General features: G+C 52.5%; 7 protein-coding genes across 17 annotated transcripts; 6 read left to right on the forward strand and 1 right to left on the reverse strand.

Annotated features, from left to right (window-relative positions):
* The first annotated feature begins 804 nt into the window (after positions 1–804).
* LOC148814976 (uncharacterized) lies at positions 805–4,160 on the forward strand. Its single transcript, XM_088905534.1, has 3 exons — positions 805–982; positions 1,854–2,166; positions 2,935–4,160. The coding sequence occupies exons 1-3, from the start codon at positions 932–934 to the stop codon at positions 4,098–4,100; spliced, it is 1,530 nt and encodes a 509-aa protein (XP_088761660.1). The 5' UTR covers positions 805–931; the 3' UTR covers positions 4,101–4,160.
* Positions 4,161–9,758: 5,598 nt separating this feature from the next.
* Positions 9,759–14,855, forward strand: LOC148814977 (uncharacterized). The gene is made up of 8 exons (XM_088905545.1): positions 9,759–9,936; positions 11,299–11,423; positions 11,560–11,788; positions 11,940–12,091; positions 12,602–12,746; positions 13,111–13,255; positions 13,504–13,594; positions 13,692–14,855. Exons 1-7 carry the CDS (start codon positions 9,879–9,881, stop codon positions 13,589–13,591), a joined length of 942 nt encoding a protein of 313 aa, XP_088761671.1. The 5' UTR covers positions 9,759–9,878; the 3' UTR covers positions 13,592–13,594; positions 13,692–14,855.
* Positions 14,856–17,651: 2,796 nt separating this feature from the next.
* Positions 17,652–64,618, forward strand: cadm4 (cell adhesion molecule 4). 6 transcript variants are annotated; one of them, XM_088905536.1, is made up of 11 exons: positions 17,673–18,015; positions 53,505–53,651; positions 54,704–54,856; positions 55,416–55,550; positions 55,642–55,665; positions 56,210–56,371; positions 57,297–57,387; positions 58,369–58,541; positions 59,811–59,852; positions 60,507–60,635; positions 61,245–64,618. In XM_088905536.1, the coding sequence occupies exons 1-11, from the start codon at positions 17,856–17,858 to the stop codon at positions 61,355–61,357; spliced, it is 1,329 nt and encodes a 442-aa protein (XP_088761662.1). In that variant the 5' UTR covers positions 17,673–17,855; the 3' UTR covers positions 61,358–64,618. The 6 variants fall into 6 exon arrangements, with proteins under 6 accessions (XP_088761667.1, XP_088761663.1, XP_088761662.1 ...); XM_088905537.1 differs by lacking the exon at positions 55,642–55,665 and having other exon boundaries at positions 17,655–18,015; XM_088905538.1 differs by lacking the exon at positions 59,811–59,852.
* Positions 64,619–66,935: 2,317 nt separating this feature from the next.
* Positions 66,936–68,193, forward strand: LOC148814979 (adenosine receptor A1). The gene is made up of 2 exons (XM_088905799.1): positions 66,936–67,294; positions 67,389–68,193. The coding sequence occupies exons 1-2, from the start codon at positions 66,936–66,938 to the stop codon at positions 68,191–68,193; spliced, it is 1,164 nt and encodes a 387-aa protein (XP_088761925.1).
* Positions 68,194–71,518: 3,325 nt separating this feature from the next.
* rps19 (ribosomal protein S19) lies at positions 71,519–75,053 on the forward strand. The gene is made up of 6 exons (XM_088905546.1): positions 71,519–71,572; positions 72,768–72,838; positions 72,984–73,084; positions 73,739–73,922; positions 74,425–74,479; positions 74,998–75,053. Exons 2-6 carry the CDS (start codon positions 72,768–72,770, stop codon positions 75,022–75,024), a joined length of 438 nt encoding a protein of 145 aa, XP_088761672.1. The 5' UTR covers positions 71,519–71,572; the 3' UTR covers positions 75,025–75,053.
* An 8,059-nt stretch (positions 75,054–83,112) lies between these two features.
* bcam (basal cell adhesion molecule (Lutheran blood group)) lies at positions 83,113–116,242 on the forward strand. Of its 2 annotated transcripts, none has more exons than XM_088905528.1 (16): positions 83,113–83,319; positions 105,929–106,056; positions 106,626–106,839; positions 107,529–107,599; positions 107,937–108,033; positions 108,503–108,685; positions 108,842–108,966; positions 109,910–110,063; positions 110,149–110,264; positions 110,406–110,547; positions 110,700–110,824; positions 111,511–111,652; positions 113,064–113,099; positions 114,497–114,638; positions 114,857–114,945; positions 115,167–116,242. In XM_088905528.1, exons 1-16 carry the CDS (start codon positions 83,253–83,255, stop codon positions 115,196–115,198), a joined length of 1,863 nt encoding a protein of 620 aa, XP_088761654.1. In that variant the 5' UTR covers positions 83,113–83,252; the 3' UTR covers positions 115,199–116,242. The 2 variants fall into 2 exon arrangements, with proteins under 2 accessions (XP_088761654.1, XP_088761653.1); XM_088905527.1 differs by having other exon boundaries at positions 83,120–83,319; positions 114,857–114,968.
* Positions 116,243–122,356: 6,114 nt separating this feature from the next.
* Positions 122,357–135,876, reverse strand: cblc (Cbl proto-oncogene C). Of its 5 annotated transcripts, none has more exons than XM_088905532.1 (14): positions 135,347–135,867; positions 134,418–134,765; positions 132,667–132,813; positions 132,435–132,591; positions 131,812–131,933; positions 131,498–131,635; positions 130,814–130,901; positions 129,741–129,872; positions 125,805–126,005; positions 124,490–124,615; positions 123,721–123,782; positions 123,306–123,383; positions 123,117–123,172; positions 122,357–122,651 (listed from the first exon to the last, which is right to left on the reverse strand). In XM_088905532.1, the coding sequence occupies exons 2-14, from the start codon at positions 134,726–134,728 to the stop codon at positions 122,428–122,430; spliced, it is 1,842 nt and encodes a 613-aa protein (XP_088761658.1). In that variant the 5' UTR covers positions 134,729–134,765; positions 135,347–135,867; the 3' UTR covers positions 122,357–122,427. The 5 variants fall into 5 exon arrangements, with proteins under 5 accessions (XP_088761658.1, XP_088761656.1, XP_088761657.1 ...); XM_088905530.1 differs by having other exon boundaries at positions 135,113–135,818; XM_088905531.1 differs by having other exon boundaries at positions 135,599–135,790.
* Between the last annotated feature and the right edge of the window lie 2,979 nt (positions 135,877–138,855).

The following is a 138,855-nucleotide window of genomic DNA, read 5'->3' on the forward strand; positions in this document are numbered from 1 at the left end:
TCTCACCTGCTGGTGTGGCAGTGTCAGTACTGGCAGCTGCAACGGCGTGGCAACAGGATCACTGGAGCGCATCAAACCAACCGAAGTGCCCTCTAGAAACAGGCAGCCAAGAGCCTTCGGGGGTGATCAACACCTCCACTGGGAATTCACACCTGTGTCCCCAGGTGTGACAGAACCGGACACCAGGAATCTTTCCTTCCCTCTGCAAGCTCACTCTCAAACAGCCAGCTCTTTTCTCCTGAAGCACTGCTGTCCTGGCGCCTTTCGTTGGTGATGTTTTCGCTGTCTGTCTTGGCTGTAGTGTTGTGTGCTGTACAGCAGAGTTCCTTGCTGGGGATAATACAGCTTGAATTCAGCTAAAAGGAACATGAAGTTCCACACATACAGGCACCACACGTTGGAACCAACCACAGAATAGCTGACCCGGGAGTTTCTTCTTTCGGCTCGGTCATTGTGGAATACAGTTTTGTCAGTTATTTGCCAATATCGCTACTCAACCGAGCATTAAACGCCTAATGCCCGACCTTTATAACAAAAACTACATTTTCCATCCTTCACTGCGCGTTTGGCGGGCTGGTAAAAAGAGCGATGGGAGTTGTAGGCATCAGCAGCATAAAAAAACTACAAATTGTGTCACATGACAAGGGGACCCGGAAGAATGTGTGTAGCTACAGTAATAATAATAACAGTCCAGAGAGTTGAGGGGGATGGGCCGAGGCTGTGAATAAGTTTTGAATCGTGAAGGATAGCTAAAAATATTAAGACAACATCAGGCGGCCTGGCTTTTCCTCCGGCCCGGCCTCCTCTCGGAAAACACGCACATTTCTGCTACATATCTGGATTAGCGGTTACGGTTTAGAGAGAGAAATACACACGCCAAAAAAGGGAAAAAAAAAAACGTTTCCAAGAAGAAAGAGCAACTAGAAACCTCATGTTCTCTTTCCAAATGGACAAAGACTGTTTCCTGCCGACCGCTGTCACCGTAAGTAGGAGTCGCTGGGCTCAGAGGTTCCGCCCGAACCGGCCACAGAGCAGAACCCTCCCAGACAGAACCGAGATGCATTTTAGCTTCGTCCGCACTCAGAGAAATGGGAAGAACAGCTCAATTTCACCCGGGGCTCGGCGGAGGGGAGGCTCTGAGCCATCTTGTGACGGCCGCGGCTGTCGGGGCGGGGAAGCATCTGGCCGCAGTGCCGTCGCTGCCCGGCTCGGCTCCCAGCGGCGCCAGCCTGCGGACCGCTCGGTACCGGCTGCGGCTCGGCTCGGCCCGGCTCGGCCCGGCGTGTGGGTGGCCGGCGGGCGAGCCTGAGATGAGAGTCCCTCTCTCTCTCGGGCCGGGCCAGCTGTGACTTTGCGTCAGGAGCTCGCAAGAGAAGGCGAGATGATAATACTATTACTACTACTAATAATAATAATACGACAGCTGTCCTGCTGGCCTGTCTGTCAGCGCTGGGGACAAGGCTCAATTCCTGGGGTGCTGTGTGTGTGGAGTTTGTATGTTCTCCCTTGGGCTTTTCCTCTGGGTGCTCCACCCTGCTGGTGGGTTAATGGGCTCCTGGAAATACTAGCCCTGGTGTGTGCGCGTCTGTGACTGCGGCGGCCCGGTGCCCAGACCGGGGGACCCAGGGGGTACCCCGCCTTGTGCCTGCTGCATGCTGGGATAGGTCCTGCTCCCCTGTTCTGGTTGGACACAGGGAAAGAGCAACAGGGTGGCTGTTCTGTGCTCGTTGGTGGTTTCTTGGAAAGTGCGGGGCCCTCAGCAGAGCAGACTGTGGGGTCCCTGTTTCTCAGTGGCTGGTGTTTTGGGAATAACCAGGATTTTTCGTCTTTTGTTGCCGCTGCCCCTGTCTCAGCGGGGCCCCTGCTCCTGGCTGGAGATGCACCAGTTCATCGGCGACCTCATGGCCTCTGCGCCCATGAAGGACGGCGGCCAGCAGGAGGCGCTGCGCGGCACCTGGGAGGGCGCTGCCCCTGACGCCCTGGGGCTCAAGGCCCCTGCCTCGTCCCAGGGCAAGCCTGCCTACCCCAGCCCCCAGGCCGGCTTGAAGCTCGAGCACTGCAAGGTCGGCTACAGCCTGCAGGGGGCGCTGGAGCAGATGCGGGAGGCCGAGAGAGCTGGGGCCGAGCCGGGGTCCGACAGCAGCAGCACCAACAGCAGCCAGCACTGTAAGTGACACAGCAACCTGCATAAACTTGTCAGGTCTCCTGTTATCGTTCTGCTTTACACCCATTCTCTCATTGAGCATCAGTTGTGAAACCACTCAGCTTTATACCTACAATTCCTGGACTGTCCAGGGAAAATAAGGGCCTGTGTCCACAGTCCCTGACAGCACTGCAGGACCACAGCAGAGTCTCCATCCCCTGGAGGAGACACAGCTCTCACTGACAGCACTGCAGGACCACAGCAGAGTCTCCATCCCCTGGAGGAGAGACAGCTCTCACTGACAGCACTGCAGGGCCACAGCAGAGTCTCCATCCACTGGAGGAGAGACGCAGCTCTCACTGACAGCACTGCAGGACCACAGCAGAGTCTCCATCCACTGGAGGAGAGACAGCTCTCACTGACAGCACTGCAGGACCACAGCAGAGTCTCCATCCACTGGAGGAGAGACAGCTCTCACTGACAGCACTGCAGGACCACAGCAGAGTCTCCATCCACTGGAGGAGAGACAGCTCTCACTGACAGCACTGCAGGGCCACAGCAGAGTCTCCATCCCCTGGAGGAGAGACAGCTCTCACTGACAGCACTGCAGGACCACAGCAGAGTCTCCATCCCCTGGAGGAGCAACTCCTCCAATTTACTCATAATTGATCTTTGTTTTTTTTCAGCTGGACATCTCCACTATAAGTCTGTTTTCTACGTTTTGCTCCTTTTCGTTATTTTTTTAGCAGAAACTGCTGTAACCCACCGCCCCCCCCCGTCTCCCCCTCCAGTCCAGCACCGGACCTGTTCCTGTCCTGGCTGCCCTTTCGCCATCCAGAACCTGAAGACCCGGGACAGCGGGCTCCCCCAGCCGCGGGTCCAGTCCAGCCGGCGCCAGGAGGTCCAGATGCAGGCCAAGGAGGTGGGCGCCGGTTCTGTCGGCCTGGGCCTGTGCCTGGGTCTGGGCCTGACTCTGGACGACGGCGCCGGCGTCTGCCCGCCCAGATCGGAGCAGAGCCGTCACGACCCGGACGTCTGCCCCAGCCCCAAGCACAGCCCGGCCCACCAGCAGCAGCACCCGCCGCCACGGAACCAGACCGGTCCGGCCCGGGACGCGGCGCCCTTCCCCTGCCTGTCCTGCCACCGCGGCTTCCAGAGCTGCGCCCAGCTCCTGCGGCACCAGCAGGGCCACGCCCAGCAGGAGGGCGGGCAGAGCCACCCCTGCATGCACTGCCACGCCGCCTTCGCCCGGCCCGGCCAGCTGCTGCAGCACCAGCGCGCCGCGCACGCCTCCAAGGCCGGCGGCTTCCTGTGCGCCGAGTGCGGCCGCGCCTTCAACAGCAACAGCAACCTGCGCGTCCACCTGCACGTGCACACGGGCGCGCGGCCCTACGCCTGCCAGGACTGCGGCAAGAGCTTCAGCCAGTCGGGGGCGCTGAAGATCCACCGGCGCATCCACACCGGCGAGCGGCCCTACGTCTGCTCCTACTGCGGCCGCGGCTTCCCCCACCTGGCCGGCATCCGGGCGCACCAGCGCACGCACACGGGCGAGAAGCCCTACCGCTGCCCGCACTGCGGCAAGTGCTTCACCCAGTCGGGGGCGCTCAAGATCCACTGCCGCATCCACACCGGCGAGCGGCCCTACCTGTGCGCCGCCTGCGGGAAGGGCTTCTCCAACCGCTCCGGCATCCGCTTCCATCAGAAAACGGTGCACGGGATCGCTCCGGACTCCGCGCCCGGCCCCAGCTCGCCCCCGGCCCCGCCCGTGGCCCCGCCCGCGCCGGTGCTGCCCTACGCCTGCGAGGACTGCGGCCTGCGGTTCCGGGACGCCCTCTCCCGCAACCGGCACCAGAAACTGCAGCACTACGCCGACCAGGAGGAGGAGGAGGAGAGGAGAGGCAGGGAGGGAGAGAGAGAAGGAAAGAGAGAGAGGGAGGGAGGAGGAGAGGAGGTGTAGAGGGAGAGGAGGAGAGGAGGTGTAGAGGAGAAGGAGAGAGAGGGAGGAGGAGAGGAGGTGTAGAGGGAGAGGAGGAGAGGAGGTGTAGAGGAGAGGGAGAGAGAGGGAAAGAGAGAGGGAGGGAGGAGGAGAGAAGGTGTAGAGGGAGAGGAGAGGCGGGGAGGGAGAGAGGGAAAGAAAGAGAGGGAGAGGAGAGGAGGTGTAGATGGAGAGATAGAGGGAGTGTTGAGAGAGGAGGAGAGGGAGTATAGAGGGAGAGAGAGGAGCAGGAGAGGGCAAGAGGGAGTGTAGAGAGAGGAGAGAGAGGGTGGGTGCAGGGCTGGTCTAGTGTGAGGGGAGAGACAGCAGGAGTTATTCCGACAGGCCAGAGCCGGAGAGAGGAAGAGGGATTGAGGAAGAGGAGGGGGTCCAGCACAGCCCTCATGGAGCAGAGACCCTGGACAGTCTGAGAGCGGATGAGCCAGCGACTGACCCTGGAGGGGCGCCCCCACCCCCTCCGAACAAGACCCCGACCGCTCCGACCGTTCAAGGAGCTTGAGAGTTCCTGGGGTCACAGTCTGCCTGTGACTGAGTGACACTGACCACAGCACTGCCCCACCCTCCCCAGGAACGACAGGACAGTCCCTTCACCCCTCCGACCGTGGGAGTCTCTCTGTCCCTCTGTGTCTCTGGCTCTCAGACTCCAGAGCTTTATTGACACAGTTGACATGACCAGGCTGTCTCTCTGCCTGTGTCTGCCTCTCTCTTTGTGTCCCAGATTCAAGAGCTTTATTGGCATGACCAAAGTCTGAATTAATGTCTCTCTTTATGCCTGACTTCCTGTCTCCCTCTCCCTCTCACTGTCCTCTCCTGTCTCTCTCTCTATGCCTGTTTTTCTGCTTGTCTCTCACTTTTTCTGCCCCCCTCTCTATTTTACTGTGTCTCTCTACCCCTCTCTCGCCCCTCTGTCTGTCTCTAACTCCTGCTGTCTCTGTCTCCGTCTCCTCTGGCCTGTGCCTGTTTCCTGTGGCGGATAAATGCGCAGACAGTACAAACCAAAGCTGATCCTGTGTGTGTGGTCTCGCAGCGACGCCTAGTGGCTGGAGTGGGAACAGCAGTTGGATATCGACCAGTGAGAAGGGCGAGGCGCGCAGAGCCGCGGCTCCTCCCGGGACCAGCCCGCGGGCGGCCGGCAGAGACTCCGGGCTGCGCAGCCGGGCGCCCAACGGGACCTTCCCACCCGTCTGCCTTCCTTTCCGAAAGGAGGGGAACAGTTCTAGGATGGCACAGCTGCAGAATTCTGGTGGCTCTGAGACATTTGGAAACGTGCTGAGAGACCCCTCTGTGTGAGGACTGCAGGCGGGCTGGAGCCCCAGACTGGACATGTCCTCCCCAGCTGTCCTCTGTCCCAGCCGGCTCGCTCCAGCTCCTTCTTCCCTGCTTACGTTGGGAACAGTGTTCTGTACATGTATTCTAATACAAATAACCTTAATGCGAGGCCTTTAAAAGCGCAGTAAGAATTAACAGCAACTAATTTATCTTGTATATATTGTCTTGGGCGGTTTTACTCCAAGCTGTTCGAACCCCAGTGTGCCTTTAACGTTCGCTTGTTGCCCCGGAGGCTCTGAAGAGCCATTTTTAAATGACCCTGCCCCCTAACGAAGTCAATGTAGTAATTAGTCCAGTTGAGGTCTGTCTGTGGAGTTACGCATCTCTCTCGGATTCAGGGAGTCCCTTCGCTGTTGGGGTCTGCTGGTCCCCAGGATTCCTCACCACCCCTGGACCCGAGACGCCCTCGTCCATCCAGGGGAGTCCCACTGACCCCCGGTCCCCTGGGAGCACTTGTTCAGGTATCAGCCAGTTAAGCAATTAAGTTGATTGCTGGCTGAAGGCAGCCGCCTGTTGCCCTCCAGGAGTGAAGGGTCATTCCGCCTGCTTACCGGCCACCAGACGTTCCCAAATTGTGACAATTCAGTGATGTGACAGAGAAGCGGGGTCCTCCAGCGCAGTCAGCTCCAGCACAGTCCCCTCCAGCGCAGTCCCCTCCAGCGCAGTCAGCTCCAGCACAGACCCCTCCAGTGCAGTCAGCTCCAGCAGAGACCCCTCCAGCGCAGTCAGCTCCAGCACAGACCCCTCCAGCACAGACCCCTCCAGTGCAGTCCCCTCCAGCGCAGTCCCCTCCAGCGCAGTCAGCTCCAGCACAGACCCCTCCAGCGCAGTCAGCTCCAGCACAGACCCCTCCAGTGCAGTCAGCTCCAGCAGAGACCCCTCCAGCGCAGTCAGCTCCAGCACAGACCCCTCCAGCACAGACCCCTCCAGTGCAGTCCCCTCCAGCGCAGTCCCCTCCAGCGCAGTCCCCTCCAGTGCAGTCAGCTCCAGCGCAGTTCCCTCCAGCGCAGTCCTCTCCAGCGCAGTGCTTTCGAGCACAGTCCCCTCCAGTGTAGTCCCCTCCAGCGCAATCAGCTCCAGTGCAGTCAGCTCCAGCGCAGTGCTCTAGAGCGCAGTCCACTCCAGCGGAGTGCTCTCTGGCGCAGTCAGCTCCAGCGCAGTGCTCTCCAGTGCAGTCAGCTCCAGCGGAGTGCTCTCCAGTGCAGTCAGCTCCAGTGCAGTCAGCTCCAGCACAGTGCTCTAGAGCGCAGTCCACTCCAGCGGAGTGCTCTCTGGCGCAGTCAGCTCCAGTGCAGTGCTCTCCAGTGCAGCCAGCTCCAGTGCAGTCAGCTCCAGCGCAGTGCTCTCCGGCGCAGTCCCCTCCAGCGCAGTGCTCTCCGGCACAGTCAGCTCCAGCTCAGACCCCTCCCCCCCAGAGCAGTCAGCCTGTTCCTTTCCATCTCGGCACACTCCAGCACACCTTGGTTATTATCTCCGAAGTTATTATATAATCAACTTGACTCAGTGCTGGCGGAGGAGCAGGGTGGAGGGTTGGCGGAGCAGTGTCATTTCAGATCTTCAGGTAGATTTAGACACCCAAAGAGATGACAAGTAGTGTTTGTTTTTCTGTTTTTGTACTAGTCTCGCAGACAGAACGGCTCATGTGAAGTCCATTCACAAGTGTTACACAGTGCTCTGGGCATTACAGTGTGCAGTAAAAAAATCCTTAAAACTATGTATTTAACACACCCCTGGAGTGTTGAGCGCTTGGTGTTCATGGAGTTCAGTGGAAAGTGTTACAAGATGGTCTGTGCTGTTCAGTAGAAAGATCCTTACAGCTCTTCTTACTTAATACATGCTTGGTCTCAGATTCTTTCCACATACCTGCGCTTAAATTTCTCTCTCTCCTCTGTCTCTTTCTCTCTGTTTCTCCTCTCTCTCTTCCCTCTCTCTTCTTTTCTCTCCCTCTCTCTTCCTCCTCTCTCTCTCCCCTCTCTCTCCTTTTCTCTCCCTCTCTCTTCCTCCTCTCTCTCTCCCCTCTCTCTCCTCTGTCTCTCCCTCTCTCTTCCTCCTCTCTCTTTCTCACTGTGGCCGATGTTCTCTGTAATCGGACCCTTCTGTTCTTTTGAGTCCTGCTCCTCTCCTGTTTTCTGCTCACTAATGACAATAAAGACCAGCTACCAGCTTCACACAGACACCGGGCTGCCATTACTGGGTGTCATCACTACAGGCTAGGCCAGGCGAATGCAGTACTGAGGGCAGGTCAGTGTGTCTGCAGGGCTGTCCGGTCCTGATCCTGTAGGGCCGGTCAGTGTATCTGCAGGGCTGTCCAGTCCTGATCCTGGAGAGACAGGTCAGTGTGTCTGCAGGGCTGTCCAGTCCTGGTCCTGGAGGGTCAGTCAGTGTGTCTGCAGGGCTGTCCGGTCCTGATCCTGTAGGGCTGGTCAGTGTATCTGCAGGGCTGTCCGGTCCTGATCCTGTAGGGCCGGTCAGTGTATCTGCAGGGCTGTCCAGTCCTGATCCTGGAGAGACAGGTCAGTGTGTCTGCAGGGCTGTCCAGTCCTGGTCCTGGAGAGACAGGTCAGTGTGTCTGCAGGGCTGTCCAGTCCTGGTCCTGGAGAGACAGGTCAGTGTATCTGCAGGGCTGTCCAGTCCTGATCCTGGAGAGACAGGTCAGTGTGTCTGCAGGGCTGTCCAGTCCTGATCCTGGAGAGACAGGTCAGTGTGTCTGCAGGGCTGTCCAGTCCTGGTCCTGGAGGGCCGGTCAGTGTATCTGCAGGGCTGTCCAGTCCTGGTCCTGGAGGGACAGTCAGTGTGTCTGCAGGGCTGTCCAGTCCTGGTCCTGGAGGGTCGGTCAGTGTGTCTGCAGGGCTGTCCAGTCCTGGTCCTGGAGGGACAGTGTGTTTGCTGTCCACATTCTTCAACACAATAGCAGCTACTCTGCTTTATAAAACCAGGCCAGTTACTGGTGTGGTGACCTGATGGATGGGTTTGTCTTTGCTGGGCTGTGTGGCGTCAGACCCGCGGGTCACAGCAGCGTTGGGGGGATCACTCTCCTGGCCGACGCACCGCTGAAGCACGACGCCACTCAGAAGCCACGCCAGGTGCTGTCTCGCCGCCACACACACTCATACACACTGAGCTCCACAGTCTGTTCACTACACAAGACACACACACACTGATGCACACACAGTGACACACGTACACACTAACACCAGGATTCTTCATCTAATTAGCTAATTAGGCACTAATTCATACTGGGATGAAGATTTGTTCCCACTAAAGAATTTGCGTCCATGGATACACAGACACACACACACACACACACACACACACACACACAGACAGACAGACAGCACCCCGGGAGCTGGCCAAGGTCCCACACCACCGCGTCGCTGCTGGGATTCGTTTCTTAATGAGGCTTCATGACCGAGGCTGTCGCACACCTGCAGACCCGATTCGTCCCACCGGCAGGCTGTGCCCAGCTGAGGCCTGTCCAGACCTGCCCTTTGACCCCGGCTCGCAGCCGCATCAGCGACACCCGAGACCTCGAGCGCGAGGAGCCGCGGTTCTGCCACGCGGCTGACGGACGCAAGCGAAGCGAAGCACAGAGGGGGGGCAGGTTCTTCTTCACTAACAACTCTGATGAGGATGATGATGAAGGAGTGTCAGTGTGAAGATACAGATGAGCTGGACTGAGTGTCTCTACAGTGACTCTACAGCTCTGATGATGATGAAGGAGTGTCAGTGTGAAGATACAGATGAGCTGGACTGAGTGTCTCTACAGTGACTCTACAGCTCTGATGATGATGAAGGAGTGTTAGTGTGAAGATACAGATGAGCTGGACTGAGTGTCTCTACAGTTACTCTACAGCTCTGATGATGATGGTGATGAAGGAGTATTAATGTAAAATTACAGATACTCTAGAGTGTGTGAATCCAGCATCCCATCTAATCCCCATCTAATTTTGTGGTGTCATAACACGCCACATCGTTCATAATACCTGCTAATTGAGGGGATTAAATGAGGTCACACAATTTACATTTTATAGGACAGTCTGGCAACGCATGACGTCACGGATTCCTTGCGTTGTGATTGGAGGGCAGCTTGTATAACTAAGAAAAAAAAAGTTATACCTGACGTCAAATATAGCAAAAATATTTACCGAAACAAATTAATTTGATCGTCCGGTTATTGAAACATGGGAGAGGTTACGTTTGCCTAAGTAAAAAAAAAATGCACATTTTGATTCTGATGTTCATGTTCTGGTGCTGTTATAATTGCTAATTAGGCGTGTTAATTGTGCAGGCAGGGCGGAGAGAGTCTTGTTTGCGGAAGACGGGTCTTGCGGCTCGATATATAATCTGGAGTAGACACTTCCTGCTTCATACTTGCGCAGTTTCCGAGACCGACCGGACCGAACGCAAACCATGAGAACCTTTCTCCTCTTGGCGCTCCTGGGCCTGCTGGCTCTTCCCGGGTCATGCGGTGAGCTCTCTCCGGCCGGATCCGGCCAGAACTGTAGAACCGCAGAATCTGTCTGCTGTCCGGACAGCCGGAGTAGAGTAACTGGGTCGCTTTATCGCGGTGGTTTAAGGTCGTTTCGCAGCCGGTTCTGAAAGGCATAATTGGGTGACCCACAGCAGGCTTGGGGAAAGAATCGCATTTGGATCCGGTTCCGAGCATTGCACTTCCAGGAGGTCTGCTGGTCTGTGAGCCCTTCTTCCTGTTCGGAGACCCGAACACAAGTGCCGGCACGAAGGCGGTACCGTTCGCTTTCGGAACCTCCCCTGCTCGCGCAAGGGTCCCGGTCCAGACACGGCGCTCGGATATTAACCTCGGAACCGGCCGAGGTCGCGGCTCCTTCGCCCGTCAGAGCCGTCTTTCGGAAACCGAGCCGGGGCGAACCACTCGACACCAGAACCGGGCAGGAAAGTTCGTTGAACTTGTACTGGCGCAATACTGGGCTGCCGAGGCGACTTGATGATAATGATGATGAAAGGGCTTCTTGCTCGGCTCGGCTGGGGGAGGTTCCCAAGTGCGCAGGTAGAGACCGCTCTGACTTCCGCCTGGCCGGACCGGTACCTGCGGACGGGGACGAGCGGGCGGAAGTGAGGAAGTACCCGGGAGGTTCCGGGCCGCTGGTTGTAGGTCCCCGCGGTGTGTAGTGACATTGTAGTGTGTCTGGAAACTCTTTGTTTTTATGTCAATTGTATTGGTTTTGCTTTCGCAACACGGATGTAACTCACTCGGTCATGCCAGTAAAGCACCTTGAATTGATTCGAAATTGAATTGATTGTGTCGGTTGGGGGGGGTGGCGGGTCCTCAGAGCCGCACGGGACAGACGAGTCGCGCGTGAAACCCGCGATGACCCGCGTGTTTGTGTCACGGGGCGGGTGACCAGCTGAGCTGCAGCGGCGAAGCCACGGTCTCGCCGGGAGACTTCCCGGGCTCCGGTGACTTTCGGTTTCGGCTCGCGTGTGGGAGGGACAGCGTGGTGGTGGGGTCGAGATCTGCGAGTGGGAAGCCCCTGTTTTCCACAGAAGACGAGGGGTGGAAATTCCTGCCGGCCTCTGCGCAGATCTCGTCTCTGCCAATGGATGCTGGTCTCCGCGCTCTCCTGTGTAACAGTTTCTGTGACGTGAACAAAGTCCGTGTTAATGTACTGGAGTGTCCAGTCAGTGTGTCTGTATTAACCCCTCTCTCTCTCAGTGCAGTGTTAATGTACTGGAGTGTCCAGTCAGTGTGTCTGTATTAACCCCTCTCTCTCTCAGTGCAGTGTTAATGTACTGGAGTGTCCAGTCAGTGTGTCTGTATTAACCCCTCTATCTCTCTCTGTATCTCTGTCAGGTTCTCCTTCTCTGGTCTTGAAGGGTCCAGCTGGCCCAGTGCTGGAGGGTCAGTCTATCAGTCTGGAATGTCTCTCTGACCCGGAGTCGGACATGAGTGGAGTGTATTTCCAGAAATACTCTCGGGTCAGTGCTACCTGCTCGGACAACATTTCCGCTGATCTGTCAGATACCCTGATCACTTCCCTGACTGATTGACCGCCTCACTGGCTCTCTGACTGCCTGACTGACCGCCCGCCTCACTGTGTCTGGTCTCTTGCAGTACATGGGCTCCTGGTACCGCCTGGACCAGGCCCGGCACTTCCGGTGCTGGTTCTTCGAAGTGAATGTGACCCGGACTGAGGGCCGCCTGCAGCTCCACATCCCCGCGGTACAGAGCTGGACCAGTGGCCCTTACCGCTGCGCCCGTGACCGTTCCAATGCCAACGACACTGGGCCCAGCGCCAGCAACAGCTCCAGCGTCTCCAACAGCCTGTCCGTCCCCGTGCACTGTGAGTGGGTCCAGAGTGGGTCCAGAGTGGGTCCAGAGTGGGTCCAGAGTGGGTCCAGAGTGGGTCCAGAGTGGGTCCAGAGTGGGTGTGTGTGCTGTGAGCTCTCTGTCTCATGACCTGCCTCTGCCCTGTCTCCCCCCCCCCCACACAGACATGAGGGAACTGTCCATCTACAAGGACAGCAGCTTCTACAGCCGCTTCTCCGGCCAGCTGCAGGAGCTGCGCGTGGCTGTAGGGGGCGACGTGGAGGTCGAGTGCTCGACCTCGGCCTCCGAGACGCCGCAGTTCTCCTGGAGCAAAGAGGTGAGACTGGAGCCGTCTCCTTGCCTGCCTGTCGATCTCTCTCTCTCTCTCTCTCTCTCTCTCTCCATAGCACTTACACTGCAGCTGTCTCTCTGTCTGGTGAATCCCAGCCTCCCTCATGCAGAGCTCCTCCCTGTCTCTGACTCTCTCCTCGCACAGAAATCACATTCAAAGCTTTTCTTCCCCTGAAATGTCTCCCTCGAGATAAAGGCCTTATTGTGCTGCCTGGGTCCGGTCTCCCTCAGCAGTGAGCCCTGCGCCGCTGTGCGATGCTGCCCTCTAGTGCGTGACTGAGAGCTGCAGCAGCAGGCAGAGGCCCACTGCAGCATGTTCAAACCCACAACTCAGCACTGCTGTTCCAGGCCTGTAGGGCCTGTTGTAGATGCTGACGCAGACTGGACCATTATGAGGGGGTGGGGAATAAGGGACTGTTCCACTGTGTTGCAAATAAGGGGGGTGGCAGTGGCTCAGTCTTGTCCCCCCCCCCCAACTCCTCTCCTCTGCTTGCAGGGCGATGACTGGATGGAGCTGTCCAGCAAGCTGAAGCTGCGCAGGGTTCGAGACGAGGACTCTGGGACATATACCTGTACGGCACAACACCCCTCCGTCTCCTCTCTGGTCAAGAGACGCTCCCTGCAGATCTTCGTGGTGCCAGGTGGGGGCGCTGCTAGCTCACCACTGCCAAGGGTCTGGGGGGACAGGGGGTGGGGGAGCAGGGTGACCACGCCCCAGGGGCCTTGTCTCCAGGTGAGATTAGTCACTAATTGATGTGTGAGCTCGTTAAGAGCTGGGGCAGAAGAAGCCTCAGGCTGTCTAAATCCGTGCAGTTCTCCGGAATCCGGCCCTGTGATCCTCACAGATGGGGGGGGGGGGTCTCCACAGAAGAGGCGGGGGGGGGGTTTGCAGGGTGTGGCACAGGTTGGTGGGAGGGGCTGAGGGGGCGGTCTTGGGGGGGGGGGGGGGGGTCTCTGTGTGTCAGGATGGGGGTTCTGATGGATGTGGTTTTTGGGGTCACGCAGAGGAAGAGCTCCCCTGGCTCCAGTCCGCGCAGGGCCGTCTCGTGCTGATGACATCAGTCCCGGCAGCTGGACTGCTGCTGCTGGCGCTGGGCCTGTCCGTCTGTCTGTACCGGCGCAGCAAGCACAGGGCCAGCAAGGGGCCCATGTAGGTGACCGTGTACCCGTGTCTCTGTCTCTGTCTCTCTGCTCCTGTCTTTAGTAGTTCCAATTCATGGCGCTTCACTGACTGCTGAATTAGTCTTGCTAAAGCGGACACAATCAACAGCACTTCAGAGAACATGGCTGAGAGACGGGCAGGGTCCCCTGTCTGTGTCTCTCTGTCCCCAGCTTGTCTGTCTCACTCTCTCTCTCTCTCTCTCTCTCTCTCTCTCTCTCTCTCTCTCTCTCTCTCAGTGACGATCACTCACAGAAGAAGCCCATCTACAGGAGCAGTGTGGAGTCCCTGTCCTCCACTGTGGGAGACACCCAGCCCCTGGTCTGACCGGTGAGGGGGTGGGGGGAGGAGTGAGAGGGAGAGGGGTAATGAACACTTGGACTGTGGGACGGACCGCACTCATCTGTGTTTCCTCCTCCTTCTGCAGGACCTCGGTCTTCAGGACACCTGTCTTCCAGCTGGGGGGGGCAGTCCTGGGGGGCTCATCGCCGTTAAAAAGAGATGAGATTGAGGCTCTTTCCTTTCGCTCTTGAAATATGTGATTATCTTCCGGGTTTCACGCAGGGTGCTGACTGGACTCTGTTCTTCTGCACAGTCAGAGCCGCGGGGCTGTTCTAGAGTGGCAGGTAGCGGATCGGGGAGCTCTTGAGCTGCAGGGGCGGGTCTAGAGCCAGGAACTCCAGGCTGCCAGGCGGGGGAGCTGTGGAGACTCGCTGTAGAACGGCCGACTTGAGGGACGGGAGGGGTTGGACGCTGGCCTAGAGCGACTCTCCTCCATCTGGGTCCGCAGGCCGTGAGGAGGGAATCGAGCCTGGAACGGGGGTCTAGCACAGGGCTCTTACTGGTCCTCCTGAAATCCCCTCTATTCTAAAGATTAGGAGAGAAGTAGAATTTACTGATCGATTAAGTGAGTGACTTATAGTTTTTTAGATTCATGCTCAAAACGATCTGTTACTAAATTTAATAAAGACGTCTGCTTGAAGAGCAGATTGCAGTGAGGTTAGGATTACGGGCTCCCCTGGGGCTGGGCTGGACACCCCAGATCTAGGACTAAGCACGGGCCAAGAAGTGGAAGAGGTGCCAGGGGTGACTGTACCCTGACACACAACATGGAGGGGTTTGATCCGGAGCTGTGGAACATTATCTAGAGCTGAAGAGGTGCCAGGGGTGACTGTACCCTGACACACAACATGGAGGGGTTTGATCCGGAGCTGTGGAACATTATCTAGAGCTGTTGCACTGATCTTTTACCGTCTGCTACTGCTGTCACAATCGTCAGGGTTTATTCTACAGGCACTGGTTTTGATTGCTTTTTTTCTTCTTCACATTGTATATGCAAATGAAATGCCAGATCTGCGATGAGAAGGAAAAGAAAGGCTGTTTCTGCCAGAGAATATTTTATCAAAGGAAAAGAGACAATCACACATATCGTTAAAAATATACTTTTATCTGGCAAGAGAATCCTTCTTTAGTGTGTTATCTGTTGGTGGAGTTTTGTCTCAGAAATACTGATGCACTTTTTCAATCCTTTGCCAGGGAGACAAGGCTCTCTTGTGGTGTTGCGCTTTGTGAATTAAAAAGGTGAAATAAAGAATTGGTCTGTTGTTTTTTTTTTTTTTTTTTTTTCGGGTTCAGGTAGCAGTGGAAACTGCTGTCCCTCTCCTCTCACCCTGCCCCCGAATTCACTCCGCTCTCCCTCTCTGACATCTCCTCGTTAATATTCCCTTCACACTCCTCCCGGGGTCGGACACACCGGTAATTCCCAGAGCCGATCTTGGAAAGAGGCAATCAAGGAGATATATTCGCCGCGCGCGCGTGTACGCAGCGCTGTATGTACTGTATAATTAAATTGCCCAGGCCGCTCTGCGGGTTGGACACACTCGTCGTCTTAACGATTTCCTCCGGCTCCGCGCCCCGTAAACAGCACCATCGTTAAGCTGTCGGCTTGTTTAATTATTTATTGCGTTAATATTATTAACGCCGCAGAAATGGTAATGCAGAACACACCCAGATGAAACAAATTGGACATCGAGGAAGTTAGAACAACAGCCAGTGTGAAAGACCACCCCAGCAGGGAATGAATTCAGTGCCATCATGGTTAGACCTGGACAGCATTGCTGCCTCACAGCACTGGGACCCTGGGTTCGAGTCTGTACAAGACTGAAGAGACTCAGCTCCTCAGCCCCCAGTATAATCCTCTGTACAGGACTGAAGAGACTCGGCTCCTCTTATCTTTTATGTCCAGGAGATAAGACAGGACATATGTCTTTGGGCATTAACTACAAAATTTAGTTTGTAACATAAAAACTGCTAACTGTTTGCGACTGAAAATAACTATAAGCACTAATTAAGCTATGGCAGGACTTACATTAGAAACTGAAGTCTGAGTGCTGAGAAGATTGTTTACTCTCAATTGAAATCATTTTATTCTCGACCACTAGGTGTCGCCACAGACGGGTTTAAATCGCAGCTGCTAACCTGAATTTTCCGTTATCATCGTCGGTCAGAATGAGCTTATAAAATTTATATAGAGAAGCGAGCGAAACAGCAGCGGACTCCAATTATCTTTTATGTCTCCCAGATTTATTTTAAAAAATAGATGAAGAGGAAACAAAACAATTAAATAAAATAAAAAAGCAAAAAGCCAAGGGCACCCCGTAACAGATCAGGAGAAGATGGAGAGACAGAGGGAGGAAAGAGAAAGAGGGGGAGTGGATGGAGACGAGAGAGAAGAGAAGAGAGACGAGAGGAAAGACGAGAGAGAGAGGAGAGAGAAGAGAGGAGAAGTCAGTGTGGCAGACTGTGCTGATCCCTCATTAACCTCAAGGCCAGTTCCCCAGAGCTCAGCTCAGCCACAGCTCAGTGCCCTGGGGGAGACAGCAGGGGCCACACTGAGCAGGACACTACAGCCATCTGTCAGGGAGAGAGGGGAGAGGAGACACACAAACCTCAATAAAGCTGGCTTATCTCACCTCCCCCCCTCCCTCTGTCCCCCTCTCTCCCCTGTCTCTCTCCTCTCTCTCCCCTCTCCTCTCTCTCTCCCCCCCTCCCTCTCCTGTCTCTCTCCTCTCTCTCTCTCCCCATCTCTCCCCATCTCTCCCCTCTCTCTCCCTCTCCTCTCTCTCCTCTCTCTCTCCCCCCTCCCTCTGTCCCTCTTTCTCTCCTCTCCCATCTCCCCTCTCTCTCCCTCTCTCCTCTCTCTCTCCCCCCCTCCCTCTGTCCCTCTCTCTCTCCTCTCCCATCTCTCCTCTCTCTCCCTCTCTCCCCCCTCCCTCTGTCCCTCTCTCTCTCCTCTCCCATCTCTCCTCTCTCTCTCCCCCCCTCCCTCTGTCCCTCTCTCTCTCCTCTCCCATCTCCCCTCTCTCTCCCTCTCTCCTCTCTCTCTCCCCCCTCCCTCTGTCCCTCTCTCTCTCCTCTCCCATCTCTCCCATCTCTCCTCTCTCTCCCTCCCTCTGTCGCTCTCTCCCCCCCCCGTGATCTCGTTCCCTCTGATCAGTGCCCTCTTGAGAATTCTGTTATTGGGTCTAATGAAATGTCTTTTACTTTCCCATCTTCAGAAGCACGTTCAAAGACGGAAACACAATTTGCCCACTCTTTGGTCCTCCCACAGACATGAGTGGGAGGGCTGCAGGAGCTGTGCGTATCATCAGCTCTCATACCCCTGCACCCACCACTCTCTGTGCACAGAGGTGCCTCCAGCTCCTAATTCCCACTGGGGACTCCGGCTGGGAACACCGCATGACCTCAGAGCTGATCCCTTGCAGTATCTTCCTGGAGTGATCCCCAGGTTGCAAAGAGGGCACCCCAACTTCCTGCTCCCTCACCCCCTGTCCCCTTCACGGCTCTTTTCACCTCCGTAATTGACCCCACTAATTGAGAGAATTATATCTAATTAATTGGCCTCCTCGGTCTCAGCTTTCAGCTTCCTAATACATCTTTATCAGCACCGTTAGAGCAGAACAAGAAAATTCAATCTGAAAAGAAACATTAATTAAGGTAATGGCTAATTAAATTAGGGGGATCAGACGCTGTAATTCGGATCGCGTCGGATCTTAAAATAAAACAAAACAATCCGTTTTTATTTCAGAATAGGTGAGCGCGGGCTCCGCCACAGCCCGGAAGACCTGCGATCGCGCTGTCGTGCTCAGATTGCTGTTATTACAGCGGCACAAGCATAACTCGTGTCCGTAAGCGTCCGCGTCAGCCTCTTCAAGAGCGGTGAGGGGTTTTATGACGCTGGCCCTTTAAATACGCCCTCCTCCCCCCCTCGACCCCCCCCCCGTCCACTCCGTGCGGTCGCCCCGCCCCTAACCCAACAACATCCCCGCCCCCCGCTGTCGGAACGGGCACCTATTGGCTGACGGCGGACCGCCCCCCCCCCCCCCCCCGAGAGTTCATTAACATGTGAAGTATCAAGGTGGAACTGGCCGGGCCAGTGCGTGTGACGGGGAAAAAACCCATCTTGCTCTGCTGCGCGATCCAACCTTTGTTAATTACTATGAGTGTGATTCCTGTGATGTAAGCGAGAGCCTGTCTTGTCCGCGGGAGGCTGGATCGAAAGGCGTACCGGCGTGTTTTTCGGGAGGAACTGATGCCTTCATTGTCATTTTCTTATTATTTTTTTTCGAAGAAAACACCAGCCCGTGGTTTTGGCCAGGAGGAAGGGCGCAGATCGCTGGGAACAATGCCAGGCTCGGGAGTGTACTGCGTTGTGTTCGCGGCGGTCGCCTTGCTGTCCCTGGCCAGCACGGGTAAGGAGCTCCCTCTCTCTCTCTGCACCCCGACCTCTCGGGACCGGCTCGGTTCGGTGGGGCTCCTGTGTTTGGGTAGCGCTGGGATCATTGTTAGGGTCCTACCCGCACCTCGCTGGTCTCTCTTCAGTATCCTATGCGGGTGAAGTCGCTTAAATCGTGCTGATCCCATGTGTGTGTGTGAGTGAGTGAGGCAGTGTCATTCACTGGCCATGTGTGTGTGTTTGTGTGTGAGTGAGGCAGTGTCATTCTCTGCCCCGTGTGTGTGTTTGTGTGTGAGTGAGGCAGTGTCATTCATTGGTCCTGTGTGTGTTTGAAAGGCAGTGTCATTCTCTGCCCCGTGTGTGTGTTTGTGTGTGAGTGAGGCAGTGTCATTCATTGGTCCTGTGTGTGTTTGAAAGGCAGTGTCATTCTCTGCCCCGTGTGTGTGTTTGTGTGTGAGTGAGGCAGTGTCATTCATTGGTCCTGTGTGTGTTTGAAAGGCAGTGTCATTCTCTGCCCCGTGTGTGTGTTTGTGTGTGAGTGAGGCAGTGTCATTCATTGGTCCTGTGTGTGTTTGAAAGGCAGTGTCATTCTCTGCCCCGTGTGTGTGTTTGTGTGTGAGTGAGGCAGTGTCATTCATTGGTCCTGTGTGTGTTTGAAAGGCAGTGTCATTCTCTGCCCCGTGTGTGTGTTTGTGTGTGTGAGAGGCAGTATCATTCTCTGCCCTGTGTGTGTGTGTTTGTGTGTGTGAGACACAGTGTCATTCTCTGCCCTGTGTTTGTGTGTGTTTGTGTGTGTGAGAGGCAGTGTCATTCTCTGCCCTGTGTGTGTGTGTGTGTTTGTGTGAGAGGCAGTGTCATTCACTGCTCTATGTGTGTGAGTGTGTGTTTGTGTGTGAGTGTGTGTGAGAGGCAGTGTCATTCACTGCCCTGTGTGTGTGTGAGTGTGTGTGTGAGGCAGTGTCATTCACTGCCCTGTGTGTGTTTGAAAGGCAGTGTCATTCTCTGCCCCGTGTGTGTGTTTGTGTGTGTGAGAGGCAGTATCATTCTCTGCCCTGTGTGTGTGTGTTTGTGTGTGTGAGACACAGTGTCATTCTCTGCCCTGTGTGTGTGTGTGTGTTTGTGTGTGTGAGAGGCAGTGTCATTCTCTGCCCTGTGTGTGTGTGTGTGTTTGTGTGAGAGGCAGTGTCATTCACTGCTCTATGTGTGTGAGTGTGTGTTTGTGTGTGAGTGTGTGTGAGAGGCAGTGTCATTCACTGCCCTGTGTGTGTGTGAGTGTGTGTGTGAGGCAGTGTCATTCACTGCCCCGTGTGTGTGTGTTTTTGTGTGTGAGAGGCAGTGTCATTCACTGCCCTGTGTGTGTGTGTTTGTGTGTGAGAGGCAGTGTCATTCACTGCCCTGTGTGTGTGAGTGTGAGAGGCAGTGTCATTCACTGGCCATGTGTGTGTGTGAGGCAGTGTCATTATCTGTTATGTGTGTGTTTGTGTGTGTGTGAGGCAGTGTCATTATCTGTCATGTGTGTGTTTGTGTGTGTGAGTGAGACAGTGTCATTCATTTGGCCTGTGTGAGAGAGAGTGTGAGGTACTGGTGTCATTCTCCAGGCTTGTGAGAAAAACCTCCCGGACACGGGCGCTATCGTGTGCGTGTGCTCTGCAGCAGGACCCGGGCGCTATCGTGTGCGTGTGCACTATAGCAGGACCCGGGCACTATCGTGTGCGTGTGCACTACAGCAGGACACGTGTGCTATCGTGTGCGTGTGCTCTGCAGCAGGACCCGGGCGCTATCGTGTGCGTGTGCACTATAGCAGGACCCGGGCGCTATCGTGTGCGTGTGCACTATAGCAGGACACGTGTGCTATCGTGTGCGTGTGCACTACAGCAGGACCCGGGCGCTATCGTGTGCGTGTGCACTATAGCAGGACCCGGGCGCTATCGTGTGCGTGTGCACTATAGCAGGACACGTGTGCTATCGTGTGCGTGTGCACTACAGCAGGACCCGGGCGCTATCGTGTGCGTGTGCACTACAGCAGGACCCGGGCGCTATCGTGTGCGTGTGCACTACAGCAGGACCCGGGCGCTATCGTGTGCGTGTGCACTACAGCAGGACCCGGGCGCTATCGTGTGCGTGTGCTCTGCGTGAAGACACAGCAATCCGAGGGAGGAGTAATGGCTTGATCGCGACCCCGCTCCCCCGCGCTGTGGGCTGCGAGCTGCGTGTCAGCGAGAATCGGTCGCGCTGTGTGTGAGAGCGCGAATCCCCTTGAAACCGTCCAAGCCGGCCTCAAGGTCAGAACCGGGGGATCCCGCTCACCGTGTCGCGCTGACACGCCCCCGGGAGATCCCCCCCCCCAGTCGCCTTGGCAACAGCAGCACCAGCTGGACACAGGGAGAAAGCCCCTGCAGCGCCGCCGGGGAAGTTCTGTTCTTGCCCCGGCGATGTCCCGGCTGGGGCAGACCGGGCGGGTAGGGTTGCGCGGGCCGGAAAGTACCCCTGTGCAACGGAAGGGTTGGCGAAGTTACAAGAACAGGGCCACACTTCACTGCACGGGCAGGGGACACGCACCTGCGCGACACGGTGTCCGTGCGGGTAGGGGGTGCGCGCGCACGTGTCCAGGGTCCGGTGACGTCACTGTTTCCCACCCGCGCTCGGAATGTGACGATCCCGTGTGTCTGTGCAGTATGTGCCTCATCCTCGGGGGAGAATATAGATTCACACACGTACTCTGATATCCTCTCCTACACTGTGTATAATCTGGGAGGCATGCCATGTGTGTAGGCATTTGTAATCTGGAAAAAAATATATTTTTGTTGGCGCTGCACACACGCTTTGATCGACTTCCGATAAAACGCGTCTCGTTTCCGGCCGAAGTCCGACTGCGTGCGGGAAGGCTGTGCGTGACGTGGCGATGACGTCACGGCTCGCCGAGCGTGAGCGGGGTCGTCGCTGGCCGAGTGCGGGCGGACTCGGTGTGTTGATCCCAGCCCCTGTGTCACAGAGACCGAAAAGAGTTTGCAAACGAGAGGAGCTGGTTAGCCCATCCTGCCTGTTTGGTTGTTAGTAGCTCATTGATCCCAGCACCTCATCCAGCTGCATCTCGAGACGATCCAGGATACCAGCTTCCAAAAAATGGCTGGGCAGCTTGTTCCACACTCCCACCACTCTCAGTGTAAAGAAGCGCCTCCTGTTCTGACTGCAGGATCTCATTTTGCTGGGTGTTGAAAGAGTCCAGGGTATGGGCTTCGGTAACATGGCTGGGTTGCTTGATCCACACTCCCACCACCCTTTGTGTAAAGAAGCACCTCCTGTTCTCAGTTTTAAACACACCTCCTTGTAGTTTCAAGTTTGAAGTCTTCTCTGTTAAACACTAAAGAGACTCAGTTCCTCCAGCCTGTCAGTGTGGATTACCGGTGTTTGTGTACACACTGTATTCTGGGCTGTGTCTGTGGATGGGTAGGGGGTCTCTGTATGTGTCCTGGGCTGTGTCTGTGGATGGTTGGGGGTCTGTATGTGTCCTGGGCTGTGTCTGTGGATGGGTAGGGGTCTCTGTATGGGACGGTGTGTGCTGTCAGGGATGTACACAGTCCCTGTTCTTTTCCAGGGGCTGACAGAACACAGCGCCATTGTTCGCGCCCGTGCTGACGGTGCTTGTCGCGGGGGTGGGGGGGGTGGCGCAGACTGATGACGCCCATTAATCTCTTAGCTGTCAGGGGCTCCCGCGGCCCGTATCTGTAACTGCGGGGAGGGGGCAGGGAGAGAGGGGGGGCAAGGCCCTGAGAGAGCTGAGAGAAAGAGACAGACTGGCTCTAGAAGAGAGAGGAGGAGGAGGAGGTCTGGCTCTAGAAGAGAGAGAGGAGGAGGTCTGGCTCTAGAAGAGAGAGAGAAAGGAGGAGGAGGAGGTCTGGCTCTAGAAGAGAGAGAGGAGGAGGGGGAGGAGGAGGTCTGGCTCTAGAAGAGAGAGAGGAGGAGGAGGAGGAGGTCTGGCTCTAGAAGAGAGAGAGAGAGGAGGAGGAGGAGGTCTGGCTCTAGAAGAGAGAGAGGAGGAGGGGGAGGAGGAGGTCTGGCTCTAGAAGAGAGAGAGGAGGAGGAGGAGGAGGTCTGGCTCTAGAAGAGAGAGGGGGTTGAGGGGTCTGGCTCTAGAAGAGCTCAGGGAGAGAAGAGTGAATCTGGTGAATGTGAGGACAGGAGAGGCTGTCTCGCTGTGGTCACCATGCTCAGTGTGTTCCGGCAGGGTGCGCTGCAGTCTCGACACGCTGGCGCTGTCATCTCGTTAAGAACTGGGGCACATTTGTTTCAGCTCTCTGGCTCATTAGCTGGACTGTGGGTGAGGTCCTCTGCAGAGAAAATCAGGCGGCAACGCTGTGGTCTCCTGCACAGTCCTGCACACACAGCTACTGATACACAACACCAAGCACAAAGAGGAGCACACACTAACATACTTACAGGTACTGATACACAACACCAAGCACAAAGAGGAGCAGACACTAACATACGCACAGGTACTGATACACAACACCAAGCACAAAGAGGAGCAGACACTAACATACGCACAGGTACTGATACACAACACCAAGCACAAAGAGGAGCAGACACTAACATGGAAGCACTGCATTTCCTGCTGGAAACAACAACATCAAGTAGAACCACACCGTATCTCCTGCCGGCAGAGCTACACAGAACTGCACCGCTGCTGTCATTGCTATGACATCTACCATATAGCCAAGCACTATAATTAGTATAAGTATAATTATTAATTAAGCTACTATAATTACAATTACTACTGCTGTTGCAGCCAGTACTGCTGCCTTTCCCTCTGTCAGTGTGTGTCAGTGAGTCAACACCACTCAGAAAACAGAGCACACCCTAACATAGGAGTCCCAGGTCTCGTGTGTCACATGGATAGGTCTCCTCAAGCATCTCTGTAGAGCCACAGGAGGAAAAGTAAATGTTTGAGATGCGGTAGTGTCCAGTGTGACTGTATTAACCCCTCTCTCTCAGTGCAGTGTTAATGTACTGGAGTGTCCAGTCAGTGTGTCTGTATTAACCCCTCTCTCTCGCAGTGCAGTGTTCATGTACTGGAGTGTCCAGTCAGTGTGTCTGTATTAACCCCTCTCTCTCTCAGTGCAGTGTTCATGTACTGGAGTGTCCAGTCAGTGTGTCTGTATTAACCCCTCTCTCTCTCAGTGCAGTGTTAATGTACTGGAGTGTTCAGTCAGTGTGTCTGTATTAACCCCTCTCTCTCTCAGTGCAGTGTTAATGTACCGGAGTGTCCAGTCAGTGTGTCTGTATTAACCCCACTCTCTCTATGAACACACCCAGCCCAGCTGCTGGGAGCAAAGATGTTCTAGTGTGTTAAGTGTTATCTCCTGCCCCTTGGGAGTGCTTGTGTGAGCCGTTTAGTGGTGTGTAAACAGGAGTTCGTTATGAATTTTTAATTCCTGTGGTTTTTTTATGTGTGGAAAAAACCTCTTAGGTTTTGGATCTGTCTCTTTCTTGTTGTCTGTGTCAATTCAGATTAATTCTGCTGTTTTACTGATGTGGCCATTTTTAAAATTGACAGAGTGATTATTTGGCAAACAGTATGACAAGAGAAACAATATCACGAGCTGTAATATCTTTTATAATGAGAGAATAGAGAGGTAGAACAGTCCAGGGCTGTCTCTCTCTCAGTGTATACCCACTCCTCTCTCCCCTGTCTCTCTCAGTGTGATACCCACTCCTCTCTCCCCTGTCTCTCTCTCAGTGTGATACCCACTCCTCTCTCCCCTGTCTCTCTCTCAGTGTGATACCCACTCCTCTCTCCCCTGTCTCTCTCTCAGTGTATACCCACTCCTCTCTCCCCTGTCTCTCTCTCAGTGTGATACCCACTCCTCTCTCCCCTGTCTCTCTCTCAGTGTATACCCACTCCTCTCTCCCCTGTCTCTCTCTCTCTTTGACACTGAGGTCTGTGTCAGCAGTGGTATCGATCCCTGGGCAGCAGTTCAGTGGTCTGTGTTGTGTTCCCCAGGGGTCCGTTGGCTCTGTACCCATCTGGGCAGAGACGCTGTTCAGGGATACAGGAACAGCACATGGGAATCTCTGACTGCGTCTGATGCCCTGTGTGCACCTCGAGACCTCCCCGTGTGCACTTCGAGACGGTCCCGTGTGCACTATGTCCCGTGTGCACTTCGAGACCGTCCCGTGTGCACTATGTCCCGTGTGCACTTTGAGACTGTCCCGTGTGCACTATGTCCCGTGTGCACTTTGAGACCGTCCCGTGTGCACTATGTCCCGTGTGCACTTCGAGACCGTCCCGTGTGCACTATGTCCTGTGTGCACTTCGAGACTGTCCCTTGTGCACTATGTCCCGTGTGCACTTCGAGACTGTCCCGTGTGCACTATGTCCCGTGTGCACTATGTCCCGTGTGCACTTTGAGACTGTCCCGTGTGCACTATGTCCCGTGTGCACTTTGAGACCGTCCCGTGTGCACTATGTCCCGTGTGCACTATGTGCCGTGTGCACTTCGAGACAGGGGCCTCCTGTCCTCCTCCAGCTGCACACGAGAGCTTCGGGGAGCCCCAGCTTCAACGTGCCGCGGTGCCGTGACGCGGTGTCAGGATTTGTGCAGGAGCGAGGCGGACGGGAGAGGAGTGGGCTCGTGCCAGCGGGCAGCCGCAGCTGTGGGGGGGCGGGGGGGCTGCCGTGGGGGTTTTGCATGATAATGGGGAGGAAACAATAGTGTGTCAGTAGCCCAGAAGTGAGGAGAATCAGTGATGAAGAGCACGTGCAGCTACTGCTGGAGGGAGGGAGAGAGGGAGGGAGAGAGGGAGAGGAGAGAGAGAGAGAGAACACCTGGACCTGGACAGAGACGAATGGGAGAGAGGGGAGAGAGGAAGAGGAAATGACAGAGGGAAGGAGAGAGAGGAGGAGAGAGGGTCTCCCTGCTTACACTGTTCTCCAGCAGGCTCAAGAATGAACTCATTCCAGTAACGAGCTCCCCACATCAGCGCCCAGCCCTGGTTACAGCACGTATTTAAAGCCTCTATCTAGGTTATGATCTGAATGAATTAGGTTTGGAGTCGACAGAGCTGGACTGTTCTCACAAATGTCCTGTTTCCGTAATGATTCTAATAATAACAGCACTGCTCGTAATGAAGGATGATAATGACACCAATTAGCAAAGGATTTTAAATTTAACAAACTGCCTCAACTTCTGCAGTGATCCTACCCTTCAGTGTAATCTGTCTCGACTCACTTAAGACAAAAAAGGGTCATTTATACGAATTTGTCATTATTAACAAACTGATTTTAATACAGTTCCTCCCCATAACTGTAATAACTACAAATCATTAACTGCACAGTACTGCACTTCTACCACAATCTCACTGTGATTTACTCCACTGTACTGTGCTTTTACCCTAATCTCACAGTGCTTTACTGCACTATACTGTGCACACACTGTCATATATTCACACATTGTCACACACCGGTTGTGCTCCTGTCACAGACATGGTCACACACTCACAGTTGTATTCCTGTGACGCACACACTGTCAGACACACACAGTTGCACTCTTGTGACACACTAACACACGCGCACACATAGTCCTCCTGTGACACACACACACACACACACAGTCCTCCTGTGACACACTGATACACACAGTCACACACACACACACACACTCTACCCCACAGGGTGAGGCAGTCCTGTCCAGTGTGGGGACACAGTGTGTGTTATCAGGACCGTCTATGTCAGTGGCACAGTTTCTCAGTTTCAGGCCCACACATAGCCTGGCTGGGCTGAGACCGCAGGTTGGCGTTTGTGTGTCACAGTGGGCACAGCACGATGCCCCTGGGTGTGTGGCGCTGGCCAGGTGCTCTGGAGCTCCTTGGCGTGGCTGTCTGGCTCTCTGGGCAGAGAATGCAGGCTGACAGGGTGTCACTACCATATCCTCATGTCTCTCTCACTTCCTCCCCAGACCAGCACTGATCACACACACTCTTACTCACACCCAGACCAGCACTGTTCACTATCACCCAGACCAGCACTGTTCACTATCACCATGACAAGCACTGTTCACACACACATAGACAAGCACTGTTCACACACACACAACCAGACAAACACTGTTCTCAGACAATGATATACATACACCAAGATATGCACACACGGCACTGATACACATACACAAACACACAATGGTGTACACACACACACTGACACACAGAGATGCACACACTCACAGAAACTCCCCGATGTGTGGGGACAGACAGAGGGATGAGCACACTAACACAAATGTGTGTAACAGACACACACACATACACACACACAGGCTCCAATGGCTGGAGAAACACACACTCGCACACATGCACACACCTCAGCTGTCCCTTTCCTTCCCCAATCGGAGGAGCTGCTGTCCTGCTCCAGGCTATTTATATCCGTGTGCTCTGTGCCAGCGCGGAGCTCAGTGCTCATTGTCCTGGGGGGAGATTCACACAAACTACACTGGGCTGGTGTACACAGCTCTGAGCTTGTAGCTCCCACACACACTCTCACTACTATCACACACTCACACACACTCACACACACTCTCACACACTCTCACTACCACTCACACACACTCTCACAGACACTCTCACTACTACTCTCACACACTCTCACTACCACTCACACACACTCTCACACACTCTCACTCACACAAACTACCTTTCACATCTCCAATTGAATATCATCTTATTCCGCACTTTGTCTTATTAATGAATTTCTTTTCTCCATTTTCACTCTAAATTCCATGTTGTGAAAGTAAAAGCAAGAACTGGGGCCTGTCTGGAATTCCCCTCGCCTTCCCAGCAGAGAACCGTTTCGGTTTCAAAACGAGTCACAATTAAATGGACATTGTGAGAAAGAGGAGAGACAGGGGAGAGGAGAGATGAGAGACAGGAGAGAGCAGAGATCTGGGAGAGGAGAGAGAGGAGAGACAGGAGAGACAGGAGAGAGCAGAGATCTGGGAGAGGAGAGAGAGGAGAGACAGGAGAGAGCAGAGATCTGGGAGAGGAGAGACAGGAGAGATGAGAGACAGGAGAGAGCAGAGATCTGGGAGAGGAGAGAGAGGAGAGACAGGAGAGAGCAGAGATCTGGGAGAGGAGAGACAGGAGAGAGAGGAGAGACAGGAGAGAGCAGAGATCTGGGAGAGGAGAGACAGGGGAGAGGAGAGGAGAGGGCCTGGCCTTCAGTGTACCAGAGAGATCAGCCTGGCAGCGAAAGCACCAGGACCCTGGGCACAGTGGGCACACAGGGCATGCCAGTCTGCCCTGCCCACTGCCCTCGTGGCACAGAGACACCCCAACACCCTTACGCTGGCAGAATCTGGGCAAAACAGGAGCGTGACCCCCACTGGCAGCTGGTCCTGGGGTATATAGCGCCTGGCGCGGGCCGGGGCAGAAAGATGGAGGGCAGGAGTCAGGCGAGAGAGAGTGTCTGTACGAGACGGAACTCTGTGAAGAGAACAGTTGTTCGCAGGCTGGGAGATGGAGCAGGGTGGGATCAGTATTAAGTAGGACAAACACAATTATTCAAATAAACCGACACACTTTCTCTGAAAAACAGATGCCAGGAGAGAGGGAGGGGGAGGGAGAGGGAGAGAGACAGAAAGGGAGATACATTTAAATCATGTTGTAGTAACAGAGCAGACAGAGCAGACAGACAGACAGACAGGTGGTGTTTGCACGGGGGCAGAGACAGACAGACAGACAGGTGGTGTTTGCACGGGGGCAGAGACAGACAGACAGACAGACAGACAGGTGGTGTTTGCACGGGGGCAGAGACAGACAGACAGACAGACAGACAGACAGACAGACAGACAGGTGCTGTACTGACTTCACAGCAGAATCTCCCTGGAGCCTCAGTCTGAGTCTCGTCAGCTTCCCGATAACTCAGGTGGACAAACTCCGAAGGAGAAAAGGGGGGAAATCGGACATCCAGCCCGTCCCAGGAAGTGGGTCAGCCCCCGAGCCCAGTGACACTGCGTTCCCATTTGCAAACGGCGCTGGAGAAATCCGGCTGGAATTCCCGACCAGATTGTTCCTGAAAATTTAATGCAGAGCCGTTTCACCCAGGAGGAAAGAAAGCCAGGATCTGAGAGAAATGAAATGATTGATTAAAATTTCAGCTCGCAGGGCAGGCCTGCAGTAGGGACAGTGTTTCAGAAAGACAAGAAATAATTCATGACCCTGACCCGGTTCGCACTGCTGGTTCTGCTGCTGCTCCAACCGGTTCGACTTCGACTGCTCTGGGACCCAGTCTGGCTGCAGCAGGTGGGATCTCAGAGGTGGCTCGGTTCAGAGTTCAGGGTCCAGAACAATTGAATGCAGGAGAACCTGAGGGGTTAGGTTAATGACTCCGTCCAACACTAGGGGGCGACAGTGGAGGATCAGCAGTGAGATCATAATCTATTCTCTGTGGACAGCCAGGTCTGTGGTCACTGAGCCTGTCCTCACTGGACAGCCGGGTCTGTGGTCACTGAGCCTGTCCTCACTGGACAGTCAGGTCTGTGGTCACTGAGCCTGTCCTCTCTGGACAGCCAGGTCTGCCTGTGTCCAGTGTCTGTGTCCAGTGTCTGTGTCCAGGCTGTGGCCACTGAGCCTGTCCTCGCTGGACAGTCAGGTCTGTGGTCACTGAGCCTGTCCTCACTGGCCAGTCAGGTCTGTGGTCACTGAGCCTGTCCTCGCTGGGCAGCCAGGTCTGCCTGTGTCCAGTGTCTCTGTCCAGTGTCTGTGTCCAGGCTGTGGTCACTGAGCCTGTATTTCATTAGGTTCTTTTTCTATTTGTTGTCTCTTTCCCTGGTCAAATACTTGACCAGTGAGTATTGTGTTTCTGCGGCTCAGCGGTGTTGCGGTGTGTGTGTTGTTGTGTTTCTGGGGCTCAGCGATGTTGCGGTGTGTGTTGTTGTGTTTCTGCGGCTCAGCGGTGTGTGTTGTTCTGTTTCTGCGGCTCAGCGGTGTTGCGGTGTGTGTGTTGTTGTGTTTCTGCGGCTCGGCGGTGTTGCGGTGTGTGTTGTTGTGTTTCTGCGGTGTTGCAGTGTGTGTTGTTGTGTTTCTGCGGCTCGGCGGTGTTGCGGTGTGTGTGTTGTTGTGTTTCTGGGGCTCAGCAATGTTGCGGTGTGTGTTGTTGTGTTTCTGCGGCTCGGCGGTGTTGCGGTGTGTGTTGTTGTGTTTCTGCGGTGTTGCGGTGTGTGTGTTGTTGTGTTTCTGCGGCTCGGTGGTGTTGCGGTGTGTGTTGTTGTGTTTCTGCGGTGTTGCAGTGTGTGTTGTTGTGTTTCTGCGGCTCGGCGGTGTTGCGGTGTGTGTGTTGTTGTGTTTCTGCGGCTCGGCGGTGTTGCGGTGTGTGTTGTTGTGTTTCTGCGGTGTTGCAGTGTGTGTTGTTGTGTTTCTGCGGTGTTGCAGTGTGTGTTGTTGTGTTTCTGCGGCTCGGCGGTGTTGCGGTGTGTGTTGTTGTGTTTCTGCGGTGTTGCGGTGTGTGTGTTGTGTTTCTGCGCTGTGGCGGTGTGGTTGTGTGTCCCAGTCTCCCTGCCTGTTCCTCCCACACACACTCTTCAATCACGCAGATTCCTGGGGGGGCTGAGATGCAGCAAGCTTGGGGGTGTTTCCTGGCAGGCGGCACGTTTGGGGAATTTCCAGAAGCGAAGGCCGGCAGGATGGAGTGACGTGTCCCTGGTGTATTTATCCCTCTTGGAGGGCTGGGTTCCTGATTCCGAAGATTAGAGAATTGCACTTTCCAGCAACACGGACACATGCCTGTCAGGAACAAGGCTCTCCCTCCTGTTCCTCCCTCTGTCCATCTCTCCTCTGTCCCCCTCTCCCGCCTCTCTCTCTCCCTCGTCTCTCTTTCCTCCCAGAGAGACACGAGGACAAAGAGTGTCTTCAGCAGGCTGAGAAAACAGCGTCTCTGCCTGTCACACAGGTCTCTCATATCAGCACATCTCTCTCTCTCCTCCCTGATCTCTCTCCCACTCCCTCCATCATCAGTTTGCAGGGCTTTCCCACTGCCGTGACACTGGAAACGAGGGATTAATAAGTAAACAGAGGCCTATTGAAGACACCGAGAATCTGGGAAAACTCTGAGAGATATGGTTCTCGTGAAACAGAAGTCCTGAAACGAGAACTCCGCGTCTCAGCCTTCCCGGTTCTGCGCGGATTTCGGCTGGATTGGTGGAGGTTTCCTTTGCCATGGCAACAGAGTTCGGCCCACCCCCCCACTGTGGTCCGGCGTGCTGTGTTTACACTTCCTGATTGCTGTGCCCTCCGACAGTGACCCCTCCTTTCCTGCTACCTATGAGCAGAGCTCACAGTATCCAAGGAAACCCCCTGTGACCCCTAAGCCCCCTGGCCCCCTCCACTGTGGGCTGGCCATTACTGTTTAAACAGCACAAACCTCTCTCTCCCCGTCTCCCCCCCTGAGCCAGGTTACTGTTACTGGAGAGAGACGGGCTGTACTATAATACAGGATACAGGTGTCTGCCTGTCTGTGTCTCTCCCCCCTGAGCCAGGTTACTGTTACTGGAGAGAGACGGGCTGTACTATAATACAGGATACAGGTGTCTGCCTGTCTGTGTCTCTCCCCCCTGAGCCAGGTTACTGTTACTGGAGAGAGACGGGCTGTACTATAATACAGGATACAGGTGTCTGCCTGTCTGTGTCTCTCCCCCCTGAGCCAGGTTACTGTTACTGGAGAGAGACGGGCTGTACTATAATACAGGATACAGGTGTCTGCCTGTCTGTGTCTCTCCCCCCTGAGCCAGGTTACTGTTACTGGAGAGAGACGGGCTGTACTATAATACAGGATACAGGTGTCTGCCTGTCTGTGTCTCTCCCCCCTGAGCCAGGTTACTGTTACTGGATAGAGACGGGCTGTACTATAATACAGGATACAGGTGTCTGCCTTTCTGTGTCTCTCCCTCCCAGTCCACCTCTCGGACTCAAATTCCCAGAGATTCATGGCAGGACTGGTGAAGGACAGTGCTGTCCAGTTAGTGATCACTTACTGTCCTTCAGGGCAATAAGCATTGTTAGTACTGGACTGGTCACTCTCTGATCTGTTACTGGGCTACTGGTCTCCTACTCTCTCCTTCTCTCTCCCTCTGTCTCTCCTTCTTTCTGTCATTTCTTCTCTCTCCCTCATTCCTTCTCTCCCTCTGCTCCTCTCTCTCTCCTGTTCTGCTCTCCTCGTGTTGGAGAGACACTTCCTTACCCAGAATTCCCTCCACCTGCCTCTTCCCCTGAAAGATGACATCGTGTAAATTAATAGAGACTAACGACGGGCCGCGCCAGTGCGTGCCGCTTAAGTTTTGCTTCAGGGGGTCGTGTTTTACCGAGCGACGGGGAGCATGAATTTTTAACTGTGCGCTGTCATGTTTGCTTACTGCAGCGCAGAGTCAAGACGGGACTTTTCAAATTTATTTGGAAGCTGTGAGGCGTCAAAGGCTGGCTTGCATGTACACACTCTCACACCACTCGCACACACGCTGACACACGCACACTCTCACACCACTCGCACACACGCTGACACACGCACACTCTCACACCACTCGCACACACGCTGACACACGCTGACACACGCACACTCTCACACCACTCGCACACACGCTGACACACACTGACACACACACACTCTCACACCACTCGCACACACACTGACACACACTCTCACACCACTCGCACACTCGCACACACACTGACACACACACTCTCACACCACTCACACACACGCTGACACACGCACACTCGCACACACCCTGACACACACACTCTCACACCACTCACACACACACTGACACTCTCAAACCACTCTCACACCACTCGCACACACACACTGACACACACACACTCTCTCACACCACTCGCACACACACTCTTACACACTGACAGACACACTCTCGCAACACTCACACACACTGACGCACACACGCACACACACTGACACGCACCACTTGCACATACAGTACTGACTCACCACTCGCACGCACACTGACAGACACACTCTCGCACCACTCACACACACTGACACACAAGCTCTCGCACACACGCACACACACTTTCACACTGTGATCATCTGCACAATGGTATTCGCAGTCCTGTTCCTCTCACTGCCCTGAGAAAATCATACACAATCCTGAAAGATGTGATACTGTATGTGTGCGTCAGTGTGTCAGTCTGTCAGCACACTTGTCTGTTGTTGTGCCAGTCTGCCAGTAGCTCCTGTCCTTTCTCTGATCAGGTCAGTGTGTCAGTGTGTCAGTGTGTCAGTCTGCCAGTAGCTGCTGTCCTTTCTCTGATCAGGTCAGTGTGTCAGTGTGTCAGTGTGTCAGTCTGCCAGTAGCTGCTGTCCTTTCTCTGATCAGGTCAGTGTGTCAGTGTGTCAGTGTGTCAGTCTGCCAGTAGCTGCTGTCCTTTCTCTGATCAGGTCAGTGTGTCGCAGGAGCGCATCAGTGAGCTGTTTCTACTGATGTCGTCACCCTGCTGTGTCAGCTGTGTGAGCATGGGGGAGTCACAGGACCCTTCTTCCTCTTCCTCTGCTGCCAGGCACAGCGAATTACTGGCTCAGGAGAGAGGGCGCAGGAAGCAGGAAAGTGCATTCCGAGTGTCAGGCGCGTGTTTCTGAGCTGGAAGTCCGTGGCGGTCCCCAGTTTTCTGCCGTGAGGTTGAGCAGGGAGGCTCTACGCTGTTGTATCGCTCAGGGTGTGAGATTGAATTGACTGCGGTGTTAGAGCTGACCGTGCCAGAGGAGAGACATTGCCGCCCTACAGGCAGGAAGTGCATTCCGAAACCCAGAACAGGAGGCACTTCTTTACACAAAGGGTGGTGGGAGTGTGGCACAAGCCGCCCAGCTGTGCTGTTGGAAGTCGGTAGGCTGGCTTCTCTCAGGAAACAGCTGGAGGGATGAGACCCTGGGATCAATTAAGTCCTAACGACCAGCCGGGCCAGATGGGCTGAATGCTCCTCTCGTTTGTATCTGTTCTTCTGTTCCTCTGGGGGCAACAGGGGGAGATGGAGGACAGCAGTAATGTCCAACAACGAGCCGAGCTGCGTGGATGAATTAATTAATTCTCATTTTGTTCAATTCAGTTCGGTTACCCCAGGTTTTCCCTAAAGACGCGGTGTGAGGAAGCAGTACGGGTCCGCAGGGAGGTTCGGGAAGAGAAGGGCTTGCGAGCGATTTGTGCCTTGAAGAATGCCATGTGAGCTGCTGCATCTGTGGAGCCTCGGTCTGTGCGTTCCCTGGCTCGGAGCGCTGGCTGGGGGAGGGGGGGCTCTTGTGGGGTTTTTTTGTTTTTCAGGATTTTCGCTCCAGGGTGAGATTTGTACCGTTTTGGAGAAGAGAGAGGGAGAAGGATGGGTTGCTGATGATGGAGGAGACTCTTTTTAAGACACTGACAGGCGCTTAGTGTGTCGGAGAAAGACAGATTATAGCCTCCCCTGCCTCTCCCCCTGTTTCCTGCCTCTCTCTCCTCCACCAGCTCCATCCTTCTCTCTCTCCTCCCTCCTCCCTCCATCCTCCTAATGCTGTCTTCCTCCCTCGCACGCGGACAGACTCTTCCTCAGCCCTCTGGTCTTTTCACTCTCTCTCTCCTCTCTCTGCTCTCCCCCCTCTCTCTCCCGGGATGTATCTGAAGGATGGAGCAGAGGGAGACGGGTAGAGAGGGATGGAGAGGCGTGCAGCCAGTGGGAGAGGGGGAGGCAGGGATGGAGTCACAGCTCCGAGTTCCAGTTCCAGCTGCAGTGCAGACAGAGGTCATTAGGGTGACTCCTGAGCCCCCCCGGCAGGGGGCTCTGTGAGGGGCTTGTTCACAGCGCGTGTGAGTGAAGGGCATTTAGAAGTCCAGGTTCCTGTGACCTTTGTTCTAGTGATCTTCGCCGAGTGCAAAGATGATCTCTTCTCCCTCCCTCTCGCTGTCTCTCCTGCCCATGTGTACAATTCATGGGGAAGCCTTCCCTCTCACAGTGCAGTGCTGCCTGGCATGTTTGTAGAATTATGATAGTACATCATACAGATCGATATACCTGTACTTGTCCCTGTGAGACACAGGCGGACACCTAGATCTGTATACCTGTACTTGTCCCTGTGAGACACAGGCGGACACCTAGATCTGTATACCTGTACTTGTCCCTGTGAGACACAGGCGGACACCTAGATCTGTATACCTGTACTTGTCCCTGTGAGACACAGGAGGACACCTAGATCTGTATACCTGTACTTGTCCCTGTGAGACACAGGAGGACACCTAGATCTGTATAGCTGTACTTGTCCCTGTGAGACACAGGCGGACACCTAGATCTGTATAGCTGTACTTGTCCCTGTGAGACACAGGCGGACACCTAGATCTGTATACCTGTACTTGTCCCTGTGAGACACAGGCGGACACCTAGATCTGTATAGCTGTACTTGTCCCTGTGAGACACAGGCGGACACCTAGATCTGTATACCTGTACTTGTCCCTGTGAGACACAGGAGGACACCTAGATCTGTATACCTGTACTTGTCCCTGTGAGACACAGGAGGACACCTAGATCTGTATACCTGTACTTGTCCCTGTGAGACACAGGAGGACACCTAGATCTGTATACCTGTACTTGTCCCTGTGAGACACAGGCGGACACCTAGATCTGTATACCTGTACTTGTCCCTGTGAGACACAGGCGGACACCTAGATCTGTATACCTGTACTTGTCCCTGTGAGACACAGGCGGACACCTAGATCTGTATACCTGTACTTGTCCCTGTGAGACACAGGAGGACACTTAGATCTGTATACCTGTAGTTGTCCCTGTGAGACACAGGCGGACACCTAGATCTGTATACCTGTACTTGTCCCTGTGAGACACAGGCGGACACCTAGATCTGTATACCTGTACTTGTCCCTGTGAGACACAGGAGGACACTTAGATCTGTATACCTGTACTTGTCCCTGTGAGACACAGGCGGACACCTAGATCTGTATACCTGTACTTGTCCCTGTGAGACACAGGCGGACACCTAGATCTGTATAGCTGTACTTGTCCCTGTGAGACACAGGCGGACACCTAGATCTGTATACCTGTACTTGTCCCTGTGAGACACAGGAGGACACCTAGATCTGTATACCTGTACTTGTCCCTGTGAGACACAGGAGGACACCTAGATCTGTATACCTGTACTTGTCCCTGTGAGACACAGGCGGACACCTAGATCTGTATACCTGTACTTGTCCCTGTGAGACACAGGCGGACACCTAGATCTGTATACCTGTACTTGTCCCTGTGAGACACAGGAGGACACCTAGATCTGTATAGCTGTACTTGTCCCTGTGAGACACAGGCGGACACCTAGATCTGTATAGCTGTACTTGTCCCTGTGAGACACAGGCGGACACCTAGATCTGTATAGCTGTACTTGTCCCTGTGAGACACAGGCGGACACCTAGATCTGTATAGCTGTACTTGTCCCTGTGAGACACAGGCGGACACCTAGATCTGTATACCTGTACTTGTCCCTGTGAGACACAGGAGGACACCTAGATCTGTATACCTGTACTTGTCCCTGTGAGACACAGGAGGACACCTAGATCTGTATACCTGTACTTGTCCCTGTGAGACACAGGAGGACACCTAGATCTGTATACCTGTACTTGTCCCTGTGAGACACAGGAGGACACCTAGATCTGTATACCTGTACTTGTCCCTGTGAGACACAGGCGGACACCTAGATCTGTATACCTGTACTTGTCCCTGTGAGACACAGGCGGACACCTAGATCTGTATACCTGTACTTGTCCCTGTGAGACACAGGAGGACACCTAGATCTGTATACCTGTACTTGTCCCTGTGAGACACAGGAGGACACTTAGATCTGTATACCTGTACTTGTCCCTGTGAGACACAGGCGGACACCTAGATCTGTATAGCTGTACTTGTCCCTGTGAGACACAGGCGGACACCTAGATCTGTATACCTGTACTTGTCCCTGTGAGACACAGGAGGACACCTAGATCTGTATACCTGTACTTGTCCCTGTGAGACACAGGAGGACACCTAGATCTGTATACCTGTACTTGTCCCTGTGAGACACAGGAGGACACCTAGATCTGTATACCTGTACTTGTCCCTGTGAGACACAGGAGGACACCTAGATCTGTATACCTGTACTTGTCCCTGTGAGACACAGGCGGACACCTAGATCTGTATACCTGTACTTGTCCCTGTGAGACACAGGCGGACACCTAGATCTGTATACCTGTACTTGTCCCAGTGAGACACAGTTGGACACCTAGATCTGTATACCTGTACTTGTCCCTGTGAGACACAGGCGGACACCTAGATCTGTATACCTGTACTTGTCCCTGTGAGACACAGGCGGACACCTAGATCTGTATACCTGTACTTGTCCCAGTGAGACACAGTTGGACACCTAGATCTGTATACCTGTACTTGTCCCTGTGAGACACAGGTGGACACCTAGATCTGTATAGCTGTACTTGTCCCTGTGAGACACAGGTGGACACCTAGATCTATATACCTGTACTTGTCCCTGTGAGACACAGGTGGACACCTAGATCTGTATACCTGTACTTGTCCCTGTGAGACACAGGTGGACAGGTGGACACCTAGATCTGTATACCTGTACTTGTCCCTGTGAGACACAGGCGGACACCTAGATCTGTATACCTGTACTTGTCCCTGTGAGACACAGGCGGACACCTAGATCTGTATACCAGTACTTGTCCCTGTGAGACACAGGCGGACACCTAGATCTGTATACCTGTACTTGTCCCTGTGAGACACAGGCGGACACCTAGATCTGTATACCTGTACTTGTCCCTGTGAGACACAGGCGGACACCTAGATCTGTATACCTGTACTTGTCCCAGTGAGACACAGTTGGACACCTAGATCTGTATACCTGTACTTGTCCCTGTGAGACACAGGCGGACACCTAGATCTGTATACCTGTACTTGTCCCTGTGAGACACAGGCGGACACCTAGATCTGTATACCTGTACTTGTCCCAGTGAGACACAGTTGGACACCTAGATCTGTATACCTGTACTTGTCCCTGTGAGACACAGGTGGACACCTAGATCTGTATAGCTGTACTTGTCCCTGTGAGACACAGGTGGACACCTAGATCTATATACCTGTACTTGTCCCTGTGAGACACAGGTGGACACCTAGATCTGTATACCTGTACTTGTCCCTGTGAGACACAGGTGGACAGGTGGACACCTAGATCTGTATACCTGTGCTTGTCCCTGTGAGACACAGGTAGACATACTAAACATTTAGGTCCATATGCATATAATATGCATAGATTTAAATATATAGATAATATAAACCTATATATATGACAGAATAGGTACTCTCTATACACATGTGTGAGAGACACTGTCAGTGAGACACAGTACCTGATTGTACATGTCTGAGAGACAGAGAGAGAGAACGAGCTATCTGAAGAGAAACAGTAGGAAAGAACAGCCCTTCATTATTTAGTCGGCCGTGATTTGCATTCCCAGTGCCTCTCTGAGAGAGAGGGGGAAGAAAGAGAGAAGTCAACCCCAAAACCTTTTCTTAATCCGTTGACTCTGGCTGGCATCGCCTGAATCAAGCTCGTCCTTTTCACTGAGCCCCTCTATAGAACCCACTGGTACCACACACGGCACAGTCCCGGAGCGGAGAAGGAGAGACAAGGGGGAGCTATAGAGAGGGAGGTGTAGACTAAGAGAGGAAGACAGAGGGAGGTGTAGACTGAGACTGAGAGAGGGAGACAGAGGGAGGTGTAGACTGAGACTGAGAGAGGGAGACAGAGGGAGGTGTAGACTGAGAGAGAGAGAGGGAGACAGCGGGAGGTGTAGACTGAGAGAGAGAGACAGAGGGAGGTGTAGACTGAGAGAGAGAGACAGAGGGAGATGTAGACTGAGAGAGACAGAGGGAGGTGTAGACTGAGACTGAGAGAGAGACAGAGGGAGATGTAGACTGAGAGAGACAGAGGGAGGTGTAGACTGAGACTGAGAGAGAGAGACAGAGGGAGGTGTAGACTGAGAGAGAGAGACAGAGGGAGGTGTAGACTGAGAGAGACAGAGGGAGGTGTAGACTGAGAGAGGGAGACAGAGGGAGGTGTAGACTAAGACTGAGAGAGAGAGACAGAGGGAGGTGTAGACTGAGAGAGAGGGAGGGAAGAAGAGAGATTTTGACATTTAACAGAGTTATAAAAAACTAAAGATGAAAACTATAAGATCAGAGATCAGAGAGACCTTCAGCATCTGAAGAACATGAGGAGTGACGGAGAGAGAGAGAGGAAGAAGGAGAGAGAAATAGAGGAAGGGTATAGAGGGAGATAGGAAGAGTCACAGAGGGAGGAGACAGGGATAGAAGAGTAGTCAGAGAGGAAGACAGAGGGATAGAGATCGAGACAGTGAGAGAGAGAGGGATGAAGGGAGAGGGAGAGAGAGGCAAGGAGGGACAATCCGATGGATGTGGACGGAGGGAGGATTGGGGGAGGACAAGTGGGAGAATGAGGCTTCCATCATCGTCATCTTTGTCATCTTCACTGCCGTGTATAATTGCTGATGACAATCGCACTCTTGCACGCGTCTCTCCCTCGTTTCCTGAACTGCGGCCGCGGTGATGTCAGCACTCGCTCCCCTCTCCTCGTCCCACCGCCAGCCGGGAAATCAGGGCTCCAGCGTTCCGTCGCCATGGCGACCTGCCTCCTTCAGCTGTTGCCAGGCGCCGGTCTCCTTGGAGAGGGAGGAGGGGGAGGTTGGCCACCGGGCGACGGGACCCGGAGCTGCGCAGCGCAGAGGCTCAAGGTCACACTCCCGGCAGCCCCTGAAAGGCTAATCCTGTTGAGTTAATTGGGCCAATTAAGCCAATTAAGTAATTAACACCTCGGGAGTAAAGCTGGAGTTAGGAGAGTGTGGAGAGCTGCGCAGAGTCGCAGTCCTGACAGTAAACTTCTCCCCCCCGACCTCACACATCCACCCGGCCACACCACGGGACCTGTCCTGAGCCCGGGACGGCCCGGAATGACCCGGGACAGACTGTAACAGCCTGGGACAGCCCAGAATGGCCCAGAAGAGCCTAGAATGACCCAGGATAGCCTAGGACACCAGAGGACAGCCCAGAATGACCCAGGACAGACTGTAACAGCCTGGGACAGCTCAGAATGGCCCAGGAGAGCCTAGAATGACCCAGGACAGTCCAGAATGACCCAGGACAGTGGAACAATCTGGGTCAGCCCAGAATGACCTAGGACAGTCCGGGGCAGCCCAGAATGACCCAGGATAGCCTAGGACACAGGAGGACAGCCCAGAATGGCCCGGGACAGTCTGGACCAGATGAGATCTCAGCTGCTTCCCACGCCACACAAAACCCTCGACCGGGTTTGACCCTGTAGCCTGGACATGGCAGGTCGGTCGCCTTCTCCAAAACAAGGTGCCAGGCACCCCAGGGAGTCCCACGCCCCCGTCCCGCATGTTCGGTCGCATTCCGAGACGGAGACCCCCGCTCTCCTGCTCTGTGTGCTGAGGAGGGAGGGGGCGGAATATTTTAATGGCGTTTTAACAGCGAAAACAAGCAGAACTCAGTTTGATGAAGCTGCTGTCTCTCAGCTCAGCAGCGGGAGGTGTGTGTTTAAATTTCAGATTTCGCTTCCATCTTCCAGACACCGTGGGGAAGCAAATTAGAGCCGAGCAGGATGTTGGTCTGTCTGCTCAAACTGTGGAAATAGATCGCAGGCTGTGGTGTTAGCAGTGTGTGACAGACTAGTAAGAGCACAGAAGATTGTGTACAGGTTTTCTCACCATGTTAGAGAAAAGACATTGGTGCTCAGGACTCAGTCCAGAGAAAAACACCCAGAGACATTCATGGGTTTGAATATCTCTCATCATCATCATCATCATCAGAGCTGTAGAGTAACTGTAAAGACACTCAGTACAGCTCATCTGTATCTTCACACTAACACTCCTTCATCATCATCAGAGCTGTAGAGTAACTGTAGAGACACTCAGTCCAGCTCATCTGTATCTTCACACTAACACTCCTTCATCATCATCAGAGCTGTAGAGTAACTGTAGAGACACTCAGTCCAGCTCATCTGTATCTGCACACTAACACTCCTTCATCATCATCAGAGCTGTAGAGTAACTGTAGAGACACTCAGTCCAGCTCATCTGTATCTTCAAACTAACATTCCTTCATCATCATCAGAGCTGTAGAGTAACTGTAGAGACACTCAGTCCAGCTCATCTGTATCTTCACATTAACACTCCTTCATCATCATCAGAGCTGTAGAGTAACTGTAGAGACACTCAGTCCAGCTCATCTGTATCTTCACACTAACACTCCTTCATCATCATCAGAGCTGTAGAGTCACTGTAGAGACACTCAGTCCAGCTCATCTGTATCTTCACACTAACACTCCTTCATCATCATCAGAGCTGTAGAGTAACTGTAGAGACACTCAGTCCAGCTCCTCTGTATCCTCACATTTACACTCCTGTCAGGAATGTGTCTAAATGATGGATGAGTTCTTGTACAGCTGTGCAGGTGTCATGGTTACGGAATGCAGATGTGTTTTCAGGGGTGGGGGGTCACTTGTCTTGTAACAGCTGCTGGTGTTGACACAGAGGAGACAGCTGTGGAGGGGAGTGGGGGGGGGTGTGACTGTTCATGTATATAGTGTTTATGTACTGTATATGAGCAGGTATTTCTGTAGCTCTTCGAAATGAACTCTTCGAAAACAGAGACCTGACACACGCTGTGTCCCCACACTGGACAGGACCAGTCTCTAGAGCCAGTGTGAAAACAGAATAGAGAAATCTGAAATCTGTGTGTGTGTGTGTGTGTGTCACAGGTGGACTGTGTGTGTGTGTTAGTGTGTGTCACAGGAGTGCAACTGTGTGTGTCTGACAGTGTGTGCATCACAGGAATACAACTGTGTGTGTGTGTGTGTCACAGGAGGACAACTGTGTGTGTCAGTGTCGGTGTGTGTCAGTGTGTGTGTCAGGGTCAGTGTGTCGGGTGTGTGTGCTAGTGTCAGTATGTGTGCCAGTGCCAGCGTGTGTGTGTGTCAGACACTCTTGCACAATGTCTTTAGAAGTAGTTTACCCCGTTATGCAAGGAGCAGGCTCTCAGCCAACCAGAGCCTGCGTCTGTGTGACATCTGCGGTCACCGGGCGGACCGGCGGAACTGGAGTGTGTGCCTCTGGCCGCGCCCTGAGAGAGGCAGGAGCCGAGGCAGGGAGGGCGTCTCTACAGGCTGGGGGAGGGTCAAAGGTCGCATTACAGGGGCTCCCATCCCACAGCAGGTTCCTTTCGGGGAAGGAGGTGGGTGTCCCCCTGTCCAGCCTCTTTTTCGGGGTGTCCTCTACCTGTACATGATCCCAGAGGGGGTGGGGTCCCAGTCACTTGATTCGCTGTGCTTTGAGTGTGTGAATGTGACTCTGTGTGACTCTGTGTGAGACGGTGTGTGTGTGTGACGGTGACTGTGTGTGTGACTCGGTGTGAGACTGTGTGTGTGTGACTGTGTGTGAGATTGTATGTGTATATGTGTCAGGTTTGTCTCTGTGTGTGAGTGTATATGTGTTGTGAGTGTGTACAGTATGTGTCATTGTGTGTGAGTGTGTGTCAGGTGTGACAGTGTGTGTGAGTGTGTGTGTCATTGTGTGTGAGTGTGAGGGAAACTGTGTGTCTGTGTGTTAGTATGTCTCCATCTCTCCACTCCCAGACCGACAAGTCTGTCTCTCTCCCTCCTACCCACTGTCTCCTCCTCTTTCCCAGGGGCTATCCCCCTCTCCGGCTCTCCCAGGAACACCAGTGTGCCTGGGGACAGCTCCCAGGGAAAGAGCCTCCAATCCCGGAACACGTATTGGCTCTGTATGCAGGCGAGTCCTGTCCTGTCTGAGTACAAACCCTGCCTCTGACAGCAACTCAACAACTCGTTCGTGTCAGCCTGAGACAAGTGTAAACACACAGAGAGACAGGGATATGGGTTACCAGTACATTAACACACTGACTGGACACTCCAGTACAGTACAGTACATGTAATGGCCTCATTAGTCCAAATGGGTGTTAGAACATAACAAGCGCGTTTCTTCGTTGAAGGTCGTGGGTGTCAGCAGCACTTACCCTTGACGAACATGGTCGGTTTCTGAGGAGACAGCTGTCAGACTGGGAGAGGGCATCAGTGACGAAGACCCTAATGAAGAGAGAGACTGTGGGCCTGATTGTAATACAGATGTCAAATACAGGCAGCCAGGAGAGAGAGACAGGCTGACAGGGAGGGAGTGAGACAGGCTGACAGACTCGAGAGAGAGAGAGAGATGAAGTACAGGCTCAGTGACCACAGCCTGGCCATAGAAACTGGACACAGGCAGACCTGGCTGCCCAGAGAGGACAGGCTCAGTGACCACAGCCTGGCCATACACACTGGACACAGGCAGACCTGGCTGTCCAGAGAGGACAGGCTGTGCTCCCACTGCCAGCAGGGAGAATCAGAGACAGAGGTGCACTTCCTACTGCACTGTGACAGATACTCTGGGATTAGAGAAACATTCTTCCCTAAATTTACAATCTAATCCCAGAATTCCCACATGTTTTATGTTAATTGTATTAGTTTTGCTCTGGCAACACTGATTGTACTCACTGGTCATGCCAATAAAGCACGTTGAATTGAGACAGGCTGATAGGGAGAGACAGGGATGGAGAGAAGATTAGATGAGGGTTTGCAGTCAAGAGACAGACAGATGGCCACACAGAGAGGGACAATGGGACCCCACAGTCCCAGCTGAAAGGGTTAAAAAGACTGTCCCTGGTTACAAGACTGTAAACCTTGCTGGATTTCTGAGAGTACTGACCCCTCCACCTCTCCCACCCCTGTTTGGACATAATGGAATAGTCCACCTATCAGTGCAGTCTTGGACAGGGCTGAACTATCTCAGTAGCTAGGGTGGAGGGCAGTTGTTCTCCTGGGTGTATCAGTTGGCCTTTGGTGTCACCTCTAGAACTGCAGACACAGGAGGCAATAAATTAAGTTTTGTTGCTCCCGGTAGAAATAAAGGTAATTCCATTAGGGCCTGCTGAGGAGAACGAGAGAGAGAGAGAACAGCGAGATGGAGAAAGTGTGAGAGAGAGAGCTGGCGTGTCTGTGTCTCAGTGTGAGTGAGTGTGTGAGAGAGAGCTGGCGTGTCTGTGTCACAGTGTGAGTGAGTGTGAGAGAGAGCTGGCGTGTCTGTGTCACAGTGTGAGTGAGTGTGTGAGAGAGAGCTGGCATGTCTGTGTCACAGTGTGAGTGAGAGAGAGAGAGCTGGCGTGTCTGTGTCACAGTGTGAGTGAGTGTGTGAGAGAGAGCTGGCGTGACTGTGTCACAGTGTGAGTGAGTGTGAGAGAGAGCTGGCGTGACTGTGTCACAGTGTGAGTGAGTGTGAGAGAGAGCTGGCGTGTCTGTGTCTCAGTGTGAGTGAGTGTGAGAGAGAGCTGGCGTGACTGTGTCACAGTGTGAGTGAGTGTGAGAGAGAGCTGGCGTGTCTGTGTCTCAGTGTGAGTGAGTGTGAGAGAGAGCTGGCTTGTCTGTGTCACAGTGTGAGTGAGTGTGTGAGAGAGAGCTGGCGTGTCTGTGTCAGTGTGAGTGAGTGTGAGAGAGAGCTGGCGTGACTGTGTCACAGTGTGAGTGAGTGTGAGAGAGAGCTGGCGTGACTGTGTCACAGTGTGAGTGAGTGTGTGAGAGAGAGCTGGCATGTCTGTGTCACAGTGTGAGTGAGTGTGAGAGAGAGCTGGCGTGACTGTGTCACAGTGTGAGTGAGTGTGAGAGAGAGCTGGCGTGTCTGTGTCTCAGTGTGAGTGAGTGTGAGAGAGAGCTGGCTTGTCTGTGTCACAGTGTGAGTGAGTGTGTGAGAGAGAGCTGGCGTGTCTGTGTCACAGTGTGAGTGAGTGTGAGAGAGAGCTCGCGTGTCTGTGTCTCAGTGTGAGTGAGTGTGTGAGACAGCTGGCATGTCTGTGTCACAGTGTGAGTGAGTGTGAGAGAGCTGGCGTGACTGTGTCACAGTGTGAGTGAGTGTGAGAGAGAGCTGGCGTGTCTGTGTCACAGTGTGAGTGAGTGTTTGAGAGCTGGCATGTCTGTGTCACAGTGTGAGTGAGAGAGAGAGAGCTGGCGTGTCTGTGTCACAGTGTGAGTGAGTGTGAGAGAGCTGGCGTGACTGTGTCACAGTGTGAGTGAGTGTGAGAGAGAGCTGGCATGTCTGTGTCACAGTGTGAGTGAGTGTGAGAGAGAGCTGGCATGACTGTGTCACAGTGTGAGTGAGTGTGAGAGAGCTGGCGTGACTGTGTCACAGTGTGAGTGAGAGAGAGAGAGCTGGCATGTCTGTGTCACAGTGTGAGTGAGTGTGAGAGAGAGCTGGCATGTCTGTGTCACAGTGTGAGTGAGAGAGAGAGAGCTGGCGTGTCTGTGTCACAGTGTGAGTGAGTGTGAGAGAGCTGGCGTGACTGTGTCACAGTGTGAGTGAGTGTGAGAGAGAGCTGGCATGTCTGTGTCACAGTGTGAGTGAGTGTGAGAGAGAGCTGGCATGACTGTGTCACAGTGTGAGTGAGTGTGAGAGAGCTGGCGTGACTGTGTCACAGTGTGAGTGAGAGAGAGAGAGCTGGCATGTCTGTGTCACAGTGTGAGTGAGTGTGAGAGAGAGCTGGCATGTCTGTGTCTCAGTGTGAGTGAGTGTGAGAGAGAGCTGGCATGTCTGTGTCACAGTGTGAGTGAATGTGTGAGAGAGAGCTGGCATGTCTGTGTCACAGTGTGAGTGAGTGTGAGAGAGAGCTGGCGTGTCTGTGTCTCAGTGTGAGTGAGTGTGAGAGAGAGCTGGCATGTCTGTGTCTCAGTGTGAACCCTGTGTTCCTCAGAGAAGAGAGGACAGTTCTTGCTGAGAGCAATCTGTAAACACCGCAGTCCCTCCCCTCCCTCCTTCCCTCTATCCCTCCCTCTCTCTTGCCCTTTTTTCATACAACAATTTGTAAAGCACAAAGCAACAGTCTCACTCACTCGGTTGCTATCGCTTGCGATTTGTAAAACATCAGAACATCAGAGAAGCCCTCTATCTCTTTGCCTCCTTCAGAACAATTTAAAAAGGACACTGCAAAATCACTCTCTCCAGCTCTTTCATTCGTTCCCTTAATTGTTCCTCCTCTGTCTATCCCTCCCTCCCTCCCTCCCGTTGATTTTCTCTCTCATTCATTCACTGCCGTGCATCACTGCAGGTCGCCATGGTAACGTCACCTTGACAACCTCCCCCCTCCTCCTCTGATGGTGCTTTGAGTGTTCTGCCCATTTACATCTCATTTGCATGTTGTCACGGAGACCCTGAGGATTTGACTTTGACAATGAGGGACCAGGAACAGGCCAGGGGAATCACTGCATGACTTTTTCAGCCAACCTCAATATCTCTCATCCTCACACATTCGCTCTTACCGTGCGCAGTGTTAATGTACCGTAGAATCCACTGAGGCTGTCTGCAGTCCTCTCTCACTCTGCATCGTTATTGTACTGGAGTGTCCAGTCAGTGTGTCTGTATTAACCCCTCTCTCTCTCAGTGCAGTGTTAATGTGCTGGAGTGTCCAGTCAGTGTGTCTGTATTAACCCCTCTCTCTCTCAGTGCAGTGTTAATGTACTGGAGTGTCCAGTCAGTGTGTCTGTATTAACCCCTCTCTCTCTCAGTGCAGTGTTAATGTACTGGAGTGTCCAGTCAGTGTGTCTGTATTAACCCCTCTCTCTCTCAGTGCAGTGTTCATGTACTGGAGTGTCCAGTCAGTGTGTCTGTATTAACCCCTCTCTCTCTCAGTGCAGTGTTAATGTACTGGAGTGTCCAGTCAGTCAGTGTGTCTGTATTAACCCCTCTCTCTCTCAGTGCAGTATTAATGTACTGGAGTGTCCAGTCAGTGTGTCTGTATTAACCCCTCTCTCTCTCAGTGCAGTGTTCATGTACTGGAGTGTCCAGTCAGTGTGTCTGTATTAACCCCTCTCTCTCTCAGTGCAGTGTTAATGTACTGGAGTGTCCAGTCAGTGTGTCTGTATTAACCCCTCTCTCTCTCAGTGCAGTGTTCATGTACTGGAGTGTCCAGTCAGTGTGTCTGTATTAACCCCTCTCTCTCTCAGTGCAGTGTTAATGTACTGGAGTGTCCAGTCAGTGTGTCTGTATTAACCCCTCTCTCTCAGTGCAGTGTTAATGGACAGTGGGGTGTGGGTGAGGGACAGTGCCCTGTGTGCCTGGGGGCAGAGTGAGAACGTGTCACACAGGACACTCTGTGTCTCGCTGCACGCGGAGTCTCGCCTTCCAATGAGAAACATGAAAGGCATTTTTGTTATTATTCATGAGTTCTTTCCTAACGAGGAGGGGTGTTAACAATCAGGGTTCAGTTCCTGCAGTCCTGCCCTGAGCAAAGAGAATTCTTCACATTCTTCTCATTCTGCTGTATTCTCTTTCTCTCCATCTCTTTCTCTCTCTCTGCCTCTCGCTCTCCTCTCTTTACTCTTGTCTCTGTCGCCCAATTCTATGATGCTCATTGGCCTGACCGAAGAATTATAATGTTGCCAAAGCAATAATAATTAGCTAAAACATTTCCCAGACATTTCCAGAGAAAACCGCTTATTCTGAGCCCGTCTCTCCGCCTCGAGATGGTGAATTAGTGACAGCTCCTTCCCTCTTCCATCACCTGTGGCAGTCCTCAGAGCTGGGCGGGGTTCCGGCTCTCTGTCTCTCTTACCTTATTTTGTTTTCTTCAATCAATTGAAAAGAAGGTGTGATTACAAGTCGGTCTCCCTCTGACAACAGCTCCGCAGGTGTGTGTCACTCTCCTGAGTCGTCTGGTGTTGGCAGCTCAGAAGAAAGACACTGTGTCGGACTGTGTGTGTGACTGTGACTGTGCAGGTGGGTGTTTGTACGATGTATGTGTGTGTGTGTGTTTGTGAGTGATTGTGTGACAGTGTGTGTGACCATGTGTTTATACGTAGTACGTGTTGGTTCGTGAGACAGTGTGTGTGTGTAGATGAATGAGTGGGTATATGTATCTGAGTGTATGTCTGTGATTGTTCGTGTGACAGTGTGTGTAGAGAATTTGTTTTTGCAGAACCTGGTTCTTGCTGCAGATGATAAAATGCTGTAGATACTCAGCTGGTGACAGGGTGAATCCCAGCAGAGAGAAACCTCAGGCCTCGGTCCTCCTGGCCACTCTCGCCAGAACACTGTGGTGCAGGAATGCAGGACTCTGACTGGACATCTGCTCCAAAGGACGGAGCATGAGGGTGGTCACTACCCCACTTAAGGGGACACAAGGTGGCTGTGGGCAGAGACCACACGCTCGAACTCACAACCTCCTGGTAAAAAAATCTTGTACCTTAATCACTGCTCTAACAGGACTGGATCCTTATATAGGCTCAGTTGGCCTATATTAAGTGCCACCTGGTGGCCAGGTTTACTGATGTGAGACAGGCTGCAGAAATTAAAAATGCACAGGGCAGCAGAGATTTCGTAGGCTGATCTGCTTAAATTAGAGATGCATGCATGATTTTATTAGGAAGGAGAGTTTAGTAAGATCTCTACTGCAGTGTCCATTCAATCAGTGTGTCTCTCTCTCAGTGCAGTGTCAATGTACTGGAGTGTCCAGTCAGTGTGTCTGTATTAACCCCTCTCTCTCTCAGTGCAGTGTTAATGTACTGGAGTGTCCAGTCAGTGTGTCTGTATTAACCCCCCTCTCTGTCTCAGTGCAGTGTTAATGTACTGGAGTGTCCAGTCAGTGTGTCTGTATTAACCCCTCTCTCTCTCAGTGCAGTGTTAATGTACTGGAGTGTCCAGTCAGTGTGTCTGTATTAACCCCTCTCTCTCAGTGCAGTGTTAATGTACTGGAGTGTCCAGTCAGTGTGTCTGTATTAACCCCTCTCTCAGTGCAGTGTTAATGTACTGGAGTGTCCAGTCAGTGTGTCTGTATTAACTCCTCTCTCTCTCAGTGCAGTGTTCATGTACTGGAGTGTCCAGTCAGTGTGTCTGTATTAACCCCTCTCTCTCTCAGTGCAGTGTTAATGTACTGGAGTGTCCAGTCAGTGTGTCTGTATTAACCCCTCTCTCTCAGTGCAGTGTTCATGTACTGGAGTGTACTGGTTATGCCTTTTGTATCTTTCTTTCTTCTGCACATCTGCACTAGTATGATGGTGTTGTGGTGATCTTTATCGATCTTTCTGTTCTGGGCGCATGTGTTAAGAGAGGTGTCTGCGAGGGGGAGTCTGTGACCCCTTACTTTTGACCTCCCCTCTTCCAAGTCTCCAAGTCTCCCCACACATCCTGAGGTCATGCTCATAATGGTATCTCCCAGGAGGGCCAGCTCTTCCCTGATTGGATGAGAGGAGAGTTGAGAGCAATGTGGGGAAGGCAGCCGTTGTTGATTGGCCGTTGCTAGGAGACAGCAGTGCGGGGGGGGGGGGGGCTTGAAGTTTGAGTTTGCTCTTGTGCACAGGATTCCTGCCTCAGGAGTGACAGAAGGAAGAAAATAAAGTGATAGAGAGTCATTAGAGGGGTACTGTCAGAATAAGAGGAGTGTGGCAGAGGAAGAGGGGAGAGAGAGAGTCTTCTCTTTCTCCTCTCTCCTCCGTGGGGATCCTGGGCTCTGATGTTCTCACAGTGCCACAGTGAGGTCGTTAGCGCTGCGAGGTGTTAATTGCCTGGGGAGCTCGTTAGTATTCTGTTACCGACTCATTCATCAGCACAGTGAGCCCTGAGAGGAAGTGATGACTCTGTGCTTTTGGAGAAGGATGAGGGGTGAGAGAGGGGAGAGGAGTGGGGGGGGGGGAGAGGAGTGAGAGGGGAGTGAGAGAGGGATGAGATGGAGATTAGAGGGGCAATGAGAGAGTGAGAGAGGGGGAAGAGAAAGAGGAGAAAATGATTATACTGGGGCAGAGGAGCTGAGTCTCTTCAGTCCTGTACAGAGGATTATACTGGAGGTAGAGCAGAGGAGCTGAGTCTCTTCAGTCTTGTACAGAGGATTATACTGGGGCAGAGGAACTGAGTCTCTTCAGTCTTGTACAGAGGTTTATACTGGGGGCAGTCTGAGGGCTAAGATCCAGACAGGTTATTGACAGAACCCACCCAACACTGAAGGCACAGCTGGATATGAGGGAGTGTGCTTGGGTCTTTACATACAGGGTGGCAGGTGTCTGGAACAAGCTACCTAGCTGTGCTGCTGAATGAGAGATTCCTGGGGGTCCCTAGAGATCAGGACAGGATCATCAGATCCATGAGGTACCAGGCCTGCTGGTGTGTTTCCACTGGGCTGCATTGTCTGGGGCCTTAATAGAAGCTATTGTTCGCTGGTCAGCCAACACAGTGAGACACGAGGGTCACACACACCCAGAGAGAGAGAGGAGTTGGATATTAAAGCGCTGTGGCCGTGCCCTGCTCACTGAGGGAGAGAGGGGAGAGCAGAGAACATCTCAGCTCTGTCAGTATAGTATAGGTCAGTATAGTACAGGGCAGTACAGTATACCTCTGTGCAGTTCAGTACGGTATAGCTTAGTGCAGTATAGCTCAGCATAGTATAGTTAAGTACAGTTCAATACAGTATAGCTCAGTATAGTGTAGTATAGCTCAGTATAGTAGACTATACCTCAGTATAGTAGAGTATAGCTCAGTACAGTGTAGTATAGCTCAGTGCAGTATAGCTCAGTATAGTAGAGTATAGCTCAGCTCTTCTCCCCAGGAGAGCTGGGACCGGGAGGGGAGAGAGAGGGACAGAGAAGGAGGCTCCGAAGGGAAGAGAGGCAGGTGGGAAGAGCGATCCGAGGACGGAATGCTGGTCAGGAATGTCAGTGGGCTGGGACTGCGCTGAGGAATTCCACCTAGACAGTTGGACCTGGAGAGAGGGACAGGAGTGGACACGGATCTCGGGGAAGAGCGGATCGGACGCAGACTGTGGGAGAGGGAGGCCAGCGCAGCCAGGACCTGATTGATCCGCTTAGAAGAGCCAGAGCAGCACAGATTATTGATTAACTGAAACAACAGCTAGAACACTATTCATTAACTTAACACCACCAGAAACTGTATTGATTAATTTAAACAGTGCCAAGAACAGTATTGATTATTGATTAACTTAAACATCATCTAGAACGGTATTGATTTACCTAAACAGCACCGAGAACAGTATTGACTAACGTAAACAGCAGTAAAGAACAGAAATTATTGATCAACCAGAATTACAGCTAGAACAGTCTTTGCTTTATTAAGTCATTTTCAAGACGTTTTCCTGGAGAAACCCCTCAGTCCTCCACACAGCCCTGCGCGTGGGGTCCGATGGAGCCGGCGGCACAGACGCGCTCCCTCGCTCGCCTGCCGCTGCTCTGCGCGGCTCTGGCCTGTAAGTCCAGTCTCCCGTCGTCTGGGGCCCGGAGAGAGAGACAGGCAGGGGCAGGCTGGCGTGTTACTTCTGTACGCTTTGGCAACACTGGCATTTATCAGTCAGGACAGGAACGCTTCTTGAATTGAAATTGAATTGAGAGACAGGTGGTGGAGGAGAGAGAGAGACAGGTGGAGGAGGAGAGAGAGAGAGAGACAGGTGGAGGAGGAGAGAGAGAGACAGGTGGAGGAGGAGAGAGAGAGACAGGTGGCGGAGAGAGAGACGGGTGGAGGAGGAGAGAGATGAGGAGGAGTGAAAGACAGAAAGGCAGGTGGAGGAGGAGAGAGAGAGACAGGTGGAGGAGGAGAGAGAGAGAGAGAGACGGTGGAGGAGAGACAGGTGGAGGAGGGGAGAGAGACAAGTGGAGGAGAGATGGAGGCTGGGGTTGAGGTGTAAGGGATAAATATAGACAGCAGAGAGAGACATTGTGCTGGAAGGGGAGAGAAGTGAAGGCGAGAAGGTGTTAATTAACAGAGAGTGCTTGTTAAACCTCGTTAGTGTTAATTAGCTGGGTTGAAGGGTTGGTATGGCTCCTTGCTTTCTGGGATGGAGAAGGGCAGATTTCTTCTGTGCATGAGTGTGTGGGCACTGTCTCTCTCTCTCTCCCCTCCCTCCTTTTCTTCCTCTCTCCTTCCCTCCCTCTTCTCTGTTTCTCTCCTCCTCTCTCTCCCTCTTTCACTTCAGTCACAGTGCTCAGATCAAGCAGTGGGTAATGGCACAGGACACTGGAGGTCTGATCCGCAGAACAAATCCTATCTGAAACAGGGAGAGGAGGGGGAGCAGGGAGAGCAGGGGTGGTGTGATGGAGAAAACATTTGGATGCAGAGAGAAATAGGGAGAGTTGAAGTGTTAGTGTGAAGATACAGATGAGCTGGACTGAGTGTCTCTACAGTTACTCTACAGCTCTGATGATGATGAAGGAGTGTTAGTGTGAAGATACAGATGAGCTGGACTGAGTGTCTCTACAGTGACTCTACAGCTCTGGTGATGATGAAGGAGTGTTAGTGTGAAGATACAGATGAGCTGGACTGAGTGTCTTTACAGTTGTTCTACAGCTCTGATGAGGAGGAGGAAGACAAGTGTGTGGTGTACTGTATATATTAAGTGTATGTGAGCAGTGCTGAGTGTGAGTGTGTGTTTGCAGGGAAGAGCAGACCTGTGTGTCTTAAAGAGGCCAGAACAAGGGCAGGACAGGTCACAGCCTGGACAGTTAGTGCCTGCTCAACACTTCTTCAGTTCAATATCTTCAGCTGGGAGTTTAATTAACTCTTATTTCTGGGGTCTTTCAGCACATTATCCTGGTTTATACTAAATGCATCTCAGATCTCCAATTCTCTGATTGTCTGTCTACGTGTCTATCTGTCTGTCTGTCTTGCCTGTCTGTCTCTCTTGACTGACTGGGTAGAGAATGATAGGGAGGACAGAGAGAGACAATAGAGACGGGGAGAGAGGAGGTGGAGAGGAGATAGAGACAGAGACAGAGACAGGGAGAGAGGAGATAGAGACAGAGACAGAGACAGAGACAGGGAGAGAGGAGGTGGAGAGGAGATAGAGATGGAGACAGAGACAGGGAGAGGAGATGGAGACAGGACGAGAGGACAGATAGAAAGAGGGAGAGGACAGAAAGAGAATCGAGAGAGGGAAGGAACAGAGAGAGGACGGAGGAGTACAGAACAGAGAACAGAGAAGCACATGATTGAAAGAGGCAGAGGGAACAGACAAGCTAACATTATACAGATAATCATCCTGCCTCTAACTCACTGCAGTAGCTCCAAGGCCGTGACACCTCCAACACATTATAGTGTTTATTTTCCTCCTCTTAATGGTCCTGCCCCGAGTCAAGTCTTTTAGTAGTTTGTAGCCAAAACAACTCTGCACTGCCACCTTGTGGTTAGAAACTGAACTGTAACCAGCCATTGACGCATCAAATACCGAAACTGTTCATGCTACTAGTGCAGTGGCTGAAAATGTTATTAATACTCAGTGTACTGGAGTGTCCAGTCAGTGTGTCTGTATTAACCCCTCTCTCTCAGTGCAGTGTTAATGTACTGGAGTGTCCAGTCAGTGTCTGTATTAACCCCTCTCTCTCTCAGTGCAGTGTTAGTGTACTGTAGTGTCCAGTCAGTGTCTGTATTAACCCCTCTCTCTCTCAGTGCAGTGTTAATGTACTGGAGTGTCCAGTCAGTGTGTCTGTATTAACCCCTCTCTCTCAGTGCATTGTTATTGTACTGGAGTGTCCAGTCAGTGTGTCTGTATTAACCCCTCTCTCTCTCTCAGTGCAGTGTTAATGTACTGGAGTGTCCAGTCAGTGTGTCTGTATTAACCCCTCTCTCTCTCAGTGCAGTGTTAATGTACTGGAGTGTCCAGTCAGTGTGTCTGTATTAACCCCTCTCTCTCTCAGTGCAGTGTTCATGTACTGGAGTGTCCAGTCAGTGTGTCTGTATTAACCCCTCTCTCTCTCTCAGTGCAGTGTTAATGTACTGGAGTGTCCAGTCAGTGTGTCTGTATTAACCCCTCTCTCTCTCAGTGCAGTGTTAATGTACTGGAGTGTCCAGTCAGTGTGTCTGTATTAACCCCTCTCTCTCTCAGTGCAGTGTTAATGTACTGGAGTGTCCAGTCAGTCAGTGTGTCTGTATTAACCCCTCTCTCTCAGTGCAGTGTTAATGTACTGGAGTGTCCAGTCAGTGTGTCTGTATTAACCCCTCTCTCTCTCAGTGCAGTGTTAATGTACTGGAGTGTCCAGTCAGTGTGTCTGTATTAACCCCTCTCTCTCTCAGTGCAGTGTTAATGTACTGGAGTGTCCAGTCAGTGTGTCTGTATGAACCCCTCTCTCTCAGTGCAGTGTTAGTGTACTGGAGTGTCCAGTCAGTGTGTCTGTATTAACCCCTCTCTCTCTCAGTGCAGTGTTAATGTACTGGAGTGTCCAGTCAGTGTGTCTGTATTAACCCCTCTCTCTCTCAGTGCAGTGTTCATGTACTGGAGTGTCCAGTCAGTGTGTCTGTATGAACCCCTCTCTCTCTCAGTGCAGTGTTAATGGACTGGAGTGTCTGGTATGTACTGACCCCTCTCTGTCTCTCTCAGTGGTCAGCCAGGCCGTCCAGGCAGAGAATGTCACAGTGGTGGAAGGAGGTACAGCCCAGATCAACTGTAAGCTACAGAACTACGATGGGTCCATTGTGGTCATTCAGAACCCACGCAGACAGACACTGTTCTTCAATGGCACCAGAGGTAAGAGGAGGAGGAATGGAGAAGACGAGAGATGGAGAGAGGGAGGGAGATGAAGAGAGAGGAGAGAAAGGGATTTTAGGGGGTTTGGTACCTCCTCTCTCACACACAGAGCCCACCAGTGTGTGTCTCGAAGAGCCAGAGAACACAGGCTTGTGAATTCTGAATAGGAGACAGATATCTGACTCCTCAGACAGAGAGAGGAAACAGACCCTTTGTCCTCAGCCTGTCAATACAGAATAGGGCTGCAGCATTCCCAGAGAAAGGCATGTTGAATTCCTGCATTTAGGTTATTATTGAGTTATTATCATAATGACAGCATTCACGATAATGACAGCAATTATATTCATTATGACTATCACAACTGTTCTGTATTGATATTCCTCTGCTTTCTGGAGTCCTAGATAAGTAAAGTTAAGATTTTAAAGAGATAAAGGGCGATACAGGAAGAGGTAGTGTATAACTGTGGCATTCATTGCGTTTTACTGCACTGTACTGTGCTTTTACCCTGTTCTCACTGTGATTTACTGCACTGTACAGTGCTTTGACCCTGATCTTGCAGTGATTTACTGCACTGTACTGTGGTTTTACCCTGATTTTACTGTGATTTACAGCACTGTACTTGTTTTGACACTGATCTCGCAGTGATTTACTGCACTGTACTGAGCTTTTACCCTGATATCTCTGGGCTTTACTGTGGTTTTACCCTCCTCTTACTGTGTTGTGCTGCACTTTTCAGGCTGAGCCCTGGTTTGGACGTGCAGGGGGTCTGTCCCGTCAGCCTTTCTGCTTCCTCCTGGGCACAGCTGTTGTAACGACAGGTCTCTGTTTGTCCTACACACCTGTCCTGTCTCCTGCTCCCACTGTGTCTGTCTCTGCGCAGTGATGTGCAGGAGTGACCAGCTCCACTAAACCCCCCTTCTCCTTCTGTCTCACTCTTCTGCTCCTATCTCCCTCTCTCCTCTCTGACTCTTTCTTACTCTCCACAATCTCCTCTCTCCTTTGTCTCTCTGCACGTTCCCTCTGCTCCCTCTCTCCTCTCTCCTCTCTGTCAGCCCTGAAGGATGAGAGGTTTCAGATGACTCTCTTCTCCCCGAAACTGGTCCGGATCTCGGTCTTCAACGTCAGCGTGATGGACGAGGGCGGATACTTCTGTCAGCTCTACACTGACGACACACACCACCAGGTCGCCACACTGACCGTGCAGGGTAAGGGCTCAGTACCGCTGAGTACTCTGGACCAGCTGGCGCAATACACCTCACCTCGCCTGTCAGTGTTCATGTACTGGAGTGTCCAGTCAGTGTGTCTGTATTAACCCCTCTCTCTCAGTGCAGTGTTAATGTACTGGAGTGTCCAGTCAGTGTGTCTGTATTAACCCCTCTCTCTCTCAGTGCAGTGTTAATGTACTGGAGTGTCCAGTCAGTGTGTCTGTATTAACCCCTCTCTCTCTCAGTGCAGTGTTAATGTACTGGAGTGTCCAGTCAGTGTGTCTGTATTAACCCCTCTCTCTCTCAGTGCAGTGTTAATGTACTGGAGTGTCCAGTCAGTGTGTCTGTATTAACCTCTCTCTCTCAGTGCAGTGTTAATGTACTGGAGTCTCCAGTCAGTGTGTCTGTATTAACCCCTCTCTCTCTCAGTGCAGTGTTAATGTACTGGAGTGTCCAGTCAGTGTGTCTGTATTAACCTCTCTCTCTCTCAGTGCAGTGTTAATGTACTGGAGTGTCCAGTCAGTGTGTCTGTATTAACCCCTCTCTCTCTGTCTCTCAGTGCCCCCAGCAGTGCCTACAGTGAAGGTGAAGTCCCAGGCTGTAGAAGGGGGGGAGGTGGAGCTGACCTGTCTCTCTCCACGCAGCAAGCCACCTGCCACACTGCACTGGTACCGTGATGGCAAGGAGATACCAGGTAGCCTGTCTGTCTGCCTCCAGGACTGTCTGTCTATGCGTTTGCCTGCCAGTCCATTCCATTTCACTCTGCCTCCCTCTCTCTCTGTCAGGGGTATCCATTCAAGAGGACAGCGGTAAGACAGGCTGTCGGTCAGCTTCTCTCTCTGTCCCCCTCTCTCTGTGCCCTTCCTCCTTCCTGAGTATGAAAGCTACCTTTCTCCCTCTCCATGACTTACACATGTACTGCACTGTAACTGTACTGGAGTGTCCAGTCAGTGTGTCTGTATTAACCCCTCTCTCTCTCAGTGCAGTGTTAATGTACTGGAGTGTCCAGTCAGTGTGTCTGTATTAACCCCTCTCTCTCTCAGTGCAGTGTTAATGTACTGGAGTGTCCAGTCAGTGTGTCTGTATTAACCCCTCTCTCTCTCAGTGCAGTGTTCATGTACTGGAGTGTCCAGTCAGTGTGTCTGTATTAACCCCTCTCTCTCAGTGCAGTGTTAATGTACTGGAGTGTCCAGTCAGTGTGTCTGTATTAACCCCTCTCTCTCTCAGTGCAGTGTTAATGTACTGGAGTGTCCAGTCAGTGTGTCTGTATGAACCCCTCTCTCTCTCAGTGCAGTGTTAATGTACTGGAGTGTCCAGTCAGTGTGTCTGTATTAACCCCTCTCTCTCTCTCAGGGGTGTCCTCTCAGCAGGACAATGGGAAGACGGTCAGTGTGTCGAACACGATTCGGCTGCCCGTCGAGCGGCGGGACAATGAGGCTGAGCTGACCTGTGAGGCCTCCCACGCCTCCCTGGGCCGGCAGCGCCGGGTCTCCAGCTACAAGCTGGATGTGCACTGTGAGTAGCGCCAGGGGGCTGGTCACTGTGACTCTGGCACTGCTGTACTGCTGGCTGTGCGCCCAGGGAACTGTGCTCCAGTGTCACTGCAGCAGCACACAGGCCCTGTGCTGGTGCTCCCAGCTACTGCCTGCTGCTGCCCAATACTGCCCAGTACTGCCTGCTGCTTCTGCCCAATACTGCCCAGTACTGCCTGCTGCTTCTGCCCAATACTGCCTGCTGCTCGCCAATACTGCCCAGTACTGCCCAGTACTGCCTGCTTCTGGCCAATACTGCCTGCTGCTGGCTAATACTGCCCAGTACTGCCTGTTACTGCCTAATACTGCCTCCTGCAGGCCAATACTCCTCAATACTTCCAGCTGCTGCCTGCTATTGCCTAATACTGCTTAAAACTGCCTGGTACTGCCTGCTACTGCTTAATAATGCTTAATACTACCAGCTACTGCCTGGTACTGCCTGGTACTGCCTTCTAGTGCCAGCTACTGACTGTTACTGCCCAATTCTGCCAGCCACTGCCTGGTACTGCCTCAAAGTGCCAGCCACTGCCTGCTACTGCCCAATACTGCCTGGTACTGTCTCATAGTGCCAACCACTGCCTGCTACTGCCCAATACTGCCTGGTACTGCCTCATAGTGCCAACCACTGCCTGGTACTGCCCAATACTGCCTGGTACTAGCTAGCACTGCCCAATACTGCCTGGTACTGCCCAATACTGCCTGGTACTGCCTGCTACTATCTGGTACTGGCTGGCACTGCCTCGTAGTGCCCTCCCGCTGCTCGTGAATTAACGGCGCTGCACTGTGGCGTAGCTGCAGTTACACTGTCACCATGTTACTGACTAGGGATCACACTACACTGCACACCAGAGAGAGTTGTGTCCAGTGAGTGCTGATTTTGGGGCCTCTCTCTTTTCTCCTCACTCCAGTCGCCCCCACAGTGCAGATCCAGCCCCCCCCAGGAGTGATGAGAGAAGGGGATCCTCTGAGCCTGTCCTGTATCATCTCGGCCAACCCCCCGTGAGTACACCTGTCTGTGTCCCCTCTATCTCTCTCAGATTCTCTAACCCTAACCCAGCCCCCCGTGAGTACACCTGTGTGTGTCCCCTCTATCTCGCCCTCGTCACCTCCCTGTCTGTCCCTCTCTCTCTCTCTGCCACCCTCTGTGTCTCTCAGATTCTCCCTGTCCCCCTCTCTCCCTCTCTCTGTCTTTCTCCCTGTCTCTCTGTCTCTTACTGGAAAGTGGAAAATGGAGAGAGGATTGTAGAGGATAAAGGAGAGGGAGAGAGGAAGGGAGAGAGGGAGAGAGAGGGATCGGGAGATGAGGAAAAGAAGGAGAGATTGATGGGAGATTCACTTCACAGACATTGCTCCTCCACCAACGATTCCGAGTGGTAATTATCTCTCCCCCTTTCCAGGCTATAATTTATGTCTGTATTTATTTATTAATTTATTTCGCTTGTTGCTTTGTTTAGGTAGTTCTGCCTCGTTGGGATTTAATTAAAAAAACCTATCGGAGATTTAACAGGCTCTCTGGCCCAGCGATCTCGAAACACCATCGTTAACTCCAAGCGATAAAAATTAATCTCCTCCTCTTCAGGGTTCTGAGCTGAAGACAAAAACTATTTCACAGAGAATTCTACTTTTTAAAAGCTTAACTATTTATTTACCCCTCTCTCTCTCAGTGCAGTGTTAATGTACTGGAGTGTCCAGTCAGTGTGTCTGTATTAACCCCTCTCTCTCTCAGTGCAGTGTTAATGTACTGGAGTGTCCAGTCAGTGTGTCTGTATTAACCCCTCTCTCTCTCTCAGTGCAGTGTTAATGTACTGGAGTGTCCAGTCAGTGTGTCTGTATTAACCCCTCTCTCTCAGTGCAGTGTTCATGTACTGGAGTGTCCAGTCAGTGTGTCTGTATTAACCCCTCTCTCTCTCAGTGCAGTGTTCATGTACTGGAGTGTCCAGTCAGTGTGTCTGTATTAACCCCTCTCTCTCTCTCTCTCAGTCCTCGCAGTGTGGAGTGGTTCAGGGTGAACGACTCTCTACCAGAGAGGGCAGAGAAGCAGGGGTCAGTGCTCTGGGTGCCACGGCTCAGCCTGGCCCACAACGGCACCTACCTGTGTCAGGCGCAGAACCAGTATGGTCGTGCCTCTGACCACTACACGCTGGTAGTGTACGGTAAGACTGGAGGGGGGGAGGGGGGCTTGCAGTCGCTCTGTACTGAACGGAATTAACTGTGCAACCTTCCCAGCAGCACGTAAACAGAAACGGATTGTACATCTGACAACAGGAGGCACATCCTTACACACAGGGTGGTGGGAGTCTGGCACGAGATGCCCAGATTGCACCGAGAGGCTGAAGGAACTTAATTTCTTTAATCCTTAACAGCGAAGACAACAGTGGAGGTTTAGAAACCCAAGAGCCGCTGACAGACTCAGCCATGTGGATGCCAACAGACTCAACAGTGAGACGCCAACCGGGGGGCTCAGGAGGCAACTACAGGGAAGTGCGTTTAAAAAGGGAGAACAGCAGGCGCTTCTTTACACAAAGGGAAGTGGGGGTGTGGAACGAGCTGCTCTGTCTTCTGTGAGGAAACAGCACAATCAGACCCTGGGATCGTTCATCTATCAATTCCGATCAATGCGATTGACTCCTGCCCCCCACCCTCCGGTCTTGAAGGCCCGCCCACGTGACCCCGCTCAGGACCAGAGGGCTCGGGACCGCGCTGGGTCCGCGGGGGGTCGCGGGAGCGCCCCACGGACGGTCTGGAGGGAATATTCCCGGAGCTGTTCGGATCAGAACAGCAGTAGACAGGAGCTGGAGGAGGATTTCCGCCGAGTCCTCCGTCTGTGGCGCTGAAGACGATGACGACGATGACGACGATGAGTTAAACATGCACAGCAGTTCACCAGGCCCCGCTTACTGCTTTCGCCACACGGGCAGCTCTGCGAAATAATTATTTCGATAATAATGAGCCGCGAAGCCAGGTAAAGTCATGCGCCCCGCTGCTCCCCTGTGGCCCCGAAGCGGAGGAAGGGGCTAGAAAATGGATGGATGGAGGTCAGGTGACGCACGCCGGGGTGCTCTGGGTGGAGTTCTGCTGCCACCCTGTGGCGAATGTGTGGCACTGCAGGCAGCCGCAGGACGGTAAATGCTACTGCGCAAGAGTGCTGGTGCTGGAACTAATACCTGGAGTGGATCAGGCCGCTGTGCAACAGGACTGGGGTATAATACCTGGAGTGGATTAGGCCGCTGTGCAACAGGACTGGGGTATAATACCTGGAGTGGATCAGGCTGCCATGCAAAACCATCTTTAAAGCGCAGAGCAGGAACCCGTTAGTGTGCGTGTTTGTGCTGCAGCTCCATTGTGTGTTTGCTGTCTGTGTCTCCCAGTAACCCCTGCTCTACTCTCTCTGTGTGCCTCTCGCTGTGTCTCACATTTCACAGATCCCTCACCAGTCCCATCGCAGCGCGGGGCAGACCCCAGAGGTACAGAGCGATGCCCCCGAGTCCTGCGGCTTCACCCCCTAACCCTCATGTGACCCCTTGCACAGAACTCATAAGTGTCTGTCTCACTCTCTGGTAGCTGTCTGTCTGGGGAACTGTATCTCACATTCTCTCCCTGTCTCTCTCTGTCTGTCTCTGGGGAACTGTCTGTCTCACTCTCTCTCTGTCCGTCTCTCTAGGGAGCTGTCTATCTCACTCTCTCTCTGGAGAGCTGTCACTCACTGACTGTCTCTCTCTCTCTCCCCGTCTCACTGTCTGTCTGTCTCTCTGGAGAGCTGTCTGTCACTCACTGACTGTCTCACTCTCTCTCCCTGTCTCACTGTCTCACTCACTGACTGTCTCACTCTCTCTCCCCGTCTCTCTGTCTCTCTGGAGAGCTGTCTGTCACTCACTGACTGTCTCACTCTCTCTCCCCGTCTCACTGTCTCTCTGGAGAGCTGTCTGTCACTCACTGTCTGCTTTGCTCTATCTCCTTCCTGCTCAGTCAGGTGTGTTGGGATTCCTGCTGTGTGGAATAAGTCTGTGTGCGAGTGTGCGAGTGTGCGAGTGTGCGAGTGTGCGAGTGTGCGAGTGGGTGGGTGTGTGAGAGAGTGTGAGCGTGAGCTGCATTAACCCCTCTCTCGGTCTCTCGCTCAGACCCGGGGGCTGTGGTGGAGGCTCACAGCTCGGTGCCCTACGCTGTCATCGGAGGAATCCTGGCTCTGCTGGTCTTTGCCATCATCTGTGTTCTCATCATCATCATCTGGTGTTCAGTGAGGCAGAAAGGTGAGGGGAGAGAGGAGAGAGAGAGGGGGGGAGAGAGAGAGAGGAGAGAGAGAGAGAGGAGAGAGAGAGGAGAGAGAGAGGAGAGAGAGAGGAGAGAGAGAGGAGAGAGAGAGGGAGAGAGAGAGAGAGAGGGGGGAGAGAGAGGGGGGAGAGAGAGGCAACACTGATTGTACTCGTCGGTCATGCCAATAAAGCATCTTGAATTGAATTGAATTGAATTGAAATTGAGAGGAGAGAGGAGGAGAGAGGGAGGGAAAGGAGAGAGGGGAGAGGGTGTGAGGGGAGAGAGTGACAGAGAGAGGGAGGGAAAGGAGAAAGAGAGGAGGAGAAAGAAGGCAGGAGAGAGGGAGAGGGATGGTTGGGGAGAAAGAGGGGGAGGGGGAGGTGAAGAGAGGGAGGGAGAGACAGGACGAGCCTTGGACTGGGACACTCTGGCCCAGTCCAGTGTCTCATGCCCGAGCACAGTAGCAGACAGGACGGACGGCCAGTGTCCAGACCTGGAGCTCAGGGTCACCGCCTGGCTGGGGCTGTTTCAGGGTCATTTATACACGCGTGTGCGTGCATGCGTGCGCGTCCGTGCTGACGCCTGTCTCCTCCACCCCTGTGCAGGATCCTATCTGACCCACGAGGCCAGTGGGCTGGACGAGCACGGCGAGGTGCAGGAGGCCTTCCTGAACGGGGGCGAGGGGCGAGAGAGCGGGAAGAAGGAATACCTGCTGTAGCGCCCCACTGTCACATCCCCCCTCCCCCCTCAGCACGAACACACTGCGCCCCCTGGTGACAGCCTCCCGAACTGCAATGGTGGACCGACACCGCGAAACACACCGGCACTGAGCCACCACACTGATGCCATGGAGAGAGGGAGAGGAGGAGGGATGAGTTAATACACTGTACACTGCACTGACCCCAGAGAGAGAGATCACAGTCCTTCATCATCATCACAGAGAGGGAGATCACAGTCCTTCATCATCATCACAGAGGGAGATCACACAGTCCATCTTCATCACAGAGAGAGAGATCACAGTCCTTCATCATCATCACAGAGGGAGATGACACAGTCCTTCATCATCATCACAGAGAGAGAGATCACAGTCCTTCATCATCATCATCATCACAGAGAGGGAGATGACACAGTCCTTCATCATCATCACAGAGAGAGAGATGACACAGTCCTTCATCATCATCACAGAGAGGGAGATCACAGTCCTTCATCATCATCACAGAGAGGGAGATGACACAGTCCTTCATCATCATCACAGAGGGAGATGACACAGTCCTTCATCATCATCACAGAGAGGGAGATGACACAGTCCTTCATCATCATCACAGAGAGGGAGATCACAGTCCTTCATCATCATCATCATCACAGAGAGGGAGATGACACAGTCCTTCATCATCATCACAGAGAGAGAGATGACACAGTCCTTCATCTTCATCACAGAGAGAGAGAGATCACAGTCCTTCATCATCATCACAGAGAGGGAGATGACACAGTCCTTCATCATCATCACAGAGAGGGAGATGACACAGTCCTTCATCATCACAGAGAGGGAGATCACACGGTCCTTCATCATCATCACAGAGAGAGAGATCACACAGTCCACCTTCATCACAGAGAGAGAGATCACAGTCCTTCATCATCATCACAGAAAGGGAGATGATACAGTCCTTCATCATCATCACAGAGGGAGATGACAGTCCATCTTCATCACAGAGAGAGAGAGATCACAGTGCTTCATCATCATCACAGAGAGGGAGATCACAGTCCTTCATCATCATCACAGAGAGGGAGATGACACTGTCCTTCATCATCATCACAGAGGGAGATGACACAGTCCTTCATCATCATCACAGAGGGAGATGACACAGTCCTTCATCATCATCACAGAGAGGGAGATCACACAGTCCTTCATCATCATCACAGAGGGAGATGACACAGTCCTTCATCGTCATCACAGAGGGAGATGACACAGTCCATCTTCATCACAGAGAGAGAGATCAAAGTCCTTCATCGTCATCACAGAGAGGGAGATGACACAGTCCTTCATCGTCATCACAGAGAGGGAGATGACACAGTCCTTCATCTTCATCACAGAGAGGAAGATGACACAGTCCATCCTCATCATCACAGAAAGGGAGATGACACAGTCCATCTTCATCATCACAGAGAGGGAGATCACACAGTCCTTCATCATCATCACAGAGGGAGATGACACAGTCCTTCATCGTCATCACAGAGGGAGATGACACAGTCCATCTTCATCACAGAGAGAGATCAAAGTCCTTCATCGTCATCACAGAGAGGGAGATGACACAGTCCTTCATCGTCATCACAGAGAGGGAGATGACACAGTCCTTCATCTTCATCACAGAGAGGAAGATGACACAGTCCATCCTCATCATCACAGAAAAGGAGATGACACAGTCCATCTTCATCATCACAGAGAGGGAGATCACACAGTCCTTCATCATCATCACAGAGGGAGATGACACAGTCCTTCATCATCATCACAGAGGGAGATGACACAGTCCATCTTCATCACAGAGAGAGAGATCAAAGTCCTTCATCGTCATCACAGAGAGGGAGATGACACAGTCCTTCATCGTCATCACAGAGAGGGAGATGACACAGTCCATCCTCATCATCACAGAAAGGGAGATGACACAGTCCATCTTCATCATCACAGAGAGGGAGATCACACAGTCCTTCATCATCATCACGATCACAGAGAGAGAGAAACAGCATCATTCTTTCCTAAATGGAGGATTCATACTTGAAGACTAAACAGAGACCCCTGCATGTCCCAGGTACGGTTCTCTGTATCCCTCTCCCTCTCAGTGCTCTGTTAAATCAGGCAGAGCCATACCGTGTTTTTCAGGCATTGTAAAACAGCGCCATCTGTAGTTGGTTAGCTATGGCCGGATGTGAATGTGCTCTGTGCCGTACAACAACAAAATGAATAAACAGCCTGTTTACAATTTTGTAAAGTGTGCTGTACACTGGGTTACCTTACATAATAGCTGTTTGACTGAGGGATTCTCTGTGATCTCCTCTCTCTCACTGTCTCCTGTCCTACTGCGTGTTTATTACTGAGGGATTCTCTGTGATCTCCTCTCTCTCACTGTGTCTCCTGTCTTACTGTGTGTGTTTATTACTGAGGGATTATCCTCTCTCTCACTGTGTCTCCTGTCTTACTGTGTGTATTACTGAGGGATTCTCTGTGATCTCCTCTCTCTCACTGTGTCTCCTGTCCTACTGTGTGTTTATTACTGAGGGATTCTCTGTGATCTCCTCTCTGTCACTGTGTCTCCTGTCCTACTGTGTGTGTTTATTACTGAGGGATTCTCCGTGATCTCCTCTCTCTCACTGTGTCTCCTGTCCTACTGTGTGTTTATTACTGAGGGATTCTCTGTGATCTCCTCTCTCTCACTGTGCCCAGGAAAGAAAGTGAAAGATGTTTTGTATAAAAACACCAGGCTGGGCTATCAGTGCTTATGCTAAGGACAAACACAATGTTCACTCCTCTACATATCTACTCCTGTCTCACTGTCTGTATTCGAGACGGGATATTTCTGTACTAACACAGCGGGTGAGCTCTTAGTTTAGAGTTACAGGCCATACTGTTATTAAAGAGAAACGTCGAGATCGACATTGTCCAGCGGTCCTGTTAATATTGTTATATTATTATTATTGTTATTATTATTATCGTTGTTGTTATTAATTGTACGATTCTCATGAGGAAACTCCTGCTGCCTGATCCTGTTTCATTTCTCCTGTCTCTTTCCACCCTCTGCTGTCTCTGTCCCCTCCTGTCTCTGTCCCTCTTCCAGCTCTCGTCCTGCCCCCCGTCTCTCTGTTCAGGTGTTTTTCCATTTTTGTACTTCTTGTTTCCTGGATGGTTATTAGCTAACTCTACTTTCTTTATAGGAGTTTAAAAATCCAAATTAAAAACAAAACAAATCACAATAAAAAGATAAAGAAATGTGTTCTTGTTGTGTCTTTACCCACTGTCTCCCCCAAACACACGGTATTTCTGATCGCATTGTTGGGGTTAAAGGTCTCAGGGTCACCCCCAAACACACAGTATCCCTGATCTCTCTGCTGCGGTAAAGGTCTCAGGGTCACCCCCAAACACACAGTATCCCTGATCTCTCTGCTGCGGTAAAGGTCTCGGGGTCACCCCCAAACACACAGTATCCCTGATCTCTCTGCTGCGGTAAAGGTCTCGGGGTCACCCCCAAACACACAGTATCCCTGATCTCTCTGCTGGGGTTAAAGGTCTCAGGGTCACCCCCAAACACACAGTATCCCTGATCTCTCTGCTGGGGTTAAAGGTCTCAGGGTCCCCCTCTCCCACATGACCTGTTGCATGTTCCGTGTCCTTCCCCGACCCCGAAACCTTCACACCGTCTGTGACAGCTGGAAGCACAGGACCCGCATCGTCTGCGTCACTCTGAGTGGATTGAGCATCTGCAGGAGATAACGGACAGGTTGTCCCTGTGGTGCCCTGTCATCGATCTCCCCCTCAGCACTCACAGTGTTTGTTCAGAGACGGAGGGAGGTGATTAATGAGCAGAGAAATCTCATCTCACCAGCACTGTCTGCGTGTTACAGAACTGCACAGACTCACAGGCAGACAGGCTGACTGACTGACAGGGAGAGACAGACTGACAAAGCATCTTGAATTGAATTGCCAGAGACAGAGAGACAGGCAGACAGAAAGAAAACAGACGTGGAACCAGGTACTGTAGGAAACTTTAAGTCTTGACCTCTTTTCTCTTTCTGTCATTGAATAATATCTGTATTAACCCCTCTCTCTCTCTCTCTCTCTCTCTCAGTGCAGTGTTAATGTACTGGAGTGTCCAGTCAGTGTGTCTGTATTAACCCCTCTCTCTCTCAGTGCAGTGTTAATGTCCTGGAGTGTCCAGTCAGTGTGTCTGTATTAACCCCTCTCTCTCTCAATGCAGTGTTAATGTACTGGAGTGTCCAGTCAGTGTGTCTGTATTAACCCCTCTCTCTCAGTGCAGTGTTCATGTACTGGAGTGTCCAGTCAGTGTGTCTGTATTAACCCCTCTCTCTCAGTGCAGTGTTAATGTACTGGAGTGTCCAGTCAGTGTGTCTGTATTAACCCCTCTCTCTCAGTGCAGTGTTAATGTCCTGGAGTGTCCAGTCAGTGTGTCTGTATTAACCCCTCTCTCTCTCAATGCAGTGTTAATGTACTGGAGTGTCCAGTCAGTGTGTCTGTATTAACCCCTCTCTCTCAGTGCAGTGTTCATGTACTGGAGTGTCCAGTCAGTGTGTCTGTATTAACCCCTCTCTCTCAGTGCAGTGTTAATGTACTGGAGTGTCCAGTCAGTGTGTCTGTATTAACTCCTCTCTCTTAGTGCAGTGTTAATGTACTGGAGTGTCCAGTCAGTGTGTCTGTATTAACCTCTCTCTCTCTCTCAGTGCAGTGTTAATGTACTGTAGTGTCCAGTCAGTGTGTCTGTATTAACCCCTCTCTCTCTCAGTGCAGTGTTCATGTACTGGAGTGTCCAGTCAGTGTGTCTATATTAACCCCTCTCTCTCAGTGCAGTGTTCATGTACTGGAGTGTCCAGTCAGTGTGTCTGTATTAACCCCTCTCTCTTAGTGCAGTGTTAATGTACTGGAGTGTCCAGTCAGTGTGTCTGTATTAACCCCTCTCTCTCTCTCTCAGTGCAGTGTTAATGTCCTGGAGTGTCCAGTCAGTGTGTCTGTATTAACCTCTCTCTCTCTCAGTGCAGTGTTAATGTCCTGGAGTGTCCAGTCAGTGTGTCTGTATTAACCTCTCTCTCTCTCAGTGCAGTGTTAATGTACTGGAGTGTCCAGTCAGTGTGTCTGTATTAACCCCTCTCTCTCTCAGTGCAGTGTTAATGTCCTGGAGTGTCCAGTCAGTGTGTCTGTATTAACCCCTCTCTCTCTCAATGCAGTGTTAATGTACTGGAGTGTCCAGTCAGTGTGTCTATATTAACCCCTCTCTCTCAGTGCAGTGTTCATGTACTGGAGTGTCCAGTCAGTGTGTCTATATTAACCCCTCTCTCTCAGTGCAGTGTTCATGTACTGGAGTGTCCAGTCAGTGTGTCTGTATTAACCCCTCTCTCTCTCAGTGCAGTGTTAATGTACTGGAGTGTCCAGTCAGTGTGTCTGTATTAACCCCCCTCTCTCTCAGTGCAGTGTTAATGTACTGGAGTGTCTAGTCAGTGTGTCTGTATTAACCCCTCTCTCTCAGTGCAGTGTTAATGTGCAGTCAGGTGGGTATTCACATTTCTCTCTCTCAGGGATGCAGTACTCTGTACTGTACATGGTGTCGGAGTGTATCCTGTCAGTGCTGCTGCTGGGGATGTGGAGCTCTCTCTGTGCCTGCAGAGTAGGAGGGAGGCTGGGAAGAGGGCGGACCCAGGGGCGGGACCAGAGGAGACTGGGCGTGTCTGGGTGTCTGTGGGTGTGTCTGGGCGGGGCCAGTGTGGGAGTGGCCCTGCTGGGCATTCCTCTGTCTGTGGTGCTGAACCTGCGGCGCCCGCTGTGCCTCTACAACTGCCTGCTCCTGGCCTGCTGCCCCCTAGTGGCGGGGCAGTTCTCCACTTTCCTGCTGCTGCTGGTGGTCCTGAACCTGCACCTCAAGGTCCGGCTCCCCACGTGGTGAGTAGTCCGGCACGCTTTACGAGCTGTCCGACCCACTCGCGTCTCCGACGGCACTCCTGACCCCCTTCCCTGTGCACCCCCTCTCACCCAGGTACCCCGCGCTGGTGACCCGCAGACGGGCCCTGTACTTGGTGTTCCTATGCTGGGTCGGGTCGGTGCTGCTGGGTTTCGCCCCCCTGATGGGCTGGAGCTCGCTGCCCGGAGGCTCCACAGAGGGGGGTCTGGAAGGGGGAGGGGGGGGCACTGCTGGGCTGGGGCTGGGGCTGGGGCAGCCGGGCAACTGGACCCCCCCCGCGCCCCCCGCCTTCCTGCCGGCCCCCCAGGACCGCACCATCATCGGGCAGTTCCTGCCGTACGGCGGCTTCCTGTCCAAGGTGTACTTCCAGGACCAGCGCAACCTCAGCTACGAGGAGATCCACGGGCGGCACCTGGGCCTGTGCGAGCCGGAGCCGGCGCTGGGCCTGCGCTACCTGGTCTACGTGCACGCCGTCTCCGCCTTCCTGCTCCCCCTGCTGGCCATGCTGGGCGCCTACGCCGGCACGCTGCGCCTCGCCCAGCGCGGCCGCGGCAAGGCGGGCGGGCCGGCCCCTGGCGCCAGCAGGGAGGGCCGCGCCGCTCGGACCCTGGGCCTGACGCTGGCGCTGTTCGTGCTGCTGTGCCTGCCCCTGCACCTCTGCCACGCCCTGCGCCTCCTCGCCCCCGCCCTGCGCCAGCCGCCCTGGGCGCCCCTGCTGGCCGCCTTCCTGTCCCACCTGCACGCCCTCGTGCCCCCCCTGCTCCACGCCCCGCCCAGCTGCTCGGCCCCCCCGGGCCCTGGGAAGGGGCTGGCCGCGGCGCTCCGCTCCACTCTCGCCAGGGCCCGGCGGCGGGGCGCTCAAGTGTACCCCCGGATCTGACCCCCTCTGCATCCCAACTCCCATCCCAGACCCGCACCCACACACCGATCTGACCTCTGACCTCTGACCCCGCCCTGCGGACATGGTGCTGTGGACATTGTCTGTAGTTTGCAGAGTAACCGCACGATTCGCTCCTGTTTGGCGCCAGCAGAACTTTAATCATTTTAAAAACGGAGAAGTAAAAACATAGTCAAAATGATTAAACTAAAAGAAATAAAAACAGCTTCTTAACAATATTTGTTTGGAGTTTATTTCAATGTTCGAGCAAATTAAGACACAGCTGACTGGACTGGAGACACTGCTAGAGACACTGCTGTCCCTCGCCTCTCACACTGCCCCTGAATTCACACACTGACACACCCCTGACTGGACTGGAGACACTGCTAGAGACACTGCTGTCCCTCTCCTCTCACACTGCCCCTGAATTCACACACTGACACACCCCTGACTGGACTGGAGACACTGCTGTCCCTCTCCTCTCACACTGCCCCTGAATTCACACACTGACACACCCCTGACTGGACTGTAGACACTGCTGTCCCTCTCCTCTCACACTGCCCCTGAATTCACACACTGACACACCCCTGACTGGACTGGAGACACTGCTAGAGACACTGCTGTCCCTCTCCTCTCACACTCTCCCTGAATTAACACACTGACACACACCTGACTGGACTATAGAGACACTGCTAGAGACACTGCTGTCCCTCTCCTCTCACACTCCCCCTGAATTCACACACTGACACACTCCTGACTGGACTGGAGACACTGCTGTCCCTCTCCTCTTACACTGCCCCTGAATTCACACACTGACACACCCCTGACTGGACTGGAGACACTGCTAGAGACACTGCTGTCCCTCTCCTCTCACACTCTCCCTGAATTAACACACTGACACACCCCTGACTGGACTGGAGACACTGCTGTCCCTCTCCTCTCACACTGCCCCTGAATTCACACACTGACACACCCCTGACTGGACTGGAGACACTGCTGTCCCTCTCCTCTCACACTGCCCCTGAATTCACACACTGACACACCCCTGACTGGACTGGAGACACTGCTAGAGACACTGCTGTCCCTCTCCTCTCACACTCTCCCTGAATTAACACACTGACACACACCTGACTGGACTATAGAGACACTGCTAGAGACACTGCTGTCCCCCTCCTCTCACACTGCCCCTGAATTCACACACTGACACACACCTGACTGGACTGGAGACACTGCTAGAGACACTGCTGTCCCTCTCCTCTCACACTGCCCCTGAATTCACACACTGACACACTCCTGACTGGACTGGAGACACTGCTAGAGACACTGCTGTCCCTCTCCTCTCACACTGCCCCTGAATTCACACACTGACACACACCTGACTGGACTGGAGACACTGCTAGAGACACTGCTGTCCCTCTCCTCTCACACTGCCCCTGAATTCACACACTGACACACCCCTGACTGGACTGGAGACACTGCTGTCCCTCTCCTCTCACACTGCCCCTGAATTCACACACTGACACACACCTGACTGGACTATAGAGACACTGCTAGAGACACTGCTGTCCCTCTCCTCTCACACTCTCCCTGAATTAACACACTGACACACACCTGACTGGACTATAGAGACACTGCTAGAGACACTGCTGTCCCTCTCCTCTCACACTCTCCCTGAATTAACACACTGACACACACCTGACTGGACTATAGAGACACTGCTAGAGACACTGCTGTCCCTCTCCTCTCACACTGCCCCTGACTTCACACACTGACACACACCTGACTGGACTATAGAGACTGCTGCGACTCCCCCTCTGTCCTTTTACTCTCTCTTTATTAAGTTTTCCTGTTGTATGTCTTTTGCACTCTGTTCTGTGAGATTTAAAACAGAAACTCTTTGGACAAAAACATACAGAAACCCAGAAGCTGAGACATGGGAAAGAAAACCCACTGAGCCACTGACACGATCAATGAAGCTGATTGACTGGCTGTAGGAAGTGGGGGGCAGGGATGGAGGTGCTGAAGCCCTGAAGACTGAGATTGGAATGGGGGGTCCCTCAGGTGTCCGACTGACGGGTGATGTCCCTCAGGTTACTGGGTGTCAGGAAGAGAGCTGAGCACCGCCCTGCAGTGCAGCAGGGTCTTGATGAGGAGAGAGGCTCATTGATCGGCGCCGTCAGGGTGAGGACAGACAGTTTTCCCGATTTCTGCTGCCTCGGTGGAGCCAACCCCACTCCATTCTCCGCGGAAAAATCGTTTTCCGTATCTCCCCACGGAGGAAGCAATAAGACGGGAATTGCACACCAGGAGGGAAAGAGAGAGTGCAATAAATTTGCAATAAAAAAAGGCAAACAGAGCACCAGGGCGTAAAAGGCCAGAGTTTAAATCAGGGGCTGCTGTGTTCCAATGGTGCAACAAACTAGTGAGACCTCATGCAGAAAAATACAGCCGCTCTCAATAACAGCGATACTAACCCTGTGCCCAGAGGCTCTGCAGGGCTGGGCCTGGCCAGGACTGAGGACAGAGAGCTCTGAGGAACACCAGGCTGCTGCTGTCAGCGGCGCTGGGGGAGCAGCAGGAGGCGCTCTTTAGTCTGAAGGGCGTGTCCCACACTGACAGGCTGGAGGAACTGAGTCTCTTTAGTCTGAAGGGAGTGTCCCACACTGACAGGCTGGAGGAACTGAGTCTCTTTAGTCTGAAGGGAGTGTCCCACACTGACAGGCTGGAGGAACTGAGTCTCTTTAGTCTGAAGGGAGTGTCCCACACTGACAGGCTGGAGGAACTGAGTCTCTTTAGTCTGAAGGGGGTGTCCCACACTGACAGGCTGGAGGAACTGAGTCTCTTTAGGGAGCTCCAACCAAATGTTTAATTATAATAAAACTTAGTTTTATATAACATATTTAAAAATCGACTTCTCAAAGCGCTTCACAGAAAGGTAAAAAAGTTTCAACAATGAAAACAGCAACAAAAATTGGATTTAAAATGAGCACAAACAGAAGGGTTTATAATGTAACAGAACATACAAACGTGCAGACAGACATCAATAAAAGAAAAACCTTTCTAAAGAAGAAGGTTTTGAGTCTAGATTTGAAGGCTTGGAGGGAAGGTGACAAAACTCAAGAGGCACTGAGAATCAACAGTGAAACACTAACCAGAGGACCCAGGAGGAAACTGCAGCGAGGTGCGTCTCAAACACAGAACAGCACCGCCCTTCCCACGAAGAGCTGTTCAAGAAACACTTCCGCCCCGCACGAGTGCACCAAGAGCTGCACTTCCGCCGATAATCTCGCCACAGGCAGATCTCGCGAGATCGGGCGCCCCTTATTCCGCGGGTAGGCAGCCCCGTCTCTCCCTTTTCTGCTTCGGCTACAGTCAGTGCAAGGTAATGGGTCCGCGCCGTGGTGTCGGAAAATACCGTAAAACGCGTCCAAATGTGCCGACACGTCCCCGGTACCGGTCGGCTTCAGCCCCAGGAGGCCTGCGAGCCCCTGACTGCCCGGGTCCGGCCGCCCTGGGGCCTGTGAGAGGCGAGAAAGCGGCTGGTGTTTGAGGGGAGTGTGTGTCTGTGTGCGGACGGCGCAATGGCCGCCTCCATGGCAGGGCAGGCCCGGCCGCGGGTTTCTCACCCGGGCGCCCTCACTCCCGGCCCAGGGGTGTCGCTCTGAGCCCCCCCCCGCTTTCTCAGGGGCTCGGTTCGGCGAGGTTGTTGGTTAATGGGAGGGACGCCGGCTCGGGGCTTGAGGGCTCGCCGGGCTCACCCCCGCGTGTCGTGCGGCGCGTCTCCGCTCTCCGCGGTTCCAGCCGGCCGCTGTGGGGGAACTCGGGCCGGGTCCTGCGTGGGAAGATGCGGAGCCGACCGGGCTCCCGCGTCGGAGCAGGAGCAGAGCCGGGCGCTTCGTGCCTCAGCCAGGGGATTGCTCCGGTAAAGTGTTTCGGATCTGCGTGGATGGCGGGGGACGAGACGCGAGGTCTGGTGTGTCAAGAGCACGCAGGCTGGACGGCTGTTCAGCCCTCCTCGCCCGTCACGCGTGGAGATGTCGAGGCCAGGCGGGGACGTGCGCGGTGATTCCCCTGGAGACGGAATCGCGGGTGTCTTGTTTCTGCTGATCCGTGGGGAGGAGCAGCTCAGCCAGTGTGCGCTGGCCCGGTTTCTGCCTGTGGGGACCAGTCCGCGGGGGGGAGGTCCGGATCCGAGCGGAACCGAACGTGTTGCGGTCTGGTCCGGTCGGCTCAGCGGGCTGGGATTGTTAAAACGGCTCCCCACTCTTCCACGCGAGCGGTACGGCCTGTAGCCGGTGTTGGTGCCTGCTCCCTCACGGGCAAGGTGGTGTGGCTTTCTGAAGGGCAGTTTGAGCAGGAGGTGCCGGGGTGCTGTCAGTGGTGCTGGTGCCGTTGGGACAGACTAGTTCAAGCAGGAGGTGCAGTGTTGGTGTCGGCTCTGTTTTGTGCTGGGTGTTGTGCCAGTCTTACTGGCTCTCCGATGTCTGTCTCCCTGGGTGATGACTGTGGTGTTTTTACTGGGGCTGAGAAGCTGTTTTAAACTGACTCCCTGCTCGCTCTCTCTTTCTCTCTCTCAGATGCCTGGTGTCACAGTGAAGGACGTTAACCAGCAGGACTTCGTCCGCGCGCTGTCCGCTTTCCTGAAGAAGTAAGGGAAACAAGCCCTCGTCCGCTTCCTGTCCGTGCCTCTCTGCGGTGTCCCCACAGCTGGCCTCTGTCCGTCATGGACAGCAGACTGAGCTGCAGAAGGGAAGAGCCGCTCTAAAGCACAGACTCTCCTCTCTCCCACTCAGGTCCGGAAAGCTGAAGGTGCCGGAGTGGGTCGACACGGTGAAACTAGCCAAACACAAGGAGCTCGCGCCCTGCGATGAGAACTGGTTCTACACCAGAGCCGGTGAGACACCATCTGCCAACATCCTGCAGTGTTAATGCCCTGTAGTGTCCAGCTAGTGTGTCTGTATTAACCCCTCTCTCTCTCAGTGCAGTGTTAATGCCCTGTAGTGTCCAGTCAGTGTGTCTGTATTAACCCCTCTCTCTCTCAGTGCAGTGTTAATGCCCTGTAGTGTCCAGTCAGTGTGTCTGTAATAACCCCTCTCTCTCTCTCAGTGCAGTGTTAATGTACTGGAGTGTCCAGTCAGTGTGTCTGTAATAACCCCTCTCTCTCTCTCAGTGCAGTGTTAATGTACTGGAGTGTCCAGTCAGTGTGTCTGTATTGACCCCTCTCTCTCTCTCAGTGCAGTGTTCATGTACTGGAGTGTCCAGTCAGTGTGTCTGTATTAACCCCTCTCTCTCTCTCTCTCAGTGCAGTGTTCATGTACTGGAGTGTCCAGTCAGTGTGTCTGTATTAACCCCTCTCTCTCAGTGCAGTGTTAATGTACTGGAGTGTCCAGTCAGTGTGTCTGTATTAACCCCTCTCTCTCTCAGTGCAGTGTTCATGTACTGGAGTGTCCAGTCAGTGTGTCTGTATTAACCCCTCTCTCTCAGTGCAGTGTTAATGTACTGGAGTGTCCAGTCAGTGTGTCTGTATTAACCCCTCTCTCTCTCTCAGCTTCCACAGCTCGTCACCTGTACCTGCGGGGGGGCGCAGGGGTGGGCTCCATGACCAAGATCTACGGGGGGCGCCAGAGGAACGGGGTGTGCCCCAGCCACTTCAGCTGCGGCTCCAAGAACGTGGCGCGCCGCGTGCTGCAGGCCCTGGAGGGCCTGAAGATGGTCGAGAAGGACCCCAACGGGTGAGGCTGGCCGCAGCGCTGCCTGTGTAAAATTAAGTCACAGTGAGGGGTTCCCTCCTTTTCGCCCATGTGGCTTGTTTGTTAATTAGTACTTGATCTGGCTAGTGGTTCGTTAATCTCAAGATCTCGTCTATCTTGGGAGAAGTCAGGGTATCGGCTTCAACACCATGGATGCGCAGTTTGTTCCACCCTCCCATGACTTGTAGTGTAAAGAGCTTTGTGTTGTTGGGTTTTAAACACATTTCCCTGCAGGTCGTGTGTGTGTCCCTTTACAAGAAACAAAACTGCTGTGGCTCAGCTGGTCCGCAGAGCGGGTGCTTCTGTTTTCTGGGTTGTACAGGCACGTGGGGCGGTGGGATCTGGGGCACACACGTCCTGGCACAGGGATGGGGGTGCCGGCCAGCTCTGTCTGGCGCTCGGAGGACACCTGCGCTGCTTGCCGTCATGGAGACGGGCTGTTCGGCGGTGCTGTCGTGATCGGTGCTGTTTCTCTCCTCCACAGGGGCCGCAGACTGACGCCACAGGGCCAGAGAGACCTGGACCGCATCGCTGGACAGGTGGGTGGGGTCATGGGGCGCGGGAAGGGATTGGGGTGCCTGTGGCGGGTGACCGGTGTGTTTTGACTGTGTGGGGGTGCCTGTGGGGGGTGACCAGTGTGTTTCAGCTGGAGGATGTGCCTGTGGCAGGGTGACCTGTGTGTTTAGGCTGGGGGGTGCCTGTTGAGGGGTGACCTGTGTGTTTAGGCTGGGGGGGGGGGCTGTGGCAGGATGACCTGTGTGTTTAGGCTGGGGGGGTGCCTGTGGTGGGGTGACCTGTGTGTTTTGGCTGGGGGGATGCCTGTGGAGGGGTGACTTGTGTGTTTTGGCTGTGGGGGTGGCTGTGGCAGGGTGACCTGTGTGCTTAGGCTGGGGGGGGGTGCCTGTGGAGGGGTGACCTGTGTGCTTAGGCTGGGGGGGGGCCTGTGTGTTTCGGCTGGGGGGGGGTGCCTGTGGAGGGGTGACCTGTGTGTTTTGGCTGGGGGGGGGCCTGTGGAGGGGTGACCTGTGTGTTTATGTTCTTCTCTCTCCCTTTGCAGGTGGCAGCAGCAAGCAAGAAACATTGAGTTGTAAAATAAAATTGTTTTTTGTCCAACGGAGAGTCCTGCTTCCTTATTGTCCCCTATCTCCGCTCTGCGGAGAGGCGTCCCTGTCCAGCTGTCTGTCCGGGTGACAGATGAGCGACGAGTGTTTAATCCCGGAGCCTGGCTCACAGCCCGGAAGTGAGCTGGTCACCTGTCATCACACCCTCGCCAGCCCCTGTCGTTCTGGGGTGTCAGTTTTTTTTCTTGGACATTTCTCTGAATTTTTTTTTTTACTGGTTCCGGTCTTAATTTCAGCACTGGCTCATGTGCGTAAGCTTGTGGCACAGGGGTGTTTTCCTCGTGAGCCCGTCCCTCTTGTCCGCGCTGGGGGGGCGGCTTCATCGCACGCCTGGCCACCGGTGAGCGCGTTCTCGCGCCGGAGCGAGCCTGAGGCTGGAGGGCAGAAGGGCACGAGCCGGCTCACGGGGCACTGGAGTCTGTCGGCAGGAGGTGGTCACTGGTCCCAGCATCTCGCCAAGCTGCCTCGAGAGAAGCCGGGGTATCGGCTTCAACAGTAAGCCTGGGCAGCTTGTTCCCCACTCCCACCACCCTCTGTGTAGAGTCTCCAGTCCTGACTGGAGAGTTCTCATCCAGCTGTGTTGTGAATGTTACCAGGAAATCTGCTTCACCAACATGGCTGGGCAGCTTTTTCTCCCTCTTTACATGAAGGGTGGTGGGAGTAGTGGGCTCCTGTTGTCGTTATTTAAGTGTCCCCGTTTCCACTGCCCTGGTGCTGGAGCGGTCCAGCGGGCTAAATGAAGTTGTTGAGGTGGTGTGAGTTCTGGGGGTGAGGATGTGAGGGTTGAGCTGTTAAAGAGATGCGCTGCTGGGGGCAGCCTGTTCTTCAGCCTGCAGGAGCTCCTGCGAAGGGAGCAGGGTGGGGAGGTCCAGGACCCGCTGGATGGTGCCGAGGTTGTTAGCGGTTCAGTTCTGTAAGCTTGGATGGGTCAACTGGAAAGCCGCACTCCCTGAAGAACTGGACCTCCAGTGGTACTGGGTCTCCTCTCATGGAGCAGAACCACCCCAGAACTGGTTCCCCCTCCTGGTTTTCCTCTGGAGTGATGTGATGCGTCACCGGTGCTCCACGGGTGATAGCCCCTGTGGGGCGGTACTGGGTCGCGTTCCAGTGACGCGTCGCCTGCGCGGTGCCGGAAGGACCCGGAGAGGAGCCGAGGCCGGGCGGCGCAGTACCGCGCCTGACCGCCGGGCGGCACCAAAACACAAGTAATGCCTTCAGCGCCATTAAAAGAACGACAGGCGGTGTTCTGTGGAAATACCTTTCAGCAAGAGAGGTCCTGTACGCTTTAAAGACAAAAGCAAAAATAGCTGTAAGGCTGCTTTAGAAGAACTGAGACTTGTGCTCAGAGGATAAGGTGGCACTGTGTGTTTACTTTCATGCGAGACTGTCCTGTTGTTTCAGGCTCGCTGTCCGTCTCTGACTTTCAAACCATTTCTTCCATCTCATTCGCCCTCAAGAGTTTTATTTATGTGACCGAGGAGGTACACTCTTGCCAGAGCAGATGCAGTTAACCCACCATTTCACGATATTTACAGTACAAACACATCGTTGAACATTTACATGCGTCGCGTAACCCATTTCTGTGAGGCTGGGTCACTGCTCCTCTTCCTCCGTCGGTCTGTATGTCTCGACTCTGAAGGCGTGTGTGTGTGTGTGTGTCCTGAGTGGGGGTGGGGAGGAGGTAGGAGTGTGTGTGTTTCCTGAGTGGGGGTGGGGAGGAGGTAGGAGTGTGTGTCCTGAGGTGGGGTGTGTGGCAGTGTGTGTGTGCCCTGTGTGGTGGTGGGTGGGTAGGTAGCAGTGTGTGTGTGTGTCCTGTGTGGGGGTGGGTGGGTAGGGGGTGTTACTGGAGCTGGGCAGTAGCCCCTGTCAGCTGTCTGCCTGCTGCTGTGTTTTGTCAATACCAGCTGTGTGCTGCACACACCTGAGCCCCCTCCCTCTCCCCCACCCCCCCAGTTGTACTTGAGCAGAGAGGGAGCCAACCAGGAAACAGATAAACCGTCCTTGAGCCACTGAGAAACACGCCTGGAACGCAGTGGGCAGAGGCTTCTGGGACAGATCCAGTACCTGCGTTTCCCCTCCTTTCTTTTGCACACTGGTCTCAGGCTGTTATAAGAGAATCTGGAGTGTCTGTGTGTTTACACACTGGTCACAGGCTGTTATAAGGGAATCTGGAGTGCCTGTGTGTTTACACACTGTCCACAGGCTGTGGACACACTGTCCACAGGCTGTTATGAGAGAATCTGGAGTGTCTGTCTGTTTACACACTGTCCACAGGCTGTTATAAGAGAATCTGGAGTGTCTGTGTGTTTCCACACTGTCCACAGGCTGTTATGAGAGAATCTGGACTGTCTGTGTGTTTACACACTGTCCACAGGCTGTTATAAGAGAATCTGGAGTGTCTGTGTGTTTACACACTGTCCACAGGCTGTTATAAGAGAATCTGGAGTGTCTGTGTGTTTACACACTGGTCACAGGCTGTTATAAGAGAATCTGGAGTGTCTGTGTGTTTATACACTGTCCACGGGCTGTTATAAGGGAATCTGGAGTGTCTGTGTGTTAACACACTGGTCTCAGAGAATGAGCAGTGCTATAAGGGTACGGGGCAGAGATGTTGTGTATAAACCTTTGCTGTAAAGGCATATGAGATGGGTGTCTAGATGGACAGGAAGTCTGGAAGGAGAAGGAGATGCAGAGGCAGCAGGGAGAAGAGAGGAGGAACAGGTGGGGCCGGGTGATGTCCACCCCAGCGGTCAGCATGCAGCTGTCTGACCTCCTGTCTCTCTGAGTGTCTGTCTGGTCTGTCTGACCTCCTGTCTCCCTGGATGTGTGTCTGACCTCCTGTCTCTCTGTCTGAGAGTCTGACCTCCTAACAGCGACCGTGCTCACCTGTCACCCCTCGCAGTCTGAACAGCTGCTCCCGAGTTTGATTCAGTGACCCCCTGGCCGAACGCTCTGAACAAACAATTAGCACGGCTGTCTCTCGCACCGGCATTCCCTCTTTCCCAGTCAGCTTTCTTCTCTAACTCCTCTTCACTCTTCCTCCTCCTCTCTCTTCTTTCCATTTTCTCATTCCTGTCTCCTGCTGTCTCACTGCCTACCTGTCTCTGTATCTGTTTGATTATGCCGGTCTTTCTGCCTACCTGTCTCTGTATCTGTTTGATTATGCCTGTCTTTCTACCTACCTGTCTCTGTGTCTGTTTGATTATGCCTGTCTTTCTGCCTACCTGTCTCTGTGTCTGTTTGATTATGCCGGTCTTTCTGCCTACCCGTCTCCGAGTCTGCTTGTTTATGTCTGGCTCTCTGCCTACCTGTCTCTGAGTCTGCTTGTTTATGTCTGGCTCTCTGCCTACCTGTCTCTGTATCTGTTTGATTATGCCTGTCTTTCTGCCTACCTGTCTCTGTATCTGTTTGATTATGCCTGTCTTTCTGCCTACCTGTCTCTGTGTCTGTTTGATTATGCCTGTCTTTCTGCCTACCTGTCTCTGAGTCTGCTTGTTTATGTCTGGCTCTCTGCCTACCTGTCTCTGTGTCTGTTTGTTTATGTCTGGCTCTGTGTCTGTTTCTGTCTTAACTAGAAGGGTTCCTGGTCTTTACCTCACCACGGTGTGCCACTGATTTTCTCAGATCACTCCTGGACTCTCCTCTCCTTCTCCCTTTCCTCCCTCTCTCATTGCTGCATCTAAATATCTTTCCCCAGCTGAGAGAGGAGCCGCATTGCGCATCTCAATTAGAGCTGTTTAGTAACGAGCTGAGCTTGCTGGCCAGCACGGAGCTGCTCTGCTGAGGGACAGGAGGAGAGAGAGGAACACTAAGGACACAGCATCCTGCTGAGTCACACAACTGTTAAGTTACCTTTTAGTTCAGTGCCCTGCTGTAATGTCTTAACTTATTATACCAGGATAATAGCCGGTCCAGTGTTTCAGGTCCAGTCCTGTTAGTCCAGGAGGACAGTTGGTCCAGTGGTTCAGGTCCAGTCTTGTTATGCCAGTTATAACATCACAGACCTGTAGAATATTAAATATATATAAATGTAGAGACACTCAGTCCAGCTCATCTGTATCTTCACACTAACACTCCTTCATCATCATCAGAGCTGTAGAGTAACTGTAGAGACACTCAGTCCAGCTCATCTGTATCTTCACACTAACACTCCTTCATCATCATCAGAGCTGTAGAGTCACTGTAGAGACACTCAGTCCAGCTCATCTGTATCTTCACACTAACACTCCTTCATCATCATCATCAGAACTGCATAATATTTATAAATATTATTCCCACTATTTTGTGTCTTCAGACATTTTACTAGAATCCGGAGAGAGCAGCGTAATATCGATCGGTCGCGCGATATCGGTAAATTCCGCTCGCTCGGGCGTTACGTCACGGCGATTCAGCGCCGGTGACATCACTTAGTGCGGAGCTGAGTCACAGACCGTGCGGTTTCCGGAGCGGGCGTCATGTGCCCAATGTGGGAACACGGCGCCGGAGTGAGAGAAGAGAGAGTGACACAGAGGGCCACGCGGACAAAGAGCACACCGCATCGCTCGTCCTGACCCCGACCCGACCCGACCGGGCCGGCGCGTGCCACGTGTCCTGGTCTCTCAGCACCAGCAGTTCCGCTGGATTACAGAACCGACCTGGGAGAGCAGCGAGTTAACACGGCGAGAGCAGGGTAAAAGCACAGTACACTGCAGTAGAGCCCAGTGAGAGCAGGGTAAAAGCGCAGTACAGTGCAGTAAAGCCCAGTGCGATGAACTTGAACTTGATTTCCGTATGTAACCGGTACGTGTGCTGGTACAATGGCATTCTTACTGACAGAAAGTCTCTCGGAGCTCATGCCCAGGGTGGTGATTGTCCTCTGTGATGGCCAGAAGTCTAGAGAAGTATTTGATCAATACCTTACAGCAGCACAATACTGATCTTTATTCTCTCAGTGACACATTACAGGACGCTTTCAAAAATGCTGACTTTTGGATTGTGAGTCATTTTTGCAAATTTGGATACACTCCTATAGGGCTTTCTGAACAGTACATTCCTTGTGTGTGTGGCTACACAGTGTGTGTGTGTGTGGCTACACAGTGTGTTACAGTAACAGTGTGTGTGGGTGTGCTGATGGGTCACACTGGCTACACAGTGTGTTACAGTACCAGTGTGTGTGTGGATGGGTCTCACACTGGCTACACAGTGTGTTACAGTACCAGTGTGTGTGTGGATGGGTCTCACACTGGCTACACAGTGTGTTACAGTACCAGTGTGTGTGTGGATGGGTCACACTGGCTACACAGTGTGTGTGTGTGTGTGTGTGTGTGTGTGCGCTGATGGCTACAGGGTGTTACAGTACCAGTGTGTGTGTGGATGGGTCACACTGGCTACACAGTGTGTGTGTGTGTGTGTGTGTGTGTGTGTGTGTGTGTGTGTGTGCGCTGATGGCTACAGGGTGTTACAGTACCAGTGTGTGTCTCTCAGTAATGGCTGGGGGATGTGGGTAATCGTGCTCTTAATTGCGGCTGACGAGCTGACGCAGGAGCTGGGCCCTGGACTGGTCTAGTGGTTCTGGAAGTGGCCCCGGGGGGAGTTTGGGAAGGAGGGGGGCAGGACACCGGCTGGCTGTGAAGATGAGGTGGAGAGAGAGAGACAGATCGTGCCACACAGCTGGCGTTCGGACAGGCGCACTGATGCCGAGAGAATATTTCCACAATCCAGTAACACGAGTAATAAGTGTGAACAAAAGCCGTTCGGATCAGTGGAAGACGCGGCTCTGCAGCAGCTGCCTGTGATTCTGCTGGGTTTCCTAACGGGGCGTCTCCTGTCGCTGCTGGGCCGGCGCTGGCAGGGGGCGATCCCTCTGATCGCGGCTTTGTGCTCTGGCCGCTGGTGAGGTGGTGCAGCTGCTTTGAAGTTTGATTGACAGGGACATGAGAGGGGAGAGACGGGGAGAGGAGAGAGGAGAGAGAGCAGATCGAGGGAGGAGGGGAGGGGAGAGACGGAGAGAGGAGAGAGGAGGTGGAGAGGGGAGAGAAGAGATGGAGAGAGAGAGGAGAGGGGGAGAGGACAGAGAGAGGGAGAAAGAGCCCTCAGGTGTCGGAGACAGATGAGAGAGAGAGGCAGGAGGGAGAGAGAGGGGGACAGGGGGAATTCATGAAGGAGGAATATTGTTAAGGGTGTTTGATGAGAATCCGTGTGAATAATGTATGAGGAGCCTTCATGTCATCTCCAAACTCAGATGGCATTATTATTTTCATGGGGGGTGTCACAGTACAGTCACACAGAGCCCCCCTGCTCTCCCGTCCCACTCCCTCACCTGTCTGGGTGGCTCACTGGAGAGGCAGTTAGCACTGCTGCCTCAAAGCGCACTGATCCCGGGTTTGATTCCGGACTGGGGGGTCCCCCATGGCTTCTTTCCTTCCCCCCCTCCCAGATGGAGCCCTGTGATGGACTGGACCGGTCAGCGGTCGTCCAGCGCCTGCCGGTCACCTTCACGGCCGCAGCCAGCACCTGTCTGGAAACAGAAGGACGAATGTCGCTGAGGTCTGACTGGCCACTGTGGACGAACCCCGCTGGCCTGCAGCTGTGAGTGACCCCTGATCCCTGACCCCTGACCAGCCGCTCGCAGACGAGAGGCCACTCAGACCATTTAGCTCCTTTGGCTGCTTGATCCCTTGTTCCACACTCCCTCCACCCTTTGTGTAAAGATCGATCTCCTGTTTTCAGTTTCAAACGCACTTCTCTGTAGTTTCCCCCTGTGTCCTGTGATTCATGAGACTCCGTTCCTCCAGCCTGTCAGTGTGAGACACTCCCTTCAGACTAAAGAGACTCAGTTCCTCCAGCCTGTCAGTGAGGGACACTCCCTTCAGACTAAAGAGACTCAGCTCCTCCAGCCTGTCAGTGAGGGACACTCCCTTCAGACTAAAGAGACTCAGTTCCTCCAGCCTGTCAGTGAGGGACACTCCCTTCAGACTAAAGAGACTCAGTTCCTCCAGCCTCAGTGAGGGACACTCCCTTCAGACTGAAGAGACTCAGTTCCTCCAGCCTGTCAGTGCGGGACGCTCCCTTCAGACTGAAGAGACTCAGTTCCTCCAGCCTGGGAGTGGATCTGGCTGCTGTTCTACAGCTCTCTCTCCCTCCCTGTCCACGGCACTTGTTCTGTCATGAGTCTGTACGCTCTGAAAGGGCTCTGGGCGGCTCGACAGCTGCCTCTGTGAGCACACAGCTGGTGAGGCTCTTCAGGAGCTCGTGAGCCTCACACATCAGTCTGCAACAATCCTAGGAATGTTTGTTCAAATACAACTATTATTAGTTGTGGCTGCAGTAACAGCAGAAATAGCAATAAGAGCAACAGCAGTAGCAGTAGATTATCAGCAGGAACAGCGGCAGCAGCAGATTATCATGTATGTATGTACTGTATGTACCAGTACAGCAGGGACACTAACAGTACAGTTGCCTACTAACAGTATAATTGCTTACAGCAGGAACAGTGACAGCAGTAGATTATCATGTATGTATGTATGTACTGTATGTACCAGTACAGCAGGGACACTAACAGTACAGTTGCCTACTAACAGTATAATTGCTTACAGTAGGAACAGTGACAGCAGTAGATTATCATGTATGTATGTATGTACTGTATGTACCAGTACAGCAGGGACACCATTAACAATCACAGTGCTTGCAGTAACAATCGCGTAGCTGCAGGCCCAGCCCAGCCCCGGACAGGAGACAACCCCGGGCACAGGACGGAGCCGGCACCAACACCGTGGTGCTCTGCTGCTGCTGCTGCTGCAGCGCGGTCCGGCATCCCCTGCGCCGAGCGGCCGGCCGGCCCGCGAGGACGGCGCTCGCGGCGATTTCGCCCGCAGGCGCCGCGAGGTCGCTCCCGTGCGCTGTGTTTTCACTCCGCGCGCGCAGGCGGGCGGGCGGGCTGATCCCCACCACAGCGGGGCGGGGCGGGGGGGCCGGGGGGAGGGGAAAGGGGGGGGCCGGCCGGGGAGGGGAGGGGAGGAGGAGGGGGGGGGAGTCACCTTTTGTGCTGCTATATCAAGCGAACACACGAGCGCGGCGCAACAGATCTTTCTTCGCCCTGCGAGAGGGAGGGAGTGAGAGCGAGAGACGCACAGAGCCGAGCCGAGAGCAGGACCGAACCGGACCGGATCAGAAGCAGAAGAGCAGGACAGGACAGGACCGGACCGGGAGAGAAATGGACGCGTTCCGGGGACTCGGGCGGGCTGTGCCGCTCTGCGCCTGGCTGCTGTGGGCGCTGCACGGTAAGAGCAGGTCTATTTCTGGAGCCGCTGTCCCGGGCTCGGGCGGGCTCGGGCGGGCTCGGGCGGGTCGCTGTCTGGGCGGAACGAGGACTCCCGCTCCGGCTTCACCTCTGCTCGCCTGCTCGTGCTGGTCCCGCCTGTGTCTGAGAAGTTCGAGCTGGGAGTCTGGACGCGTCTGGTCGCGCCTCCCGCCGGGGTGGCTCGGCTCGGCTCGATCCGGCCCGGCAGGTGCGCCCGGCAGGTGCTGTCGCTGCTGAGGGCGGACGACCGTGTTTGTTTTCGGGGTGATAGGGAGGGGGCGTCTCCCCTCGTGCCCCTTGTACCCCACCAAACACTTTTTATTCGCCGTCAGACCCGTCCCCTCTCCCCGAACTGGACCCCGGGACTCCCGGGCCGGTTCCGGACGCGCGTGTGCACTGCGCCGCAGCTGCGTGGTTCTGCTGGGCTGGGCTGGGCTGGGCCGGGCCGGGTCCCGTGTCCCTGTCAGGTGCTGCCGACGATCTCCGCTCGGGACAAGCGGGGTGGTGGGGGGGGGGTCGCCTGGTGTCTCGCGCCGGGGTGGGGGGGTTCAGATTCTTGCGCGCGGGCACAGCCTGGCGGGAGGGGCGCGCGCAGGGGACCCAGCTCGGGTTGACCCGAGAGCCTCGCCCAGCTGCGCCTGGAGAGCAGCCAGGCTACCGGATTCAACAACATTGCAGGGCAGCTTGTTCCCCACCCCCACCGCCCTCTGTGTAAAGAAGCGCCCCCTGTTGTGGGTTTTAAGCGCTCTTCCCTGTAGTTGTCCCCCGGGTGTCCCCCGGTTGGTGTTTCAGGGCTCACCGTGCCGGAGGAAGAGAGCGCACTGACTAACAGGTCGGAATTGAAAACAGTCTTTTTAATTGAATGAAGAATCGCCGCGAGTAGCGCCGTTGCTGCGTCATTGTCAGTGCCCTCGCGCCGCCTGCTCCCTCGCGCTGTGTACCGGGCGTCCGGGCCGGGTCTCGCACGTGCTCTCGGACCGGCGGAACCGTCACTCGCGTGCGCGCACATGAGCTGTGTAGGAGCGTGTGGCTCCACTATCGATCGGATTTCACCTGATGGATTCGATCAGGGCGATTGATTGATTGATTGCTGTGATCCCATGGCGCAGGGATGGGTCCAGTGGTGGAATATTCCGGTGAGGCTTCTGGACTACTGCGAAACTGGACTGTAATACACCATCACACCCTGTAGCAAACTACACAACACACTGTAGTATACCATCACACCCTGTAGCAAACTACACAACATACTGTACTGTAGTACACTAGAACACACTGTAGTAAACTGTGGTATATACTGTTATGTACTAGAACACACTGTAGTGTACTGTGGTATATACTGTAGTACACTAGAACACACTGTAGAACACTGTGGTATATACTGTAGTACACTAGAACACACTGTAGTACACTGTGGTATATACTGTAATGCACTGTAGTGCTGTAGTGCACTGTGGTATATACTGTAATACACTATAGTGCTGTAGTGGTAAATGCTGTGGTAAACTGGTATACTAAGAGGCTGTGTTAAGTACTGTAATGCTGGAACACACTGTAGTACACTGTGGAAGACGCGTTAAAGAGGCTGAGCAGCTCCCTGTGCTGTCAGCAGCAGTGCTGGCAGGCTGTGATTCTCACTCGTTACACTGCACTCACTGAGCCTCGGTGTGCAGCAGGAAAGGAATTTGGCAAAATGCTACCTTTCTCTCTGTCTCCATCCCCTCCTCTCTCCAGACTGCCTTTCATCTCCACACTCCTGGAGTGTGTGTGTGTGCGCGTGCTGTGACAGGCCTGTTAATGACAGAGGGGGATTTCAGCATGTCTCAGTCTGTACGGGGAGGGAGCAGTCCTCCGGCACTGAGAGAGGAAGAGGAGGCACTGGAGCAGTCCTCCTGCACTGAGAGAGGAAGAGGAGGACTGATGCACGATTCCTTAGGAATGAAGTCTAGAACTTAGAACAGCAGCTCTGTCAGTCAGCAGCTGTGTCACCCTGCAACCTGCCTCTCCTTGGTCATTAACGATCCCAGGGTGTTTGTCTAAAAGAGTAGGGGTGTTACCCCAGTGTCCTGGCCACATTCCCCCCTGGCCTTCACCAGTCATGGCCTCCTGATAATCTGAACTGGCTCCATCACTCTGCTCTCCTCCCCACTGAGAGCTGGTGTGTGGGGAGCGGACTAGCGCATCACCCAGGCGGGGCTGCACACTGCTGGAGGTGGAGGGGTGGAGGATTCTGCTTATCATTAATTCTAACACCTCGTCCTGTGAAAACCAGGTGGCACTCGGATAATAACACGACTCCTAGTGCTGTTGCCACTACACCACGGCTCCTAGTGCTGACGCGCAGCCCTGTTCGTACACAGTCAGGGGCGACCGCTTCGATAACGTCGACAATAATCGAGCCCACGCCGGTTCCCGCAGGGGCCGACACTCCCCTGCGTGTCTATTCCACGCTCGCGCGTGTCGGCAGCGCTGGCCGCCAGACCAGCCTGTGGGACTAATCCCACAATCCCAACGGCCGCCCGGGCTCGAAATCCGGGTTCCGGGGTTTCAGCGCGAGGCGGAGAGAATCGCTCGGACAGGCCGGTCGTGGGGGGTCCGGTAGTTCACGCGCGGTACCCTCTCCCTTCAAAGTTGGACCTCCTGCCTGGAGTAATTATCTCAGCATTAGTCGCCCCGGGTTTCAATCATCTTTCAATTATTTATTTTTTTAAACGACACCCCGCAGTAGAAATGTGTCGCCCTTTGAAGTTGGCGAGAGATTGAATTAATTAACAACACGGTCCTTAATTCAACAAGCGCAGAGAGAGGTTTTCTTTCTCTCAAGGTCGCGCGGTTACTGGGAAACGTCCTGTGAAAATGAATTTCCACGGAACCGCGGGTTTCGGATGTTGATCCTGCCTGTGGTCTGCGTATCGCCTTTTCAATCCCTCTCTTATTTTAGACCTGTTTACTCGTCGGGCTCGCCTGTAAGCCTCAGAGGAGAGACGGCTGATAACCCGTATTGCTAAACAAACATTTTTCTCTCTCTGTGAGCGAGATGGAGTTGAAATCGCTCGGAAATAAATGTCTTCTGTTGCACATTTGTGGCTTTAAAGTTTCAAAACACAAACAATAGCGATTGGCTCACTATCGGTGTCAATGAAATTCTGATTATAGTCTCGGTTAATAACTAACCAGGCTCACAATAAAGTCAGTCTAGTTACAACCGAGAAGTGCCTCCACACTGCTCTGTAAGTGTCAGGGGGAGTTTGATTATAGTCCCAGTTAATATTTAATCCAGCTCACAGTAAAGTCAGTCCAGTCCATCCTGGAGAGTCTCAGACTGCTCTGTCAGTGTCAGTGTGAGTCTGACTATAATCCCAGTGAATCACTAATCCAGCTCCCAGTCCAGTCAGTCCAGTCCAGCCTGGAGAGTCTCAGACTGCTCTGTCAGTGTCAGTGTGAGTCTGATTATAATCCCAGTGAATCACTAATCCAGCTCCCAGTCCAGTCCAGCCTGGAGAGTCTCAGACTGCTCTGTCAGTGTCAGTGAGTCTGATTATAATCCCAGTGAATCACTAATCCAGCTCCCAGTCCAGTCAGTCCAGTCCAGCCTGGAGACTCTCAGACTGCTCTGTCAGTGTCAGTGTGAGTCTGATTATAATCCCAGTGAATCGCTAGTCCAACTCCCAGTCCAGTCCACCCTGGAGAGTCTCAGACTGCTCTGTCAGTGTCAGTGAGTCTGATTATAATCCCAGTGAATAATAATAATGATAATAATAATTGCTTGTACTTATATAGCTCTTTTCTGGACACTCCACTCACAGCGCTTTACAGGTAATGGGGAGCCCCTCTACCCCCACCAGTGTGTACCCCCACCTGGATGACGCGCCAGTCCGCTCCCCACACACCAGCTCTCAGTGGGGAGGAGAGCAGAGTGATGGAGCCAGTTCAGAGATCCAATCCAGTTTATAGTAAAGTCAGTCCAGTCAAGTGCAGTGCAGTAAAGCCCAGTGAGATCAGGGTAAAATCATAGTACAGTGCAGTAAAGCCCAGTGAGATCAGGGTAAAAGCTCGGTACATAGCAGTAAATCACAGTGAGATCAGGGTAAAATCATAGTACAGTGCAGTAAATCACAGTGAGATCAGGGTAAAAGCACCATGCAGTGCTATCTTGGCTCTGGGTTCGGGCAGGGTGACCCACAGGGAAACACCTTGACAGAGCCCAGTCTGCTCAGGGTTTGAGCACCAAACCCCCAGGGAGACAGCAGTGGCAAAGTCCGACCGGCCCAGGGTTCGAGCGCTGGGATCCCTGAGAAAGGACTCTGTGGGCTCAGCACGGTGCGCCTCTGTGTGCTGCGGTACAGTGGGCTGTCCTGCCTGCCCAGCTGGCAGAGGCCCCTGTCCCCGGGGCCCGGCTGCTGCTCATTTACATCACAAGGCCGTCTGGGCGGGGGGGCCCCAGCCGGCCCTCTTTGTTCTCCTGGTGGCGGTAAATTAAGACGGTGCTGTCCCAGACCTGTCCCCACGGAAATACACTTGCTGTTCGTCCCCCGTCCCCCTGGCGTGTAATCGCTTGTGTCGGGTCGTTAACCTCCTGGCACTATTGATTATCGGCTTCCTCAGACCTCGACCCAGCCGAGCTCCGGCAACGTGAGCGGAGCGGTGTGTTCCAGACACCCGCCGCTCTCTGTGTACGGAGGTGCCTCCTGCCCTGAGCCGTCAGCCTCCTCTTTATTTTACTGTGGTTGGGCCCCGAACTGATCCTAAAGCGTCACTCCTGTGTGGTGGAATTTTGTAGGGTTCTAAATATCTGAATTGATTCACCTCCCCAAAAACAAGCACAGGGCAGTAGATCACAGTGAGAGCAGGGTAAAAGCACAGTACAGTGGAGTAAATCACAGTGAGATCAGGGTAAGAGTGCAGTGCAGTACAGTGCAGTAAATCACAGTGAGATCAGGGTAACAGCGCAGTACAGTGGAGTAAATCCCTGTGAGATCAGGGTAAAAGCACAGTACAGTGCAGTAAATCACAGTGAGATTGTGGTACTGTGGAATTCATGTGCAGATGTAGCATGGCCAGTGGACACAGCGGCAGATTAAAAACAGTGTTTTCCTCTCCCTCTGTGCGCTAATCGCCCTGGTTAAACATCAGCATTCCTGTGGCTCAGGAATGTCTTAACAATGTCAGCCTGTTCTCAGACAACAGGAGCCAGGGAGGAACAGGTAGGATCAGGGGGAGGGAGAGGGAGGGTACAAGAGAGGGGGAGAGGAAGGGTACGAGGGAGAGGAAGGGTACGAGAGAGGGGGAGAGGAAGGGTAGGATGGGGGGAGAGAGAGAGGGAGAGAGGTAGGGTACGAGGGAGACGGAGAGGGAGGGTATGAGGGGGACAGGGAGAGGGAGGGTACGAGGGAGAGGGGGGAGAGGGAGGGTATAAGGGGGGCAGAGAGGGGGAGAGGAAGAGGAGGGAGGGGGCTGGTAATAGGAACTCTTTGTAAACAGGGATTTTGTAGGAAGTGGCCCTTTAACATGAACGTGACCAGCAGCTGCTGTGACCGGCAGCCTGTGTCTGTCTGTAATGTCCGATCCTGTCCGTCTGCCTCTCCGAGCTGCAGAGCTCCGGGATCCTCTCCCTCCCTCTCTCTCTCTCCGCGGCCCGGGCTGGGCTGTTGGCAGCTGTCTGGGTCAGCACCAGGGTGACAGTGAGGTGGGAGGACAGCTGGACGGGACTGGCCCCTCTCAGATTACTGACCGAGAGAGAGAGATCACACATCCCCACACACTCTGCTCGCTCTTCCAGAAACACTTGTCCACCGTAACAATCAAGGGAAAATATTTGCCTGCTTTAGTGATTTCAGCAAAGCATTTGATTCAGTTTAGCGTGAGGGACTGCTTTGCAAACTCCTGGCGCCTGGTCTCACTCTGCACAACATAAAGATCAAATTTCTGCTCTACGCTGATGACCTGGTCCTGCTGTCGCCCCCAGAACAGGGGCTGCAGCAGAGCCTGGCACTGCTGGAGCAGTACTGTCAGACCTGGGCACTGCCAGCCCATCTGGACCCAGAACAGGGGCTGCAGCAGAGCCTGGCACTGCTGGAGCAGTACTGTCAGACCTGGGCACTGCCAGCCCATCTGGACCCAGAACAGCGGCTGCAGCAGAGCCTGGCACCGCTGGAGCAGTACTGTCAGACCTGGGCACTGCCAGCCCATCTGGACCCAGAACAGCAGAGCCTGGCACCGCTGGAGCAGTACTGTCAGACCTGGGCACTGCCAGCCCATCTGGACCCAGAACAGGGGCTGCAGCAGAGCCTGGCACCGCTGGAGCAGGACTGCCAGCCCATCTGGACCCAGAACAGGGGCTGCAGCAGAGCCTGGCACTACTGGAGCAGTACTGTCAGACCTGGGCACTGCCAGCCCATCTGGACCCAGAACAGGGGCTGCAGCAGAGCCTGGCACCGCTGGAGCAGTACTGTCAGACCTGGGCACTGCCAGCCCATCTGGACCCAGAACAGGGGCTGCAGCAGAGCCTGGCACCGCTGGAGCAGGACTGCCAGCCCATCTGGACCCAGAACAGCAGAGCCTGGCACTGCTGGAGCAGTACAGATATCGGTATAACCATTCTACGTGCAGAGAAAAATTGCTAGCAATGTGCGCAGGGCTGAATTAGGCCAGTCCCCGTTACTCATCAGCATACAGAAGAGAGCAATAAAATACTGGCTACACATGAGAAACAGTGACCAGAGCTGGCCAGTGTGACTGTGCTGAGTGAGGGAGGGCAGTGTTCAGGTGCCCCAGCAGGTACTGAGGTCAGGCGGTCCTTGATCCCAATCCCAGCTCCCAGATCATTCAAAAGACTTTCACTCTGCTCCTCTGTCTCTCTCTCTACCTGTGTCTCTCTCTCTATCCCTCTGTCTCTTTCCTCTCGATGTGAGGCTCACTTCTCTGGAATGCCACAGTCGAGATGACCGAGATACCGGGAGTTTGGGAATTCCTCCTCTTCCAGGAGGGAGACGTTGTTCTGACACGTCGCTCTAATTCCTCGGATTCTCCTCGTGATCACCTGAGTCGACTATCCGCTGTCGGATCGGCTGCCCACTGGCCTCTCTTCGGAAGGCCGTTCCTCACCGTTCTCGCACACAGCTGGGGAACTGAACTTCTGATCCGAACAGATGTTGAATAAAATGCCTCGTTAAGGGACTCGTTCGTTATGGGCTTGTGGAACGACATCTCATTTCCTCGGCCCTCCACCTGAGTCCGGTGGCTGAGGGAATTCTGGGGATCCGGGAAGTGGGAATTTCCTTCATCCCTGTGCTATTCCCAGCCAGGAGGGAAAGAGAGGGCTGGCCGGGGATGGGGAGGAAGTCTCCCCTCAGGCCTGTTGTGTTCCACTGCGGAAGACCGCGCGATCTGCTCCTGTCATTAAGGGCGTCGATCCCAGGACTCCAGAGGCCTCTACTGTTGGAGCTCGGATCACAGATGAGTATCACAGCCACTCAGGCTCCCCAGACACTGGGATCTGTCTTCTAATACAGGTCAACACAGGCCAGTCTCGCACCTTAGAAATCACCGCCCTGTCTCAGTGTAACAGTACTGTAGTGCAGTATTATTATAGTACAGCGTAGTGTCCAGTCTCACACAGTTACAGTACTGTAGTGCAGTATTATTATAGTACAGCGTAGTGTCCATTCTCACACAGTTACAGTACTGTAGTGCAGTATTATTATAGTACAGCGTAGTGTCCAGTCTCACACAGTTACAGTACTGTAGTGCAGTATTATTATAGTACAGTGTAGTGTCCATTCTCACACAGTTACAGTACTGTAGTGCAGTATTATTATAGTACAGCGTAGTGTCCATTCTCACACAGTTACAGTACTGTAGTGCAGTATTATTATACTACAGTGTAGTGTCCATTCTCACACAGTTACAGTACTGTAGTGCAGTATTATTATACTACAGCGTAGTGTCCATTCTCACACAGTTACAGTACTGTAGTGCAGTATTATTATACTACAGTGTAGTGTCCAGTCTCACACAGTTACAGTACTGTAGTGCAGTATTATTATAGTACAGTGTAGTGTCCATTCTCACACAGTTACAGTACTGTAGTGCAGTATTATTATACTACAGCGTAGTGTCCATTCTCACACAGTTACAGTACTGTAGTGCAGTATTATTATACTACAGTGTAGTGTCCATTCTCACACAGTTACAGTACTGTAGTGCAGTATTATTATAGTACAGCATAGTGTCCATTCTCACACAGTTACAGTACTGTAGTGCAGTATTATTATACTACAGTGTAGTGTCCATTCTCACACAGTTACAGTACTGTAGTGCAGTATTATTATAGTACAGCGTAGTGTCCAGTCTCACACAGTTACAGTACTGTAGTGCAGTATTATAGTACAGCGTAGTGTCCAGTCTCACAGTTACAGTACTGTAGTGCAGTATTATTATAGTACAGTGTCGTGTCCATTCTCACACAGTTACAGTACTGTAGTGCAGTATTATTATAGTACAGTGTAGTGTCCATTCTCACACAGTTACAGTACTGTAGTGCAGTATTATAGTACAGCGTAGTGTCCAGTCTCACAGTTACAGTACTGTAGTGCAGTATTATTATAGTACAGTGTCGTGTCCATTCTCACACAGTTACAGTACTGTAGTGCAGTATTATTATAGTACAGTGTAGTGTCCATTCTCACACAGTTACAGTACTGTAGTGCAGTATTATTATAGTACAGCGTAGTGTCCAGTCTCACACAGTTACAGTACTGTAGTGCAGTATTATTATAGTACAGTGTAGTGTCCATTCTCACACAGTTACAGTACTGTAGTGCAGTATTATTATAGTACAGCGTAGTGTCCAGTCTCACACAGTTACAGTACTGTAGTGCAGTATTATTATAGTACAGCGTAGTGTCCAGTCTCACACAGTTACAGTACTGTAGTGCAGTATTATTATAGTACAGTGTAGTGTCCATTCTCACACAGTTACAGTACTGTAGTGCAGTATTATAGTACAGCGTAGTGTCCAGTCTCACAGTTACAGTACTGTAGTGCAGTATTATTATAGTACAGTGTAGTGTCCAGTCTCACACAGTTACAGTACTGTAGTGCAGTATTATTATAGTACAGCGTAGTGTCCAATCTCAGTTACAGTATTGTAGTGCAGTATTATTAGAGTACAGTGTAGTGTCCAGTCTCACAGTTACAGTACTGTAGTGCAGTATAATTATAGTACAGTATAATAATCACTACACTGCCTCAGTGTTGCAGTACTATGGTGCAGTTTTACAAAATCCCTGCACCCTTTCTCAGCCATATAAAGCAGGTAGACTCTGTAGATTAGAAGCCCTTGAGGAGCACAGTGGGAGGTGAAAAAGATATGAATTGAGCAGGAGACCTGACAGTATTGGGGACTGTCTGTAATTTAAAAAGAGATTGAGAACTGAAATTTTGGTGTCCGTCTGAGAATCCCAGCGATGCTCTCGTTGGCCAAATCAATTTCAGCAGCTGCCCCGGGGATCGTGGGACAGGAATATGAAGGGAAGCAGAGGACATCAGAATTCCAGTCAGGGGCTGGATAACGACAGAGTGTTAATATTTCATGCTCAGGGACAGCCTTGTTCCCTCCCATCCCACTGCCCCCAGGACACACACAGCTCACACACCCATCGCCTCCTCCTCCACTGGGAGAGAGAGGGGAGAGGGGGAGAGTGGGGTTCAGGGGGAGAGAGAGGGGAGAGGGGGAGAGGGGGAGAGTGGGGTTCACTGGGAGAGAGAGGAGAGGGGGAGAGTGGGGTTCACGGAGAGAGGGGAGAGGGGGGGTTCACTTGGAGAGAGTGGGGTTCAGGGGGAGAGAGGGGGGAGAGTGGGGTTCACTGGGAGAGAGAGGAGAGGGGGAGAGGGGGTGTTGCCTGCAAGAGGGGGTTCATTGGGTGAGAGGGTTAACTTTGGCCAGAACTCAGCCAGTGAGGTGGGGGGAGGGAGGAGGTTTTAAAGTTCATGGTTGAGGAGTTTTTCCAGCAGCAGCGCAGAGTCACTCAGGTCCAATTATAGCCTCTGTGTAAGAGCAGGGCGAGAGAGCTGGCCCAGAGAGAGAGAGAGACTGCGCTGGCTCTCTCTGTCCTACAGCCTGTACCCCACTCTCTCTGTCCAGAGCCTGTGTGGACCCTCAGAGACAGACTGTACCCCACTCTCTCTGTCCAGAGCCTGTACCCCACTCTCTCTGTCCAGAGCCTGTGTGGACCCTCAGAGACAGAGATTGTACTCCACTCACACCCCAAACGCTCCCCCCTCACCCATCCCTGTGCTCAGGACAGCTGGCTGTGTTGATGTAAACAGAGGGGTGTGAGTGAAGGCTGAAGAACAGTAACACACACACACACAGAGCCTGACACACAGTCTCCGCCCTCTCTCTCTCACGACCTGTTGGAATGATATTGACACACACGCGCACACACACACCTGACTCCCTGGCTGCTGTCCTCGGTCTCTGTGATCTTTCCTCCATTCCGAAAGCTTGGATTGTTTTCCAAGGGGAATTCTCTCCATGGAGGGGCTGGGGAGTTGCCACGGTGACAGAATCCAAGAGCTTAGCGCAGCCGGCACAGATCGGACTGGCCAGGATACTGGAAATGGGGGGAGCGACCCGAGACCCGCTGGGTCGAGAGGCACCGGCTGTGTCTGAACGCCAGAACGTGTCCGTGATGCTGGCGAGACTCTGGAGGTGCAGAGAGGAGAGGAAATCGCACTGATTCCAGACCAGAGACGAGCCTCGGCTCACTGTCTCCGTCTCCGAGATGGGCTGGGAGCTGACATTGTCATCCGACTCCTGGCCACAGTGTACAGCAGGAGACCCTCTGGGCGTTTCCACTGTCTCACGCACAGCTGCTAGCATGAGTTACTGTACCTATACCTGGTCTCCCTGTGATTTACTGCACCGTACTGTGCTTTTACCCTGATCTCCCTGTGATTTACTGCACTGTACTGTGCATTTACCTTGATCTCACTGTGATTTACTGCAATGTACTGTGCATTTACCCTGATCTCCCTGGGCTTTACTGCACTGGACTGTGCTATATTCTGCTTTTCCCATGAATGCCCCCTCTCTCTCAGCAGTGTAAATAAGGAGGTCAGACACTTGTCAGGACTTGACATTTGACCCCTCCCCATGACAACAGGATTCTTTAGTAGGAATGCAGGAGAGGGAGTGGACTGGGGAGACCGAGAGAGACACTAGAACAATTGTCTAGATCTATCAGAACGATCTTGAGCACGCTTGGTGACAGAATTACAGAGGAGCTGGACTGAGTGTCTCTACAGTGACTCTACAGCTCTGATGATGATGAAGGAGTGTTAGTGTGAAGATACAGATGAGCTGGACTGAGTGTCTCTACAGTGACTCTACAGCTCTGAGGATGATGAAGGAGTGTTAGTGTGGATACAGAGGAGCTGGACTGAGTGTCTCTACAGTGACTCTACAGCTCTGATGATGATGAAGGAGTGTTAGTGTGAAGATACAGATGAGCTGGACTGAGTGTCTCTACAGTGACTCTACAGCTCTGAGGATGATGAAGGAGTGTTAGTGTGAAGATACAGATGAGCTGGACTGAGTGTCTCTACAGTTACTCTACAGCTCTGAGGATGATGAAGGAGTGTTAGTGTGCAGATACAGATGAGCTGGACTGAGTGTCTCTACAGTGACTCTACAGCTCTGAGGATGATGAAGGAGTGTTAGTGTGAAGATACAGATGAGCTGGACTGAGTGTCTCTACAGTTACTTTACAGCTCTGATGATGATGAAGGAGTGTTAGTGTGAAGATACAGATGAGCTGGACTGAGTGTCTCTACAGTTACTCTACAGCTCTGATGATGATGATGGAGTGTTAGTGTGAAGATACAGATGAGCTGGACTGAGTGTCTCTACAGTGACTCTACAGCTCTTCTGATGATGATGGAGTGTTAGTGTGAAGATACAGAGGAGCTGGACTGAGTGTCTTTACAGTTACTCTACAGCTCTGATGATGATGAAGGAGTGTTAGTGTGAAGATACAGATGAGCTGGACTGAGTGTCTCTACAGTTACTCTACAGCTCTGATGATGATGAAGGAATGTTAGTGTGAAGATACAGATGAGCTGGACTGAGTGTCTCTACAGTTACTCTACAGCTCTGATGATGATGAAGGAGTGTTAGTGTGAAGATACAGATGAGCTGGACTGAGTGTCTCTACAGTGACTCTACAGCTCTGAGGATGATGAAGGAGTGTTAGTGTGAAGATACAGATGAGCTGGACTGAGTGTCTCTACAGTGACTCTACAGCTCTGATGATGATGAAGGAGTGTTAGTGTGAAGATAAAGATGAGCTGGACTGAGTGTCTCTACAGTTACTCTACAGCTCTGATGATGAAGGAGTGTTAGTGTGAAGATACAGATGAGCTGGACTGAGTGTCTCTACAGTGACTCTACAGCTCTGATGATGATGAAGGAGTGTTAGTGTGAAGATACAGAGGAGCTGGACTGAGTGTCTCTACAGTGACTCTACAGCTCTGATGATGATGAAGGAGTGTTAGTGTGAAGATACAGAGGAGCTGGACTGAGTGTCTCTACAGTGACTCTACAGCTCTGATGATGATGAAGGAGTGTTAGTGTGAAGATACAGATGAGCTGGACTGAGTGTCTCTACAGTGACTCTACAGCTCTGATGATGATGATGGAGTGTTAGTGTGAAGATACAGATGAGCTGGACTGAGTGTCTCTACAGTGACTCTACAGCTCTGATGATGATGATGAAGGAGTGTTAGTGTGAAGATACAGATGAGCTGGACTGAGTGTCTCTACAGCTACTCTACAGCTCTGATGATGATGATGAAGGAGTGTTAGTGTGAAGATACAGATGAGCTGGACTGAGTGTCTCTACAGCTACTCTACAGCTCTGAGGATGATGGAGTGTTGATGAGTTAAGGAGTGGACAGGATGTTTGACCACAGTGAAAATCTTGTATCTAAACCTGGTTCCTTTTGAGAATTGGAATCACGTCTGAGGTTCTACTCCATTGACAAGAACTCTGAGCCAAAAAGATCTCGTAGAAACATTATAAATAGAAAAGCAAAATTCCTCCTTTCTCGGCACACAGACGGCCCTTTCTGGTGTTGTCTTTTTTCGCAGTGACCACACTGAGAAATCAGTCTCACACCAGCAGGGAGGTCAAAGGTCAACGAGCTGCCCTCTGTTCTGTGTCTTTGTTTTGTGAGGAATTTAGCAGGAAGGTATGAAAACTCTTCCAAGAGGCACACCTGCAGCAGCTTGCTAATGAGATAAACGAACAAGTCAGGCTTCGTTAGCAAATTAAACATCTCCGGGTCTCACTTATTTTGGCCACATCTGCAGCCCAGATGTTTAATTTCAAAGGGAGAGGAAGAACATCTTCATACAGTTACTCTACAGCTCTGACGATGATGAAGGAGTGTTAGTGTGCAGATACAGAGGAGCTGGACTGAGTGTCTTTACAGTTACTCTACAGCTCTGATGATGAAGGAGTGTTAGTGTGAAGATACAGATGAGCTGGACTGAGTGTCTCTACAGTGACTCTACAGCTCTGATGATGATGATGGAGTGTTAGTGTGAAGATACAGATGAGCTGGACTGAGTGTCTCTACAGTTACTCTACAGCTCTGATGATGATGAAGGAGTGTTAGTGTGAAGATACAGATGAGCTGGACTGAGTGTCTCTACAGTTACTCTACAGCTCTGATGATGATGAAGGAGTGTTAGTGTGAAGATACAGAGGAGCTGGACTGAGTGTCTTTACAGTTACTCTACAGCTCTGATGATGATGAAGGAGTGTTAGTGTGAAGATACAGATGAGCTGGACTGAGTGTCTCTACAGTGACTCTACAGCTCTGAGGATGATGAAGGGACAGAGAGAGTGGGTGTGGGGGCAGGGCTGGAGGTCAGTCTTCAGACAGCGGGAGGAGGCGATGGAGCTGTCGGGAGGGTGTGTGCGCGGGAGGCCGGACGCGGTCCTCCAGGCTGTGCTTCCTGCAGGCCGGCGAGTGTTTGCTCAGGGGAGCGAGGAGCTGCTTCCTGTTTCCGTGCCGAGGGCTGAGGGCTGAGGGCTGAGGGCTGAGGGCCGAGGGCTGAGGGCCGAGGGCTGAGGGCCGAGAGCCGAGGGCCGAGGGCCGAGGGCCGAGGGCCGAGGGCTGAGGCACAGGGGGTGGCACTGCTGCCTGACAGCGCTGGGGCCCCTGGGGGTTCAGTTCATGGGGCGCTGCCTGTGTGGAGTCTGCACGGTCTCCCAGTATCTGTGGTCTTTTCCCCCTGGTGCTCCAGTTTCCTCCCACAGTCCATGACATCCTGGTGGATTCATTAGCTTTTTGGGAAAACTGGCTCTGGGGAGTGAGTGTCTCTGTGTGCCCTGTGATGGACTGGGGTCCTATCCAGGGGGTACTTTACACTTGATGCTTGCTGGGACGGACTCCGGCTCCCCTGTGACCCTGAAGAGTGGATATTAAATGGACGATGGGATGGGAGAGATGTGCCGTGTCCCCTTGTGTGCACTCACAACTACGCCCGTTAAAGTACCCCCTCTTTGTTGACGCTCCCTAGGTGGATGTGTTGTTCTTGCGTCTGCTCCTTTGCGGTGGTAGTTTGTGGACGGTCCCTAGGGGTGGCTGCCTGGAGGGGGCTCCCGCCTGGCTTGCTGCCTGCAGCCTGGCCCTAAACCTCCTGCCTGCTCGGAATTATCAAGGGATTTCACCAGCGTTCCGATGGGACACTCTGACCCAGAACTGGGGGACGCTGGCTGGCTTTCTGCTCCGAAGCTCGTAAGCTCAAGGCCAGCGGGTTCGTTTTGGTCGGCACAGCTGTGCAATGAGAGCTGCTCACTCTGGTACACCAGCAGGGGGCGCTACACAACACCGGCTCAGTGTGAGCGCTGTTTCGTGCCAGAGCCTGGCCTGGAGGGCATCGGGGGTGTGTGTGTGTGTCTCTGCTGTGATCGTGCACAGTGGGGCGTGTGTGTCTCTGCTGCTGTGATCGTGCACGGTGGGGCGTGTGTGTCTCTGCTGCTGTGATCGTGCACGTTGGGGTGTGTGTGTCTCTGCTGCTGTGATCGTGCACGTTGGGGTGTGTGTGTCTCTGCTGCTGTGATCGTGCACGGTGGGGCGTGTGTCTCTGCTGCTGTGATCTCGCTAACTATAGACCACACCTGAGATGGACAGATAGAGAGAAAGAGGGGTGGAGATAGAGAAGAAGATACATTTTATATGTAAATATCTTATGATTGTGTCTGTATTGTAAATGTCTGTAGATTCTTTGTTTTATGTTAACTATTTGTTTTGCTTTGGCAACACTGATTTTACTCATTGGTCATGCCAACGAAGCACCTTGAATTGAGCTGAATTGAGATGGAGAGAGTTAGAGGGAGGGATGGAGGGAGAGGACTGTCTACAGCCTGCACCTGAGAGAGAGAGAGAGAGAGAGAGGGCTGTCTACAGCCTGCACCTGAGAGAGAGAGAGGGCTGTCTACAGCCTGCACCTGAGAGAGAGAGAGAGGGCTGTCTACAGCCTGCACCTGAGAGAGAGAGAGAGAGGGCTGTCTACAGCCTGCACCTGAGAGAGAGAGAGAGAGGGCTGTCTACAGCCTGCACCTGAGAGAGAGAGGGCTGTCTACAGCCTGCACCTGAGAGAGAGAGAGAGAGAGAGGGCTGTCTACAGCCTGCACCTGAGAGAGAGAGAGAGAGGGCTGTCTACAGCCTGCACCTGAGAGAGAGAGAGAGAGGGCTGTCTACAGCCTGCACCTGAGAGAGAGAGAGAGAGGGCTGTCTACAGCCTGCACCTGAGAGAGAGAGGGCTGTCTACAGCCTGCACCTGAGAGAGAGAGAGAGAGGGCTGTCTACAGCCTGCACCTGAGAAAGAGAGAGAGAGGGCTGTCTACAGCCTGCACCTGAGAAAGAGAGAGAGAGGGCTGTCTACAGCCTGCACCTGAGAGAGAGAGGGCTGTCTACAGCCTGCACCTGAGAGAGAGAGGGCTGTCTACAGCCTGCACCTGAGAGAGAGAGGGCTGTCTACAGCCTGCACCTGAGAGAGAGAGAGAGAGAGGGCTGTCTACAGCCTGCACCTGAGAAAGAGAGAGAGAGGGCTGTCTACAGCCTGCACCTGAGAGAGAGAGAGGGCTGTCTACAGCCTGCACCTGAGAGAGAGAGAGGGCTGTCTACTGCCTGCACCTGAGAGAGAGAGAGGGCTGTCTACTGCCTGCACCTGAGAGAGAGAGAGAGAGAGAGAGAGAGGGCTGTCTACAGCCTGCACCTGAGAGAGAGAGAGAGAGGGCTGTCTACAGCCTGCACCTGAGAGAGAGAACGGCAGGACTAGAGGGGACTCTCTAGGCAGGTTCACCTACAGCTCAGCTCTGGGTAGCAGTGTGGTGGACTACGCCATCACCGACCTGGACCCCTCCTGTATCAGTGCCTTCACTGTCAGGCCACAAACTCCCCTCTCCGACCACAGCCAGATCACACTCTACATGAAGAGAGCACACCAGTACAGAGACACACGGACACAGCCCAGCCAGCTGTATGACCTCAACCAGGCGTACAGATGGGACACAGACAGCCTGGACAGATACCAAACTGCACTGGGCGATGACGAAATTCAGACACTGATGGACACATTCCTAAACACTCCGTATCAAACCAACAAATTAGGCATCAACTTGGCCACACAAAAACTAAATCACCTATTCCACAAACTAGCATCAAAATCTAAGCTAAAAACAACTAAATCAAAAAACTACCAAAAAACAAAAGCAAAAGAAAAGTGGTTTGATACGGAGTGCAAAAACATCAGAAATGCACTACGAAAAGTCTCAAATGAAAAACACAGACAACCACACAACACAGATCTGCGACTCAGGTACTGTGACATGGTAAAACTTTACAAACACACGCTGAAAAAGAAAAGAAACACATACATAGACAAACAACTTGCAGAAATTGAGGAGTCACTAAATCAGAACTGTTTCTGGGAGAAGTGGAACAACTTAAACAAATCAAAACCAGAAGAATTGGCCATCCAAAATGGAACAATCTGGCAAACATACTTTGAAAGTCTGTATGAAAAGCTCCCAAATACAAATCAATCAGACCAAAACACCATTTATGAAAAACTCAAAATTTTGGAATTGGCTATCAAAGACAACCAAAACCCCTTAGACTCCCCAATCACTGAGCAGGAGCTACTGGACAAACTCCAGGCCCTCAGACCACGCAAAGCCTGTGGCCATGATGGTGTCATAAATGAGATGCTGAGACACAGCAGCCCAAAGTTGCAACAAGCCCTGCTCAAACTCCTCAATCTCATCATGACAGCTGGATGTTTCCCCGAGGCCTGGAACCAAGGACTGATCACGCCCATCTATAAGAGTGGAGATAAACTCGATCCCAGCAACTACCGGGGCATCTGTGTGAACAGTAACCTGGGGAAGGTATTCTGCAGTATCCTGAATACACGAATACTGGCCTTCCTTACCGAACACAATGTCCTGAGTAAAAGTCAGATTGGCTTCTTGCCAGATCACCGCACATCTGATCACATTTACACCCTGCACACACTGATAGACAAACACGTCCACCAAAAACACAAAGGAAAAATTTTTGCCTGTTTTGTCGATTTCAAAAAAGCATTTGACTCGATTTGGCATGAGAGATTGTTTTATAAACTACTCCAAAGCGGCATAGGGGGCAAAGTGTACGACATAATTAAATCAATGTATTCAGAGAGCAAATGTGCAGTGAAAATTGGAAACAAAAGGACTAAATTCTTCACCCAAGGCCGCGGGGTGAGACAGGGCTGCAGCCTGAGCCCAACACTGTTCAATATCTATATCAACGAATTAGCAGGAATGTTGGAGCAGTCTGCAGCTCCTGGTCTCACACTACACGACACAGAAATCAAGTTCCTGCTCTACGCAGATGACCTGGTCCTGCTGTCGCCCACAGAACAGGGGCTGCAGCAGAACCTGGCACTGCTGGAGCAGTACTGTCAGACCTGGGCACTGACAGTCAATCTGGACAAGACCAGAGTTATGGTTTTCCAGAAGAAAGCCAGACCTCAGGGAAACAGGTACAAATTCACACTGAACAACAACACATTGGAGCACACATCCAGCTACACATATCTCGGTCTCACCATCAGCTCTTCCGGGAGTTTTGACCTGGCAGTGAAGGCACTGAGGGAGAAGGCACTCAGGGCTTTCTACGCAATAAGAAAGAGGCTCTTCAACATCAACCCACCAACAAGAATCTGGCTCCAAATACTTGAAAGTGTAATCCAACCCATTGCCCTATACGGCAGTGAAGTGTGGGGTCCCCTCACAGACCAGGATTACACCCAATGGGACAAACACCCCACAGAAACTCTGCACATGGAGATCTGTAGAAACATCCTCCGTGTGCAGAGAAGAACTCCTAACAACGGGTGCAGGGCCGAATTAGGCCAGTACCCACTATTGATAAACATACAGAAAAGAATATTCAAGTATTGGCTACACCTAAAAAACAGTGACCAAAATTCCTACCACCACAAAGCCCTGCTGAGCCAAGAGCTGAGCCCAAAACAGAGCCCCCTGAGCCAGCTGGTCCTGAGGCTCACCGACCTGAGCCACACCGACACTAACCAGCCTCAGGACAGCACTGCTAGAGCACCACAACCCAGACTCAACCACATCACAGCACAGATCAAACAGCAATATCTCACACACTGGGACACACACACACAGACACAACATAAACTGGAATGTTACAGAACCTTAAACAGACAATACACACTAGCTGAATATTTGACCAAAATAAAAAATAACAAACAGAAACAGACCCTGACGAAGTACAGGCTCAGTGACCACAACCTGGCCATAGAAACTGGGCGACACAGGCAGACCTGGCTGTCCAGAGAGGACAGGCTGTGCTCCCACTGCCAGCGGGGAGAAATAGAGACAGAGGTGCACTTCCTACTGCACTGTGACAGATACTCTGGGATTAGAGAAACATTCTTCCCGAAATTCAGAAATCTAATCCCAGAGTTCCCACACCTGCCAGAATCACAACGGGTCCCAATCCTACTGGGAGAGGGAGGAGGGAACTCAGTTGAACTGGCAGCCCAGTATGTGATCTCCTGTCACAGCCTGAGGAACAGTGAGTCTGTCTCCCAATAATGCTCCAGCCGCCTACAGAATATGTCAATATTGTATAATATGTCTTTGTTGTAAATGTCTGTAATATGTCTGTAGATTTTATTTTACTTCTATTTTTGTTTTGTTTCATGTAAATATCATTACTTTCATTTGCTTTGGCAACACTGATTGTACCCATCGGTCATGCTAATAAAGCACCTTGAATTGAATTGAATTGAATTGAGAGAGAGAGAGGGCTGTCTACAGCCTGCACCTGAGAGAGAGAGAGAGAGGGCTGTCTACTGCCTGCATCTGAGAGAGAGAGAGAGAGAGAGGGCTGTCTACAGCCTGCACCTGAGAGAGAGAGAGAGAGGGCTGTCTACAGCCTGCACCTGAGAGAGAGAGAGAGAGGGCTGTCTACTGCCTGCATCTGAGAGAGAGAGAGAGGGCTGTCTACAGCCTGCACCTGAGAGAGAGAGAGAGAGAGAGGGCTGTCTACAGCCTGCACCTGAGAGAGAGAGAGAGAGAGAGAGAGAGAAGGATGTCTGGGTAGCTGCAATTGAAGGGAAAGATCTATTGTTCTATCAAGGACACAGGAGAGTGGGAGGCCAGCTGGTACCCATGGCAATGGATAAACCAGCACCTGGTGCCCTCCTGCCTGCCTCTCTGTCTCTCTGCCAGCCTGCCTGTCTCTCTGCCAGCCTGCCAGTCTCTTTTGTCCTGCCTGTGTCTGCCAGCCTGCCTGCCTGTCTCTCTCTCTGTCTGTCTGTCCAGCTAACAGGACCTGCACTGGGAGAGATCTGAGGGGGAAGGGGGTGTTCGCACCTGAGATTGGGTTTCTGGAGCAGGATATGGCCGAGGGCTTGATGAAGTGCTGTTGAAAGAAGAGGATTCTCTCTCCTCTCTCCCTCTGTTTGTCTCGCAGCGCGGATGTTGCTCTGTGTGTGAGACCCAGTGTGAATCCTGTGTGAGGGCGTGTGTGCACGTGTGTCAGGGTGTGTGTGTGTCTGTGATCACAGTGTGCTCGTCTGTCAATGTGTCTGTGGGTGTCACTATATTTACCATCTGTCTGTATTAACCCCCCCCTCTCTCTCAGTGCAGTGTTAATGTACTGGAGTGTCCAGCCAGTGTGTCTGTATTAACCCCTCTCTCTCTCAGTGCAGTGTTAATGTACTGGAGTGTCCAGTCAGTGTGTCTGTATTAACTCCTCTCTCTCTCAGTGCAGTGTTCATGTACTGGAGTGTCCAGTCAGTGTGTCTGTATTAACCCCTCTCTCTCTCAGTGCAGTGTTAATGTACTGGAGTGTCCAGTCAGTGTGTCTGTATTAACTCCTCTCTCTCTCAGTGCAGTGTTCATGTACTGGAGTGTCCAGTCAGTGTGTCTGTATTAACCCCTCTCTCTCTCAGTGCAGTGTTAATGTACTGGAGTGTCCAGTCAGTGTGTCTGTATTAACCCCCCCCTCTCTCTCAGTGCAGTGTTAATGTACTGGAGTGTCCAGCCAGTGTGTCTGTATTAACCCCTCTCTCTCTCAGTGCAGTGTTAATGTACTGGAGTGTCCAGCCAGTGTGTCTGTATTAACCCCTCTCTTTCTCAGTGCAGTGTTAATGTACTGGAGTGTCCAGTCAGTGTGTCTGTATTAACCCCTCTCTCTCAGTGCAGTGTTAATGTACTGGAGTGTCCAGTCAGTGTGTCTGTATTAACCCCTCTCTCTCAGTGCAGTGTTAATGTACTGGAGTGTCCAGTCAGTGTGTCTGTATTAACCCCTCTCTCTCTCGGTGCAGTGTTAATGTACTGGAGTGTCCAGTTATATTAGAAATACAAATAATCATGCAAATTCTCCCCCTCGTCAGCTAACGAGCTGCACCCCCTTCCAGCCCATCACACTCCTGCTGTGTGCTCGGTGCTGGGCAGCGGGAGGGGGTTCTCTAATTACCCCCTAATTAGTCCTCTCTGCCTGGCCATCTGCTCCGGGAGAGGGAGGGGGTCGGGGGGATGAAGGCCGTATTGATGGCCGAGCAGGCAGGCCACAGACTCCTGGGCCCGGGCTGTCTAAGGGCCATGCTGGTTCTGGTTCTGCAGTACTGTGGCTGTCGAACCCAGCCAGCCTTGTGCTCTGGAAGGCCACACAGCCCCTGGCCAGGTTACTAGGAGCCCACAGGACCCCAGGATACTGGGTCCCAGAGTCCGTTAGTGCCGAGACTTGTCGCTGCTCATGAGAGCAGCAGAGCTTGCCTTGGTGTGGAGCGTCAGTGTTTGTTCTCACGGCCCTCGGTTCCTGTCTCTCTCTCTCCCTACCCTGTCTCTCTCTCTCTCTCCCTACCCTGTCTCTCTCTCCCTACCCTGTCTCTCTGTCTCTTTGTCTCTCTCTTCCCAAGTCTCTCTGTCTCTCTCTTTCCCCCGTATCTCTCTCTCTCCCTACCCTGTCTCTCTGTCTCTCTCTCCCTACCCTGTCTCTCTCTCTCTCTCTCTCTCCCCCTGTCTCTCTGTCTCTCTCTCTCCCTGTGTCAATTCAATTTCAGTTCAAGGTGCTTTATTAGCATGACCGATGGTTACAATCAGTGTTGCCAAAGCAAATAAAATGTCTCTCTCTCTCTCTCTCTTTCTCTTTCTCTCTCTTTCTCTTTCTCTCTCTCTCTCTTTCTCTCTCTTTCCCTCCCCCTGTCTCTCTCTCTCTCTCCCTCCCCCTGTCTCTCTGCCTGTCTTACTCTCCTGGTAAAGAAGTGCCTCATGTTCTCTGCCTGCTTTGTCTGTAATGAGCACTGTTGTTTAACGGGGTGTATAATTAGACACAAGCCTTATGGGATTTTTATGGGTGCAGGTTTGAGGTATGAGAGCTATTTATTGTTGCAGGAGGTATAATCCTAACCTGGCTTCTGGCTGTTGTCAGAGAGTGAACCCCTCCCCCTGCCCCCTCTCAAATTCAAACTCAACAAACTTTATTAGCCTGAATTACAGTGTTACATTACAGTGCAAAACTCATCAACAATAATAATATTAGAGAGGCTCACTGTCTGCTCCTCGGGCTGTGACAGAAGATCACAGGCCCACAGTTCCTCCAGCAGGACTGGGAGCTGCTCTGACTGTGACAGGTGTGGGAATTCTGGGATTAGATCTGTCCTCTCTGGACAGCCAGGTCTGCCTGTGTCCAGTTGTTCTGGCCAGATTGTGGTCAAGTAGCCTGTCCATCGTTTGGGTCTGTTTCACAGTAGTATTCCAATTTTTACTGCAAGTTTCTTAGGGGGTGAGGAGGGGTTTCACTTGTTAGAATTTGTTTTCATTTTGATTTTTGATTGTTAGATAAATAACCCCTCTGTCCCTCTCTCCCCTGTCTCTCTCTCAGGCTGTCAGTATTAACCCCTCTGTCCCTCTCTCCCCTGTCTCTCTCTCAGGCTGTCAGTATTAACCCCTCTGTCCCTCTCTCCCCTGTCTCTCTCTCAGGCTGTCAGTGCTCCGTGACAGTGACAGTGTCTCCAGAACATGAGGCCCTGCTGAAGAGCTCGATCTCCCTGCCCTGCTCCTACACCACCACAGAAAAGCCCAATAACGTCCTTGTGGAGTGGTTCATCGTGAGTCTGTCTCACCTCTTCTCTGGTTACACATTTCAGCTCTTCAGTCAGCACCTGAGTTAGTGCAGTGTTAATGTACTGGAGTGTCCAGTCAGTGTGTCTGTATTAACCCCTCTCTCTCTCAGTGCAGTGTTAATGTACTGGAGTGTCCAGTCAGTGTGTCTGTATTAACCCCTCTCTCTCTCTCAGTGCAGTGTTAATGTACTGGAGTGTCCAGTCAGTGTGTCTGTATTAACCCCTCTCTCTCTCAGTGCAGTGTTAATGTACTGGAGTGTCCAGTCAGTGTGTCTGTATTAACCCCTCTCTCTCTCAGTGCAGTGTTAATGTACTGGAGTGTCCAGTCAGGATGTCTGTATTAACCCCTCTCTCTCTCAGTGCAGTGTTAGTGTACTGGAGTGTCCAGTCAGTGTGTCTGTATTAACCCCTCTCTCTCTCAGTGCAGTGTTAATGTACTGGAGTGTCCAGTCAGTGTGTCTGTATTAACCCCTCTCTCTCTCAGTGCAGTGTTAATGTACTGGAGTGTCCAGTCAGTGTGTCTGTATTAACCCCTCTCTCTCTCTCTCTCTCAGGACGAGGGAGGGGCGAGGAAGAGAGTGGCGTATCACACAGAGTCCAGGAGTGGTACTGACTTGGACACGCCGGTGTCCGGCCGGGTCTCGCTGGGGAAGGACCTGTCCCTCAACCTCCGAGAGGTGCAGATCTCAGACGAGAGGCCTTATCACTGCCAGGTCACCGCGGGGGCCACAGGAAGTGCAGAGGGCACAGTGCAGCTCAAGCTGTTCGGTGAGCCGCTGTTCCTCTTCTTCCGCTGGTAGTGGACGAGAGCTCCTGTCGTGGACTCGTGGCCATGGCTTCAGTTACACGGCACCACTGCCTGAGCAGACCGTCTGGTCCCGGGAGCCTAGAGACAGAAACAAGGAGGAGCCATCGAGATCACAGGCAGCCGCGGAGGGGAGGCGAGGGGGAGACAGGGGGGAGATGAAGGGGAGACAGGGTGTAGGGCAGAGGGAGACAGGGGGAGACAGGGGGAGACAGGGGGAGACAGGGGGAGACAGGGGGAGATGAAGGGGAGATGAAGGGGAAATGAAGGGGAAATGAAGGGGAGATGGGGGGGAGATGAAGGGGGAGATGGGGGGGAGACAGGGGGTAGGGCGTGGGGAGACGAAGGGGAGACGAAAGGGAGACGGGGTCGAGCAGAGGAGAGACAGGGAAACAAGAAGGCTGGGAGGGGAGACTGTGTTTCTGGACTCTCCTGCACGCCCACCTGCTGTAGCATGCTCTGGCCGGCCCTCGTCCCCGCCCAGAGCCTCTGGTGCCCAGTGGGGTCAGCTGAGAGGTGTGACCAGTGGAGAGGTGTTGGTCATGTGCCTGAGCCTGACCACTGGGCCACAGGGGCCTGAAAGAACAACTGTCCTTGCGATAGCAAGCCCGCTGGGGCTGGCCTGACTCTCTCTGTTCCCCTCTTCTCTCAGCTGCCCCAGAGAAGCCAGAGGTGAAGGAATCCGGTCGGATCATTTCTGTAACTGAAAAAACCACATCAGAGGTTTGTTCTGTATTGCGTCTCTCAGTGCAGTGTTAATGTACTGGAGTGTCCAGTCAGTGTGTCTGTATTAACCCCTCTCTCTCTCAGTGCAGTGTTAATGTACTGGAGTGTCCAGTCAGTGTGTCTGTATTAACCCCTCTCTCTCTCAGTGCAGTGTTAATGTACTGGAGTGTCCAGTCAGTGTGTCTGTATTAACCCCTCTCTCTCTCAGTGCAGTGTTCATGTACTGGAGTGTCCAGTCAGTGTGTCTGTATTAACCCCTCTCTCTCTCAGTGCAGTGTTCATGTACTGGAGTGTCCAGTCAGTGTGTCTGTATTAACCCATCTCTCTCTCTCAGGTGGGCTCCTGTGTCAGTAGGAATGGTCATCCTACACCCAAAATCATCTGGTATAAAGACTCCACACCCCTTCCTGAGATCACAGACATCAATGATAGTGAGTATATAATTATAAAAGTATATTAAAGTATGTTAATAATATAAAATTACAATATGTCCTTAGGTCAGTGTGTCTGTATTAACCCCTCTCTCTCTCTCAGTGCAGTGTTAATGTACTGGAGTGTCCAGTCAGTGTGTCTGTATTAACCCCTCTCTCTCTCAGTGCAGTGTTAATGTACTGGAGTGTCCAGTCAGTGTGTCTGTATTAACCCCTCTCTCTCAGTGCAGTGTTAATGTACTGGAGTGTCCAGTCAGTGTGTCTGTATTAACCCCTCTCTCTCTCAGTGCAGTGTTAATGTACTGGAGTGTCCAGTCAGTGTGTCTGTATTAACCCCTCTCTCTCTCAGTGCAGTGTTAATGTACTGGAGTGTCCAGTCAGTGTGTCTGTATTAACCCCTCTCTCTCTCAGTGCAGTGTTAATGTCCTGGAGTGTCCAGTCAGGGTGTTAACCTATCTGTGTCTGTCAGACATGTACATGCGCTCCAGTGTGGTGAAGGAGTCTTCTAGTCTCTACACCGTCTCCAACTCGCTGTACCTGAAGCCAGTGAAGGAGGACAAGGACTCGAAGTTTCACTGCCGTGTGGAGTACAGCATGCCTGGGAAGTCTGTCCAGCACAAGGACTCCGACAGCTTCACCCTGTCCTTACACTGTGAGTCCATCTAGTTGCATGGCCTGTCTCTCTCCCCCTCTGACCGTCTCTGTACAAAGGAGTCTGTCTGTGACAAGACCCCCATCTCCTTTATAAGCTAAAAGTTTTCTCCTCTGAAACCTAGATTTTCATTGACTCTCTGTATTGTCCAATCAGATTACACAGAGGAGGTGACCTTTGCCCTGGTGAACTCCGCACCAATCAAAGAGGGTGATGACGTCACAATGAAGTGTGAGGCAGATGGGAATCCCGCCCCTGATTTTGAGTTCAACAAAAAAACAGTAAATCCTGTTAATGTACTGGAGTGTCCAGTCAGTGTGTGTGTATTAACCCCTCTCTCTCTCAGTGCAGTGTTAATGTACTGGAGTGTCCAGTCAGTGTGTCTGTATTAACCCCTCTCTCTCTCTCTCAGTGCAGTGTTCATGTACTGTAGTGTCCAGTCAGTGTGTCTGTATTAACCCCTCTCTCTCTCAGTGCAGTGTTCATGTACTGGAGTGTCCAGTCAGGGTGTCTGTATGAACCCCTCTCTCTCTCAGTGCAGTGTTAATGTACTGGAGTGTCCAGTCAGTGTGTCTGTATTAACCCCTCTCTCTCTCAGTGCAGTGTTCATGTACTGGAGTGTCCAGTCAGGGTGTCTGTATGAACCCCTCTCTCTCTCAGTGCAGTGTTAATGTACTGGAGTGTCCAGTCAGTGTGTCTGTATTAACCCCTCTCTCTCTCAGTGCAGTGTTAATGTACTGTAGTGTCCAGTCAGTGTGTCTGTATGAACCCCTCTCTCTCAGTGCAGTGTTAATGTACTGGAGTGTCCAGTCAGTGTGTCTGTATTAACCCCTCTCTCTCAGTGCAGTGTTAATGTACTGGAGTGTCCAGTCAGTGTGTCTGTATTAACCCCTCTCTCAGTGCAGTGTTAATGTACTGGAGTGTCCAGTCAGTGTGTCTGTATTAACCCCTCTCTCTCAGTGCAGTGTTAATGTACTGGAGTGTCCAGTCAGTGTGTCTGTATTAACCCCTCTCTCTCTCAGTGCAGTGTTAATGTACTGGAGTGTCCAGTCAGTGTGTCTGTATTAACCCCTCTCTCTCTCAGTGCAGTGTTAATGTACTGGAGTGTCCAGTCAGTGTGTCTGTATTAACCCCTCTCTCTCAGTGCAGTGTTAATGTACTGGAGTGTCCAGTCAGTGTGTCTGTATTAACCCCTCTCTCTCTCTCTCTCTCTCTCTCTCTCAGAGTAATGACAGGATCATTCTAGCTGGCAGTGATGGGGTCTTGACCCTGAAGGCGGTGAGCCGTGACGCTGGGGGGGTGTACATGTGTGAGGCTGTTGATTTTGACTCCCCGGACTCGGTGCAGCTGATGAAGGAGCTGTTGCTCACTGTACACTGTGAGTACCCGTCTCTCCATGCCCCCAGAGCTGTGTCTTCATGGAGGCCTCAGATTAATGTGCCCTCTCATGCTCGCTCTTTCAGACCTGGACCCTCTGACAGTGTCCCCCAGCGACACGCAGCTGGTGCCACTAGGAGGCGATGTGGAGCTGGTCTGCACCACGCAGGGGTCCGACACTCACAGCCTGCAGTGGAGCAAGGCAAGAGCCAGTCTTTCCTCTGTCTGCGCTGTGGAGTGTGCTCGTGTGTTACCCGTTAGGTCTGTGTGCTCCCTGTGTGTGTGCCTGCCTGACTGCTGTCACGCGTGCAGAGGTGTGTGACGTGTTGTGGCTGTGTTGCAGGGCGCGGACGTCCTGTCCCAGTCTGGGGTGCTCTCTCTGGAGAGGGTGACGTATGAGGATGCAGGGGTGTACAGCTGCCTGGGAACTGTGCCCTCTGTTCCAGGCCTGCAGAGGGAGACCAACATCTCTGTCATCGTCACAGGTGTGCTGACTGTACACTGTCTCTCCCAGCAGTACTGACCGCACTGTACACTGTCTCTCTCACTTGCATTGACTTATTGTGTCTAATTCAGAATAAACTTAACTGTCTCACTGCCAGTATAACAATTATGATGAAAATACTCTCTCTCTCAGGGAGGCCGGAAATAGACAGTGCTTTGGATGGTGTAGTGGTGAAAGAGGGTGATCTTGTGACCCTGACATGTTCTGCCCAGGGTTACCCCATGCCAAACATTACCTGGACACCTTCTGGGAAAAAGGTCTGTCTCTCACTGTATCATATTGTCCAGTTAGTGTGTCTGTATTAACCCCTCTCTCTCTCAGTGCAGTGTTAATGTACTGGAGTGTCCAGTCAGTGTGTCTGTATTAACCCCTCTCTCTCTCAGTGCAGTGTTAATGTACTGGAGTGTCCAGTCAGTGTGTCTGTATTAACCCCTCTCTCTCTCAGTGCAGTGTTAATGTACTGGAGTGTCCAGTTAGTGTGTCTGTATTAACCCCCCTCTCTCTCAGTGCAGTGTTAATGTACTGGAGTGTCCAGTTAGTGTGTCTGTATTAACCCCTCTCTCTCTCAGTGCAGTGTTAATGTACTGGAGTGTCCAGTCAGTGTGTCTGTATTAACCCCTCTCTCTCTCAGTGCAGTGTTAATGTACTGGAGTGTCCAGTCAGTGTGTCTGTATTAACCTCTCTCTCTCAGTGCAGTGTTAATGTACTGGAGTGTCCAGTCAGGGTGTCTGTATTAACCCCTCTCTCTCTCAGTGCAGTGTTAATGTACTGGAGTATCCAGTCAGTGTGTGTGTATTAACCCCTCTCTCTCTCAGTGCAGTGTTAATGTACTGGAGTATCCAGTCAGTGTGTCTGTATTAACCCCTCTCTCTCTCAGTGCAGTGTTAATGTACTGGAGTATCCAGTCAGTGTGTGTGTATTAACCCCTCTCTCTCTCTCTCAGTTTGTTTCTAATAGTGTGAACCGTATTACCAGCACCGTGACCCTGACTGCGACTTCCAAGATCCTACAGAGTGGTGTCACTTGTGAGGCGACTAACATGCACGGAACCATCACCAAGATGCTCCGGGTCATGGTTGGCAAAGGTCAGCACTCCGAACTGCTGGTCCCCTGTGGACCCTGTATTAACACAGGAGAGGTCTGGTGACTGTGACTGGGATCCTCCAAGCAGGTGGTGGACTGGTGGACAGCTGCCTCCAGTTTTTGGAAACCTGCATTGGGCCAGTGTATCTTCAGTGTGCCTGTGAGGACACAGAAAAATCAATGCTCACTCTGCTGTGGTTCTGCAGTGCTGTCAGTGAGAGCTGTCTCTCCTCCAGTGGATGGAGACTCTGCTGTGGTCCTGCAGTGCTGTCAGTGAGAGCTGTGTCTCTCCTCCAGTGGACGGAGACTCTGCTGTGGTCCTGCAGTGCTGTCAGTGAGAGCTGTCTCTCCTCCAGTGGACGGAGACTCTGCTGTGGTCCTGCAGTGCTGTCAGTGAGAGCTGTGTCTCTCCTCCAGTGGACGGAGACTCTGCTGTGGTCCTGCAGTGCTGTCAGTGAGAGCTGTGTCTCTCCTCCAGTGGACGGAGACTCTGCTGTGGTCCTGCAGTGCTGTCAGTGAGAGCTGTGTCTCTCCTCCAGTGGACGAAGACTCTGCTGTGGTCCTGCAGTGCTGTCAGTGAGAGCTGTGTCTCTCCTCCAGTGGACGAAGACTCTGCTGTGGTCCTGCAGTGCTGTCAGTGAGAGCTGTGTCTCTCCTCCAGTGGATGGAGACTCTGCTGTGGTCCTGCAGTGCTGTCAGTGAGACCAGTGTCTCTCCTCCAGTGGATGGAGACTCTGCTGTGGTCCTGCAGTGCTGTCAGTGAGAGCTGCGTCTCTCCTCCAGTGGATGGAGACTGCTGTGGTCCTGCAGTGCTGTCAGTGAGAGCTGTCTCTCCTCCAGTGGATGGAGACTCTGCTGTGGTCCTGCAGTGCTGTCAGTGAGAGCTGTGTCTCTCCTCCAGTGGATGGAGACTCTGCTGTGGTCCTGCAGTGCTGTCAGTGAGAGCTGTGTCTCTCCTCCAGTGGACGGAGACTCTGCTGTGGTCCTGCAGTGCTGTCAGTGAGAGCTGTGTCTCTCCTCCAGTGGATGGAGACTCTGCTGTGGTCCTGCAGTGCTGTCAGTGAGAGCTGTGTCTCTCCTCCAGTGGACGGAGACTCTGCTGTGGTCCTGCAGTGCTGTCAGTGAGAGCTGTGTCTCTCCTCCAGTGGATGGAGACTCTGCTGTGGTCCTGCAGTGCTGTCAGTGAGAGCTGTGTCTCTCCTCCAGTGGATGGAGACTCTGCTGTGGTCCTGCAGTGCTGTCAGTGAGAGCTGTGTCTCTCCTCCAGTGGACGGAGACTCTGCTGTGGTCCTGCAGTGCTGTCAGTGAGAGCTGTGTCTCTCCTCCAGTGGATGGAGACTCTGCTGTGGTCCTGCAGTGCTGTCAGTGAGAGCTGTGTCTCCTCCAGTCACTTTTTTCTTTTTCCTTTTGCAGACACTTCCACTGCGTCCCCTGATTATCCCAGTGGAGGTAAAATCCTGTCTTTCTCAGTTCTTTCTTTTACCTGGTTTCCCATTAGTTCCTGTTGGCCTCACTTTCAGTGCGTCTTCTGTTCTGTCCCGTGAGATTCGCGTGTGTGTGTCTGTGAGTGTCCCTGTCCATCAGGGCTCTGTCCTCCGAGGCAGAGTGCTGTCCTCAGGGCGGAAGGAGTCGAGAGCGGTTTCTCTTCGTGTTTTGCTGCTGTTACCTCCTGGCCGGGGGTCCCTCTGGCTGTCCTGCGCTCAGGACAGGAGGGGAGGGGTCTTTCACTCTAGTCCGTCTGTCAGCCTGTTCCACCCGGACCCCCGCCTCCTGCTGTGCTCCTCGCCGATCCTTCCCAAAGAGTTATTCCCGAGGAAGTGGCGCAGGGATACGGTGCGGAAGGGACTTCTGGGGAAACCCATTGATTCCGAATTGGCTGAAAACAGTCATCGGCCTCCGAGCGGGTCTCCGAGCTCACCGAGAGCCTGCAGTCTGGCTCGGGCTCCGCGGTTGGAGAACGTGACTGGGATTTTCCGGCTGGGTGAGCGTTTCCGGAGGAATGGGATTAGAGGATAAGATCATTGAAGAAAACTCCACCGCAGTGGGGAAGGGGACAGGGGGACGGATTTGTGGCGTTTTCCTACCAGCAGAGCAGTTGCCACAGGAGCCAGTTACAGTAGATGAAATCAAACAGTTGAAGAAAATGTGGAATTGTAGGACTGTGTCACATGGCTGTGGTCTGTTGTGTTGCCCTGTCTGTGTCTGTACATTGTCTAGCGTTGTCGATCTGTTCTGTGCAGTCTTGCAGCGCTGTGCGGCGGTACAGTGCGCTGTGCTGTGTAGTTGTGTAACGACACAACGTTGCGCGACTCTGCTCTCAGTGTCTCTTCTCTGTCTCACACCGCTGCCAACAGGGAACCCTGTACTGACCTCAGGTCTGTATTAACCCCTCTCTCTCTCAGTGCAGTGTTAATGTACTGGAGTGTCCAGTCAGTGTGTCTGTATTAACCCCTCTCTCTCTCTCAGTGCAGTGTTAATGTACTGGAGTGTCCAGTCAGTGTGTCTGTATTAACCCCTCTTTCTCTCAGTGCAGTGTTAATGTACTGGAGTGTCCAGTCAGTGTGTCTGTATGAACCCCTCTCTCTCTCAGTGCAGTGTTAATGTACTGGAGTGTCCAGTCAGTGTGTCTGTATTAACCCCTCTCTCTCAGTGCAGTGTTAATGTACTGGAGTGTCCAGTCAGTGTGTCTGTATTAACCCCTCTCTCTCTCAGTGCAGTGTTCATGTACTGGAGTGTCCAGTCAGTGTGTCTGTATTAACCCCTCTCTCTCTCAGTGCAGTGTTAATGTACTGGAGTGTCCAGTCAGTGTGTCTGTATTAACCCCTCTCTCTCTCTGTGTGTCTCAGCGGGGAAGCAGCAGTCAGGCAGCAGTGGGGTGGTGGTGGCCATCGTCGTCTGTGTTCTCCTGCTCCTCCTGCTGGTCGCTCTGCTGTACTGCCTGCAGAGGAAGGGGAAGCTGCCGTGTGGACGACAGGAGAAGAAGGAAGTGTGAGTCCCAGGAAACCGCTCGCAGGACAGAGATCCCACTGTGTTGTTAAAGGGAGAAGTCTCGGTGCCCCAGTAGGGGGCGCTCCTGTCTCCGGAGCAGGCCTTTCACACCCGCGCCCCAGTATGGAGACGGGGTTCACCCCGCTGCTGGAGAAGGAGGGTGTCGGTGCGCAGGAGCGCTTGTTTCTGGCGTGACCCCTTCCCCCCCTCTCCCCCAGGTTGAACGCGGAGACCAACACCAACGACATCGTCGTGGAGATGAAGTCTGACAAGGCCAACGAGGAGGCGGGGCTGCTGGAGCCCAGAGGCAAGCGGCCGACCGCGGCTCAGGTCAGAGGTCGAAGCGGGGTGTGTGGCTGCTGCGGGGGGCGTGCGCTCGGTGGTCGACCCAGGACTCTCCAGCTGTCCGATACGGGCCGGGGGCTGAACCGGGGGAAGGTTGTTCAGTAGCGTTCGGCTGGGCCGTGTGGGCGTGACGTCGGTTTTCATCCTGGCCTCCTGCCGTTCTCTTCTTGTCCCGTTTCTCAGTGACGCCACCAGGGGGCGCCCGTGCGGTGTGACAGGCCGACGTTCGGAGGACGAGGACTAAACGACGAGGACACCTGGACGTGACGCCGATCTGTAAAAAGACTGGGAGCGACGACGCAAAGCCTTCTGGGATACTGTGACGTCAGGGTTTCTGGGGGGGGTGGGGGGGGCACCTCTTGGTTCAGGAAGAAGTGCATGCTGGGTAACGGGGCGTCGCCGATCCCACCTTGCCAGCGAGAGGGCTGCTTGTTGACAAGACTGTTTTTTTAACTGTTTTCCTCCTCCTCCTGTTTCACTCGTTCGGCCAGCATCGCAGGGAACGGGGAGGGAGAACCGAGGGGAAGTGGGAACGGTTGTTCTCGGAACGTTCTCGTTTCGTTTTTTAAGTTGTTGTTGTTTGTTTGTTGTTGTTGTTGTTGTTTTTCTGTAACCTGTCAATCCAAAACTACAACCAAGTGTTCAAAAATTCCCTTTTCCACATTTTCTTTTTCAAGTTGTTTGGCTCCTTTTGGTCTTCCCAAAATCAGGCTACTCCAGGCTCATTTTCCAGATAAAGTATTTTGGTCCTGGCAGGTTCTGCTTTTAGATTGTCATTCTTTTCTATATATTCAATTTATAGCTGGGAATTTCTGTATATATAGCCAGATCTGCATCTCTGACAGCGTGTACAGTATCTATACATCTCTACCTGTAGCACTGACACAGATCACATCCACAGCACTCTTCCAGGATAATCAATTGTTTTTGATTGATGGGTTCTCAGAGGCGATCAGCTCTGCGGTTTTCTGCCTAGTGTAGGAGAACACGGCTGTTATTTATGATGCTGAGGAAATAAAGGTGACAGTTTTTTTTTTACTACTGTATTTGAGGCTCTGTTCTGCTCCTTGTGCGCTGTAGCCTGTGCTCTGCAGTGAAGAGGGGAGAGAGGGGGCTCTCTGTTTCTCTGTGTTGTTGGTGTGTCTCCGTGGTTCTGTGAGTGTGCGTGCACCTGCGCGGCGCGTGTGTCTGTGTGTGCGTGACCTGTACTCTTGACTGTATAGAATTGGATTAATACAGACAAAAAAAAAACCCTTGAACCCTGGTGCTCCTGGCCTCTTTTCTGTGTTTTTACTTGTGCCTTTTTGTTGAAACACAAGAAAATCACCTTATATGGGAATCCTGCTGCTCTCTGTCTGCTTGTCCATGTGTCTGATAGCAGTGTAATCTGTCGGTCTCTGTCTACCCTGCAATATTGTCAGTGCTGGCTAACACTACCGATCAAGACTGTCAAACACAACCTGTCTACAACACTACCGATCAAGACTGTCAAACACAACCTGTCTACAACACTACCGATCAAGACTGTTAAACAGAGCCTGTCTACAACACTACCGATCAAGACTGTCAAACACAACCTGTCTATAACACTACCGATCAAGACTGTCAAACACAACCTGTCTACAACACTACCGATCAAGACTGTCAAACACAACCTGTCTACAACACTACCGATCAAGACTGTCAAACACAACCTGTCTACAACACTACTGATCAATATTGTTGGTTCCAGCTGATCAGATAGGTGTACTGTTGAACTCAAGACGATCAGTAGGTTCAGCAGTGGAGACTGATACTGTTGAACTCGGATGATCAGTAGGGAGCGACAACGCTGATCATTGGTTGATCAGCGATAGTGATTAATGAAGGTGATCAGTGGACGGTACGCAGAACCTGCTGTGTCTCCAGAGCTGCACAAGCATCTGAAAATCAGAGGGAGAGGAAGAGAGAGGGATGAAGGGATGGGAAGACGGAGAAGGGCTGTCAGGTCCCAGACTCCAGGATAAACACACTGCGGACCTGCTCTGGTGACGTCACCATCTCGGCTCTGCTGCTCGGATGCCAGGCGTCCATTAGGATATTAAATGGGAGTTTTTCACTCTGTGTAATTGATACGGGGGCTGAGGGGGCAGATTTATGTCCTGACAGACAGGGAGAGAGAGCGAGTGTGTGTAGAATGTACAAGTGTATCAAGAGAGTGAGCTGAGAGAGAGAGGAACTTCCAGTCTTCTTAGACCAGGAGGACAGCTGGTCCAGTGGTTCAGGTCCAGTCCTGTTACACCAGGAGGACAGCTGGTCCAGTGGTTCAGGTCCAGTCCTGTTACACCAGGAGGACAGCTGGTCCAGTGGTTCAGGTCCAGTCCTGTTACACCAGGAGGACAGCTGGTCCAGTGGTTCAGGTCCAGTCCTGTTACACCAGGGGGACAGCTGGTCCGGTGGTTCAGGTCCAGTCCTGTTACACCAGGAGGACAGCTGGTCCGGTGGTTCAGGTCCAGTCTTGTTACACCAGGAGGACAGCTGGTCCAGTGGTTCAGGTCCAGTCCTGTTACACAAGGAGGACAGCTGGTCCAGTGGTTCAGGTCCAGTCTTGTTAGACCAGGAGGACAGCCGGTCTTGCAGTGTGTCTCTCTCTGCAGAAGGAAATCTGTAGTTTATGAGTTGAGATGCTACTGTGGCTGGGGGTGTTTATAATGTTCTCTGTTCTTTATGAGTGGTTTGCTATTAAGAGCTGGATAATTGCACCGCAGAGCTCCAGGGTGGTGATGAAATTAGCTGAGTGCAGAATCCACTGTCTTTGTTTAATGAGGCATCTGTGTGAAAATGAAATCTTGAGAGTCTCATCTGGGAGGACAGGATAGGAGCACATGGATGGGCATGGTCTCTCACTGGGAGTAACAGTCACGGGCCAGGCTGTCTGTCAGAGTGGCAGTCAGTTTGGTTGTGTGGTGGTCAGTAGATCTGTGAGACAGTCGATCTGTCAGTGTGCTGGTCAGTCAGTGTGTTAGTCAGAGTGAGTGTGCTGGTCAGTCAGTGTTAGTCAGAGTGTCAGTGTGGTGGTCAGTCAGTGTGTCAGTCAGTGTCACTGTGTTGGTCAGTCAGAGTGTCAGGTTGCTGGTCAGTCATTGTGTCAGTCAGAGTGTCAGGTTGCTGGTCAGTCAGTGTGTTAGTCAGAGTGTCAGTGTGGTGGTCAGTCAGTGTGTCACTGTGTTGGTCAGTCAGAGTGTCAGGTTGCTGGTCAGTCAGTGTGTTAGTCAGAGTGTCAGGTTGCTGGTCAGTCAGTGTGTCAGTCAGAGTGTCAGGTTGCTGGTCAGTCAGTGTGTTAGTCAGAGTGTCAGTGTGGTGGTCAGTCAGTGTGTCACTGTGTTGGTCAGTCAGAGTGTCAGGTTGCTGGTCAGTCAGTGTGTTAGTCAGAGTGTCAGGTTGCTGGTCAGTCAGTGTGTCAGTCAGAGTGTCAGTGTGGTGGTCAGTCAGAAGGTGGTTTTGGAAGGTAAACCTGGCAGAAGGAGAGATGGAGAGAGAGCAGTTACTTGACTGTGCTGTTTGCTGTGGATAGTTTTGCTGGTGAAGCAGAATGTTATAGCCTGTCATTAGAGACGCTGGTGATGCAACATACAGATCAAGGAAATGTGATTCCTTCTTTACACACATGTGCTATGTTTTTTTGTAGTGTGTATGCATATAGGAGGCCAGGAAATCCACTCAGACTCCCAGTGCACAGCAGTCTGATCCACTCCAGGTTTTACAGCTCTAATCACCCATACAAAGTGTACTGGACAGGCAGATAAATATGCCCCTATTTTGCTAACAGCGGGTAAAGGAAAGTGTGAGAACAGGAACTGCTGTTTTACACACAGGGTGGCGGGTGTCTGGAACAAGCTGCCCAGCTGAGCTGCTGAAGGGGATTCTCTGGGGGCCTTGAAAGGGCCACTGCTGGACGAGCTCTTCAGATCAATTAACGATTAGCGAGCTCCCCTCGTTAGTGGCCTTTGTTCGTCTCCTAAATTGGCAGTAGAAGCAGGGTGTGCACACGTTCTGTTAGTGTTGCTAATTGAGCTCCCAGCTCAGCCAGTCGGGAGTGGGGCTGGTGTTGTTTCACAGCCTGCTGAGTGTGATCAGAGCCAGGAGCCACGCTGCCTGGTGTGTGTGTGTCTGTAACAGTGCTGACAGTGCAACACACACACACTGACACGCACTGACTCACACTGACACCCATACCGACACTGACTCACAAAGACCTTCATACTGACACACTGATACACACACAGGTGAGGACAGGTGATCTCTGTGTGGGCTGTCCAGTTCTCCTGGGTCTGTCCACTGTGGGCACTGATACACACACAGGTGAGGACAGGTGATCTCTGTGTGGGGTGTCAGTCACTGAGCCTGGCCAGCATCTCTCCAGCCGTCCCTGGTGTGTGTGTGTGAGCGTGTGGCTGAGCTGTTACAATTCCTCTCTTTCCTCTCCCCTGGGGGTCGTTACTGAGAATTACATTAATTGCTTCGAAAGAATTCTTTGGCCTCCTGCTGTTTTCTCATTTAACAACACGTCTGTGCCTCCTTCTTCTCATCATTGTTGGTTTTACTAGTGCTCCTGTTCCAGAGGGTAAGTAACTTGTTTGATATATTCTAATGATGTGTTCACAGACTGCAGGCTCCCTCACTCCCTCCTTCCCTCTCAAACTCAGGTTCTAAAAGCTTTAACAATTAGCACAACATTCACAGTAAAAATGTTATTGGACAGTCACATACGACACAAAACATTATTGAGAGACAAGCTCGCTGCTCCTCGGGCTGTCACTGAAGATCAGAAGATCACAGGCCCACAGTTCCTCCAGCAGGACTGGGAGCTGTTCTGACTGTGACAGGTGTGGGAATTCTGGGACTAGATCTGTCCTCTCTGGACAGCCAGGTCTTCCTGTGTCCAGTTGTTCTGGCCAGATTGTGGTCAAGGAGCCTGTCCTCTCTGGACAGTCAGGTCTGTCTGTGTCCAGTGTCAGTGGTCACTGAGCCTGTCCTCTCTGGACAGCCATGTCTGTCTGTGTCCAGTATCAGTGTCCAGGCTGTGGTCACTGAGCCTGTCCTCTGTAGACAGCCAGGTCCATATCTCTTAGCTGTTTCTTACCCTGGTCTGATCCTCAGCTAGTTTAGGGTGCTGTAGCACTCCTGTGTGTGTTTTGTGTGTGTGTGTGTGTCCCAGTGTTTGGCTTGTGCTGTCCTGAGTCTCACCCCCCTCTCTCTGTTCCTCCTTGTGTTGAGAGCTGGGCCAGTGAGGAATTCAGGGAATGTGAGCTGGAGATGAGTGATAGGGGGAGGGAGGTGATAAACAGGTAAGAGGGAGGCCTCAGGATTAACGAGCGGAGGCTAACGAGGGAGGGAGAGAGGTGTGTGCTGGGAATGTTACTCCCTAGAGAGACTGGACAGCTGAGTGTACACAGTCCACCACACAGCAGCTATGAAGTACCTCCTGTTTTAAAGAGCTCAACTTTTATCTGTTCAACACATACAGAAAGAGTGGCACTCCCCCACACAGAATAACACACACAGCAGCACTCTCTCACACAGCACTCTCTCTCACACACACACACAGCACTCTCTCACACAGTAACACACACAGCACTCTCTCTCACACACAGTAACACACACCAATCTCTCACACACACATATATCAATCTCTCACACATACAGAGTAACACACAGCACTCTCTCACACACAGTAACATGCAGACACACACAGCAGCAGTCTCTCACACAGTGACACTCAGAGTAACACTGTCTCTCACACACTGACACAGTCTTACTCTCACACAGAGATACGCTCACACAACAGCACGCACAGTGACACACACACAGATCTACAGGGACTTATATGTTGACAGGTAAAAGGAACTAAACTGCTATTTTCCTAAAAATAAACACTTGAGAGAAGCTGCAATCAAGGAAACAGGAGTCGCGTGTAAAATGACATACCTTTACACTGAGAGCTGCGGGTGTCTGGAACGGTGACCAAGGTCCTATCTCTCAGTTCAGAAGAGTAGCAGGATGAAGAGGTGCAGTTCTGTGGAATGAAAGAGCCAGGTATGTCAACAAGTCCCTGCGACGTCACTGGACTCAGCAAAGATCACAGATAACACACAGGCGCTGTGCTCTGTGTATCACCCATAGCCAGCCTCTGTTGTCTCTTCCAGACACCCCAGCTCCAAACCAAACCAAGGACGATTCCTGAGGGCTGTTATCATTCCTGGAACATCATGTCAATTTGAAATATCAACACTGCACTGAGAGAGAGAGAGGGGTTAATACAGACACACTGACTGGACACTCCAGTACATTAACACTGCACTGAGAGAGAGAGGGGTTAATACAGACACACTGACTGGACACTCCAGTACATTAACACTGCACTGAGAGAGAGGGGTTAATACAGACACACTGACTGGACACTCCAGTACATTAACACTGCACTGAGAGAGAGAGAGAGAGGGGTTAATACAGACACACTGACTGGACACTCCAGTACATTAACACTGCACTGAGAGAGAGAGGGGTTAATACAGACACACTGACTGGACACTCCAGTACATTAACACTGCACTGAGAGAGAGGGGTTAATACTGGACACTCCAGTACATTAACACTGCACTGAGAGAGAGAGGGGTTAATACAGACACACTGACTGGACACTCCAGTACATTAACACTGCACTGAGAGAGAGAGGGGTTAATACAGACACACTGACTGGACACTCCAGTACATTAACACTGCACTGAGAGAGAGAGGTTAATCTGGACAGGTGTGGGGTTGAGTGTTAATGGTCACAGCTGTCGGTCGTGGTCTTTGTGAGAGAGCCTGTGAGTGACAGGCAGGAGCAGAAAGACCCCCCAAGGTCAGGGTCGGGCTGCTGAGGAGGAGCAGGCTCTGCTGGAAAGAGACTCGAGCGCGTTTCTCCCTCACAGAGGAGCCGGCTGTGCCCGGGGGGGGCGTGTCTGGGTGGCGCCAGGCGGAGAGACAGGCCGAGCTTGCAGCCACAGGAGAGCGTGTGTGTCTGGACGCTCCGCACTGACGAGCAGCAGCAGGCCGGCGGTGAAGCGCGACGCCTTTGTGTCTTCCGGACGTCCCGCCGCGGGCGCCTCAAGAGCACCTGTCGCCGCTCGCCGCTGGGAAAAACAAGCGTGTCTCTTCTGCCATCTGGTGGTCAGAGTGGAGACGGCAGCAGACAGGAAACCAGGTGTTCTTTGTCTCCACCTGCTGGCCGAATGCAGGTAAAACAGTGCTTCCTGAAGCGCCGTTGGACATGAGGTCCAGCTGTAACTCCTGCCTCGACAGGTCGACGGTCGCTGAGAGTTAAAGAAATGAAATCAGCAGAGAGACGTGTGTCCAGTGATAATGCCACCTTTATTTCTGATTTCTACAGCTCTAAGATCGATTAAGGAGCCTGTACCCTCGGTCAGTGCCAGGCCCTGGTGTGGCTAGAGCCTGGCACAGAGAATGACCGCAGAATCTCTCTGGCCAGCCCCACGTCGTCTGCAGCGATGGACAGGGCCTTGTCCACCTCCCTCCGGCCGTATCCCTCCCTCAGCAGCACGGCCACACACCTCTCCCTGCCTCCTCTGGAGAGCCGCTCTCCTGTCTCCTGGGTGTCCAGCACGGGCTGGATCCAGGGTATTCCAGCTGAGAGAGGGGGAGAGAGGAGAGAGGAGAACACAGAGGGAGAGGAGAACAGAGAGAAAGGAGAGAGGAAAGAGGAGAACAAGGTAAAAAGAGGAGAGAGAGAGGAGAACGGGGAGAGAGGAGAGAAAGAGTACTGTTAAGTGCTGCACAGCAGGACCCAGAGTCTGGCTGTCTGACTCCCTGACTCACCCTGTCACTCTCTCTGTGTCTGTTTTGCCTGGCTCTCTCTGCCTGACCCTGTCACTCTCTGACTGCCTGTCACTCTCTGTCTGACACTATCTCTCTGTCTGAGTGTGTCTCTTCCAGCCTGCCTGTCTCTTTCTGACTACCTGTCTCTCTGCCTGACTCTGTCTCTTTCTGACTATCTGTCTCTCTCTGCCTGACCCTGTCTCTTTCTGACTGCCTGTCTCTCTGCCTGGCTGTCCAGCTGAGTGGCCATAGAGCCTGAGAGTCCATCTCACTCACCGTTTCTGATGGGCAGCGAAGGAGAAGGTGTGTCTAACTCAGAACTGGTGTTGTTCCTGGAGACAGAGACAGGGGGTGATAGAGGGAGACAGGGTTAATGCTGTCTCACGGGACAGGGCAGACAGTCTGAACCTGAGTCATTATGCCTGCAGTAGCCGGAGTGGTCTCCAGGTGGCACTGCTCACTCACCTGCTCCCTGCACCTCGCTGTGGGGGTGTGGAACTCCCAGAATCCTCGTCTTCACTGCTGGACCTCTCCTGGCAGTGGCTTGTGGGTACCGGGGGGGGGGGGAATACATTGATAAGCAGCAGCAGGATGAAATTGATTAGAAATAATTAGGTTTATACAGAACAGAACGTCTCTTAATCTGAATCCTGTACTGGAATTTGATCATCTATTGATGTGTGTCTGAGCTGTGTCTTCATGAGGGTGTCCCTGTCTGTCTCTCTCTGTATGTGTGTCCCTGACTGTCTCTTCTTGCCTGTCTCACATTTCACAGAATCTGTCTACCTCTGTATCCCTCTGTATGTGTGTCCCTGTCTGTCTCTCTCTGTGTCCCTGTCTGTCTCTGTGTGTCGGTGTGAGTGTAGAGTTTAACCCTTACCTGAACACCATGTCAGAGAGGCTGTGCTGCTGTCTCTCTCTGAGGGTGACAACACCATGGGGCTGCACAGACAGTCACAGTGAACATCAATTCCCACAATTCCTCAGTGTGCTGGTCGCTGCTTGCTGAGGTCAAAGCCTCATAGAGCTTGTGTTACCATATTGATCAACCCTTTACCCTTACCCAGTGTCTACCCTAATCCTTAACCTGAACTCTGACCTCTACCATCTAACATGAACACTGCCCTTTTACTCAATCTCTGACACTAACCTGTAAAGCCAGTTCTATTCCTAAAAAAAAAACAACTTTAACCTCAAACTCATAAACCCCCTGCCCTAAACCTGAACTCACAGCCCCCACCCTCAGCTCTCATCCTAAACTAAACTCTAGAACTCTACACAGATACCTTAACTCTCACCCTTCTCTAGCACTGAACTCTTATCTCTTAACTCCCACCCTGAGCCCACCTCTGACCCTGAACACAGAACCCTTAACTCACCCTGAACTCGTAACCCTTAACTCACCCTGAGCCCATCTCTGACCCTGAACACTTAACCCTTAACTCACCCTGAGCCCACCTCTGACCCTGAACTCGTAACCCTTAACTCACCCTGAGCCCATCTCTGACCCTGAACTCGTAACCCTTAACACACCCTGAACCCATCTCCGACCCCGAACTCAGAACCCTTAACACCAGGAGTCCACACAGCGCCACCTTGTGAAGACTGCGGTGCCCGCGGTGAGTCAGGGAGCGCACAGCGCTACTCACGTCACGGTCGCGGCCGTACTGAAATGACATGTCTGTGGCAGAGGGGCGGGGGGGCAGGAGGGGGGGCGCCCGCACAGGGAGGGTGGGGGTCGTGCACCCGGGGTGTGACCCAGAGATCGAACCAGCCTGGGAGGGCAGAGGGAGGGAGGGAGAGGTGGAGAGAGAGAGAGGGAGGGAGAGGGGGAGTGAGAGAGAGGGGTGAGATAGAGGGAAGGAGAGAGGGATGGAGAGAGAGGGGGGGGTGAGAGAGGGAGGGAGAGAGGGAATGAAAGCTGAGCCCAACGACGAGCCCCCTGAGCCAGCTGGTCCTGAGGCTCACTGACCTGAGCCACACTGACACCAGCCAGCCTCAGGACAGCACTGCTAGAATCAACCACATCACAGCACAGATCAAACAGCACTATCTCACACACTGGGACACACACACACAAACACAACACAAACTGGAATGCTACAGAACCCTAAACAGACAATACACACTAGCCGAATATCTAACCAAGCTAAATAACAGCAAAGAGAAACAGACCCTGACGAAGTACAGGCTCAGTGACCACAGCCTGGACACAGACGCTGGACACAGGCAGACCTGGCTGCCCAGAGAGGACAGGCTCAGTGACCATAGCCTGGCCATAGACACTGGACACAGGCAGACCTGGCTGCCCAGAGAGGACAGGCTCAGTGACCACAGCCTGGCCATAGACACTGGACACAGGCAGACCTGGCTGCCCAGAGAGGACAGGCTCAGTGACCACAGCCTGGACACAGACGCTGGACACAGGCAGACCTGGCTGCCCAGAGAGGACCGGCTCAGTGACCACAGCCTGGCCATAGACACTGGACACAGGCAGACCTGGCTGCCCAGAGAGGACAGGCTCAGTGACCACAGCCTGGCCATAGACACTGGACACAGGCAGACCTGGCTGCCCAGAGAGGACAGGCTCAGTGACCACAGCCTGGACACAGACACTAGACACAGGCAGACCTGGCTGCCCAGAGAGGACAGGCTCAGTGACCACAGCCTGGCCATAGACACTGGACACAGGCAGACCTGGCTGCCCAGAGAGGACAGGCTCAGTGACCACAGCCTGGCCATAGAAACTGGACACAGGCAGACCTGGCTGCCCAGAGAGGACAGGCTCAGTGACCACAGCCTGGCCATAGAAACTGGACACAGGCAGACCTGGCTGTCCATAGAGGACAGGCTCAGTGACCACAGCCTGGACACAGACACTGGACACAGGCAGACCTAGTAATGCTCCAGATGTTTATATGTAACATACAGAGACAGAGAGAGAGGAAGGAAGACAGAACTCACCTTCTTCATCAGGGCCAGCTCCTCCATCACCTGCTCCACATCCTCCAAATCATCCTCATCATCCTCATCTTCATTCTCATCCCCCTGCTCTGCGCTCTGCCCTGCTCTCCCACTGGGGGGGGGGTCGAAGGGCTCGATGGCAATCAGCTCTGTCCCCCGGATATCACAGCGACAGAACGGGCAGGAGTGGCTGTCTGACTTCTGACAGAGAGAGAGGGGTGATTACAGAACGACACAGGGTCTGTACAGAGAGAGGGGTGATTACAGAACAACACAGGGTCTGTACAGAGAGAGAGGGGTGATTACAGAACAACACAGGGTCTGTACAGAGAGAGAGGGGTGATTACAGAAAGACACAGGGTCTGTACAGAGAGAGGGGTGATTACAGAACAACACAGGGTCTGTACAGAGAGAGAGGGGTGATTACAGAAAGACACAGGGTCTGTACAGAGAGAGAGGGGTGATTACAGAACAACACAGGGTCTGTACAGAGAGAGAGGGGTGATTACAGAAAGACACAGGGTCTGTACAGAGAGAGAGGGGTGATTACAGAAAGACACAGGGTCTGTACAGAGAGAGAGGGGTGATTACAGAACAACACAGGGTCTGTACAGAGAGAGGGGTGATTACAGAACAACACAGGGTCTGTACAGAGAGAGAGGGGTGATTACAGAACGACACAGGGTCTGTACAGAGAGAGAGGGGTGATTACAGAAAGACACAGGGTCTGTACAGAGAGAGAGGGGTGATTACAGAACGACACAGGGTCTGTACAGAGAGAGAGGGGTGATTACAGAAAGACACAGGGTCTGTACAGAGAGAGAGGGGTGATTACAGAAAGACACAGGGTCTGTACAGAGAGAGAGGGGTGATTACAGAAAGACACAGGGTCTGTACAGAGAGAGAGGGGTGATTACAGAAAGACACAGGGTCTGTACAGAGACAGAGGGGTGATTACAGAAAGACACAGGGTCTGTACAGAGAGAGAGGGGTGATTACAGAACGACACAGGGTCTGTACAGAGAGAGAGGGGTGATTACAGAACAACACAGGGTCTGTACAGAGAGAGAGGGGTGATTACAGAACAACACGGGGTCTGTACAGAGAGAGAGGGGTGATTACAGAACAACACAGGGTCTGTACAGAGAGAGAGGGGTGATTACAGAAAGACACAGGGTCTGTACAGAGAGAGAGGGGTGATTACAGAAAGACACAGGGTCTGTACAGAGAGAGAGGGGTGATTACAGAAAGACACAGGGTCTGTACAGAGAGAGAGGGGTGATTACAGAAAGACACAGGGTCTGTACAGAGAGAGAGGGGTGATTACAGAAAGACACAGGGTCTGTACAGAGAGAGAGGGGTGATTACAGAACAACACAGGGTCTGTACAGAGAGAGAGGGGTGATTACAGAACAACACAGGGTCTGTACAGAGAGAGAGGGGTGATTACAGAAAGACACAGGGTCTGTACAGAGACAGAGGGGTGATTACAGAAAGACACAGGGTCTGTACAGAGAGAGAGGGGTGATTACAGAAAGACACAGGGTCTGTACAGAGAGAGAGGGGTGATTACAGAAAGACACAGGGTCTGTACAGAGAGAGAGGGGTGATTACAGAACGACACAGGGTCTGTACAGAGAGAGAGGGGTGATTACAGAAAGACAGAGGGTCTGTACAGAGAGAGAGGGGTGATTACAGAAAGACACAGGGTCTGTACAGAGAGAGAGGGGTGATTACAGAAAGACACAGGGTCTGTACAGAGAGAGAGGGGTGATTACAGAAAGACACAGGGTCTGTACAGAGAGAGAGGGGTGATTACAGAAAGACACAGGGTCTGTACAGAGAGAGAGGGGTGATTACAGAACAACACAGGGTCTGTACAGAGAGAGGGGTGATTACAGAACGACACAGGGTCTGTACAGAGAGAGAGGGGTGATTACAGAAAGACACAGGGTCTGTACAGAGAGAGAGGGGTGATTACAGAAAGACACAGGGTCTGTACAGAGAGAGAGGGGTGATTACAGAACAACACAGGGTCTGTACAGAGAGAGAGGGGTGATTACAGAAAGACACAGGGTCTGTACAGAGAGAGAGGGGTGATTACAGAAAGACACAGGGTCTGTACAGAGAGAGAGGGGTGATTACAGAAAGACACAGGGTCTGTACAGAGAGAGAGGGGTGATTACAGAACAACACAGGGTCTGTACAGAGAGAGAGGGGTGATTACAGAACAACACGGGGTCTGTACAGAGAGAGAGGGGTGATTACAGAAAGACAGAGGGTCTGTACAGAGAGAGAGGGGTGATTACAGAAAGACACAGGGTCTGTACAGAGAGAGAGGGGTGATTACAGAACAACACAGGGTCTGTACAGAGAGAGAGGGGTGATTACAGAACAACACAGGGTCTGTACAGAGAGAGAGGGGTGATTACAGAAAGACACAGGGTCTGTACAGAGAGAGAGGGGTGATTACAGAAAGACACAGGGTCTGTACAGAGAGAGAGGGGTGATTACAGAAAGACACAGGGTCTGTACAGAGACAGAGGGGTGATTACAGAAAGACACAGGGTCTGTACAGAGAGAGAGGGGTGATTACAGAAAGACACAGGGTCTGTACAGAGAGAGAGGGGTGATTACAGAACAACACAGGGTCTGTACAGAGAGAGGGGTGATTACAGAAAGACACAGGGTCTGTACAGAGAGAGAGGGGTGATTACAGAAAGACAGAGGGTCTGTACAGAGAGAGAGGGGTGATTACAGAAAGACACAGGGTCTGTACAGAGAGAGAGGGGTGATTACAGAAAGACACAGGGTCTGTACAGAGAGAGGGGGTGATTACAGAACGACACAGGGTCTGTACAGAGAGAGAGGGGTGATTACAGAACGACACAGGGTCTGTACAGAGAGAGAGGGGTGATTACAGAAAGACACAGGGTCTGTACAGAGAGAGAGGGGTGATTACAGAAAGACACAGGGTCTGTACAGAGAGAGAGGGGTGATTACAGAAAGACACAGGGTCTGTACAGAGAGAGAGGGGTGATTACAGAACAACACAGGGTCTGTACAGAGAGAGAGGGGTGATTACAGAACAACACGGGGTCTGTACAGAGAGAGAGGGGTGATTACAGAAAGACAGAGGGTCTGTACAGAGAGAGAGGGGTGATTACAGAAAGACACAGGGTCTGTACAGAGAGAGAGGGGTGATTACAGAACAACACAGGGTCTGTACAGAGAGAGAGGGGTGATTACAGAACAACACAGGGTCTGTACAGAGAGAGAGGGGTGATTACAGAAAGACACAGGGTCTGTACAGAGAGAGAGGGGTGATTACAGAAAGACACAGGGTCTGTACAGAGAGAGAGGGGTGATTACAGAAAGACACAGGGTCTGTACAGAGACAGAGGGGTGATTACAGAAAGACACAGGGTCTGTACAGAGAGAGAGGGGTGATTACAGAAAGACACAGGGTCTGTACAGAGAGAGAGGGGTGATTACAGAACAACACAGGGTCTGTACAGAGAGAGGGGTGATTACAGAAAGACACAGGGTCTGTACAGAGAGAGAGGGGTGATTACAGAAAGACAGAGGGTCTGTACAGAGAGAGAGGGGTGATTACAGAAAGACACAGGGTCTGTACAGAGAGAGGGGGTGATTACAGAAAGACACAGGGTCTGTACAGAGAGAGAGGGGTGATTACAGAAAGACACAGGGTCTGTACAGAGAGAGAGGGGTGATTACAGAAAGACAGAGGGTCTTTACAGAGAGAGAGGGGTGATTACAGAAAGACACAGGGTCTGTACAGAGAGAGAGGGGTGATTACAGAAAGACACAGGGTCTGTAGAGAGGAAGAGAGAGGAGGGTTAATAGCACAGGGAGAGACAGGGGGTCTGTACATTAGAGTACTTGATGACAGGTATTACAAGTAGTCTGTGTTACCTGCCAGGCATGCAGACAGGGCTGGCACATGAGGTGACCACAAGGCTCTATTCTCACATTCTTGTCCCGTTCTGTGCAAATCTTACAGAGCTGAAAACTGCTGCCCATCTCACAGTACAGCTCATACTGTTCCTGAGGGTGAGAGGGGCAAACACACTGAGCTACTGGCACTCCAGTACATTAACACTGCACTGAGAGAGAGGGGTTAATACAGACACACTGACTGGACACTCCAGTACATTAACACTGCACTGAGAGAGAGAGGGGTTAATACAGACACACTGACTGGACACTCCAGTACATTAACACTGCACTGAGAGAGAAAGGGGTAAATACAGACACACTGACTGGACACTCTAGTACATTAACACTGCACTGAGAGAGAGGGGAGTTAATACAGACACACTGACTGGACACTCCAGTACATTAACACTGCACTGAGAGAGAGAGGGGTTAATACAGACACACTGACTGGACACTCCAGTACATTAACACTGCACTGAGAGAGAGGGGTTAATACAGACACACTGACTGGACACTCCAGTACATTAACACTGCACTGAGAGAGAGGGGTTAATACAGACACACTGACTGGACACTCCAGTACATTAACACTGCACTGAGAGAGAGCGGGGTTAATACAGACACACTGACTGGACACTCCAGTACATTAACACTGCACTGAGAGAGAGGGGTTAATACAGACACTGACTGGACACTCCAGTACATTAACACTGCACTGAGAGAGAGCGGGGTTAATACAGACACACTGACTGGACACTCCAGTACATTAACACTGCACTGAGAGAGAGGGGTTAATACAGACACTGACTGGACACTCCAGTACATTAACACTGCACTGAGAGAGAGAGGGGTTAATACAGACACACTGACTGGACACTCCAGTACATTAACACTGCACTGAGAGAGAGAGGGGTTAATACAGACACACTGACTGGACACTCCAGTACATTAACACTGCACTGAGAGAGAGAGGGGTTAATACAGACACACTGACTGGACACTCCAGGACAATAACGCTGCACTGAGAGAGCAGGAAGATACTGTGTTACCTGAGTGACCTTTATTCTCTCCTTGTTCACTGACTCGCACAAACAGCTCAAATCTGGGTTAATGTCTCGTCCATCTGGATAGAGATATCTGCACCAACACAGCCCAGAAAATTTGATTCATATATATACTATTCAAAAAGAAAGGGCTCAATCGTTTAATAGTCAATGTGCTTCATGTATATAATATTACAGTCATTATTCAGTAAAGACACAGCCCTGTAATATTCAATGTGCTTCATGTATATAATATCACAGTCATTATTCAGTAAAGACACAGCCCTGTAATATTCAATGTGCTTCATGTATATAATACTACAGTCATTATTCAGTAAAGACACAGCCCTGTAATATTCAATGTGCTTCATGTATATAATATTACAGTCATTACTCAGTAAAGACACAGCCCTGTAATATTCAATGTGCTTCATGTATATAATACTACAGTCATTATTCAGTAAAGACACAGCCCTCTTATAGTAACTGTGCTTCGAGTATATAATATTACAGTCAGTATTCAGTAAAGCCACAGCCCTGTAATAGTCATTGTGTTTTATGTATAAACTATTACAGTCAGTGTTCAGGAAAGGTACAATCCTTTGAAATAAAATGCATATAACAGCATACAGTACGTGTAACAGCATGCATGTTCAGTATACATGTTACAGACGTGTTAGGTGCACTCACACCCCCTCTCTGTAGCCCTGGATCAGTGCCTGGTACAGGGGAGTGTTGTGGGGGATGGTCTGTACAATATTGCCATCTTCTGTCACATGACCGATCGCCCACTGGCCCATCCTGGTGCAGCTGAGTCGGTAGATGTAGCTGAGAGAGAGACAGAAAGGATGATAGGACAGTAGACAGACGCTGGTCAGGCTGAGGCATTATCACAGTGCTGTCAGACAGCAAACATGCCGGTCAGTCAGTGGGCTGATGTGTTAGTGTATAGTGGACTGCTCAGTGTGTCTGGTGGTTAGTGTGTCAGTATGTCAGGTCAGTACCTCCCAGGTCGGTTGCTGTACTTCTCCAACCGGCTCTTGACCTGGTCATAAGTGAGGAAGGCCATGTACCCTGGGTGAGTGACCGCCAAGTGATTCCAGTTTCTTAATAGAGTGGACCAGGGCTGGACAGAGAGAGAGGGGTTAATACAGACACACTGACTGGACACTCCAGTACATTAACACTGCACTGAGAGAGAGGGGTTAATACAGACACACTGACTGGACACTCCAGTACATGAACACTGCACTGAGAGAGAGAGGGGTTAATACAGACACACTGACTGGACACTCCAGTACATGAACACTGCACTGAGAGAGAGAGGGGTTAATACAGACACACTGACTGGACACTCCAGTACATGAACACTGCACTGAGAGAGAGGGGTTAATACAGACACACTGACTGGACATTCCAGTACATGAACACTGCACTGAGAGAGAGAGGGGTTAATACAGACACACTGACTGGACACTCCAGGACATTAACACTGCACTGAGAGAGAGGGGTTAATACAGACACACTGACTGGACACTCCAGTACATTAACACTGCACTGAGAGAGAGAGGGGTTAATACAGACACACTGACACACAGAGTGGAAGACTCTGTCTACAGAAATGCACCTGGAACAGAAGAGTGAAGATGTCAAACTCAAAGATGGAAATGTGGTCATTACAGGTGAGGTCGAGGGTTGATTTCAAGGCCATGGACTCCATGCCTTCCTCAAAGCTGTGCACCTGACGCAGCTGCTGCCTGAAGGAAGACCATGGCACTACGCACCTGAGAGAGAGACAGATTAGCACGCCTGCGTCAGAGCACACTGCCCAGGGCGTCCACTCTCTTCCTCGTCCTCACCTGCTCCCGAATGCTCGTCTCCAGAACTCGCCGGCGTCACTCTTGGTCAGCCTGTAGGAGTCACCCTGAAAGCGTCCCCCCGGAAACAAGGACCGGAGCTCGGAGAGCATGTGACTGAAGATCAGAGACAGCTTGGTAAGGTTCCTCCTGGGAGAGGGAGAGAGAGCTGATACACACTGGCCGGGAGAGAGCTCCACACACACATGGTCCTCCTGTGACACACACAGTCACACAGTCACTGTCACACACACAGTGGTACTCCTGTGAAACACACGAGACACACACACACACACAGATGTAGTAGCGTCTCTGTGAGGCTTCCCACTGACTCTCAGGGCCTTGTTATTGACTCTTCTCTCCCCCACAGGGTGAGGGCGGTCCTGTCCATTGTGGGGACGCAGCGTGTGTTATCAGGAGCTGCAATCTCAGGGACACACAGAGACACACACACTGACAGGAGCCGCACACACCCAGCCCGACAGGGCGAACGCCGCACGCAAACAGGAAGTTCTTGCCTCAGCTTCCTGTCCTTCAAGGGCCTGCAGCCGCTGTGCTGCTACCTGGCTGATGAAACTTTCCGTTACTTCACTGACCAGCCCCCCTCTGCCCTGCCTGTAACCAGGGCAACAGCTCTGCTTCGACAAACGGGGACGCTGTCTGCCCCGACGTGGGCGAGCTGTCTGCAGGCTCTCTGCGCTGGGACGGCGGAGCTGGCCTGCAGACCTCCCCCTGGTCTCCTCGTCGCTGTCAGAGATGTGCTACTCATGTCTGACTGCGCTGCTCAGCTCTCCTCTGGTACCCTGGTAACTCTGGCAACAACCTCTGCACACCCTGTGGGTCACCCACAGCTGGTGTCATGAGTTACTGTACCAGCCTCTCTGTGCCCAAACCTGCCCTGTACTGTGCTTTTACCCTGATCTCACTGGGCTTTACAGCACTGTACTGTGCTTTTACCCCGATCTCACTGGGCTTTACTGCCCTGTACTGTGCTTTTACCCTGCTCTCACTGGGCTTTACTGCACTGTACTGTGCTTTTACCCCGATCTCACTGGGCTTTACTGCACTGTACTGTGCTTTTACCCCGATCTCACTGGGCTTTACTGCACTGCACTGTGCTTTTACCCCGATCTCACTGGGCTTTACTGCACTGCACTGTGCTTTTACCCTGATCTCACTGGCCTTTACTGCACTGCACTGTGCTTTTACCCTGCTCTCACTGTGACTTCCTGCACTGTACTGTGCTTTTACCCTGCTCTCACTGTGATTTACTCAGCTCTTCAATGTAGATGCACTGACCTCTGCTCTAGGAATCTATTTTCTACATTGGGAGTGTCCAGTCCAGGTCCTGGTGGGCTGGTCAGTATGTCTGCAGGGCTGTGATCACACCTCACAGGAGGTGCTCCTTACTCTGCTCATAGACATTTAGCACACTGTACTCCTTACTGTGCTCATTAGTTAGTTAATGAGTACACTGTACTGCTTACTCTGGTCATAGACTGCTCAAAGTTAATTAAGTAGTACACTGTACACCTTACTGTGCTCACAGACATTTAGTACACTTCTTTACACAGAGAGTGGTGGGAGTGTGAAACAAGCTGCCCAGCAATGTTGTTGAAGCCAGACACAGCTGGATGGTCTGAGGGCCCCCTTCATGTGTGACCTGCCCTGTGTCACAGACCACCGCCCCCCGCCGAAGCTGACCGCAGGGAGGCCACGTCTGACGCTCGAACCCGGGGGCCTCTCGGGCTTACCTGTGGCTGGAGTTCTCGTCGAACATCTTCTCCCGCCCGTCCTTGAAGAGCAGCACGGCGCGGTCCGCCTTGTCCAGCAGGTGGCGCAGCAGGAGCCCGAGGTACTCGGCCTCGTCGCTGGCCGCCGCCGCCCCCCCGCGGGACCCCCACACCAGCCGCAGGTGGCCGAGGGTGTCCGGCACCAGCTCCGGCAGGTAGGGGGGGCTGTTGCGCAGGCCGAGCCGCGGGTTCTCACACAGCTTCTGCAGCCTCTGCAGCCGCCTCCCCACCTTGTCCAGCGTCCGGCGGTCCGGCCCCCTCGCAGACGCCATGGGGGTCTGTCCAGCGCTCCCTGGAGACCAGGCCTGACTGGGGCCAGAGGACAACGAACAGGAAGTGATGAGCAATCTCTTTGTCTGTCTGTCTGTAGAGACGCAGAGCAGCACAGAGAGAGAGAGACAGGGGAAAGAGAGAGAGACAGGGGGAGAGAGAGGGAGACAGGGGAGTGAGAGAGACAGGGGTTAGAGAGAGAGAGACAGGGGTTAGAGAGAGGGAGACAGGGGGGCAGAGAGAGAGACAGGGGTGAGACAGAGATACGGGGGGTCAGAGAGGGAGAGGGGCAGGAGGAGAGAGACAGGGAGACAGAGGACAGAGGAGAGGAGGAGCTGGAGAAGGAGAATCAGAGAGAGTGCTGGGCTTCTGTTGGAAGAAAGCACCTTCAGAGCCCCTAGACTCTGTGACTGTCAGGCTGGTCCCCACAGAGATGCTCAAGAACAAATAGCAGATCCCCTCTCCAGGACCAAGATGCTGAACAATAGACAGCAGATCTCCTCTCCAGCACAAAATCTCTCTAGAACAAACAGCAGGTCTCCTTTCCAGCACAAAAACTATAGACAACAGGTAGCAGATCTCTCCGGGACGAAGACGCTCAAAAACAGACAGCAGATCACCTCTCCAGCACAAAAAAACTACTGAGAACAGACAGCAGATCTCCTCTCCGGGACGAAGACGCTCAAAAACAGACAGCAGATCACCTCTCCAGCACAAATAAACTACTGAGAACAGACAGCAGATCTCCTCTCCGGGACGAAGACGCTCAAAAACAGACAGCAGATCACCTCTCCAGCACAAATAAACTACTGAGAACAGACAGCAGATCTCCTCTCTGGGACAAAGACGCTCAAGAACAGACAGCAGATCACCTCTCCAGCACAAAAAAACTCCTGAGAACAGACAGCAGATCTCCTTCCCCAGCACAGTCCTCAGTTCAAGCAGTGTCCAGCAGGAAGCCAGACAGGGCTAGTGGACACTCCTGTCCCGTGTCAAACAAACACACTTGTCTCTTTCACGTCAGTGACCTTCATTTTAAACGCGTGCAGAAGACAGAGTGAGAGAGAAAGCTTGGGGCCGAAGAGGAAGATCACTACCCCCTCGGTCTCTCGTTCTCTCGTTCTCTCGCTCTCTCGCTCTCTCTCACTCTGAGCCTTTGATCTATTTCCTGGTCTCAAGCAGACAAACAGGTTTGGTCTCATTGCCGATGAAGCGCACAGGCGCAGACAGAGAGGGGAGATTTTGGTTGCCGTGTGACGAGAACTGCCTGTTGCCCTGGCGTGTGTCCAGAGAGGAGCAGGCACAGACATTCTGCAGGACTGAAGGAATGTGCTGCACTGGCAGGCTGGAGGAGCTGAGTCTCTTCAGTCTTCAACAGAGGAGGCCTGATTCAAGTGCTCAAAATCCTCAAAGATACGAGTGCAGTGGACCTCTTCAGAATCAACACTGAGACGTGAACCAGTGGACACAGGCGGAATCTACAGGGAAGAGCATTTAAAACTGAGAACAGGAGGCACTTCCTTACACAAAGGGTGGCGGGAGTGTGGAACACCCCAGGACCAGGACTGGACACTGCAGACACACTGATCATCCCTCCAAAACCATAACTGGACAGCACTGCAGACACACTGATCATCCCTCCAAAACCATAACTGGACAGCCCTGCAGACACACTGACTAGTCTCTCCAGGACCAGGACTGGACCATCCTGCAGACACACTGACCGACCCTCCAGGACCAGGACTGGACTGTCCTGCAGGACCAGGACTGGACAGCCCTGCAGACACACTGACCGACCCTCCAGGACCAGGACTGGACAGCCCTGCAGACACACTGACTGACCCTCCAGGACCAGGACTGGACAGCCCTGCAGACACACTGACAGGAAAAGTGTATTTGACTGATAATGGACTCCAAACTCCATGAAAGGGCTGACAGCACTAACATGAAGTACCCAGAGCTGCCACAAGAGGGCCAGTAAAACCAAAAGAAATTACTGTATATTCATAGTAAGAATAAATAATTACTGCAGGATTCTCTGTGATCTCTTCTCTCTCACTGTGTCTCCTGTCCTACTGTGTGTTTATTACTGAGTGATTCTCTGTGATCTCCTCTCTCTCACTGTGTCTCCTGTCCTACTGTGTGTGTTTATTACTGAGGGATTCTCTGTGATGTTGTAGTAACAGTGGCAGCACTAGCAGTAACAGTAGTACAAGTAACAGGAGCAGTAACAGCAGGAACAGTAAAAGCAACAATAGCAGTGGTAGCAGTAGGAAACTAGTAACAGGGGCAGTAACAGTAACAGTAGCTGTAACACTGGCAGTGGCAGTAGTAACAGTAGTAGTAACAGTAGCTGTAACAGTGGCAGTAGCAGTGATAATAACAGGAGCAGTAACAGTGGCAGTAGCAGTAACACTGGCAGTGGCAGTGGTAGTACAGTGGCAGTAACAGTAGCAGTAGTAGTAACACTGGCAGTGGCAGTAGTAACAGTAGCTGTAACAGTGGCAGTAGCAGTGATAATAACAGGAGCAGTAACAGTGGCAGTAGCAGTAACACTGGCAGTGGCAGTGGTAGTACAGTGGCAGTAACAGTAGCAGTAGTAGTAACACTGGCAGTGGTAACAGTAGTAGTAACAGGAGCAGTAACAGCGGCAGTAGCAGTAACACTGGCAGTGGTAACAGTAGTAGTAACAGGAGCGGTAACAGTAGTAGTAACAGGAGCAGTAACAGCGGCAGTAGCAGTAACACTGGCAGTGGCAGTGGTAGTACAGTGGCAGTAACAGTAGCAGCAGTAAAAGTAACAATAGCTGTAGCAGTAACAGTGGCAGTAGCAGTAGCAGCAGTAGTAAGAACAGTAGCGATTGTAGTGTGACACACACAGATTGTTTTAAATTCCCCGTCAGGGTCTTAATCTGTATCTTGGTGTTCTGTGTCCCGGCTTTGCAGGACAGACAAAGTGGAGCAAGGCGACCGGAGACCCGCGTGCACGCTGCAGTACTGGCAGCGGCTGGCAGGGGGAGCAGAGAGCAGAGGGGCGCCCATCCTCTCGGAAATAACTGGGGAAGAGATAGCAGGAGCAACAGCAGTAAATGTGGTAGTAACTGCAGTCCATATAGCAGTAACAGCAGAAGTAAGACCTGTAGCAGCAATAACAGTAACTGTATTAAGTAGTAATAAAAGCAGAGAGAGAAGACGTAGTAGTAACAGTGACAGTATTTTTAATAAAAGCAGTAGTAGTAACAGCTACAGTGGCTGTAGTAGTAATAACAGCAGTAATAGTTACAGTTACAGAAGCAGTCATACAAATAACAACAACAACAGAAGCAATACTAGATAATACTACATTATTCTGAATACTACAGTGGCAGTATTAGTTATAACAACAGTTCCATTAATAGTATCAGGGTTACACAATCATCTCTAATTGGCAGTGAAGGAGCTGAGTGACGCCTCTCTGTCTCCACCCCTGATCTCTAACTGAAGATCAGGACAGCTGCTCCTTCTCAACAGCTGATCTTTCAGGTCTCATTGTTTCATTCAGGGTTTCTAGGGACTTTATCTAAAACTGCAGTCTTTCCGTTGCTCTCTCTGTTTCTCTCTAAATAAATGCAGCTTGTGGAAAGTCCCAAAGTCACCCAGGTAACTAGAAACCTGGGGAGACAGGGGGGCTAATACTAGTACTACACAGCGATACTACACCTCCAGACACTCCAGTACATTAACACTGCACTGAGAGAGAGGGGTTAATACAGACACCCTGACTGGACACTCCAGTACATTAACACTGCACTGAGAGAGAGAGGTGTTAATACAGACACACTGACTGGACACTCCAGTACATGAACACTGCACTGAGAGAGAGAGGGGTTAATACAGACACACTGACTGGACACTCCAGTACATTAACACTGCACTGAGAGAGAGAGGGGTTAATACAGACACACTGACTGGACACTCCAGTACATGAACACTGCACTGAGAGAAAGAGGGGTTCATACAGACACACTGACTGGACACTCCAGTACATTAACACTGCACTGAGAGAGAGAGGTTAATACAGACACACTGACTGGACACTCCAGTACATTAACACTGCACTGAGAGAGAGAGGGGTTAATACAGACACACTG

The sequence above is a fragment of the Atractosteus spatula genome, chromosome 25, assembly GCF_055471065.1.
Source record: "Atractosteus spatula isolate fAtrSpa1 chromosome 25, fAtrSpa1.hap1, whole genome shotgun sequence".
NCBI classification, from domain to species: Eukaryota; Metazoa; Chordata; class Actinopteri; order Semionotiformes; family Lepisosteidae; genus Atractosteus; species Atractosteus spatula.

Bases quoted from the DNA above. Each gene is read 5' to 3' on its own strand.
- LOC148814976 (XM_088905534.1), top strand. From the start codon at position 932: ATGTTCTCTTTCCAAATGGACAAAGACTGTTTCCTGCCGACCGCTGTC. The intron at 983-1,853 runs GTAAGTAGGAGT...CCCCTGTCTCAG, and splicing joins TCCTGCCGACCGCTGTCACC to CGGGGCCCCTGCTCCTGGCT. The intron at 2,167-2,934 runs GTAAGTGACACA...CTCCCCCTCCAG, and splicing joins CACCAACAGCAGCCAGCACT to TCCAGCACCGGACCTGTTCC.
- LOC148814977 (XM_088905545.1), top strand. From the start codon at position 9,879: ATGAGAACCTTTCTCCTCTTGGCGCTCCTGGGCCTGCTGGCTCTTCCC. The intron at 9,937-11,298 runs GTGAGCTCTCTC...TATCTCTGTCAG, and splicing joins GGCTCTTCCCGGGTCATGCG to GTTCTCCTTCTCTGGTCTTG. The intron at 11,424-11,559 runs GTCAGTGCTACC...GGTCTCTTGCAG, and splicing joins ATTTCCAGAAATACTCTCGG to TACATGGGCTCCTGGTACCG.
- cadm4 (XM_088905536.1), top strand. From the start codon at position 17,856: ATGCCTTCATTGTCATTTTCTTATTATTTTTTTTCGAAGAAAACACCA. The intron at 57,388-58,368 runs GTGAGTACACCT...TCTCTCTCTCAG, and splicing joins ATCATCTCGGCCAACCCCCC to TCCTCGCAGTGTGGAGTGGT. The intron at 59,853-60,506 runs GTACAGAGCGAT...TCTCTCGCTCAG, and splicing joins GCGCGGGGCAGACCCCAGAG to ACCCGGGGGCTGTGGTGGAG.
- LOC148814979 (XM_088905799.1), top strand. From the start codon at position 66,936: ATGCAGTACTCTGTACTGTACATGGTGTCGGAGTGTATCCTGTCAGTG. The intron at 67,295-67,388 runs GTGAGTAGTCCG...CCTCTCACCCAG, and splicing joins AAGGTCCGGCTCCCCACGTG to GTACCCCGCGCTGGTGACCC.
- rps19 (XM_088905546.1), top strand. From the start codon at position 72,768: ATGCCTGGTGTCACAGTGAAGGACGTTAACCAGCAGGACTTCGTCCGC. The intron at 72,839-72,983 runs GTAAGGGAAACA...TCTCCCACTCAG, and splicing joins CTGTCCGCTTTCCTGAAGAA to GTCCGGAAAGCTGAAGGTGC. The intron at 73,923-74,424 runs GTGAGGCTGGCC...TCTCCTCCACAG, and splicing joins GTCGAGAAGGACCCCAACGG to GGGCCGCAGACTGACGCCAC.
- bcam (XM_088905528.1), top strand. From the start codon at position 83,253: ATGGACGCGTTCCGGGGACTCGGGCGGGCTGTGCCGCTCTGCGCCTGG. The intron at 113,100-114,496 runs GTAAAATCCTGT...TGTGTGTCTCAG, and splicing joins CCCTGATTATCCCAGTGGAG to CGGGGAAGCAGCAGTCAGGC. The intron at 114,639-114,856 runs GTGAGTCCCAGG...CCTCTCCCCCAG, and splicing joins CGACAGGAGAAGAAGGAAGT to GTTGAACGCGGAGACCAACA.
- cblc (XM_088905529.1), bottom strand. From the start codon at position 134,728: ATGGCGTCTGCGAGGGGGCCGGACCGCCGGACGCTGGACAAGGTGGGG. The intron at 132,592-132,666 runs GTGAGGACGAGG...TCTCTCTCTCAG, and splicing joins AGACGAGCATTCGGGAGCAG to GTGCGTAGTGCCATGGTCTT. The intron at 124,616-125,804 runs GTGAGTTCTGTC...CTGCCCTCCCAG, and splicing joins AGCTGGCCCTGATGAAGAAG to GCTGGTTCGATCTCTGGGTC.